We start from the raw sequence: 123,670 nt of genomic DNA on the forward strand, positions 1-123,670 counted from the left end.
AAAGAGCTGACCAGTGAAAGCTGTATGTCCTATTCTATAAGAATTTGTGATTTGGCAGAAAAAGGACATGTTAATTTTTAGTTTTATCTGTATGTCAAAAAAAATAAGGAGGATTTTTGGGGGGGAAATGGGAATGGGTCCATTGAAATCTTTTTGTCTTTACTTTCCAGATGCCTTTTTGTTTGTATCCACTGTTCTCTTTCATTTTGTAATGTATTTTCAGATGAATTGATGTAACTCTGTCCTCTTCTTCCTCAAGTGCTTTTTTTTTTCTTTCCAGGTTACTTTTCAGGCTCCCTCCCTCCAGGCTGGGTCCAGATTCCAGCTGGCTTTCTCCCCTCCAGTACCTGGGCATCACAGGCTGGAAGGACATCGGAGAATTCCTCCCCCTAATTTCAGTTCAGGTTCTGGCTATGGCTGACATGGCAGGACAAGTGTTTGTGACCCCTGGGCTAGGGCACAGCCAGGGCAGGTGAAGCTCTAACAAGCCTCTATTAAGCCTGCACACATGGTAGTTTATTAAACACTCATAACCTGGCCCCATGTAGGCATGGGGTGTTTTGCTTTCTTAACAGCACTGGGCAAGTCTTTGAGTGAGAGGAAGCCTTGCTGTCAAATCTGAGTATCTATAGATGTAGTGTAGTGGCACAGAAGGCTTCTTGGGGAACCCTGCAGAGAAATCAAAGTGTTTTGCCTAGCCTCATTCACAGAAACTGGTGATGTTTTTTTCAGGGAAATTGTGTGTGTGTGTGTGTGTGTATTTTTATATATGTATAAAACCAGCCTGAAGCAGATATGTAGAATGGGAGATTTCAGTCTAAATGAAAAAATTTGCAAAGGGCAACTAAACCCTGTGGCAGGTTAGGCTGAACTGTACTTTATCTGCTCTGTACTTGTGTTGCTTTTATTCAATTTATCTGTCTAGACTAGCTTCTTCTGTGCCAAACAACTCTCTAAAGGAATACTGAACTCTTCTGTATGTGTAGTACAAAAATGAAACAGTAAAGCAGAGGGCATTTTAGGCTCACTGCTTAAATGCGGCATCTCTTTCTTCTTTAAATAAATCAACAGGACTGTCCTGTTACCTCTATTGCAGCTATATCTTTTCTCTGTTTGCTTGCTTGCTATGAAATACATTAAAAGGATACATGATGCTGATGGGTCACGTGATCCTAATCCAATCAATTAGCAGCTTTTAAAGATGACTCATTGTTTTGTCTGTAACATAAAACAAAAGTACACAGTGAAAGCCCTAATGCAGCCTTTTAGAAAAACTCCAGAGATTTATTTTTCCATTTGTGGTTTCACTTTTTAATATTTCTCCAAAGTTTGAAGCTCAGATCGTGATGAGCTGATACAGTATGTGCATGCAGCAGGCTTTTCCTCTTGCTGCCGCTCACATTACTGCCTCACTTCATCTGAAAGTACTATTTTAGGGTATACATCTGATTCCCATTCCCTGTCCTGAAGCAGCTGGGTTCACCCAGCAAGCCTCAGCTTTTGTACAAACAGCTGTATTTATGTCGGTGAGACGACTTTTATAAGCAGCAAGAAATTTCCTTTGCATGAGTCTGCAGAACCCCAATCGTTTGTTTTTTGGATGTATTATATATTATAATATTTTATATATATTTATATATATATAAAATTATATATATATATATAAATTTATATATATATTATATATATATATATATATTATATATTTTTGGATGTATTAATTCATGTCAAAACTACCTGATTTATGCTTTCAAGTGCAAAGTTTCTACAGAAATGCTGCACCAAAATAAGCTCTCCCCATTTCAGGTTATGTTGATAGTATCCCTTTTTAATTCAGAAGACTTGAAAACAGACTTTCTTGATTGTCACTTTATATTACCTTAACTTCAAGTCTTGGAACCTACCTTACATGATATTTTCAGACCTGAAAACCCTCTACAAAGTAATGTGTCAAAAAGTACCCCACCAAAACCCACATCAAAACAAACAAGGTAAAACAAACAAACAAACAAAAGCTCCTCTCTCAATAAAACAAAAAAAATAACTGGAACAAAAAGGCACTCCCCTGCAAGATGGCTCTTTCTAACCAGACTAGCTGCCTTCTAGATAACTAAATACAGGAAAAAATACGCCTTTCCCATGCCTCCTCTTGGACTTCCACAATTCTGAATTACTAGCTTCCCTTTTTTTGTAGACACACAAAACCCCATTGAATCCAACAAATAGAATAGTGGTAACTAGTGGTAGGCTTCAGATATGTTTTCCCACCTGAAGCAGGGGGTAAATAGCCCTTGACATGGAAAGAGCTTATACAGCTTACTTTGGACAGAATAAGGGAGGCCTTGCATGTTGAGTGCTCCACTTGCTCAAAAGTCTCTGGCCTTAAATCCGCATGAGTGAAGGAAAACACTGCCTGAGCCTTCCCTCATCCCTTCTTTCCTTGTACTTTTTGGGGGGAGCCCAATGTGTTGCCCTTCCTGTGTTGTTGCCCCACATGCTTTGCATGTCTGCTTCAGTCTAATGAAGAAAGTTTCTCACTGAGCTGCTGCACCATTAATCACCTCGTCCTGGAAATTATATATACTTTATATTCTTCCTGAGAAGCAGAGGATTAATAATTCCTTGTTTCACCTATTAAAATATTTATTCTCAAAGTACTTTCTACCCTCACTTTTTCTTAGATGTGGCAGTGAGTGATGAAAAGATCTGTCCTACATTAAGGGCTTTTGCAAGTATTCCAGAAATCTACATTATAACAGAATGTTGCTTCCTGTGGTGAAAGCTCCTGAAACTCATAGTACAGCACATTTCTTCAGCTGCCATTGGTGTGCAGACAGAGCTGACTAATTAGACACTAACAAGCGCATTTTGCCTGAATCTACTAGCACACAGTCTGAACCTGTTTCTGCTAGTAGTCTTGGTGCTGCCTTCCCAGAGCTGAAGGGTCAGCTGCTGATCAGAGGGACATAGGTCTGAAATGATGAAAGCATCTTCTTCGCACTCAGAGGCAGATCCTGCTGATCACCTTTCCTTGCTCAATACATGAACAATGATTTTTATCCAATACATGGATACTTTACACAGGGGTAGCAAAACTGTTGCGTCCTTAGGGTGCTTTATATTACTAACTAAACAGGTAAATGATGAGTTTGGAGGAAATTAGGTATATAAGGAAAAACTGAGATAGGGGTGTTGGATGACCAGTATTGCCTGTGATATTTGGAATGACAACACAAAATGTTTTGTCCGTGCAGAAATCTCAGATTCATTAAGCTGCTCAGAAGAGATCGGGAAGCTGTCGTTCACTGGGAAGGGCCTTGTGGCTTTACCAAAGGGGTCAGTCTGGCCTTTTCTAAGGCACTAATTTGTAAGGGCACTTTGTGTCCTTCCTCACGTCAAAGACTTCCGACTTGCTGGTGGTGCTCAGGACTCAGCTGCCCTTGTGGCTTCTCCAGAATCCATCCACAGAGCTGGAGTCCACTTTGGCCAGCACTTCAGTGTCTTGGCTAGAGCAGGGGACTGTTTAAACTCCATGGCTGTCCTCCTGATCTGAGCAGCAGATTTTCATATTAACCAGCCACCTAAAGAGGTGAAGGAGGCTGTCTTTTTCCTCAGTGTCTAGCTTTGTTTCTATACCTGGCTCTATAACCTTAGCCCAGTAAGATTACTTGATATTGTTTGACTGAATGAATACAGAAGCATTTTAAACAGGAATCCTTGGAAAATATCTTGTTGGCACTGTTTCTCTTGTGGACAAAAACTGTTGAAGAACAGAGGCGATGGTGTTATTTACCTACATGTAGGCATCTAGCAATATCTGAGCTGTCTGCTCTCCACTCTATCCATGGCCTTTGCAGAGAAATGGGGGCTTTTAGGTGTGATTCACTTCACCCTAGCATAGAGGACTGCCTTGGTTAGAGGCATTGCTCCCTAAACACACCAATTGTTTTCCATAGCCTAGGGGTTGAAAGCAGGATGACTGTCCTTAGGTGACTACATAGGCAGATGTCTAGGGTTAAGTAAGTGAAACCCACCCAAGGCTGTCCTTTTGTTTGCACACAGTTTGGCACAGTAGAGCTGTGATTTGCTAGCTTGGGCTCCCGAGGCACTACCATCCTGTAGTTTATCAGCTCTGATAATGATGCTGGTAGAAGCAGATACAGAGAAAATGAGCTCTTCTACAAATCTGAATTTAAGAGATATGCTTTTGTCTGAGTGATCAATCTCTCACTTCTAAAAAAAAAAAAAAAAAAAAATTCCAGTCTTGCCAACATTGGGGATACTGTTAAAGCTGGCTCAGCTGGTGAGGTGGTGAGGATATCAACCATTTATGCTAATGCTGCCAGTGGTCTGCATGGACTGGCATTAATTGCCTGTGAGGTGACTCTTCACTAGCAGGTGAAGATGGGCTCGATCTCTGGCTACTAAGGCTCCCAGCATTGTGACCACTTACTAAAGAAGAGAAGGTTTGAGAGGAGTGGAAAGCACTTCTGTGATAACATAGTGTAAGGATGCCCTAGAGAGGTGGCTCAAAACACATCCACTTATCTTCTCGCCCTTGTACACTAGTGCAGTTTGTCAGCTTCCTTGCAGTAAAAGAAAAGAGCTGTGCAGTCCTGATGGTTTAGTATCCAGATGAATGAGGTCAGGCCTTTCTTGTGTGCAGCTATGAACAGCAGCCTCCTTGTTTCTCTTTTTACTGCCTGCTTTTTCACTGGGCCATCTTTGAAGAGGCATTTCTCTATGGTAACACAGGTCCTGTCCAGTAAGACTGAGCACCTTCTTTGACCAAGTATTTTATTTCTGGGTTACTAAATGTCTAATTAAACTGTCCAATGGTATTTCCTTCCAGTTAGTTTGTTGTTATTGTTGTTGTTGGGGTTTTTTTCCCCCTCTGATAAGGTGTCCCCTTCATAAGCAGAACATAACATTTCAGGAGAAGTGCTTTTTCCCAGGAAGACCTGCTGGCAGCACCTCCAACACCTTCAAGGAATGATGAATTCAATTCAATATGTGTGCATGGCATAGGGTGTTTTATTACCCCTTTGTGTATTTGGAGCCTGTGTATTAATCATCACCTAGAAGCAAGAAGAAAATTGTTAGAGTCTCTTGAGGTGAAGGCTGTGTGTAAAGTAGCTGAGGGTTTTGTGGTATATTGTAGTGGTTTGGAAACTGAATTAACCTGCGTCTTTTTTTTTTTTTTTTCTCCTCCTTCCCTTTAGCACAGCCAAGTGTGGCTACAGAAATGGATTTCTTGCTGTAGAAAAAGAAAAGCAGGGTTTTATGTATTTCTTACCAGATCAAAGTGAAGAGAGCTGTAATTTTTCATCCTTTTAGCATGGTGATACAGGATTAGGTGCATTTGATGTATGTAATTTGTAGACTCTGGTGGGCTTTTTATTCAGATTGTATGGCATTTACCTTAACACTGATATGCACTTTTAATAGTGGAAGGCAAAGTTATGACCTGGCAGAAAAAAATAAATCTTTTTTTTTGCTATGATCCAAGGATGATCTTTAATCTCATCTGTGTACTTGCAAGTAGACATCTAGCCTGCACATGAGATAGCGTGCAAAATCTGACACCTACATGTTCACATGAAGATCTATGCTTTTGCCTCCTGGCTAGTGGGAGGGAGAAGACAGGAAAACCACCCAAAAAAACAAACCTCCGAAAGCAAAAAATCCAAACAGTCTTGTAAATTTGTTAAGAACATGAAATGTAATACAAAAGTGGCAGGTCAAATTAAATGTTCCTCAGGTCCTGTATACTGATTCCAACACTGATGAGAGCTGGAGACTTAGGGAAGAGGGTAAGAGAGGGCAAGCAGTTGTAGTGTTTCACACTAATACTTTCTCAGCCTTCAGTTCCTTTAAAGTTAGAAATTTTCTGAGCCTGACCAGGGTTTTTTGACCTTCACTGGACTTGTCCAATCTTTTCAGTCTTCCTTGGAATCTATATACACTTCCTGGTTCAACATCTTTTGTCAACAAATTCTCCTTGTGAAGAACTGCTTCCTTTTGTTTATTTTGAATTTGCTTCTGTTACTTTTATTTGATGTCCCCTAGCCCTACTTTGTATGAGTGAAGTTACAGATCTATCTGTGGTTAGTTTTGTGTGAAAGGATGGTTCTGAATGCCAGTTCAGGGGCATTTTTACTGATCAAATACTAAGAGTACTAGCAATTTTCTTTTCTTTCCAAAATATGGTTTGGTGTGCCATTCTGGACCATTCCATCACAAAACAAACCCTACGCCTAATTACTTGCATTTATTCCTTTTGCTTGCATGTTGTGGTAGCCGCTTACACAAATCAGGACTAAACTTTTGTTTGCATAGCTCAGAGAGCTGTGTTAACATGACACTAATGTCGTTGACTGCCTGAGGGAAAAGAACCCACAAGTTAGGCCAAACATGCTGGGTGATTGACTGACGGCAATAAAACCCTCGTATGGGGCTACCACAAAGTTCAGATGGTTTGGCGAGGCCTTCTCAGTTGTATTGTCTCACATTTCTCTCCAATTGTCTGTGAGCAGACAATTTAACGAACGCCTGGTCAAATGTGTCTTCTGCAGGGAGTGGTGCTCGCCTCCCTATGCCTCCATGTTGTGTTTTGCCACACAAGAACAAATAGACCAGACATTTCAAAACAGGGTCGTCATCATTGCAAGAGAGCACAGGAGCCCAGAACGGCAAATTAGGTCACAGCTTCTTAAGAACCTTTCTTCTTCATCAGCCCTAGTGCTTTTTTTCATAAATTAAATTATAAACACACAGAGCAAGAAAGTATGTCTTCCTGGCAACACGGATAGCACCTAGGATAATGAAGCCTCCTTCACTGTTATGGCCTCTGGGCATCACCATAATATAAATTATGAATAAAATCGTTCTAGTTCATGATCACAGCATATAGACAGATTCATTCATGTAAGCTGGGAACACAATGATCAATTACCTTTTAAAAAGGAATTAACAATCAGTATTCCTAAACATGTAAAGCTCAGGGAGGATGTTTAATTTATTGTCTGAAAATGGAAGGCCTCTGTTTATTAACAGGATATGGGAAACTTTTCAAAGCTAGTGTGCTTGTGTGTCTGTGGGTCACATTTCCAAAAGAATTTGGATACCTAAAGGTGCTGGCATGAAAAATCCCACTCCAGGAGTTTTTCTCCATCTTTTGGCACCTGAAGGTACTGAACAACTGGTGCTATCATGCTCTGGAAGGAGGCAGCCTGGCAGCTGAGAGCTGTAGTTTCTCTCTCCAGCCACTGACACTGTCCTGTAGTATTAAAATAGGCCACAAACTTATCACCCCCCTCCTGCACCTCATTTTGGCTCATCTGTTGTTTACAGATGAGCAGAGGTGCAGAGGTGCAGTTTTGCTCACTTGCAGAAAGTGCTTTGGGATCATTGAATAATAAAAAGTCACTATTTTCATTCTGGGGCAAGGCTCAAGTTCACTGTCCAGCGCCTTGCTATTTCTGCTGACCTTGCCTGCAGATACGCTAAATCGTGAGTTACTGCTAACTGTGGTAAGGCTTCTCTGGTGTGAACAAATATTCATTAGGAACATAACTGAAGCAATTGCTTCAGTTTCAATAGCTTAACAGTGATCCACTGAATGCAGATTAGGCTACAGATCCTGTAGTATGTTTGTATTGATGCTGAAGATAGGGAGTTTACATTATGAAACCCCCAATCCATTCATTCTTCTCCCCTTGCTGTTGAAAGTCTTTCCATCTTGAAAAATACTTATTATAGCACCTCAGTTTTCTCAGTATGTGTTCATTCCTCAGGATTAGCTAGGACTTCTTGCAAAGAAATCCCTGCTGTTGCAGAGAACTTGTGTTGCAGGTATGCAAACTGAATGCGTATATATAGTTATGGAATTAACGATTGCCATATAGTTATGGAATTAACGATTGCCATCGTGGAAATGCTTAGGAGGCTGACAGATCAGGGAAGTTTTAAACTTTTAACTTTACTAAATCCATTCATTAAGAACACCTTTTATGCTCATGGCTAATTCCCACACATTGCTCAACATCACCACTGTTGGTCTTTAACAGCCATATTGCAAGTCAGCTGTGAGTACACAACGTGGTGGAGATGAAGCCTCACAGCTGGCACTGATTGGTTGTGGTCTTCGATAGTCCCTAGCTGCCAGGGTTGGGTGACCGGGCTTGAGAGCTCATTGATGAGAGAAGCCAGAACTGAAGTGGGCTTGCCTTTTTTCTCTCATGTTTCTTGCTTATGGCTGGTGGTTTTATGTTACTTCTTGCTCTCAAAAAGGAGGAACTCATCTGCTCCCAGTATCACTTACCATGGTTTTTTGCTTTGTCAGTCATCCTTCGCATGTATTTGGCAGGTTGTCCTGGCTATTTGTAGCCCCTTGCACTTATCCTCTATCTGGAAATTTTTGTTAATTAGTTGCCACCTACTTGCAACTACACCCCATCTTTGGAAGGCATGTTGCTCACATGCTTATGCAAAATGCTTATACATTTTGTCTTGCTGTGCCATGAGTGTTACAAAATACTTACATTCTGTTGTCATTTACACCATCCTTATACATACGAGTCAAAAGCAGTTTAATATTCATTATATTCTGATTAATATATTTATAATTCCTAGGTGTTACAGACCTCTGTTTTGCTACACCTGCTTATTTGCAATGTTGTCCACCTTTCTGACCTGTCTTTCTGTGGCACAGCAGGCTTGTAGCCTTTACTCTTTTACTACCTGAACGCTGGTGGCCACACTGTGTGGTGACCTTGTAAAGCAGACGGATATTTTGTCAGCCTTTCCATGGCTATTTCTGCAGATAGTGAATCTGAAACAGCCTGCTAAGGAAGAAAAGAAACTTCGTTCAATGACTAGTAAGGCTCTTCATAGCTCTACCTCAAGGACACAGAATCCTTTTCCCTCTCTAGGGAAAGCTATTCTTTCAAAAAATAAGGTCAAGGAGTGGGCCACATCTCTGGCAATATGATGTAGTATCAGCTGGAGAAATGATGCTTGGATTAACTGGTCAGTTTGTTGCTTCCCCTTTGAACTCATTCTGTCACTTTGATTTGGGAAGCTGCATTCCTTGGTAGATAGATGGTTTGAAGAATGAGGATGAGATGTTCCTCAACTTTATCCCCAGCTCTGCTACCATCTTCCCTTGTGACCGTGAACAAACCGCTGTGGAGTTATTAAAATTCTGGAATAACAGTCAGCTAGGAAAAAAAATATGTTTTGTATAAAACAATTTTGTCTTGGTATGGTTGGCGTTCCTTGAGATAATTACAGGGAAAGTCATTGATTCCGAGGGAACACAGCTGTCCCAATGTTCAGGAAGATGAGCCTCTTGAGTGGCCTTGTATCTGTTGTCCTCTGCTCCTTGGCAGCCCTCCTGGGCAGGACAACACCTCAGGTGGCCTAGGGACATGAAAAGGTACGTGCTATCCAAGCTAGATATTTGTTCTTCTAACAGCAAGTGAGTCCAGTCCTAAGGAAGCCCTTGACCCACTCTTACTCTTAGGTTGCTCATATCCTCTGTTTACTCATGAAGGGGGAAATCTGATGCCTGCTGTACAGCAAACGCTTAGGTAAATAAGGCAGCTGCTACTTATATCACTGTAATTATTCTCTGAAGTTGTGCTGGATAATAGGATGGCTGAAATGCTAACTAAATTTTTGCTGTTCTCATCCTTCCTAACTGTGAGGTGTTTTGTCATCATCTGGATGAGTCAAGCAAGCCTTCCTGGCCCAGACTTCTCCATTTATCTTCTTGGATAGTGAAGGAAAGTACCTCGGCATAGGAGCTTGCAAGTAATGGATGGAGTCAAAAGCAATAGGGCTACTTACAACAAAAGAAAAGAATGTGAAAATGGTTGCCTTTGGGGAACACAGTCATGGATCATGTTGAGAGCTCAGACAAACCTAACGAAGACAGCAAGTTGTTGTTTTGTTGTGTGTGGGGTTCTTTGGTTGTAGTTTTTTGGGGTTTTGTTGTTTTTTTTAAATTTAACAGTGTCATCCTATGCAGTTCACAAAGTGGTACACCACCTCCTGGGCCCAATGATACACTCATGACTTCTCCCTGTGATTTGGGCCTCATTTTATGGCTCTATTGCAGTTTATTGAACTAGCCATTTAACTACTTAAATATTGAAAACATTCAATTAACTTTCCTTGGAACTATCTGGCACTAAGAAAGGAAAAATTCTAGGGTTTAAAATGTATGACTTGGCATGATTAAGTAGTGAAATGAATAATGTTTAAATGAGTGATTTGTAATTATTTAATAATTAAAGAGCTCTTATGAATATTCTTGAACACCCTGTGGAAAATTTAAATTGTATGCTGATTTCATCAAGCATTCAAATCTAATCAGAATTTATTTTTATAGCATCATTTTAAACATAGTCTACAAGAACATTACCACAATAATGCAAACAGAACAGAAAAGTGTAATGCTAGTATAGCTCTGCTTTTTTAGTATAAGAACTTGATTTTTCGATGCAAAAGATTCTTCTGCACTAATGGATTGCAGTTGAACTCTATTCCCAATCCTGAAGCAGCCAGTCAGGTTTCATCAGTGGTTCAGTGACAGGTTAAAGGTGCCACAGTTTTGGTTTGTAAATGCAGATGAATGGTAGCCACTTGCTACCAGTTGGTCCCGTTCACCCCTACCTGGGAACAAAGACAAAGAGAGACCACAAAGGAAAACAAGAAGAAGTGAAAAGGGAACTGTTTCACTCCTGAAATGAAATAATTCAATCTCAGCTCAGTCTCTGGAAATCCAATTTTCTTTTAACTTGTGCTTCCATAGTATGTGCACTGCAGCTTTGGGCAACATTTTAATAAGATGATGTTTTCTTTAGCTAATCCTGGAAATACTCATCCCACAGGGATAGCAGAGGTTCAAGAGCAAGGTAAACTATGTGAAACATAAATCATCCCAGGTTTTTCTTAACTCAAATATTCAGGGTCAGATCAGGCAAATTTTTATGTTAAACAGGCGGTCAACTAGTCCTCTAACAGCTCTGAAAAGGGATAACAGAGGCCTCTGGATGAAGGTTGTCAAGAGATCCATCACTCCATTTCAACAATGACTCCTGCTGGCAAAAAAATAACTCCAGAAGCTTAACAGAAGCCGCAAGTTGCTATTAAATTCTGAAAGCCTTTTGGTACGCTTATATTTGCTGGCATGGAAGAAGGACTAAAGGGGCGGCTCCTCTTCCACATGGATGTCGATACAGTTACTGCTTGTGGGGATATTATTGTCCTACAGAGCTGCATGAATAATTCATTTTTAATTCCATATTAGATTAATTTCACCTCATCCTCTCTTCCTGAATTGTCCTCAAATAAATTTTAACTTTCTTGAATATATTTGTTATTCAGAATAGACTATAGCACTCATGAGTAATTCATTGCAGGTAGGTGACATTCAGAATTTGAGGCATTCAGGATGGACACACAGGTCATTGTTGCGTCCTGTTACATGAGTAAAAATTACAGAATCAAGTTTTTACTTCTAACAGGCATTTACCAAACTGAAATTCACTGGCTTTTACTATTCTACAATGTTAATTCTAAATTCACCATATCAGCAATAGCTCCAATAAATTCATTGACTGGAATACTTAGGAGTAGGAAGACATGCCAAATGAATTCATTAAAAGAATCTGAAAGAAAATATTCATGCCAGCTTTTCATAACACCAAGTCTAGTTTAGTGACCTGACATTCTGCCAAACAGAGATTAAATAGACAACTTATTATCCACTGTCCAGCTTCTCCTTTGAAATTCATACCTCAACTTTCCTTCTTTAGAACATATAAATGGAATATTATGTTGATTAGTTTATAATTTCAAAGTTTTTTTCCTAAGACTCCTGTTTTACCCCATTCCTACTCCACAAAACCACTGAAAGGTAAAAAAAAATTGTAGGTTTTTGATAACTCCTTAGTTTTGCTGAGACTGAAAAGATTTTCCATGGCTGCAAAGGGAAACCATTCACTTGAAAACAAAAGCATTTTTTATAGTAGATTTTTTTAATCAGTTGAGTCATAAAGTTCTTTCAGCTGATATTTGTTTTCATTTCTAGTCATGGAACACTTGCCCTTTGGTAAGTTCACCCCATCCAGAACCGGATTACCTGAGCAAATTTACAAAGGAATTCATTCTCATCTGCACTGGCAGTGTTAGTTAGGTGACCTCCTGCTCTTTCAGTCCAGTGGGTTTTCTGCAGAGTAGAGAGGGTTAAACACAGGAGATGTGAAATGCCTAGAGCTTTATGAATAAGAGGTAAGCAAAGAAAAATATGGAACAAATGGTTAGGGATTGGAAAGGGACAGGGTCATAAAAGAACATCAGAAAGGCAAATCTAATAGAAATGGAAATGTGAAGTGATAAGGAAATCCATGGGAAGCTTGTGTTTTCAAAGGGAGGGAAATCACAGATGGAAAAAGAGAGGAACAGAGAGAAGCATTGCTCAAAAAAAGAGCACAAACTAGAACAGTGGGATCCAAGCAGCTACTCTGTGAATGTAAGTTGGGCCTATAGTGTAAGTAATTACATGGGTTTTCTGTACAGCCAGTAGAGAACAGGAGGTATGTCCAGGCTGCCATACACCCAGTGTAAGAAAAGCATTAAGGGGAGGTAGGATGAAGTGGCTGTCACTGTAGGGCCTTACTGAACAGCACAGCCTAGGTCCTTCCACCTTTTTGACAGCTAAATTCAGGCAAAATGAACCTTACAATGAAAAGGAGTATAAGAAAACAGTTGAGCAGAAATGGAGACATCAGAAGATCTTGTCTGGAAGGATATTATTTACAGTGCTTCTTTCTTGTGTCCTCAGCTAGCTTGGGAATGGAATAGACAGGAACAGTTTTATGTCCTGTTACAATGAAAGATCCCCAGGAACCTCCTTGACCTCCCTTCACTGGTGTATTATATATGCCTTATTTTGCCACATGAGGAAAATAGACTCCATGCTCAAATGCTTGAGATAATAGAGGAGGCACGATGGTATGAGAAAGGAGTAGAAGGTCCAGAAGGTCCAAGTTCCAAACAGGAGTTGGTTCGTTGCTACTTGAATGTGTCCTGTGGCGAGGCAGAATGCAACTAACCTCACCAGCAGCACTGGGCCGAGTGCCAGGTAGTTTTGGTCAACACTGACACACAAGAAGAGAAGCAGAAAGGGAGGAAAAAAGAATCAGGTACAAGAAAGACAACTGAGGGAATTAGAGAAGAAATTATGAATACTCCTGTTTTGAAGAAGCCAGTACCTCAGCTTGGGTCAACGTCATTCTCTGTTGAGTAAATAACAGTGATCTTTGTAGCTAATCCAGCCTTTCTGACACAGATTTTGGCAGGTCTGTTTTGTGGATAAGTCCTGGTGAGACGGGTTAGGAATTACACTACATGTAGGATTAAATCTGCCAAAGATTAGGGGCAAGAACCAGGCATTGCAATGTTTGACTGTGGAGTTCTCAACACCAAAAAGAAACAACACAAAAGGAAAGTCTCACTTAGCTTTCCAGAAGATAGAGTATTATCTCCCTATTATCTCTTTGGATTTAACTAAGCTGAGTTCAGCATTTCACAGGGACATTCACTAAAGTAAAACTACAAAATGAAGGGTGAATGCTAGTAGATATTCAGGGTCTTGCTTTTTTCCCCTTGTCTTAAAAAAAAAAATACTGTTAAAATGTGTAAAGCATCAGCATATGAAGAGCACTAATTTAGGAGTCAGATACCATTTAGGTTATAAGCAGTATTAGTTTGCTGCTGTCATTACAGGGTCCAGTGGGTACTGCTGTGCTTCAGCAATCCATTTCAATGTGTGGTGCAATGCATCACAGTTTGCAGATTGTGCTTTGGATCTGCCCTCTGGAGAGACACCAGCAGGTTCGGCAGGCCAGCCCTGAAAGGTGTGCAGCCCCTGGTGCATTCCCCAGGCTCAGCAGCAAGTGGCTTGGCAGCCCCGGAGTGTGGTGTATTAGTCTGTCTTTGCTGGGAAGGTCTGTCTCTGCAATTGTAATAGGGATCTCAGGCTGGTGCATCACATTGCTTTAGAGAAAGAGAACAAAACAGATCTGTCAGACCTGAATTAAGATGGATTTTTGTTGAAACTTCTTGGAATTGATTTCTTTCCAGTTTCCTCCTTGGTAAGAGTCAGCACAGTTGGGTTCAACTTACAAAATATCATTGATTTCTCTCCCCAAACCACAGATGATTCAGCTTGTAATTTCCTCTACAATTATAGAGCAGGTCTCCTTAGAAACTGCTTGTATCCATTCAAAGTTTCATCTTGTGGAAACCACATTTCCCCTCTCTTTGGCCAGATGTGCTTGGCATGAGTCCAGACAAAAAAGGAGGAGGAAGGTATGATAAATACTCTTCTTCTCCCATTCCCTTTTTTTTGTGCTTCCTGAAAGGAGATTCGCAGTATTTCAAGTTCAGCTCTCTCTGAGCGCTTTGGGATCTCAGACCACCTCAAGCACGGGGTTGACTGTGGGGCCGCTTGTGGCTCTGCAGCAGAAACAGCCAGCATGTTGCATAGCCTTTCTTCTCTAAGATAGGGCAGGGCGCAACACAGAGGTCATGGTTTCTTTACTCTGGTACGGTGTCATGCCACCAAAGCAAAGGCTAGTCAAGCCAAACTGCTTTCATGATTGCCTTTGCTTTGCCTGGCTGTCATATGTTTCTCCTCATCTACAACTTCAACAACACACAGAGGAAGCCTCCACCTTCTCTTGGCATCCCCCATGACCCTTAAAGTAACCCATCCTCATGCAAGGAGTCCCTGTCATGGGGTTTGAGAGATAGGCTCAGATAAACCACAAGGTCAAGTTTGGACAGATAAATCACAGGGCCCAATGACAGTTTGCAGAGCTTTGCAAGAGGGAAGCTTGTGCTGGGGCAAGGTCACATGCAGAATATCTCTAACCTCTGCTCTCCACTCAGTACTTTTCTGAAAAAGTCAAGATAATATTAAATTCATTTTACATTTGGAAAAAAAACACCTCAGATCTTCTGCCTCAGCAACTGCAAAGTGCATCTGTGCTGGCAATGGAGGCAAAAACAGTCCCTGTTTGCCCATATTTTGATCTACACTGGCCACAAGAAGCCTCCAGAGTGATTTAATTTCAATCATTGCAGTGGCTGTGGATTGACACTTGAGTAAAAGATGTTGAAATCATATCTGTTGTGTGGAAAACTTACATTCAGACCAGTAAAGAGATAAAGAAGGCACAAGGAAGAGACACAAATGAAAGCGATGCCTCTACAGGACAGAAAGTTGCAGGTATGTACATGTGTTGCTACATGTAACATACAGTTATGGATGTATATGCATAAATGTGTAGATACATATGTGTGTGTGCATATGTACAGTCATGTACACATATACGTAACAGCTATGAAGAGGTACTAAAAATATGCAAATAATATTAAAAGCCACCACCTTATTAATAAACTGAGAGGGATCTAGGAAAAGACGTGGTAAAAAAGAGATGGATGACTGTTTTATGGACATGTGTTCTTACCTTTTATTCCTTCTTCCTCTTCTGTGTAGGGAAAGAAATCTTTGTCCTCAAGTTATTTATATTATGCCAGCTTTCACCAGCGTAGTTCTTTGTCCTGGAAAGTGAAACCACTTCCAGTATCATACCTCAAAGCTTTAAGTGTCTTTGTGTATCTGAATAGTTCATTGAGAAATAATACGGGTCCAGGGGGAAAATTTCTGTCTCAGGATAGGAGTCAGTATGGGACATGGCCATCACCCCCATATTTCAGCAAGCTATGTGAAGTTGTTTTCTGAGGCTAGACAGGTGTGCACATGGAGATTTCATTTATGTAATATTGTGTGTGTACTGTGGTGTGGATAGGTGCCCACTCATCCCTGCGTCAGCTGGAGGGCAACACGTAACAAAGAACTTGCATAAACTGTCCCTTTCAGAGAGGGTTTTCACATAATGCCAATATTGAGGTCTGCTGGTAAAACAATGTTATAGGACAGAGTTAAGAAGCTTTTCAAGCTCTATTAGGTTTACATAGGCTCCTACTCATTTCTTAAATCCTGTTCAAACATCCTCATGTACAACAAATAACTTTCCCGCTCCCTTAAAAAAGCACTGACGCACAGTGCACATTAGCACTGATGCACTTATATAAAATCCAAATATTTAGTAAATGGGCTGAAATTACCTCCATCCTTCCTCTATACAAATACACCACTAGGCTCAGAGAAATCTTTTCCTTAAAATTACTCTTGACTCTTAATTGGGGATAGGATATGTTTTGGTGAGGACATACTTTTTTACAGACACCACAGACTGGAATGCAGATCTTCCCTAAGATGGGCAGTGTGGGTGGTTTCCAAAAGTTTGCTCAGCAATCACCAAGACCTAAATGTCCAGCAGCTTTTTGGGGCACTCTCTTGGAAGTCCACTCTGCGTCATGTCCCAAAGCATGGTAGATGCCTCTTACAGACAGCACAGGAGACTGAGATCTAAAATCACACGAGGAAACTCCTCCTGGACAAGCTTCTTGATGTACTGTCTGCAAAATTGCACTTCAGAAAGCTGCTTTGTCTTCCAAGTAACACAATGCAAGATGCATTCTGTCTTTTGTGATGACCAACAGTGGATGAGGATTATTGTTCTAATTCTGCAGAATGAGGGGGAATAAGTGACCAGAGTTTTCTACCCATTCTTCTGTCTCAACACAAAATTTTTGTAAAAGACATCATTTCCAAGTGCTTACCATTTGCAAAACAGCAGTGTCTCCACTGCAACTAGATGCATAATTCCTACAGGTGTTGATACATTTCATCACCTTCTTTTGTTTTGTTTGTGAATAACCTGTGAATTAACTGTGATCATCCCAAATGCATCCATTACCTGGTACTATTCACTGCACACTTTTGACAAATAATCCGTGGCTTGTCGGCTCTTTGTGAACAGCCGTATTCCAAATATTCATGCAGATGCATAAACCATGTTGTATGTGTCTTTCTCCTGACTCGATGGAATTAATTCTCAGCAGTAGGGTTTCAGACTGTGAATTAAAAATTTGATTTCTATGAATATCCTGCAATATTTATTGGAAGCTCTCAGTCTTAGTCAGTCATTTGCTACTATGTTTGTGGTACATTGGAACAGAAAGTTACAGGGGTTCAGGGATCACATCTAAAAATGGGATTTTTAGATTTTCAAAAGACTTCACAGCCCACAACCCTGAGATGAAAGTCAGTGGGACACTATAATTCCATTTCATTAGGACTTAAATGAAATGTTCCACCTCTGCCTCATTAGCACAGCTGAAACTGGCTTGTTTGAATCACAAAACATTTTCAGAGGATTTTGCTGGGTCTGTTTTTTTCTGCCTCCATGAAGATGTCTGCTTCCTGTCTGGTTCTCATAGCATGGACATGTTCTGCTTACCCAAAACCTCTGCTTCACGTTAGGATGCATGATGCTACTCATTTGCACTCCAGCTCTCAGCAGCCCTATGCATCTACACAGGGATGGTTTTTGAAGGCTGGGCAGGGGTTTCACAGGGAGAATCAGAGTAGTCAGATGCATTGCAAAACAGCAAAGATGTGGTCAGCCGAAAGAAACAGCAGTGCAATGGCTGAGGTTGTGCAAAACCCTTAGATCAGTTCCCAGAGCTCTGTCACACTTTCTCTCTCCTCTTCCTCTACCCCTGTGTTGCTAGGATATTTGTCAACAGAATGGAAATGATACTGTTCCCCAAGGAGAAATAGCATTTAATATTAATACTATCTTCCGTGGAAAAGCAAGAGTGAGTCAGAGCTGAATACAGTTTGTTTTATATATGAAGTCTTTCATTCTGCAAGGTAACTCAAAGCACAGCCCTGTGAATTTAATGCTACCAACTCAGGTGGCTGTGTAGGCAAACACAGCAGGCTTTATGCATTAAGCAGCAACGTGTGCTGCTGTAGCCATTAGGAGCAGTTTCAATGACAAAGAAATAGAAGAGGAATGCTCATCAGAGTCTTTCTCAGTGGGCAGTATTTGATAAGTGCCACAAGAAGCTTTGAATGCACACTGGGCTGAAATCAGGTAGGATCACCTCTCTTTAAATGGACTCTGCTTTGTCTCTGTCTTTCCAGCCTTCTTTGGCTTCCTCTTTATTTATAAAACTATACAAAATGAAGCTGTTCTGCTCTCCTCAGCAGTGACTCTTATGTTCATGCTGCCCCTATTTCCAAACAAAACAATATAATACAATTTAAAATGTCAGGATTTGATGATAGAAAGCTTAAAATGAGCAGCTTTATCCATTTTTTAAAGTAAGAACTTCACCTTTCCTTTCAGTGACCTTTCTGTCATGTCCCATCGTATTTGTCCTGTGTCCTGTCATGTCCTGATAATGTTGCTGTTGTAAGTAGCTGGTGCTTCCTCAGACTTTAATTTGCTGTGGGAAGGAGGGTACCTGCTGAAGTAACCCTGCTCAGCTCTGCATGCTAATGTACGGGTATTGCCTGGCCAAACAATCCCAGTAAATGGGAGGCCACAGTTACTTCTGTTCTGCTCTGAGATGCTGTTTTCCCTGTTTGTGGCCAGGCATGGGCAGACATAAGAGGAAGGAGGAGAGAAAGGATAGCAGAGCTGGGAAAAATATGGTGTTTTGTTGATGCTTGCAGGATCCAAGGCAGATGGTCAGTCACAGATGGATGCTTTGGGCTGGCAGGTCAGCCACAGCAGCTATTGCTCTGGTTGCTGGCTCCCTTCCCCAGTTAACCGTGTAGCCTGGTCAGCGCTGTTTCTCTCTGTTTTTTTACAGATCTTTCCCAGTCTTGGGCAGCTCTGGATGCCTCATAATGTCTCAGCCTGTTGGCTGCACTACAGTCAGTCTCAAGATGGCTGAAAAGCTGAGTGCAAGATGGAGAGAAAAAACTGATGATAAAAGAGGAGCTTTGAGGGAAGGGGAGACAGGAACATTACATATTTCTGGGTCCTTGCTCATGCAGTGGATGTGATTGGGAAGGACTGCAGTGGCGATCTCATGGAGCTACTGTGATTCTTTGGGTCCAAAAGAGCTTTGTTACTAGAGTGGAGCAGATGCAGATTGGCCCCTGCCCTTTCTACAAGTCCTCCTTCCTTCCCCCACCCACTTGTCATTTTTTTTTTTTTTTTTTTTTTAAGAAGACAGAAAGGGAGACAGAACATCCTTTCATTACTTTAGCTCATTAATTCCAGTGCAGCTTTCAATGAACTCCTTTCTGACTCCAAGCGTCTCTACACATTCCTTGGGCTTTTCCAGCTGGAGGGTTTTATTTGTGTAATTCAATATCCCTCTCCTCCTTTTGCATCTTTCCCATTTATGCTTAGTGTTCAAGAGTAACAGAATATTTATAAATCTGGTGTCCACTTCCCAAGCTTCTATTCCTAACTACTGTAAGCCAGTAAACCTCAGTCATTAGTGTGCTCGCCCATAGGAGTCAACAACCGAATTTAAGAAAGCCTCAGCTTTACTAACATTAATAAAAATTGGCAAAAATGCTTTATTGCTTCTTTCTTTCTGGCCTCATCCTTGGGCTCTTAGTCTGAAGCAAGAGAAGACCTGCACTAGCATGGCTTTACACGTTGAGACTTTAAGCTGCTGTTTTTCAGGTTGTTGCTGTCTGCCATCCAAAAGTACCAATCTTCTTGGGGGTAACAAAGTGGGTCTCTAACAAGTGTTGTATCATGGAAATATGCTCTTAGGGGCTTTAAATGGTTAAAGTGTTCCAATATAACCCTCACTCTGGTTTTCTTCCTTGTTTTTATTCCATGCTTCATTTAATAAAATTCTCCTTCAAGAGAACAGTGGAAGGAGAGAGAAAAAAAAAAAAAAAGAGAAAAAAAAAAGAACAAACTCTTTCAAAACCATGTGAAATTACTTTTGAATCAGATGCAAATTTAGTCCTATTGTTCACAAATTGCTGTGTGCAGCCTTTCTCTGACAGGTCCTGAAGCAAGGGCAGAAGTGCTATCTACAGCACCATGGAGCTTTATGACAGCAAACCTGTGAGGGAAACACTGCACCACTGATGTGAGCTCAAGCTGTAGTAGCAGAGCTCACGGGGTTGTTATGCACATCAGTAACCGAAAGCAATCAGGGTCTGGAGGATAAAGCTGAGGCTGGAGGGGTTATGAAGAAAGGCTTATGGGCTGTGCAGTCACCACACGCACACACACACATACAGAGGTTAGGAGGACCTCAGGAAGCTTATGGTGAGTGAACTGTGCCCTTCCCAGCAGAATTTATGAGCACACCAACAGGTATAGACAACATGCTTCCAGCATTTTACATTTATTTCTTTACTAAGAAAATGTCTGTCCCTTTCTGCAGGCATTAAGTACAGAAGTGTTAAATCCAGACAGACAGAATAAGTGTGCCAATGGGCTACTGGTCCTGTCCACCTGCTTGCTTGGTAGCCATGGCCTTTAGTCAGTCATTATGTCTTTTGTGTCCATGCTCTGCAGCTCCTTGAAAGCTGGGAATCCAGGGCTTTGTGGGACCCTTGGAGCTGCAGCCTTTTCCTGAAAGAGCACAACCTAGTAGTGCCTCCTGGAGATAGGCAATGGCATTGTCAAACATAGCGTGAGTTCAATGAATACTGCAGGTTTTAGTATCACCCAGGGATGATTAGGTCCCAGACAAAGATTATTTTAGGATGAAACTAACATAGGTTGCACCAGAGAGATTTCTAGGATAAGATTTTGGTCCTCAAAACACTGAAAGAAAGTGAGAGGTGCTGAATGTAGTCAGAATTTCCTTCTCCTGGCTGAGTCCATAACCCTGATATATCAGACAGGATTGCTGCTGCTGTCACTAGGCTCAGCAGGAGTAGTCCCACATCACCAGGAGATGCCAACTGCCAACAGAAGGCTCAGCAGCTCCAGCTTTTGATTGCGAATGATACCTTCGGATTCCATCATTCATACTTGGCAAAGGCCAGCCAGTTTTACAACCTTCTGCTGCTTTCACCAGTGCTGCTGTGTCTGTGGTTAAGTCAGCTTTTATGTGCTGCAGGAGGCTTCTCCTGCACAAGGTCTTCAGCACTTTCAGGGGTACGTGTGCTTGTGACTCACTGGGGCAGCAGCAACGGACTGCACGTGTATTCATCTCACAACAGATTCATTGTCATCTTCCCTACCTGTCATCCAGGCCATGTTAACCAAGAAAAAGTCAGGTTCTTACCTCTCCTTCCTGGACCATGTGTGTGAAGGATCCCCCAGGACAGTGTCAGCTAGAAAGAGCATCTCCACTGAAAGGGTTCAGCTGAGTGTGAATCAAATAGATTGTACAGACATAAAGATCCCAGGAAAAGAGAACTGCTAGCTTCTCTCAGCCCACCATTTTCTGTTGGAGTCTTACACTCTCTGGTGGATATAATATTAAAGTACTATTAACCTGTATTATTTCCCTTTGTTCTACCAACATCCAGGAATTTGTGTAGATTAAGTCCTACCAGGTGCACATGGTGTATTCTTGTCTACATCCGTGTTAAAGCATTAAAATGTATCCTAGCTTTGGGGAAAAAAAGAAAAAAAGAAAAAAAAAAAAAGAAAGAATCCAGGTTGCTTTTTTTGAACTATGTGTTGATGTGAGTGACAGAGGAAAAGACAGATCTGTGATAGGAACAGTCCAGAAATGGCTTACAAAAGACAGCATAAAACTGTTCCCATCTGTCCATGGCAATGATTTAGGCTGGGATTTTTAAAGGCACCTGATGTAATGATGTGCCCAAAGCCAGAATGCTTTGCCAGATTCCCAGACTTTAATGTGGGATGAAGAGCATCACTGCATGGCCCACATCTGAAAAGCTCTACTCCGCTAACTTTCTGTGTTTTTTGCTGACCAGCTTTATTTTTGTTTTGAAGGAAAACGACTTGAATGAGACCAGTGTTTTTGCTTTCTCTCTGCTTTCCCAACCAACTGTAGCTGTAGAAGCAGTACTTCAGTCTATTTGCTCCCATTTCAGAGTTCTGGATGTGCGTTGACATGCCTACCTACCTAGGCTTGGCAGATAGATAGATGTGCTGACCGGCTGTGCTGCTCCTGTTCCCTGGGGAACTTTTATCCCTTTAACAGCAACTTAAACCCCAGGTTTCTACCTGAAACAAGCAAGGAACAATTAAGATGCTTCATTCCAACTCTCCAGCCTTAGACAAGGCACCAGTGATCTCATCCTGTGCTTGGACCCCTTGAACAACACATCAGCCTACCTAATGTTCCTGAAAAGCGACAGAGATGGGGATAAGGCAAAAGAACCCTACACTTTGGTGAGGTTTCAAACCTTTCAGGTTTAATATGTGCCCTCAACGGACTGCCTCCCAGAGGAAGAGATAAAACAGAGGATGGGGTAGTGATGTTCCTGGCAGAAGCATGTTGGTCTTAAGCAGCACAAAGCCAGCACTGCCAATGCCTTTTCCTTGCTGTTGCTGTTGAACTATGAGATGGACATACCTAAGGGCTGCACTAGCCAGCACTTTTTCTGCAAACTGTACTGGCCTAACAACAGTTAGTCAAAAAGGTTTCATCTAGGTTGTTTTTCAGAGAAAAACTGAGGTTTCAACTAAGAAACAGCTCATTTTTTTAAAGGAAAACCTTTGACTTGGGAAGTGTAATCTTAGTTTAGAAGGCAGAATAGGGTGTGATATGCTGTTATGATACAGTGCCCATTTATCTCAAAAAACGTATAGACTTGAGGCAAAAAAGTGGCCCACCTGTTTAAAATTGAAAAATGAATACTTTCCAAAGGAATAAAAGAATTCTTACAAGTTTAGTTGATTCTGTAGTTGCTAAAAGCCCATCCCTCCCCCAAACTAAGATAGCTATGAACATGTACAGGAAATGCATTCAAACAATGTTCTAAAACCCTAATACAAATATTTACTTATTGATTTTGACTCAGTTAGAGATTTATGCTAATAATCCAACAGAATTCAACTACCTATCCTTATTAGACCCCAAATAAAATAAATTCAATTATTTTCTACCAACTTGAATGATTCACAGGGGGAAATTGTGGGAAGAACTGAATACCCTGTTCTGCCTGGTGAGGAGTGCAGCCTGCTCAGCACCTTGCAGGATGAAGCCTTCTGACTGCTCCTCTCTCTGTGGGCTTGCTCTGCAAGTCCCCAGCCCTTGAAGGGATCACAAATATGTGAAAGGATAATGAAATCTCTGTCTATACAATTATAATGGATTACTAAAAGTATCAGTTGCTGTAAATAAATCATTATATCAGGTTCATTTAGCCTGATTCCTACCCTCAGATGGCTTGTAATACCATCCCAGCTCTGAAAGTCAGTCATTCCTTTGCAATTAGATTTATCGCTAATCAAAAATGGAAGCTTTTCTGCCAGCTCTGAACTGCACTTGGAAATACTGTGTTGGGCTCAAGCCTCAAAGCTGTATTTATTCATTTATTCAAATTTAAAAACCACCCATCTGTAAATATTTAGGTGCCCTAACTATTAATTAAAACTTACAATGTCCATCTAGCGAGGTGCAGCGCCCACATTAACCCAGCCATCTAGTAAATCACAGCAGCTCCTTTCACCTCCTGTCTCCTGGCAACACACCTTCCACCTTCCTCAAAAACTCCATCCAGTAAATGGTTTACAGCAATCACATCTCTGCAAGCTGCAATTTTGCCTTTTAACAAAGCCCAATGGGATGACTGGTCTTGCAGGCACTGTGCAGCCAGACCTGCACCACTGTACCTGGGGCAGAGCTCTTGCCCAGCTGGGGCTTGTGGCAAGACCTGGCTTGGGCTGTCTGTCCTCCCATGCGAGGGGAGCTTGCACTGGCCCAAGACTGTCTTAAAAGGCACCTCCCTTGTATCCCTCACTGCCTTGTTTGCAGCACCAGACTGTACAGTCGCATCGGATGGCCAGCTCCCCACTGACCCATGCTGGCCACTGACCTGCTCCATGGCCTTTCCCTTTTGGGTCCCAACTCACAGCATGGAAACAAAAACATTTTTGTGTCCTGGAAGGTCTTGGGTCACTGCTCATTCAGGACCAAATGCTTATGTAAAGGCGAGTATGATCTTTTCCCCCCTCCCCCTCCCCCCCCCCCCCCCCCCCCCCCGGCCCACACACACACACACCCGCCCCCACCAAATACACCCACAAAATCCCAGCTTAGTAAATTCATCTTCTGCAAATACGTATTGGGCCAGGATTCCAAACAACAGGCTGTGTGGGTGGATGTAAATAAAATCCCTTTACCATTGCAATCTTGCCATCTCTGGAAGCCATGGCAACCAAATAAGAGTACTCAGATTCTGTCATCAGTGATACAGCATAAAAGTTTGTATAACACAGGACAGGTTTACACCATTTCACACAAGGAAATCAAAAGGTAATATTGTATTTACCTAGAGATACAGGAGGAACGAGGTGTGTGTGGGAGGAGACATCTGGATATGACCAGATTATATTTTGTAGTTTAATTCCTTTACTCTCTCATAAATAGATTTAGGTGTCAAAATACTCTGAAATTCCTCCTCAGTGCAATTCAGTTCAATGAGCAACATTCTGTGAGTCTCTATACACAGTCTCCAAGGATGCTTTGAAGACGTGAAAGTATTTTTCTGCCACTGTGTGACCTCATGAAATACTAATATCATATACTTCTCATGTAATTCTTGGTCCCTGAGGGGGTGATTACAGAAAGGAAGAAACATTTGTCTAGGGACTGGATATCTGTGGGAAAAAAAAAAGTATCATGTGGAGCAGAAGCCTTTTCTGCACAAGGCAGCAACCCAGCCTCCACCCAGATATCCTCCAAGGCCTGCTTTTTAGGAAAGTATAGTCTTACCTATTAAGTAGAGACTGGTAAGGGGATAATATTAAGAAAAAAACCTACCCCCCTACCCCACCCCCCGACCCCCCGATTATATTCTGTTGTTCAAAAGATAATGTGTTGCACAGAACAGACTCATTTCAACAAACATTCTCTCTTGCTGAATATAATGGGCATGTATAAAAGTGAATATAAACCAGAAACATTAATAGAATCTCAAGTTGAAATTTTGTCAAGCATGGCATAATGGTTTTGCAATTTAATTTTACTACTTCATTACAACATGTTGTTTGGTGGAGTCCAGTTAACCACAACTATTCAGTATATGAAACTAATTAATGTAGTAATGGAGTGGCATCATGCTATAGATTTCAGTAAAGTGGTCACAGTATGTTAATGTGTATGCTTATCCATGGCACTGTGGTCCAAGAAAGCTTCTCTCAGCAAAACCATGTAGGACTTGTTGCTGCAAGGTTGGAACATGGATCTGCCCCTTCTGATATACCAACCACAAAAATGTCGTGCATCTGGTGATGTTTGATGGTACAGAGCTTTTCCAGTTGTGCAAAAGAGGAGCTCCCAAGGTGCTCAGGAAAGTCCTTTTGATTTTCTTCCTAGCCCCTTGGTCTTAAGTGTGAAGTCTCAGTGTAGCCCCCAAGTCATAAGCATGAGGTGCAAACTGATCATTGGGGAAGATGCTGCTATGTGAAGAAGCTAAAAAATGGCACCCAAGCCAGTGCACAAAAATGAAACTAGCTCTCAGCTCTCCATAACATGGACAAGCACTGCACAAACACCTGACATGAATACCTGCTGCTAGTTTCCAGAATAATTCAGTAAATGGCTAAAATCTCCTCTAAAAGCTGATGACAAAGGTAAGTCTATTGATTTGATCCATGAGACCTTACTCTCTACTCTGTCACAGCGGTTTGCACCTCTCTGACACTGATACCACAGTAATAAACCAGATCTATCATATTCATATGAAAACCAGTAATATGCATTGGAACTAAGCAATTAAACAGGATAATATGTTTCAACAAAACAACTGTTTCAATCCAGCAGAAGCAGCAGGAAATAATTTCATTTTATTTTAGAAAACTGTTCTATTTTTTTGAAGAACATTTTAAAAACTCGTAACAATTTGAGTAAATGTGAAGTCTTTAGTCAGCACTCAGAAAATGAGAAAAGGGATGATTTAAAATGCAGAACCTATAAACTTGGCCTCCTTGAAGTTATCAAAGCTAGCAGAGGATCTGATTATAAAAGTGATAATTTAAAAGAATAAGAAAATGCAGTAGAATAAAAATCAGGGACAAAAGCTACATATTTTAAAGCAATTATTGTTCAGCTTGCTGCTGTGTAACACACTCATATAGCACAAACTTTACGTGCAGCTTTGTGAATTTAACAAAAATGAGAGGAGGTAATTTTGAAATCCTCAGATCAAATGGATAAATCGGAAATTCAAATGTTTGGTCTGGGCATCACTTTAAAAGCTGAAGTTGTGCTGTGGGGTCCAGGATGATCTGTGGTTTCAACACTAGATATTACAAGAAAGGCTTGAGGCAGACCTCGTGTCATATGCACAGCCTCTTCTACAGCAGGTGTTAACACCAGTGGGCCTCCTACTACATCTGGTAGGTGACGAGTCTGCACATCATCTTACCTGACCACAGACCTGAGATGGCACAGCCAGCCCTATCAGGGTCAGGGCCTGATGCTAGCCATGTTGTAATGACAGACATGCAGGATACGGGTGTTAAAAGCTGTCCAGGTCTTAGTGACCGAGTCTGACTCAGTCGTTGAGACCAGTTGACTACCTGTGTAGTCAGTGGCGTAAGCTCCACATTCAGACTGCCCATGACTGATACTAGCTTTGGGCCTTATTGCTAGATCATGACATCTTTACCCACATCCACCAAGTTCTTACCTCTGTTTGTTGTGAAGGGTCTGACAGCCTTGTCTGCTACACCTATAAGTCATTCACGGTTCTTCTGACAATGAAGAATGTCTTAACAGGCATCATCTCAGTCTAGCTTAGGTGCCATGGCAGATGGTCTGAATATGGTCGATGCCTATGCTGCTAAAGCAGAAAAGGGCCAGGGACTCAGCCCCTGAACCTCAGGCTAGGGAGGGTGGACAACAGCCACCACTCCCTTGCACAAGGCCCTCTAGAGCAGCTGTGTCTTGGAGAGAGCTGGCTGAGGCAAGCCAGCAAATGAGCCATTAGAATGATCAAAGATACACTGTTTGACCTTGTTCCCTAATAACATAGACCTATACAATCTAATAATTTATGCAACACAGCCACAGGCTGATGTAACATTCCTGGTATGAAAATTAGGAAGAAAAACCAGACCTACCTGAGAAGTTAAAAGTCTGCATTTTTTTAGGATATAGCTTACAGTATTTATTAGCCCCTCTACAAATACTGAGGTAGAGATCCTCATACTGTTGAGATATTTCCAGTAACATTTTCTTTGTGCAAGACATCCCTCTAGCATTACAGAAAATCATGTCCTTGCCTTGTAGACTTCTACATTTTGCACTGAGAGACCAATAACTTTTTTTTTTTTATCCCAGCTGCTGCCTTTTACAGGAGAATAAGCTCGCTGTACTGTGAAAGAGCTAATGAATGCATTCTTGAAACTAATTCTGAGCTAAAGGGGATGAACCAGATGACTCACAGGTTTTGGTTGCTGCAATTTTGTTAAGCCCATTGGTGGCAACATCTGTTCTTTGAGTGAGTGAAACTGGAAATGCTTTATTTCCTTTTTTGGTTATCAGAGTTATTAAAAAAGGAGGGGTAAGGTAGAAAGCTGGCTCTAAGGAACTCTGTAGTGTCACAGATGAGCTGTTACTGGCACTTAGATTACTTCATATGAAGTTCGTTCAAGCCTTTACACTGGACTTCAGTGCAGATAAGCCTTTACTAGGCCACTGTGGGTATATCTGCAGGGAGTAAACATGCCAGTTCCACCAACACTTTCCATCTGATGAATGTTCATCCAACATGCAAGCGGTCTATTTCCTATCTTTGGAGAACAGGAAAATCCTGTTGTAGTTTTATCTGCGAATTGACACAACAGACACCTTGTCAAACTATCTCCACTTCTACCTGCTTTGGAGGAAAAGGGAGGATTCATGTGAAGATGCAGGTGGTGATGCTGTCAGACTTGAAAGTAGCATTGCACAGGCTCTCCTTTGGAGACAGCCAGGTAGGTGTAGTCCTGGTCGTGTCCTGGATGTCTAATACAGACAGATCTACCAGGTCTCAAATAAGAGGCAGATGGAGAACTTTGTTCTTAGAACAGAATAAAAATATTGATGCAAACAGTTCTAGTGGGACTACTCAAGGGATAGCTTGCCCTTCTGAGAAGGAAACTCCTAATTCAGCCACATATTGAAAACAAACAGGTAAACAGAAGTACGTCACCAGGAGGCTTCTGCCCACTCTGCCCATGAGTATTTGGAATCATCCAGGTGTCCTTAGAGCAGGCAGGATATTAATCCACACATAATCCCACTAGAATCAATGGAGTTTAAGGCGTTACTCCTAAGAACACATAATCTAAGCGTATGTCCACTGAGTGGTGCTGCACAGTACGCCTCACTGTATGGGTATCGATGATATGTCAAGCACTAAGGTCAGGTCCCTCAGCCTGCTCTTGTCTCCTTGTACTAAGTGCAGGAGCCACACTGAAAGGAAGTGTCTCTAGAAACTGGGAGAGAGGTAGGAGGGCCTGTCTGGGAGAGCTGAGGAAGGAGAGGTACATGGAAATAATAATTAAAAAAAAACATCCACTTTGCTAAAATCCAATCACAGAGCCTGGTGCTGCATCAAGGTGGAAGAATAGATGTGCTGGTATTGTGGGCAAGCCCATGAGCGGTAGGGCTCTAGTAGATATGCAAAATAATATTTAGGAAGCTCCAGTGTGGCTTTTGTCACATATACAGGGAACAAATCAGGAGGCACAAGATTCCATTTCATGTTTGCCATCTCCCACCACCTCCCCATACATCACACATACTCCTGAGGCTCAATTTCTGTTCTATGTCCCTTTGAAACCCACATTCTCTCCCTAGTGCAAAGAGGGTGTCAAAATATCCCTCAGGAAGGGGATATTAGGAGTAAAGCTGATAGAATGGGCTCTAAACCTTGTTTACTCTTCCCACACCCATGCCAAAGCAGTACCACACAGTAAGGAGGTAAGACACATTCCTCCTGATACTGGCTGTAATGAGGAGCAAGAAGTAACAACGTGATTTATGGTCCCCCATCCCTCCTGAAGACCTCAACGCATGCTGGCTCTGTCCTGGACTCCTCAGCAACTGATTTCAGAGGGACAGAACTCTATTCATTCTTTTGCTGCAGCAACATATCCCGCCTGTTCCCCCAACACAAACAGAGGAGACCAGGCAAGTCACCAGGTTCTCAGAACTTTCCCTCATAAAAGCAATATATGTGCTTATTGTTTTTCTAGATTACAAAAAAATTGGAAAGGAGAAGACAGTAAATTGCACAGTTTATTTTATGGAATAGAAAACAGAGCAGCAGACCACTACTTCAGTGAAGTCCATTTATCCATAAAGGTGTCAGGGCTTGATGGAGAGTGCCATAGTCACGCAGATGAGTCAAGATTCCCCAAGAGGAGTATCCACCGGGTTCAGCACAGTTTACCAAATTTGATGGAGAGTGAAGAACTGTGGAACTGCTCCAGCAGCTAAGTATCCCCCAGCTTCGGACAGTCCATTCCTTAACTGCTATCAGTCTTCTGCGCTCCTGGGTGTCCCAAAGTCTCAGAGCCAGAGTCCTGTTGTGCCAAACATCGTACAAACAGAAATGAACAAAAAGTCCTTGTAAGGCTATCTTCAGATTTTTCCTATACTGTAAACATTTCTGAATGGAATCTAAGGAGGAGATGAGATATTTAATGTAGAACTGTGAACTTCTTGTTCAGGATAGATTAAATTCTTAGGCTTTCATGCTAGAATGTTTTTCTTCACCCTTGATCCTCCTGGTTTCTTTGAAGCTCTTGGTGAAATAAAGGTGAAATGGATCCAAATTGTTTTGCTGAAAGGCAGGCACCAGTACACCCGGTGATATTACTGGTACCGCTGAGCACACAAGCAACAGCAAGGTATCCAGGCTGGTCTGGCGGAATAGGCAGCTCTCCAAAAGAGTGGTGTTGGTACAGTCATGGTGTACTGAAAAGTCTAATTAATGTTTATTCAGTCTCATGCTGTGTGGGACAGCAAAAGTAGGGTGAGCACGCAGACTGCCTCCAGTCCACAGCTGCCAGGATCCAACTTCTTACATCACCAATGGCAAAAGAAGACATGATCACTCAGACAACTCTGTGTCATTTATCAGCCTGGTCCACTGACTGCTTGAAGTCACCAGAAATGTCTGCTGTTTTCACTGGGTTGGTCTTTGTAAGCCCTGCTGGGTCTGACAATAGTGAAAGTGATCCACAGTACCTCATTTAAATGAGGTAGCTCTAGTGTCATACCAATTATAATCGCAAACTGTACTGATAAACCCAGTGGCCTTCTTCACTAGAAATAAAAGCTCCATAACATGAATCTGGGAATCTAAACAGTTTTTCATGTACTGATTAAGTTACAGTGATGCGAATCAGAGCCAACAAGCTTGAATTTCAAAATAACTGAGGGAAAAAAAAAAAAAGTAATTCTCAAATATAAGGATTATTCTTCGGAGAGACAAACACCCTGAAAATGGAGCTGGCATTCTGTTTGCAACACTTACAGTGTTTATCCCATGCTGTTTTGCATCACTCATGAGCAGTATTTAAATAAAAGCTAGCTTAGGATCCTCCCGTTAATACTACAGGCAATTCTTTTGGAGTCTCTTAGGGCTTTGTTCTTTCCTCTGAAACCGTCTCAGGACTGTACGCAGCCACCAGGTCTACTCTGACACCCAGTGTTGCTTCTTGCTCTGCAGCAAGGAGACCAAGGGGAGACCACATACCCCTGGTCAATGCTTCCAGAATCCTGCCACACAGTTCATCTGGGTCTGAGCTCCGCGTTGACTGACCGGCTATGACACACCTGCAGGGTACCACGAGGCATGGGGAGGGCAATTTGGAGCTGTCATTGAGCAGGCTTTGGTGGGACTACCCAGTCCAGCACAGTGTCGGCACACACCCCAGCTCGGTCCCAGAAGAGCTGTGGCTGCATTAGGCTGGTGCTGTGCCCAGAGTAATTAGATCTGCCTCTCAAGAAGACTAAGGAGCTTGGGCAGAATGACAGGGCAATGTAATTATACCGCTTCTGGAGCTAATTCAGGGACCACAGCATTAGGCTGAATTGTGTAGCCTAGATATTTCAAAAGTTACTCCATTTTGAATTATCTCTGATAAGAACTCACAAGGGAGAGATTCAGCACTGCAGCTGTAGGTACCCATCCATCTCTCCCTCCTAATTCTATTAGCAGTGCCTCCTGTGGTGTTTTCCCTTCCAGCCCCCAAACCCATGGTGCAGTGACTAGTGTTATCCCCCCTCCACACTCCAGCCTCCACCAGGATCACAGTCCAGCATGGCTCTTTGTCAGAAAGGCATCTGACACAGCTGCCCATTCAACCTTGGAAAAGACCTTACTCTGGCATTTTTCAGGATTGTGGAATGGGGAAGCACATTAAAGGAATGAAAACTAATGGTGTCAAGCACGAAAGAATGGGGTTAGGTTAATAATATCGGAAGGTCATTATTAATTTTTGCTGGCTTTTCAGAGTGTTTTTTTTTTTCAAAGCAGCTCAGATATGTTACTGTGATAAGCACAGCATAAATGTTCAGACAGACAGTCAGACACTGTACCTTCACCTTATTACGTGTGACTGAAACTGCAAACAGCTCAGATCAATCTCAGAGATATTAAATTAGAGCTGAAACTCTCTCTATCTCCCATACAAAGTGAGCTGAGCTAAATCGGAGATAATGCCCATATCAAGAGACATTACAAACCATATTCTGCTGGGTGAAGATTTATTTTTAGTTTTTCCACAGAATATTTCTGGTTATATGAACAATAGGAAAGAAGAGAAATTCTCAGCATTAGAAATGCATTGAATCTGTACATGCATTATGTAGCAGCTAGAGGTTCTGTCTTTAAGACAAGACTGAATAATGATTCTTGCATAATGTAACAAAATGATAACTATAAAGAAGGCCTGGGCTGAAATGGGTAAAAGAGAATATTACAGAATCACAATAACAAGGGCATTTGAAAATGATGGCAAGTAAGCAAGCAACCCAAGAAAAGAAAAGTAGATAAAATTAAGAGAAAGGAAACATTCATTATGGGGTGGGTACAGACCAAGGAGTAAGTTAGATTCCTAAACTAAACTAAATTGACACATATGTGCAATTTTCTACCTCTAAATCTTTGAAAAAACTATCTTCTCCCACTCCTCATACTGTTACTGCAGTTCTTAGGGGTTTAAAATGAATCTTGCATCCTAAGCACTGATCTAAGCACCATTGTCATCATCATCATCACAACTGAACTGGTTTTAGGCCACTTCAAACAGTTAAGTGATCATTTTTTGTCTATTCCTACAGTTGTAAATAGAACAGAGACAGGTCATAGGCTAACATGCTGTCCTAGGATCATTCAGAGTGTTTATTGCTAAAAGCTCTCCGGCATATTATTCTATTATTTTTCTGGACAGTTTCTGGACACGTGGGGAATAACCTGGATGAGGAACAGTTTGAATGTGTAAACTCTTTTCTGATGAATGAGGGGAAAGGTTTGCCATGTGGAGATGAGCTGTGTTGTGCCACTTGGCCTCAGGGCCAGAGCATGCTCCTCCGTCTGTTTTATTTGGTAGTGCAAAATGAAGCCTTTGAGAATCAGAGGTCAAATAAGGTACCCGAAGACGGGAGAAAAGGTGAGTGTAGTCATTATTCTTAAATAGGGAAAAAAATCAGTCAACATCAGTTCTTAGAAAAAATCTAGAACAAACAATTGACTAAACTATATGTAAGTACCTGAAGGATAACAATAAGATAGATAATAGCCTACTGGACCTTATCACAAACAGATTGCATTAAACCGATTTAACTTCTGTCTATGACAAGATCTTACAGATATACAAGAGGCAGTTAATTTCACGTATTTTGATCTCAACGTTGTCTCATAGGACATTCTCATTAAAAAAATCTACATGTATATAGCCTTGGTGGAACTTCTATAGTGTGGGACAAAATTGACCAGATAATCACATGCTAAGAATATTTTCTGTAGTTCACTGTTAAGATGGAAGGAGATACTGAACGGTGCGCCAGAGGGATCTGTCTTGAATCTCACTCTACTTGATGTTTTAATTAATGACCTGGATGATGGAAGAAAAAATATTAAATATTAAATTTGCAGGTGGCCTGAAGACAAGTAGGACTGCAAATGCATTGGAGGACAGATCTAGAATTTAAGGAGAGACTGAGAAATGAAACACTGAATAAAATTCAAAGTGGATAAATGCAAGATATGACACTAAGGCAAAAGTAATCAATGGTATGTATGTGGTATTCAGTACAACCAGCAACCAGTAAGTCACTCTTCTTCAAGACAGGTTCTGCAGGCTGCAGGGTACTTCTGTGACCTGCAGAGGTACCCAAGCAGGGCTGTGCAATGGGAGCAAGTTTGTAGAGTGAAAGAGCCAGGGCTGAGGACCCAGCTCTCTTGGGTTCACTTTTAGAGGGTTTACTTCAGCCTAGCTCTAGTTTGGTCTTGTGGACTGCCTGTCCATTAGCAGAAAATCCTCAGTAAGTGCACTCTTGAGAAGCATCTTTTGGTTTCGTTTCATCCCAAGGGAAAACAGTTTATGCACTTCAAGACTGCTCTATAACGCAAACTAAAACATGTTATATGGAGACAGAGTCCAACACTTCAAAAGTACTCTTGTAACAACTGAAATACTAATGTACATGCATATCATTGGGCATCATAGGCTGAAACCAATATCAGTTTTCCATTGCAAAAATGGCAGGCATCAGATCAGGTTTTACATGCAGAAGAGCAGCTTGCAAGACATATTGTTTTGTTCCATTTTTTGCAAGAGCTCAGCTAAAGTGCTCTGTTTAGTTCTAGGTATCAGAAAGACAAGCTGGAGTCAGTCTAGAAGAAAGTGATTTTGAAATTATATATATATATTATATATACATATATTATGATCTATTGGGAAACATTAAAGGACTTGGGATTACTTAATTTAAAGACTGATCAGGGAGATGACAACAGATCACAAACACTTTAAGAGAGAAGAGAATAATCTGTTCCCTCTTCCCATACTGGATAGTGCAAACAAGAATTACCGGAAAAGTCTCCTAAATCTACACATGGAGAAGTGCTGACATAGATTGCCTAGGGAGTTGTGGCAGCTTCTGTCCAGGAGGCTCAGTAGCAATTAGGCAAGCAGAAGGTATAAATGATTCTTCCTTAGACTAGGTGGATGTACTAGACAGCTTCTGAAGGTCCCTCCCAATCCAGTTTTTCTATGACTTTGTGCTCACTCCTCCTGACTCAGTGGAACTGCATTTTTTTGTTTTTCAAAGGTCCTTGTTTCAAGCAGTGAAGAGTAGAATGGGCTTTGCCACGGAGCAGCTTAGGATATTTACCTGGGATACAGTCTGAAGCTACTAGGTTGGGAAGGTCCTAGGAACCTATCTTGCATAGCTGGTTCCTGTTAGAGGTCCCACTCCTCTTGCTACTGAACTGCTGGAGGGAAGAGGCGTTTCCCTCCTCTTCAGACCATGGTTTCAAATAAATGTGGCTGTACTTAGCTGACAGAGATCATGACAGTGCAGCTCACAAGCAGGAACAGAGATTTAGGTGATCTGGAAAATGTATTGCTTGTTTATTTGGGCATTTGAAGAAGTGTTGATAAGATTGTGGTGGAGATGGGAATACAGCCTGTATATTCTGTGTTTCTGTCAAGTGCCTTCAACAGAAGAACATAAGGGCTTCAGAAAGTAAAAAGAGGAGAGGTAACTGGAATTACCAGTTGCAGTGGCATGTCCACAGGGCAAATAAAACAATCACCTGACCACTGACTGCAATCCTTATGTAGAACAGGATACTATCTACATTCAGCTAGTAGTAAGTTGCTGTTAATCGCATAATTTTTATGTGCAAATCCAGGGTATATGCAAACTCCAAGGGGGGGAAAGTGGCTCACTGTCGGTCTGCATGGTTCTGCCTTCCTCTCTAGCATGGTACAAACAGCGCTAAAAGGATGCCTTCTCTGAAGGAGCACAAGGTTTGATGCAACAGGGTGTGGGCTTGAGCAGATGCTCAGAAGCTCAGAGCACTTTGCCCTTTGCAGAATGAAGCCCCCACACACATCAGAGGGTAGCTGCTTTTCAGGAACAACATGACATTTAGCACCGAGACAAGAGAAACACAATGGCCTAAGCAGTGCTGAATTACTGTGTTGATGACCACATGTGCAGTGACATTTTAAAAATAAGCACTGGCTTTTTAGTGCTCTGCAAACTACAAACCTGATCCTTTAAAGCCTCCATGCACGGAATTCACATTGACTTGTGTATATGGAGGACTAACCAGGTCAAGCTCTGAATATTGAATTATCACTTGTCATTCCTGATGTTGCTGCTTACAATTGGCATCATATTCTTTTGTTTAGGCAGAAGGCAGAATCCAAAACTTTTTCATGCTCTGGGCTTTACTGAACTGAGAAGACTAATATTTATAGAACAATCGCTCTTATTCATCACTCAGAGAAGCCCCCAAATCTGAAATGAGTATAACATAGGCAATATCTACCAACAAAGCATTCACTGAAACAAATAGCCAACGTTAAAAAGAACAGGAGGCCACGCCACAACAACCTCCACCTTATTAAGCTGTCTAGACAGTCTGGCTGCAAAAAACATGAAGAATTTGCCCTTCCCAAGCTACAACACAGGTTTTTTTAGCAGCCAAAATGCTCCATAGGCAAGGAGAGCATGCAGCCAAGTTGTGTCAATGTTGTTCATTTTTATACAGTGGAATAAATTGTAAAGGTGTAGGCATTAGTGGGGCCTGAATACAATGAACTACACTAGACTGTGTCCCCTGGCCTCCAGGACTCTGCAGTTTAACTCTGCATCATCCATACATTGAAGCCTGACTGAGATCCACTCCTGCCGAAGCCAAGATCAGGCTTGTCCCTAGAGGGGGTTAACTCTAGAAACAGTAGTGGTAGGCACAGTTCATTCACACCGCAGGGAAAATATATTAAGAACCTGCAGCTGTGGCATGACTCCTCTACTTGCAATGTATAAGGAGCTGCAAATTCCTCCATTTTATGGAAGCAGAGCATGTCTGTTAAGTATCTGGAAAGTAGCCATGGTAGTCTTCGATAGGGCAAAGTTTTGCTTCTGTAAGCCAGAAGAAATGAAAATGGAAATGCAGGGATAAGAATGAATGCTGATGTCTAGAAAACTGGGGAACTGCAAATATAATTGACTGAAAGGTAACATAGAGAAGCAGTGCATTTCTATGTACTGGTTGATAAACCTACTAAATTGATCATATCTTTTTAACTAGGAGAGCTTAACATATATGTAAACAGAGTCCATAAAGTAAATTATTGTTAATTGCAAACTTGATAGCTAAAAGACGAATAGTCCATGAGTAGGAGCACCAACGGACTACCATCATTACATAAATGGCAGACGATCTGAGCAGCCTCACAAACTTTTCTTATGAAAGTTGTTTTCCATTTCAGTGAAAATGAAGAGGAAACATAATGAAATGAGGTTGTGCTTTCACCAACCACAGGTTGGATCCAGCTCTTGCTGAAGCTGGTGGTGGTTTTGTTAAATGTATAGTGGCCACCTGCTGTAAATGGTTAGCTACATTCCACTGTCAGGTATTATTTTAGGGAAGAATCTGGGAAGAATGTGACTCAAGACTTGCTTTAGAGCAACACATTCGGGCTCACTTCCCAGCCTTACACAAAAGCCAGTTAATTTGTATTTCTGGGGTTTTATTTCCTTCAGGGTGATAATATATCTGGTTCTACATGCTTTTACAGTACATTATTAACCTAGCTTGGCTGGTGTGCCTGGGCAATGGCCTCTGATAGATGACATTTGTAATATTAATGACAAGAAAGAAAGATCACCATTGGCATTAGTTCCCTGTTCTGTGGAGACCCTGAAGGTGTGCAAAGGGTTGGAAGGTACTGCTCCTCTCTTTCCTCTGAGTCAGGATTCAGGCCACTGAGGAGGACAAACCTGCCATACTGCTGCACGTGGAGCATAAATCCAGAGATTTTTAGGTCATGCCCATTACAAGCACCACATTTATTTGTGATGTAGTAGTAGTAACAGTAGTAGTTGTAGTAGAAGTAGCAGTAGTAATAATAGTAGTTATAATAATTGGTGCTGGAAGAAGGAGGTCCGTAGGGAACATGGGATCTACTACCCCCACCACACTACTACCCCCACTAATTCTCCCTATTACTGTGCTTATCAATCCTAGAATCCCAGAATCATTTAGGTTGGAAAAGACCTTTAAGATAAACAAGTCCAACCATAAACTAAACATCTGTTTGGTTATTTCATCAATCTCTTTGGCTAGAGCTAGAGCTGGTGTTCAGGCAGGTTTTTTGTTGCGTACTTCCCCTGGCTGGGATTCCTCCAGTTTCTGGAGCATTACAGAAACTTTTGCAGGCAGCTTTGAGAATACCTCCACCAAGATACACATAATACGTTATTTACTGAGAAATCCCTAAAGAAGAAACTGCCCTTTAAAATAAACTTTGCTAGACCTAGGCAAATACATTTAGAAACATTAGTCAGAGCATTTTCATCTACATGAAAGGATTCTCTTTTTTTTTACCAACCAACAGCTGTGTTTCATGGATAAGCCCCAGCAGAAGAAAATATGTCCGTAACTGTTACAGCTACTTTAAAGAGCTATTGCCAATATCTAGCTTTGCCACTTGCTTCTCAGTGTTTTGAAACTTTGAAATAATTTATTTGCTAAATATCCTCTCAATTGGAAAACTTACCCTTCAGGATTTCCTCCATGATTTTCTGTACACGGGCAAGGTGAGCAAACGTAGGGCTACTCTAAGACAGAACCTTTTAAATTGGTATGAGTGTGGGTCTGATAATAAATATAGAGTGTCCTCTTATGCAAAACACAAACGCTTAGGTGGTCTGAGTTCTTGTGGCAAATGCATTTGCTTTACTGGAAGGCAGCGTGTAATTTCATACAGGCTCTGCTCAGGGAAGAGGATGATTCCGCTGTAGACACTTTAAGTTTTGTATATTTGAACACGTGAACTGTCACTTCATTCCCTGATGTCAGTTCCCAAGAAGAGCCTTACAAGAAGGCCAGCAAGGACCAGTCAAAGCTTCGTTCTCAAGGTCAGGAGGATACACTGCAAACACTGGCACCACAATTTGCATTGGTTACACTGGCTGGTAGCAGTGGTGTGGGACAAGTCCAGATCGCAGCTGCCCAGGTACAGAATACTACCATTCAGCCTGGGAAAAGGCATTTCAAGTCCCCTTTTGCAGGGCTGTTTGCAGCTGGGTTGCCTTGCAGTTGCATGTCATGCTATGGGAACGGTACTGCAAACTCTCCAGTACATTGGGGAAGAGCTTATGTGGTCTATGCACCTCCCTTTGCTCCAGCCTCTGTTGTCTTCCATTCAAGCATGCCACCACCCCGACTCTGCTTTTGCTCCTCAGAAAAGATTTTACCTATCCTGTTTCATTTTGTTGCATACACAACGGACTCTTTGATCAAACTTCATGTTAAAAACCTTCTTTGAGTGTAAGTTGAAGCTACCATAGTAACTTGCTAGAAGCAGGGCATGCCCAAGGGACATGAAAACCTAAATACTGGTTGTGCTTTAGTAGCACACTATGCTGGAAACTGTGCCGATTGAACTATTGGTGCTATATTGTGATTATTTGTGGTTGACTGCCTCATCAGTTTTCATTTGGGAACTGAAACGGAATTTGGAGGTGGATATGGTATTAATTAGGATGGAAACTGGCTGCAATATGCTTGGAGATAAAAATCTGTTCTGGTGGGAATCTGGTCTTGTATCATGGCCAAATTGTTAAAGAAGCATTTTAATGGAAAAGACATTTTTATGCAATACTGTTAACTCTCACAGGAGAAAAAGTGAATTAAACATGAATATGATTGGATTAATGAGAAAAAAAAAACCCAAAACCCAAACCCCAAATCTAGAATAAGAGGCTTTCTGGCTACAACAAATTTTTAAGAATAAACCTTTGATTGGTAGTGCTGACTACATAGCCCATGCACAGCTCCCATGTCTGTGTCAGTAGTGAGGCAGTTCTCATCATCGTGGCACTTTATTCCTTTGGCCACTCTGTCAGGAACATAAGATCATTATAAAACATTCACAAGGCATAGCTACAACATCTGTCCTATAGCTCATAAGTGCTACTGAAACACGTCTTATGCACAAACACTATATAATGGTGTGCATTTTTTAAAAGTTAGGTAAGAGCTTGACAGTGAATTCCGATTTAAGACTCTCTGGCATATTAACCTCAGACACCAAAACGAGCTTCTTCAAGCTTTGAAGGAGTTCAGTTTCCTTCCCAATTGCAGAGCACAGCTTCTTGTGATTGAACTGGCCTTGTGTGGGGTTTCTTGCTCTACTGGGTCCTAAGTGTAAATTGTGGCAACAAGAGGATAGCAGCAAGGACAGAAAAGAGAAAAAAATAACTGAAGGATGCACACCGGCTAAAGTCAGACTTTAAGCGATGAAAAACATCACAGGAAAGAAGGCAGAAGAATCAGGGTGGAATGCTATTTGGGAGAGGAAAAGGCAGGTTAAAGCACTTTTTATGAGGTTGAAATTCATTAGAGGGCTTATAAGACACAGGAAAGAATGAAATATAATGAAGAAAAGCAAGAAGTGACTGAAGGATGTGGAAGGACTGAGCGGAAACTGGAGAGAACAACTCCGGCAATCAATAGGAGAGTTGAAAGCTGACAGCAATCCAGGAATTTAAATTCAAGGAGTGAAATACTAGAGCCAGGCTGACTGTCAACATGAAAACTGAAGTCTGCTCTCCTTAGAAAGGGAGGACTTGAATTAGAGAGAAAGAAAAAAGAAATCAGAGGAAAAAAAATCAGAGGAAAAAATATTAGAGAAAAGGAAGCTGAAGTCACCAGAAGACAGAAAAGAGACAATGAACTGGATTTCCAAAGAGAAGGAAAGATAAAAGGGGAATAGGGATTGGCCTGACAGGAGAAGGCAGTAATAGCAGGAGTCTGGCAACTCTGCAGTGGCTTTGGGAATCAGGTGGCAGGTACCTCGAGCAAGGGGTCAGCCAGACCTAGAAACGCAGGAAGTAGGCAAGGAAGGAGGGGTCAAACAAGCCTTCGTAGGAAAGCTGACAAAAGTCAAGGAGATGGGGTAGCCGTGGTCCTACCATCCGTGTGGTACAAGACAATTGTGATAAAGAGACTGTAGCCCAGCGAAGGAGCTAACCTGGGATATGCTGCTGTGGTTTGATGTCAAGAGTCCAAATGCTTTGCGGGGAGTGTTGTGGAAAGGACAGTTCTGTATTTCTTAGACCAAACTGTATATTCCTAAGATTACCTAGGGCCCAAAAATCTGTGGCTGTGGCTTGTACCTGGTTGCTTGAGGAGAAAGGGTTATCTTAAGTAAGAGTTTTTACCTTTTATACTAAAGTATATTTTATTTCTTTCCATGGCACAGCTGGTAAATTCTCTCTGGAAAGAGAACAAGTGATTAGAAGAGGCAACAATTTCCCTGTCATAGTGGAAGACATTGGGCTTTTCTGAAAGCTCAGAATTACAACTCTCCTTAAAGAACTTCCCAAAGAGGAGCTATCTCTTACCTGGATGTGCTTGGCTGGAGACATTGCTTTTAGCCACAACATTAAAATTAGATGTCAGAAAACTCAAGGTCAAGCTTTTGTTTTTATCAAAGCTTTAAATTTTTAAAAAAATTAAGGACTTACTTTAGAAAGGGCCCATGGCTGGAAAGCTGGCAGAAATGTTTAGCAAATCTGCAAAGCAGCTCTACTTTTTTACACGGAAGACCTCTTCTGCACCAGAGCAATTTCAGTCCATGAAATGCTCAAAGATGCAGTGCCACCTTTTGGACAAACAGATGTCATGTTAGGTCAGGCATGAAGTTAAAAGAGGGAGAAAGAAATAACAGGTGACATTCAGGCCCTGGCCAGAATTGGTTCTCTGAGAAATGATCAGTAGCAAATGGAGACAATAATTGGGAACAGAACTGATGAATGACTGTCTCTTTTTCCTTTAGTAAATCTATGGCTTCATATCCTAACTTATTTGAAAAGCTTTTTAAGGTCAGTGAAGTCTACAACTGTAAAAAAAAAAAGCAAAAAAGAAAGAAGAGGAAAAAGGCATGCTATAGTTATATAGAACTGTAGCATGGGTGTTAACCCACAGTGCTTGGCCTGCCTGCTGTAATGTCAGATAAGCAGTACCGATTTCTCCAGTGACCACAAATCTACAGTGCATGATCCTTGAAATTTAGTGAAGAACATTCAAACAAATATGTATGCCATCATCTAGATCCAAGGGGACCACCTCTGTGGTCCTGAAGATTTAAAGGCTGACAGCACAGAAACCATATGCAATTCTCATCGAGCAGAGGGATACTTAAATGAAATATCACTCATCTTCAGTTATCTGTAAAGTCTGTGTATTACCTTGGCTGGCCAAAGCATCAGTGAACAAGAAGGAAGCTAACTGTACAGAAAAGTGAACGGATTAATCAGGAAATTTCTACCCATTAATACTCTCCCACTGTGCTGCACATCCTTTAGGTAATCTCTGTAGGTTAATTATTTCCTTGAAAAAACTGAAAAGGTATTGTACAAATAAAGTGCCCCACACTGGAAGTATCATGAAAAAATTCGGGCTCTGCATCTGTCCACAGTGTAAACCCTTTGGCTTCTACCCAGGCCAAATCTCATGACTAGCTCTTGGGTAATTTCCTCCATTTCTTCTCTCTTGTACCATAACAGCAGCAGCAACTGTAGCCCTTGCTCAGATGGCTCAATAGCCTGACACAAAATACTGTCTACTGTAGCTCAATTGTTAGGGTTTCCTAGCACTTTCCTGGAAACGCTGTAATAAGGACTTGCAGTTTGAACCAGGACAATATTCTGCTGTGGGCTGCAGCCCCTGCCAGAGCTGTCACCCCACCGAAGGGGCGGCAGGCTAAAACTCTGGCAGCATCTGCAAGCATCTGCAAGGCTTCTCCATCTTTTCACCACTGCCACTTTCTGCAGCGTCTATCTTATCTCCCAGGGACCAGAACTAGAGTTCAGAGATCTGGGGACCCTTCTTATTTTGCGTGAAATTACTGGCAGGTATCTTGGTGGTCTTGGGACCCATCAGGTAGTTAATCTGTCTCTCCCCTGTGTGCCAGCACAGGGATTGTTATTAGACTCCTGTCTACTCCCTTTTCTTCTCACTAACTCAGCTGATTGCAATTGCAGACCATTTTCTCCAGAAGGGTGAATTACAGAGCATGCACATATTGCCTCCTAGGAGGGAAGAGGTGCTTTCAAGAGTGACACAAAGTTCTTGTTCCCAGCGGCATACCTGTACTAAAGCAGCTGTCCTGTCCCCAGTGTTTCACTTGTCTTTGACAAGCATCCTCTCTCTATTCCCCAGCCCATTCCAATAATGCTGTAGATTGAACACGATTTAATCTATGGCCTTGCTAATGCTATCTTTTCCTTTTTGTTTTTAAGCTTGACAGCTAAAACAAAAATATAATGAAGAAAATGCATTTCAGCCGACAGAAATCGTTTTTGTTCAATCCCAAATGAGATATTTTTTTTCAGTTTTGTGCATTTTTCTCATGCTTTAAAAAATAAAATTTATCTGAAGTTAGTCTTGAAATACCACTAAAACACTGCCTATACTATATATAGCATACTTTATATATTTCCAAATTTTGAAATATTTTGAATCTTCCAGTATTAAAAAAATATTAGAATTGCTTCCCTCACCAAAAAAACCCAGAAAACCAACCCTTTTGATTTCATATGTAAATATTTGTGCATTTTGGCAAGAGTTCAAATATTGGCAGACCAAAGCATGTTTTCCCTTAGTGAATTAATGATGTGTATGTAAAAAATATGTCTGACTCTAATCACGTCTTTCAATTCAGCTATGTGTTAGGAAAAAAAAATAATTGTGTTTGCTTTCAGCTAGCAATGGGTCTGAAAACAAAAGAAATAAAGGCAGAACTCTCATGGAAAATGATATTAGAAGTTTATATTACACTCAAATTCAGTTCACATGCCTGTACTTCACCCGTGTGCAGTGGGGGCATGTACCAGCAAATGGCAATTAACTGTCGATGTTCTCCATGCTCTGTACTTGCCCGTTACTGCGCCACGCTGTGCTGTGCTGTACTGCAGTTCCGTTGTATCTTTTAAAATACATGCTGTGTTGCAGGGATGCGATAAAACATGACAAGAGAGTTAAACCAAGAGAAATGCAATAGTGTGTACATCTGCACACATGAAGCAGTTGGCGTATCTATGATTCTGGAAGGGGAAAACAGGTGACTGGAGAATGTAAACTGAAGGGCCGGACTCCAGCTCTTCTCTTACACCAACTTCATGCAAGTATTATAAAATTCAGGTGCAATGAATGCAGTAAAATGGAGAGTTAAGCCATTGTCTGTCTTGTTATGGGCAACTGAGCCTGTTAACAGAAGCAAGGCTTCCTTTAACTTTTCCCGGATAATGAAATTTGGTAGAATCTAAAATGCTATAAAAAGAGGACATACACATTAAAAAGATGGACCAGCAGTCTACTGAGCTTAGAAAAAAAAAATGCCCAAACCTCATTCACATAGCAGTCGCCAATAAAATGAGATGGAGGAAATAAGGTGTTAGCCCTATTAAAAATACAGAGTAAAGTAGCTGCCATGCATAAGAATAAGGTGATGGTTTAAACCTGAGGTCATGCTGCAATTATTTTTCCTGAGGTGCTAAGCATCTCCAAATCATCATCCAATATTCATGCCAATATGTTACAATTAGAGAGATGACTAAGTGGCAATACACAGTATGCGAGGGAGGAAAAGCTACAGACAGCTAAAAAAGCTTCTCTTCACGTGAAAACTGCAACAAGAAGGTCTTCTAGGGGGTGCATCAATTTCACTTAGGACACTGAGCTCAATTTTCAAGTCCACACGCAGAAGCTGTTTTCCCTTAACAGGACGGATATTATTAAAGTAATACAAACCCTCTCCAGGATGAACACAGCTGCAATGAACAGCTTTTGAGGTAATAGATTGTCCTCTGTAGTAGAACTGAATCAGTATAATTGCTTTTAAAATGTCACTCTGTAGTTACTCTATAAGTACATCCTCTATAGTTACACATGGAACTGTGTGTGAGTCTTCCTCAGATGTCTGAAACACTGTGCTCTTCTATCATTGCTGGTGAGCCACAAATCGATGGGTACCTTCCTGTCATCTCACATGGATGCCATTAAAAAACAAATGATGCACCCATAGCTGGCATGAAATGAAGTGACAGTGTGTGCTAAGTCCACAGACTGCAGGTTCTCCACCTCCATTTCCATAAAGATTTTCAGTATTTCAGTGTGAACTCCAGTGTGTGATAGCATTGAGTTGCCTTGTTGCAAGCAAGAGCTGGTTGTTCTGAGAAACACATAACGATGTTAAAGGGTGGGATTTCATCCAACTTGAGGAATTTGCACCCATTCGCATTATGGCTGAATCAAAACTATTTTCTGAGTTCAAATCTGATGATATTTCTTTGTTTACCGTCTTGTTTTTTTTGGGGGAGACAGTTTGTTGATTCAGCAACACAATAGGTTTTACAGATTCTGTGTGTGGTGCCCTGGAAATAATTACACCCTGAAACATTATTGGAAGTTGTTTTAAAACACCTTGAACCAAGCTCCTCAAATCTTCCTGCCTTGCCCATAGCAGGTTCTGTTGTCAGGGTCTGCCTGGATGAATCAGGGGTCGCATCACTTGAGCAGAGACCACAGTTCGGTGGACACCAGACAGTGGTACCTAAGAACATAGTGCCCATACTTGTACAGTTCCTACATTATTGTGGTGTGTGTGGAAATACTTTGCACACAGAAGGTCTGAAGCTTGTTTACACTTAAGAGAAACCCTGATACAGCCAGTCAGCAGGGAGTAATTGGTGCAGCTGGACCAGCTTTAGCCCACTGTGGGGAGAAGCAGCAGTCAAATGCTCTGCATGAGTGCAAACTATGTGCTTAGTGCAAACTATGTGTGTCTTTCCCTAGTCCTAATTGTCATCACTGGAGCATCTATATTAATAGTCTGCTGCCAACTGTTCCCAAGAAAAGCCATGAGAGTTGCCTCACATATTCATGCCTGCTATGTGCAGCTGTGGTACTGAAGTAGAAAAAGGCACCAAGTTAAATGGATGTGGGCCTCCATCCTCATTTCTGGCCCAGTTCTGTAGACCCTACGTGTGGTAGACTGTGAGTAACTCTCTTATGCAAATGTATTTTCTGGAAGTGCAGATTAGCTTATACCTTATTCATCAGCAGAAAGTTAAATACTAGATGGAGGAAGGATTTCCTCATCCAGATCTCCTCTGTTCAATTTTGCAGTCTCCCTGAAGGTTTGTTTCAGGTGAAAAATGCTCAAAAATAAACATTCATGTGGTATCAGGCAGCATTTATGATGCAAAGAGAGTGTATTTTGGCAATACCAATGTTTTCTATAATTGGTAAGCCCGCAAAAGTATGTACTTGACTGAACTCTTGAGTGGCAAGTATTTTACTCACAGTAAACAACAAGATCATCAGAGAGGCATTCACAGGAGAGAGACCGAATCAGTGAGTGAGCAGCAGATGGGGCTTGAGATTCAAAAATGAAGAGCACGGGTGACTTCATCTCCTAAATCTATTATTGATTAAACCATGAACAGTCAAGACTCTCATTTCACTCACGTTTAGTGCAGCAGCTCTTGACTGCCAAACTTAGGTAGTGAGCAACCTAGCAGGAATTAGAAAAGAGTTGGATAACAGAGTATATGCAGACAAGGAGCAATCATACCATTGTTATTAATAATAATTCATGCACTGCTGAGGCCATTTGCACAGAGATCAGAGATGAGGAAATAAATCTTTAGCAGTACTTGTGGCAGCACAGCTGCACAAGTGTGAGACTGGCACAAATTCCTTGTTAGTGAGTAAACAATCTCCTGAGTACTACTGTCTGCAACATCTCCTTTCACTTCTTCTTACTGAGACTCTCTTTCTCATCCCCGTAGTAGCTGATGCACATTTACAGAAGTGCAGGTAGCTCTACCCCATCAGAGAGCGATGCTTTGATTTTCTTTTTTCCCGTAGCACCTAGTCCAAAGTAACAGATTTGCTTTCCTACCACGTTGGCCTCTTTTTCTTTTTGACACAGTTGGGGGAGGAGGGGGGAGCCTCTAAGTTCTGTCTCCTTCTAAATCTTCCTCTTGACCTCAGCTTTCTCTTGGGTATGATACCCAACCTTTTATTTCAGTACAGGATTCTCTCTTCAAGTTTCTCTTCAAAGAAAATCTGGACACTTTTCTCAGGGTCTTAGTGGTCTTAGTCCAGTGACCACCTGTTTCTGGAAGGCAAATAGTGCCTAGTTCAGTCTTTCCTACTTCCTACTCTGCCCTGTGAACAGGGAAGTTTGTTTGGCCCAAGTAAGCCATTGAATATCCAAAGACAGCGCATAGGGTTTGAATTCTTATCCTTCTGTGTTCCTTCTTTCTGAACCTGATCAACACGATTCCTGCTGACTTTGAGAGATTTCCCTAAGGGCAGTTGGTAGCACCAACAAAATGCAACATCGTGCTAATCCTGAAAATCTGCTGTCCTCTTACTTGCAAACCATGGCCTGAATCTGAGCTCTTGAGAGACAGTACTTCAGCTCTACTCCTCTACCCAAGCACGTACCTCTAACAGTGTGTGTAGAATAGACATTGGGGAAGGAGCTGCGGTGGGACGACATCTGTGCGGTGGGACGACGTCTGTGCCCATTCCAACAAAAAAAAAAACCAAAAAAACAAAAAAACCTGACTCCACCTTTTACACTCCCCACATCAGGCATTTATCCTGACATGGATAAGGTCCTCCTCATCCTGCTCTTATCCAGAAGATTAACAGTCCCAGCTCTCTCAGCCTCGCCTCACGTCGAAGATGCTCCAGTTGCTTAACCAGTTTTGTGGCCCTTCACTGGGCTCTCTCCAGTATGTCCATGCCTGTCTTGTACTGAAGAGCCCAGGACTGGACACAGTACTCCAGGTGTGGCCTCACCAGTACTGAGCAAAGGGCAAGGGTCACCTCCTTTGACCTGCTGGCAATGCTTTTCCTCATGCAAGGAGGCAATTGACCTTCTTTGCTGTGCGGGCACATTGCTGGGTCACAGTCCACTTAGTGTCCACCAAGACCCCGAAGTCTTTCTCTGCAGAGCTGCTTTCCAGCCAGCTGGTCACCAGTGTGTACCAGCCAGTTTTCAAAAGTTTTCAGAAGTTTTCAGACCACCTCTCTGTCCACTGATCTAACCCATACTTTGTCAGCTATGTCTATTTGAAGCCCAAATGGTAAAAATTGGAGTTTCCAGATGGAGGGTCCTATCTTGAGCTGGAGAGAGGGTGAATTTAAGCCATTGACCATGCATATAGCACAGGGGAGTTGTTACAATCAACCACCTGAGTGCTTTAGATTCTGTGATAAAGAAGACGGTAAAGGCCCTTTTCAGCTTCCAACAGCACTTAATCCAAACAGAGCATGACCTGATCTACCTGCAAACTGCTCCCATCATATTTTGCTCTCTGTTTTGTCTCAAGGGGTGGTTACATCTTGCTTCCTGCTAGACACACCTGGCCACATTTGATTATGCTCCATTTCTTAAGAGGTCAGGTCTTTAGGCAAGCAATAAGAATTGCCGGTGGTGTTCAGAGATTTACAGGTTTGTTCTATATCCTGTAGCCTTCAATCCTTTGCACTTCTTCAGAAACCCCTGGGGTGGCTCGCTGAGCTGGTTTGTTGTGCACTGGGCTCTTTTTTCTTTCCCTTCTAAATTTATTAACATGATTTTCAATTACTTTTAGAACCCTGATAGTAATTTATTTTTAATTATCTACGCTATGTAGCAGTAACTTGCTAAATATTCAGGTCAGTTTAAGGTCTCCCTCTGAAAACTAGTATTATGGTCATGGAAAGGCTCTCAGTCTAGTTCTATTATTGTTATTAATTCTAATTAAAAGAATACTTAGTACTTATCTAGCAGTTTTATGTCTGGAGTATTTTGTAAACATTTACCGATTAATTTTCACACAATTACTTAAAGGTAGGCAGGAAATAACAGTAAAAATATCTGTAGCATAGAGTGAAAAGAAGAAAGTCACTTATCTTCAATAAAAGGAGTTTGTGAGCATGTGTTGCCCATAGGCTCGTTCTCCTGGAAGTCTATGTAGGCTCCTGCACGTGTGTGTAGACCCACTGTAAGGTAGCAGAAACCATGCATCCCAGCAGCACGTAAGCTAATGCACACTCTGTTTCCTCTCAGCAGGGAATAGAAAGCAGAGAAGTTCGCATCATCAGGGTCAGCCTGAAAAGAAGAGATTTAACCAGAAGGTCAGGATTTAAAGAGAAAATAGGTCTCCCTGTCTTCATTCAGAGCCACGCAAAGGATTAGATTCTTCAGCATATGGTTAAGTACCAAGGGAGAAGGACTAAATAGACAAGATTGGATTGAAAGGAAGAGAATAGATCTAAAATTCAAATTAGGGAAGCAATGATAAGCCCTTGGCCCTGTTACCAAATTTGACACTGACAGAGATTAGTCTTGGCACCATTAGTAATGAGAGAGTTGGGGTGCTTTTTAAGCTAAATTTGCTGCCAATATCTAAAAGGTTTGCCATCCATGGATGAGCACATCGTGTCAGAAGGCCAAGAGCTATTAATACCGTCACCACATAATGAGTGGGGAAGACCAAAGGAGCAGCTTCTGTAAGATTAAAGGCAGTTCTAAATCAACACCATTTCTGCAGTGTTACAATTCCATGGACTAGCTACAGCTGAAGTCTGGGACTCCAGTGAAGAACATCAGTGATGCAAAGCCATTGACCAGTGCATTTGCCAAAAGAAGCCCAGGGGCATAAACAAATTATTTGCTCAGAAAAAAAAAAAAAAAAAAAAAAAAAAAAAGCGGGGGAAAAAACCCGAAAAAACAAACAAAATTGATGGCTCTGCTCCTTGGAACAGAATGACGCCAGTATGACAATTCCAGGCATAAGATAGATGCACAGTCTGATCACCAGCCATCAGGAAAGATGATGAAGAAGCCATCACCAAGTGGTCTTCGAAGCCATGTCATTAACATGCCATGGGCTGAAGACTTCCTTTTCCCATAAATGGGACAAAGCACCTCAAAGTGTATGTTGCTTGCAAACAGCTCCTTTGTGTACATCACAGGGCAGGACCCGTGCAGCCAAATGAAGCATGAGGCAGGATGAAGGCACAGAAACCACCCTTACTCAGGACCGGCCAGTTTGCAAAGACATAGTGGCAGAAGACATTATTATCATGTAAACGACAGGCTGGGTATGTGCAAGAAAGGATATTTTTCAGTGCATCCAAGGAGTTATTCCTGCTGTCATGAGATAGACAGGTACTGAAACAAGCCAGCAGTATACAGCATGAATTACTGGTTGTGAGTGTGCAGGAAGTAGTGGAAGGGGTACACAGAGAATAGAGAGGAACATCAGAAGCACATTGCAGTCTTAATATATTGCCTTCACCTACACCCAGAACAAGAAAGCCTTGTTTACTTTTACAGGACACAGCAAAGGTCATAGCTGTTTTCTGTTCTTTTGAGCTGTGGAGACTATCAGGAGCATACTTAGATAGGACCTGTGATCAGAAAGGAGCATTCTCAATAGGAAAACTTTAAAAACAACCTGATGGTTAAAGCCCTGAAGAAGCCAGTTGATTACCTTCTACTCTGGTGGTCAGCTGCAGGGAGACTCTGGCTTGAACACCATGTAGATTCCTACTCCATGTCAACAGAAAACCTCAGAAACCCCAGAAAGTGTCAGCTCAGCACATTATTTTTCCCTTCTCCTTTGTTCTTTAAGAAGCTGTGCATATCTGCTTCACCCTGTATAAGTAAGTAGTTCAGCAGTCTGGCATTTGCAGGCAAGAAAACCAGTTCATTTCACAAACAGAATATGTTATTGTGGCAGAGAAGCAAACTCATTGGAACCCCTAATCAGAAGCTTTGGTAGCCATGACAAGGGTACCAATATAGGAGCTTAGCCTACATGAGCTTCTGGGTTAGCACCCACAGAAACAAAAATCTGCTGGAGTAGAGCGTATACTATTCAGAGTATATACTTCACTCAAGACATCTCCGTGTGGTGTGCGGTGTGGATCAAAAGGTCCACCCAGTTTCCAGTGCTCTGCTCTGCCTGGTTTCCTTCAGTTTTGTAGTTGGGTCGGGGGCTGCACTGTCCTGCAACAGACCCTGGTGAAGGCTGGCGCCCTACGTCTTCATGGACAGTAGCTATGCCATGACCCAGGAGGGGCAACGTTTGTTCTATATTGGTGTTGCCAGTGCCATTTCCACTCCTCATAGGTGCCGGGCCAGCACTGGTGATACTGTGTCCTGTTCTCCTTTCACTTCAGTGCATTCACTGCCAACCTGGAAAAGGATATTTCTTGATAGTTTCCTGCCTAATGAATAATTGAAGATGTAAGGTTAATAGTTTGATCCCATAGGAAAACCTCAGCCACTGCCCTACTTTTTGTGCATGGGTCTCTCCACAGCTGAGTACACGTCAAGGTTCCTCAGCCTACATGCTTGGCACATGGGGCCCAAGCTGGGGGGAGCTTTGGACTGGAGCCGTGACTGTCATTCAGGCTGATTGCACAGATTAATTTGTGACAGTCTGAACATGATATTTAAGTATCTGTTTTTAAGGGGTGATAGGTGGAGTTTGCCAGGATCAGGGGCACATGCTGCAGGCTGGGGCACATACTGCAGGCTGTCCTATCAAGGTGCCAGTGCTGGGCAAGGTCACGGACCACAGCGTGCCTGCTGAAATCAGCTGCAGCCTGCCCTGAGACACGTGAAAACGATGATGGCGAAACTATCGCGTGACAATTCTCCACCACCATCCAGTCAGTGAAACACAGAGTGCCCTTACTCACACAAATTTGAGAAAGAAACCAGCAGTAGCTAGGGCCGGGGACACGCTCATGGGAAATGAAAGGACAATCAATGCTACGAAGGGTAGACACCCATGAGGAACCGAGGCCATGGGTGATAAATGCCGGGCAGGGGCATCCCTGAGGGACCGTGGCCATGAGCAACCCATGCGGGGGCAGTAACATCTAGAGGGACTGTGGCTGTGTTTGACATTTGAAGCAGGGAGATAGATGTTTCTGTAAGTTTTAAAAATCTAATATTTTTCTTCTTTTTCTCAATACACAGGTCATTGTCTTGGCTAGCAATACATTAACTAAAGCAAGACTCCCCAGCCTGAGAATCTTCTGCCCATGACAAATGTCCTGCTGCCTCTCATTCTGGGTCATCAGTCATATCCAAAAGTGCAGCAGTGATAATAATAAAGATAATGACAACACTAAAACAGCTGGATTCAGGATAATAAACACAAAGTGAGAGGCACATGGTAGCACCAACACTATCCAATTCCCTCCACTTTAATACACATGATATATAGATAACATATCACAATATATAGAAACATTCATATATTTATATTTAAACACATAGACATATTTGAATATATTGTATATACACATGTTAATTTCTATTATATATTAGCATAGTTTATTTATGTCAGCATATTTTAATACATAAATATGTCTTTTGTATAAATAAATTTATATATAAATATTTGAAACTGTGTACATAACAATAATCTACTCCATATGTACTATACATATATACTAGACACACTGTAACATATCTTAACCAATCAAAAGATTAAGGCATATACTTTACAGGTTAATATACTGCTCTTCAGCCATCCAGTCAGTATCTCTGACAGACAATAGCTTTCTACACTAAAACTCAGATTATTTTTAACTTTTAGTCTATATTGACAAAACCCCAATAGATTCCTGAAATATGACTGGGGATTTTGCCTCTTTCAAAAATATGTGAATTTTTATTTTATGTATATTTATATATATGTATATATGCTCTTCCCCCCAAAAAAGAGAAGCTGTCTTTTAGAATAAAGATGCTTTAAAATTGGTGTTTTGAACTTCAGGAGAAAAAAAAAAAAAAATTCCTCTGTTCCTGTCAGCAGGTTTTGCTCTTCAGCAGTTGTCAGGAATTCTGCTGATTCCCTTGTGTGGGAACCTCTGGGACAGCTCACAGCCAGTCCTGTCCAGTACCTCCTGATGAGAAGAGATGGAGTCCTGGGGACTACGGGAGTCTTTGGGCTGGCCCCATACAGTAGACCAGCAATGGACCAGCAATGCAATGAACCCATTAAGGGAGAAAAATTCATACTTAGGAAAAAAATGACTGAAGTGTCTGCTAAAAATACATATGAGGACGCTTTGCCTCACTATGTAGCACAATGCCATTTTTTCTTAATAATATTTCTGTTCACCTTTCAAGACCCAACATAATATAATTCCTTAATCATGACAGTTTGGCACCACATCTAAATTTACAGCTAAATGTAGCTTTCATTGAAGTCAACCCCCTGCTGGCATCCCAGTGGCCATGAAAAGAAAATGTTCTCTTTCACTGCAGAAAAAAGCGAAGGTGTCTGCAAAGAATAAATGAGCTAGTTATCAAACTGAATTTTAAATCTGTACTTTTTAGTGTTATGGGGTATTTTAAGTGACTTATTTTCTTTCTACTCTCTCTTGCTAATTGGTTGTTCCTGTACCCCCCCCCCCAAAAAAAAAAAAAAAAAAAAAAAAAGGAAATTAAGCAAAAGAAAGCAGAAGTGCTGATCAGGGAATAGATTTGATTTCTCACAGCATGGTCGTACTGTGGTTAGTTAGCCACCTGCTCCTGCTCAATGACCTGCAAGGACTACTCAAGAACATGACTGTTCAGATACACCCTGGCTTAGGGGGACATTTCAGACCAGTTTCTAAGCAGTAAGAGTACATACACGCTGCTGCCCACTTGGTGCTGGGTGATATGATAGTCAGGCAGACTTAAAAGGAATGGCTGGAGAGATAAAGCAGGGAGCTGTCATCTGTGTAATAAAAAAACAGAAACACGCTGAAGCTGTTCAAAGCAACACTGGTCGAGGTTTGGGGTTTCCTCTTAATACTGTGTTTTAGTGAAATGTTACAGTGAAATAAGCTGTGGAAGGCGAGGGCAGCTGCATGTGGCAGTTCATTTCACTTGTGGATACTAAGGGAGATGAACGTATGGGCCCCCCAGCCCACACATTTCCATTGTCATTCCTCCAGAAATGAAATAACATGTACAGCAACTTGTTCTTTATGTCTTCATTTCCTTCTGCCCGAGTAGCCAATCAGAAACATAAATGGACGAAAACAATTCCACAGTAAAAATGTATGTGTATTACATCACAGCAATATTAACTGAATTTTTTCTCTATTTTTGCCTAAGGATCAATGGATAACTGAAACGCAACAGGAAATGTTTTGTTTGCTTGCTTCTTAAGGAAAAACAAACCAACCCAATTAATAACAAAAATTGGTATGTGTTTTCCTGTGAATGCAGTCTGGCACGGCAATTAAGTATTGAGTAAATAATAAACACCTCAAGGCAAACCTTTTACGGCCCAAATAAGACAAGTGAGTTATAAAATGTTCACTTACAATAGGAGAAAAGTGCTTTGTCATCACTGGAAGCAACATGAAACAACTGATGTTACAGTTCAATTCCTGGTGCTTTCTCAGCAGCCCAGTGGAATACTGCGTGTTGTTTGGAAGGAATTAATTCCTTCACTCAAACATGTGGAAACCAACATTCTCAAGACTTCTCAAATTCTGATGCTGTATTAACCCAGGAAAACTATTCTCTGCATCCGTCAAAGGTTTTGTTGTTTGTTCTTTTTTTTTAATCTAAAGGCCTTGAGAGCTGTTTTCCTTCATAAAGGTGTCCAGCAAATGATTAGTTTGCATAATAATACAAAAGACATTGATTGTCCAGCTGGCAGAGTAGCAGTCCTTTAATTAGCCCAGTCTGCAAGCTGGATGGTCCTTCACCACACTGTCTGCTGTTGTGTGAAGTATTGCTCCTGATGAAGTCAATGCTGCTAATGACTTCTGCTGAGCCAGGCTTCATCCCTCAAGGACAGCTGGTTTTTTTGCAAAAAGGCTGCCACCAATCTCTCAGGTTGCACTGGGACAAGGTCTCACTTCAGCTCTGACTGGGGTGAGCCCTGAGCCTCACATGTGAGAGATCCCAGCTCCTGAGAACATAACCCTTTGGGTTGCTGGGGCTCGCACTTTTCTGTGGGCGCTTGCCTTGGGCAGATCCCTGCAGCGTTTAGTTTTGCAGCTTGGCCATAGCCCATTACAAGTGGACGGGGTCACAGACATGACAGGCTGTCTCCTGGGGACTTCACTTTCTGTTCTGCTCAGGCACTTTGCTTGGGTAGGCAATTTTCACAGCATATTTCCCTGCACGTTAACTGAGGCTTTCATTGGACCAGGAGCGGCTTCTGCGGGCTGTGCTGCGTGTCACTAGTCAATGAGACAGACATGCAGACATCATGCGAAAATGAATTGATTTCTGTGAAGAGAGGAGAATGTGACTAATTATTGCAAAGCCACCTGCCGCTACAGCCGGATTGAAACATCTCCAGTGCTTGCTATGTTTAGCAGCAGATCGCTAGGTGTGAAGGACTTCTGCCAGCCATGCGAATGCCTGGCACAAAAGGGTGCTGCCTTTGTAGCATAATTCCATGACTTTGGCTTTTGTAGCCAAACTGGCCTCAAACTAACAGTGCCGGTGCTGCTGGCGAAATGAGAGGTGTACTGCTCACCCCATTTGCCTGGCCTTTGGGAAGGAGTTTTGAAGGCAGTTTGAAACTCAGCTAGGGACATGACCATGGCCTGCAGTGCCAGCGCTGACCTTGTTACAGGCATATCTGGAGTACGCCCTGTTGCAGGAAACTCTTTTTCAATAGTGTTGTACCTTGATAGGTCTTGAGGTGCTTGACAAAGCTGCCACGATGATCCCCTTGCCCAGATGAGAAGACTGAGGCAGGGAGACAGTAGCAACTAGTTTTGATCATCAAGACAGCAATGGTAGAGGCTCAAAGTGATTCCAGGCCATTTGTAAAATCCCTGCTAGGTGTACTATTTCCTAGTATCTGTCTGCGCTTGTGCCTTCATTTCTTCTGGGAAGTCATTTGCTCTAAGAGAAAAGAAATGATGGATCTCACCTCAGTAATTTTAAAATCTAGTTATGTTGTTTACATCAGTCCTAGACCTATGAAGCTGACTTGGAAGCTCAGTGTGGCTACGCCAGGTATATTGCACTGCAGCTTTGTCTGGTTTGTACTAGGGTATGAGTGATGCTTGTGCCTGTAGCAAATGTATTCATAATGCCTTGATACTATTTGCTCTTCTAGATACTATATACTCTTCTAGAGTCCTTGTGGTCTTCAGACAAACTGTCCCTTCTTTGTCTGCTTACTGAAAACTTAGGCTTTCAGCTCTTCTAGGACCAACATATGTCTGGAATTCCCTAAACACATTGAATAAATCATACAGATTTCTTAGTGCTTTTGAACACCTGTCTTTTTAATACAATTGCTGTTTTGATGCATGGAAAAATTTGCCAGCTCAACACTAGTCTCACGGTTTTTGGGGTTTTTGTGTGGCTTTTTAAAAATTTGTTTATTTTTATTTATGCAGACTGGTTACCTGTCAATTTGGAGAGCATGCTGTTTGCCTGCCACTGTAAAATATTTAATTTGCCATCCTCATCCTCTGCCCATTTCCAAATGGACACACAGACAAAGAGACTGAAAGACCTTCCCTTGCTTAAATGGGAATATCGAGGACGGCATGGGAAGAGAGTTTAATATCTCATATTTCAAATAACTTACATCTCAGATTTCCCTGCTTAAAGTCCCTTTGAAGTTATTTTTTAATTGGATTGGACTCGGAAATTAATTATCATGATTCTCAGCCGTTATAGAGGCTTTACCTCCTCCGAGCCCTCCTCAGATGTTAATGAATTAAAGACAGTTTGCATCTAATTTGGACTAGGTGACTAAACAACTCGGAAAAAAGGACCATGTTTCTACATACAGTGTCTCATTTTGTTGCTGCTGGGGGAAGTACCTGCTGGGGGGTGGCTGGTATTTAAGGGCTTGTGCAGTGAGGATACTTCCTTTTGCAGCACAGAGTCATTAGGGTTTGCTCCAAGCAGGTTTTCTTGGCATGGTGCTGGAAACAGTTGAGCTCTGTCTGCTCCCTCAACACACAGGCAGCTGCACCAAGTCACTTGAGAAACAGCCAAAAAGCACGGACAGCATGTACCGGGGTAGATGGGCATATTAACGTGCTAAATACATTCAACCATAATCAATGGTTCATTGCAGGTGGGTTAAACAACCTTCTCCCTTGCCGAAGGATTTTATTTGACAGCAAGGTTATAGTGAAACACAGAAATCCAATATCCCTTCTATAAAATACAGATGGAGAAAAAAATTATGTGGACTAAAATTATGACTTAATATCACATTTAGTTTGTCCTTTGCTGGGATTGGTAGGCTGTGTTTCAAAGCTTTATAATTGATATTGCTCATAACACCAGGGAAAAAGAGAAAGAGGGCAGGCTATAAACTAAAAAATTGGAGCTGTTAAGACAAGCATATTGCAAAGTGACAATAGGGAACAAGGTGGTTAAGGGATCACTAGATGGCAGTCAGCTCTCCAGCAAGGATCATCGAGGAAGGGAGTTATGAACTCGTGGAGACACAAAAACAGCACGGAGGAGAGCAGCTGTAATGTCATAAAATTATTGAAATGATGTCAAATTTGCTTTGCTTTGCGCCAGGAGTCCCACAGCAGGCAATGCTTCCTCAAAGGTGGTCTCATTGTGTCAGTGGGTTTACTAACATAAGGAGAGCAGGTGGAATCGGTCTGTGCACACACAAAGCAAGGAAGAGAAAGGAATTAAATGTAACAAGAAAGAAGAAAAGAAGGAAAGAAGGAAAAGAAGGAAGGAAGGAAAGAAGGAGAGAAAGAAAGAAAGAAAGAAAGAAAGAAAGAAAGAAAGAAAGAAAGAAAGAAAAAGAAAGAAAGAAAGAAAAGAAAGAAAGAAAGAAAGAAAGAAAAAGAAAGAAAGAAAGAAAGAAAGAGAAAAAGAAAGAAAGAAAGAAAGAAAAGAAAGAAAGAAAGAAAGAAAGAAAGAAAGAAAAAGAAAGAAAGAAAGAAAGAAAGAAAGAAAGAAAGAAAGAAAGAAAGAAGAAGGAAGGAAGGAAGGAAGGAAGAAAATTCTCTTTCAGCCTTGTTTTGAGATGTGAAAATGAGGTAGTTCAAACTCAAACCCTAATGAAGTTTTAGATACAGATTGCACACATTAATGTTACTTACTTGCACAGCACCAGAGGGGGAGTGCCACATATTTCAGCAAGGCTGAAAATAGAAGAATATCTGACTGTCTACAGAGTTTATTAATGATGTTTATTCTTTCTATGGCAGTGCTCATGGTGCATAGACCTGCACTAACTTCAGCAGAGAAGGAGAGGTACCCCCAGTCCATAAGTCAATACCAGGGAGTTAATTAAAATACCTGAATTTGGGATCATCCCAACATTTCCCTGCCATGGTTATATTAGAGGAAGGCAGGAATTTGGAAGGTGAGGAGCATAGATCAAAGAGTAGCTATGGATTAGTTCACCTGCTCTTTTGCAATTCATATGCCTATCTTTTCCACATTAACAGTCATCCAGAAATGTGGCAAACACGGCTCGGTTCTCCATACAGGAATAATTCCTAATTTTAAGGGACACAGGATTATGTGAGTTCCTGTATAACAGCAAAAACCATAGGATTACACTGAAAAATGTGCTCCTCTATCAATACTGCACACTCGCAGCTGAACTAGGGTTACGTTTTTCAACCTGTGGGGTCACAATTTTAAGCACATGGTCACACTGAGAACTGGGAATATATTAGCCATAGCTCAAATTCTCCCAGCTGGCACTGCCACATTATAAGAGCTTTAATACAGGAATTTGTTCACATTAGCCCCAACACCTTTTTTGTAATGTTAATGTACATTGTAATGCAAATGTTAATACCAAACTTGCCTCCCTCAGGGGAATAAGAAAGCATTTTTTTAGAAAGTCATCTAGCTTTGCTTAATGACTTGGAATGATGGAGAGGTCACTAATTTGTCTGGCCGCTTGCTTCTTCAGCATTACTCCAACAGGCATCACTCTGAGACAGTGATTTACAGGCAAAAAGTCTAAAACCTGCTAGCACCTTGGAGGAAGGCTACACAGAAAAATCTCTTTCCTGAGAACACTTTGTCCCTTAGAGATAGTATCTTGGAAATAGGTTAAAACTTCTTAACTTGCAATATTTGGTGTCTTTCTCATTTTTTTTCCACATGGATATCCCTTTTCTGGCCCTGACAGGCTCCAGTGGTTTTAGCCAGTTTTCTTGACATTCAGTCCTTGGCTCTTTCCTACACTTTGCTCAATGGTTCTCCTATACTTTCTCCTTGTAATGAATGCATCTTGTTGAATTTGAGCAAGTCATCACCTCAACTTCTCAATGAAGATGGTACATTTCAGCCTGTCATGCCAAAATGCATTTTTCAAACTTCATATCTTTATAACATAGCACCTTTCCCCTGAACTCCTCAGGAGTTAGGAGTTAACTGCTAGGAGATAATGGTTAGCTGTTTATCCAACAAGGATATCAAACAAGATATCCAAGGTCTTCTCAAAGTTATTGCTTTGTAAGACAATCACTTAGTCTGTTTGGGCTCTGTTCTTTACTTCTAGAGGTACAACTTTACATTTAGCAGCATTTAAATAAACAATCTGAGCATTTTCAACACGTTAACAAAAATACTGATTCAATAACTCAAAAGGACATGGTGGGGACACACACATTGCATGTGATGAAACTTACAGCTGAGACTTGTCTGATGACCATATTCACAGGCAAGCTGCCTTAAGAGTTCCCAGACCAAGGAGTCCTCTGTGCACTGTCAGTAGAGAAGCCTTGCTTTTGTGCTCCCTTAGATCTAGGGAGCACATGGATCAGCATAAGAAGAACAAATTATTCCCAGTGTTTCTGAAATAAAGCACTGTAGAAAAGGGAAAGAGAAGGAAGTGCTTTGGCTTTTCTTTCTGACTCTGCATGAACATTTTCTTCAAGGTCTTGAGATTTTCAATGGAACTGAAATTTTGGGTGCATCTACACCAGTATTTTAATCTAAATCAGCAGTGTACAGTTGAAGCAAACCTCCTTAGCATGCCAGTCACCACACCTGGGCTCACATTTCGGAATAGTCTTGGACCATGTTCTCTCCTGATGAAGCTAAAGTATAGGAAGGACTTCTGTGGTGCCTTCAGCATGTTCCAGTCACTAATGGGTCTTCAATCTGCAGAGTTAGTCTGTAGTCAAACTACCGAAAATAAGGACAGTGTGGGTCCAGGTTCCTCAGCAATAACAGTTCCGCTCTACAAATCTGATCTGATTAGGCAAACTCCCTTGTTAATATTATATATCCATTGCATCCCAGCCAACCTAACAAAAGCACACATTTGAGTGCACACCATTTCTCAAGCAACATCCTTGTTAGTCTTTGTTATTATTACCTATTGTATGATTTTTTTTTGCAGCATTTCTGTTACCAGCCCCTGGCAGGATTCTTGGTTTTCACGAAGGCAGGTTCCCTGCAGTCTGGTGTAACCTTCACAGATAGTAATTTAGAGTCATCAGCTTGGTCTCACTAATAACAAAGCAGAGGACCTTATAGGAAGAGGAGCATCTGGACACCTAGGTGCTACCTATCCATTTCTGACGCAGTTCCATCATGCTCCATAGACCCACAACCCACACAGGAGTATCAAGGTCTCATGATTTTCAGGGGATCCCAGTCAGCCTGCTTTCACTGTGCAGCATTGCAACTAAAGCCGAACTAATCCCAGGTCACTCCTTCTGTACCCAATAAAGAGAGGTGGGCCTCCAAAAATCATTTAAAGTGATCTACATTAGAAACATATCTTACAATAAGATTCATCACCCAACAGAGATCCCTTTTTTACTACACCAAAAGAAGCCAAGGGTAACTATGACAGATGGATGTGTTTTAGTTTTAGAAGCAGATGAATCCTATCTGTGGACTAGTTAGAAAGAGATGGAAAATTAAGATTTTGAGGAAGTAGAAAAATGAAATTTACATTTTCTATTGAAACCATTATAAATCATAGCATAAAAAAATAAAAATGCCCATAATGATGAAAAATTCTTCAAGTGACAGGTCAGGGGAACAGTTTGCTGTTTCCATGGAATAATTTAGCTGAGACAGAAGTATTGTCCACCGTCAGAGTAATATGTATGCAATAGGCAGCCATCAGTTAAGAGTTCCTCTGCTCCCCAGGGTCGTTATAGAAAAAGCTTATTGTCTTGAATTTCACTTTGCTGTAGTAATGTTAATCGAGTGAGCTCTTTTCTTCTACCTTTTTCTTTTTCATGGTAAGGATAAGGCATTTGTCTTTTGTTTTCCTGGTGGTATATTATCTACTTCATGCCTTATAGTTCTCACTTTTGCCTGCACTGTCGCTTTACTTGGAAATATCAAATCAACTCCATATCCTTCCTTTTATGCATGTATTTCTGTTATGGACTGAAGGAATGAGCATAATTTATGTCATCAGACTGGGATTTGTGGATGTCATCACAATTCATTAAAACTAGTGAGACCTGTAGCTTGTACCTTATTATTCTGCGATACAGTTGGTATATGGATTGACATACTAGTAAAAGTAGACGAGGACATTTAAGTTTTTTTACATAGAGAAAAATCCCTCTCCTTCATCGTCTCAGCCTAGTAATATGCTTTCAATAGTGTACTTGGCTACCAGTCCTTTGCTACCAATACAACGCTAGTTCTATGTCTTCCAGGTATTTCCTTCTTCCTTTATTCTTTGACATTTGTCCTCCTGTAAGTCATATAGGAATCAGTAGAGTTTGTAAAGCTTTTGATAGCATTTTAAAACCATATCACAGCACTTAGTAAACAATTGCACTTTTGCTAGTTGATGGTATAAGTCAGTAAAAGACTTATGGATGGATAAATGCCTTGTGAAAGTATATAGGCTTTTTGACCAACTTCTTTTTAGTGCAATTGTTTTTACAAGACTTCCTGCAAAAATGCCCCTAGGAATGATGTTTTATCTCCCAAGGATGTGGAAGAAAGACTTGCAATAGCTCTGAGCCGTGCATCACACCTCAATCCTGCTCATAGATCTTGCTATTAAAGGCTTGACTAGCACTTAATTTCCATCTCTATCTAGCTGTTCATGTTGGCTCCTTTCTCTTTCCTTTACCTTCTTGTGACTTGCAGGTCTTTGTTTCCTTTCTGGACTTCCTTGATACGTTCAATACACCTCTTCCTGATTACCTTCTCATGCTATTACTTGGCTGGAAGTGCACTTGTTTCTTAGATGCATTTTATTTAGATCATAGAACACAAGAATCTTCTCATTTTATTATTTCAGGTAATATAATTACTGTAACTAATCAATTGAGATTTTATGTTTGGTTTGTGTTGTTGGTTTTTTTGAAATTATTTTTAAAATCTCTTCTGGCATTGTTCCTAGCTGGCTGCTTTATTCCAACACAAAGATGTTTTAGACCGGTTTCCTTGGTCATAAATCCAGTGCCTCTCTTTCACAGTTTTAAGCCAGAATTGCTCCATGTGCCAGCTTAGGTTAAGCATTCTGTATTCTGCTGCATTCTTGCATTTCTGTGGAGCCCTACAACAAAGACAACTAGGGCCTTTTCTGGTGCTGGTGATCAAGCTAAGATTTAATACTAAAAGCTAATCCCTGCCCTAAGAGTAGATCAACACTTTTTGTTGTTGTTTTTGTTTGGTGTTTTTTTTTTTTAAAGAGCAGGCAGGAACATACGGTGCTCCCTGACTTGCTCGGTTCCCACACATATGGATGCCCTCCAGCCACCCTGATGGCAGACTTGGCTGGCAACAGACTTAATGCCTATGTCATAGGCACACTTGAATGCACAGCCTGCCCTGCTATGGGGGGATCCCTATGGGGCATCCAGGACTGTGCTTGACTGGAAAGCTCTTTTGAAGTGCCCCTCAAAAGATCACAGAGATGCATCATTTTGGATTAAATGTGTAGGGTATTTGTCACTGTCATCTTTTGAAGATTGTTGTCCCTGAGCTGAAAGGTTTTGCCAAGCTGTGTGCTTGGTGTTAAACTCTGACTCCTGAGTAACCAATAATGAACTATTCACTGTCAGCAAAGATTAATTTATGAGTGTAATAATAGTTATGTGCTCACTATTAAGTATTTCTAAATGGAACTTGTGCACATATGGAATAAAGTCAGTTTTGTGACATCTCTTAACTCTGGTCCAGTTTCATTAACTTTTATTTTCCTCACCTGTTTCCACTGTCATTATTGTCAGCCTCGGGGCAGGCATTTTTGAAACATTCATTTTAATTACAGCACAATAAGAATACAGCCCCTTGTGACACTTATCTGTGGAAAACTAAAAAAAATTTTAATATATTGAAAATAAATCGTGTTTATAGCATACTGATTTCCTAACTGTAGATTTTAGCAGTTCATATATCATGCATTTACCGCCTTTTTAAAATTTAAACAGAGCCTGAAATTTACGCCCTTGATGACTCACTGGTCCCTGCTGCTCAGTTGTAATCATCATTCAATAAGAAGTGGAAGTACTAAGTGAACACAACTAAGACTGCAGTGCCAGCCAGAGTGAAAAAACTGAGCAAAGTGGATTAATAAATTCCAGCACAATCTGTTCCTAGCAACAGACATGGGCACCCCAGAACAGGCTGAGTCTGATCTGTACACATGCCAGGCCAGGTAACAGAGAAAGTGAGACTGCTGGATGCTCAGCACAGAAGATCGTTTCAAAAGCTTATGGTAGGGTTTTACTGTCCCCTTAACGTTTGAGGAATGCAACCTTTGGTGAATGAACGATTAACTATTTGCTGGGAACTTGGGGAAATCACTGAACAAAATATATGTAGAACCTGTCTGAATAGGCTTTGGCACAGAGGTCCACCTTTGACAGGTTAACTGTACCTTATTATAGCAGGAAAACACTTCAGAGATCCATTAGCAAGGAAGTGTCCAAGGAAAAGACTAACTCGTCACTACTGGGAGCTATTAGCACATAGTACTGCTGGCCTTTTTCCCTGACATGTGGAAGGGTTGAACATAGCAGCCAAATCTTTGGCCTCGCCGCTCTGCAGTTAATGTCCTTTTGCAATTAAACACAGTGAGCTGCTTCTGCCTTCGTCTGTGGGCTTCAGCTGTAACTGAGATCAAGCGGTGGCTTGGCATATCGCTGGCCCTGCCGGGTTTCTCCAATAACTCCTTTACTGATGTGCACGACTGCGTTGCTTTGGCACCCACAGCCGATGCACAGTTGGTGTGCTTAGGAGGTGCAAGGAGGTGTGGTAGCAATAGGCTGCAGCTTGCTGAAAGGATTCCCAGGATTAAGTCTGTTGCCAGTCCAATCTGCCATAGGGGGTGTTCTGCAAATCCCCCCAGCCTGCCTGGAGCCAGCTGTGTGGCCCCTTCTCAATGCATGGGACTCAGCTGCTCAGGGTGACTCACACCGAGATATGTAATTCATGTGCAGTTTAAAGGACCCAATTTCACTGAGGCTACACTGATTTACCCCTCTTTATGATCTGACCATACATATTTATTCAAAATGCTGTCAGAGTCAAGGTATCATAGATGTCTGTGTGGTCTATATTGCCTTTAGGATGAAATAGTGTATCAAGTGACATAAACCTCAGTACTGGTACTAGGTATTTATGGGTGTTGTCATCCCCTTCAAATGTATGCCTGACAAACAGCAGCCAAGTGAAGTAAGGTAGCTGAGGGATAAAAAGGTTTTTCAGCAACAGTGAAGCCATAATGCATCATCTTCTCAAGGCCTGACCCTGCCTTGGTGCCTCCTAGTTGGGGTGTGAATGAAAGCCCATCAATGGCAGAGGCAACTCTGCAGGCCATAGAAAGGGACGAAACAGATACCAGCTAGCCGTAGCCAGAGCTCCCTCCTGGTAATCCTACTCCAGAGCTATTGGGTGGTGCCCCTCCATCTCCAGCATAACTGTGATACCCTGAGAGTTATTTCTCTCCATGCATTTTGTCTGCAGAGTAATTTCTTTCTACCCCTCAAGCCATGTGGCTCAACGGAAGGCAGTTCTAGGGAGATGCCACCTTCCTGGGACTACAAAAGATTTTAAGCTGGCTGGCTGCTCACATGCTGTCTCCACAACTGCTTCACTTCAGCTACAGGCTCTTCTGCTCTCTTCTGCCCTACACTAACCACTCCCCTTCCACCCCAGGTTCCCCTTCCCATATTTCCTTTTTGTAGTTAACCCTCTCTAACAAACTTCGGAAGAATTAAATAATTAAAAAATGTGCCTCAGAGTTCACTTGCTGTTCGCCAGCCATCACTCTGTTCATGTATTATACTCATTTTCCCTCTCCCCTCTGCCTTGCCTGTTTAAACAAAGCCCCTTTGGGCCTCTCGGTGAGCAGCAATGCGCAGCGCTGTGTGCTCTCACAACAGGCTTCTAATCTCAGCTGACCCTTCAACAACTCTTAAGGTTATCCTGCCACAAATATCAACATATAATTTCAGCTAATAGATATCAATGAGTGCCAAGGCCTCCATTTTAAACTGTGAACCCTACATTTGCCTGAAAGACCTATTTGTGATAACTGACAGAGTGAAGTGTGGAGTCCTGTAACCTCATGGAAAACCCTTGTGTTTATTTGTGAAAGCAATTTTTCAAAAAGGCTCCAGGACTATCCATATAGTTGCAATTATGGGAATACGCTGCAAGTAAATCACTTTTCTTGGTGCTTGGGCTGCTATAGATGGGATTCATGTCACTGAAAAATTAGGAACATAGTCTGTGGTGATCATTTGTGTTCTTTCCATAACTTTCCAGCAAAGACAGACATCCTGACAGACTGATTCATCTTAGGTGTCAAAAATCCAAAAATCCCCTACCAGATGCCTCCACAGGTCTGCTCTCCAGACAGTTCAGAAAACTGAGTTCTTCCCTAGGTAAAGACACTCCTTGAAACAGAAAGTAAACTGTTCCTGCAGGACCAATTAGTGTCTGCTTCTCCTCCACACACGCAAGCTACAAACCCAATGTGTGGTCTGTTTGTACCACCTCCTTTTTTTTGTATTTGTATTCCACCTACCTTTTCAGTTTATTCTGCCTCACAACATGAAAAGACCACTATAAAGTTTACAATTACTTATGTTAAACTGAAGATAGAAACAGTAAGAAAGATATTGTCTATGAATCATAGATTTTGCAAAATGCTAACATAGTACCATTTGTTTTCAGTACTTGTTCATGAGTCCACTCCCAAGTCTTAAAAGCTGTCCATTTTGCATGCCCATTTTTTGGTTCCAGAGAGCTAACCTGCAGGAGGCCCCTGTGCTGGCTATTCCACTTGAAGTCAAAAGGAGCTGCAACTTGTAAGGCAATAACTACATTGAATCTGTTTATTATATTATTTCATCTTTATGGTTGGGTTTCTTCTTTCTTATCAGTTTAAACTATTTCAGTTCCAATATTTCCCATTGCCTTGTGCTGGAGACAATTGCCAGGGTACAAAGAGCAATCAACGAACTTTCCCAGATTAAACAGAGAAAGCAGAATAAATCACTGCTTCATACATTTTTTTTTTGGTTTTTTTTTAAGGAGAGCCAACAGAGACATTGATTTAAAAAGTAAAGTAATTGGCACTTTGAGTTTTGATCTCACATATAGAAAACATAAAAGTTCAAGAGAGCAGAATTTGTCAGAATTGATCCAGTGTGACAAGGTACTGCAGAATTTCTGAAGTCACGTAAAATAAAGGCTAATAAAAAAAAAATCCTATCAAGTTCAGTAATTCCTTCTCTCTGAAGGAAATGAAAATAAATAAATAAAAAAGAGTTAATTTTATTTTGTTTTGGTTTAGTTTTGTGCTTTGGCTTTGGGGTTTTGTTATTTGGGTGGGGTTTTTTTGCCAATTTGTTCAGGTTAAAAAGAGATTGGGTGAAATAGGTGAAATCTCCCTAAGAAACAACCTCATGTATTACAGCTTTCCAGTTGCAATCCACTTACCTTAACCTCCAGTGAAAGGTACAAATTAGTTCATTATAAAAAGGCTTTTTGATTTATTTAAATGGGGTTGGATTAGCTATGTGAATAAAGAGTAGTCCAATTTCTAGGACTGAAGCCTCTAGTCTCTGCTTCGCTGGGACAGCAATTGCTGACCTTCACGATCTGCCACAACAACACATCTGTTTCCCAGACTCTCTATGAAGAAGGAGGAAGCAATTCAATTGTGGAGATCAACAAAACAAATACAAACCAGGATACAAGCATTCCAACAAGCAGAGAGAGAGAGTGAGAGAGAAAGGGAGACTCAATAGCAACAGAGTCTCTCTACAAAAGCAGAGCAAAAGTGAAATAGCATAAGGTACTGTCCATTAAGGAGGAAATTGTACATTGAACAAATGCAATTGAACAAACCAGAAAACTTTTGGCTGTAACTGAGAGGGCAGTAATGAAGAGTAGACCTGGCTGGCTTCTTCTTGGCTGCTGGGCCATAGTATTACTCAAACAAAGCTTTGAAGTGACAGTTAGATGAGAGATTTGGTGTCAGGGATACAAGAAGACTGCATTTGTTATTTTCTTCTTTTTATAACTTTGTTTTCACCTTCGTACTCCAAGACAACCTTTTCCTTGTTGGAGTAAATATGGAGGGTGGCTACTAAAAGCTTATCTGCTCTGAGGATAAAATTTTACAAAAATGGGACATGCTGCTTCTCCAGTGGTCACCAGTCATGTGCCATGGCTTGTGAAAACAGAGCCTCTGGGAACATCTGGGAACAAAAACGATCAGAAGGCTGGAGCACCTCTCCTACGAAGAAACACTGAGAGAGTTGGGGTTGTTCAGCCTGGTTAAGAGAAAGCTCCAGGGAGACCTTATAGCATCCCTTCAATACTTTAAGAGGGCTTATAAGAAAGTTGGGGACAAACTTTTTAGTAGGTCCTCTAGTGGCATGACAAGGGGTAATGGTTTTAAACTAAAAGAAGGTAGATTTAGATTAGGTGTAAAGAAGAAATTTTTTTACAATGAGGGATGAAACACTAGCACAGATTGCCCAGAGAGGTGGTAGATGCCCCATCCCTGGAAACATTCAAGGTCAGGCTGAAAGGGCTCCGAGCACCCTGATCTAGTTGAAGATGTTCCTGCTCGCTGCAGGGGAGTTGGACTAGATGACCTTTCAAGGTCCCTTCCAACTGAAACAATTTCTATGATTCTATGATAGATTCTATGATTTTGGAGACTACTGCTACTTCATGCCTACATCCAGGGAAACGCCCCACCTCAGGCAGAGACCAAAGTATCTAGGACAAGGAGCACCAGCAAGGAAACTCATACACCCCCACAGATTAGTTCAATAACAAACACTGTGCCAAACAGGAGGCAAAAGTGCAAAAATCCCCACTTCTGGTAATAAAATAAATTCTTATTTACTTTTGGGAAACAGACAGATGACTATTTCCAGATTAAAATAGGGAAACATGTTCCTTTAGTAAAGCAGGGGATTACTAAATATCAACAAAGCTGAAAACTCGGACCATTGACTGTAGACGTATTGACAGATGAGATTGTTAAACTGCTGTGTTCAAAGTAGGATACTGGGCAAGTTCTCTGGGATAGGGTGACTGTCCCAAAGATTTTACAGAGAAGACAAGAACATTTTTTTTTTCTCAATATTTCTGAAACATAATGTGCTGAAAATGTAACTATAAGTCTACCAATCTAATGCTTACACAGGCAAAATCTCAGGAAAGGAAAATAGGATTTGCTTAATCAAGAATTAAGGGTGAACAGCATAATTAATACCCAACAAAGTGGTTTAATGAAAGATAAAACTTTACAGATAAATAAGTTGCATTTTTGGTGGGGTTACCAGTGTCTGACAAAATGTGCTTTTGTTAAAATAGCAGAGTTATATATGGCTGTATGACTTTGTCACTTTAAAAACCCCACTATTCAAACTTCAAAGTGAAGGTAAGCAAATTAAAAATCTACTACAGAGATTTTTAAAGAAAATCCTAAATGGGAATAGTCTTTCAAAATAACATTTCTGGTAGAGTTTTCTTATCCAAATATAGTTCAGGGGAGTTCATGGACTGAGAGGGAGGTTAAGAGAAATTGGTGGTAAAGGCAGTGGCTGGCACTAACTGAATGAGAGATAAAGATAGCTTCTAGAGAGAGGTCCAGACAGTAGGAAAATCTGGGCTCCCTTTCTTTTAATTAAAGAGCTAGGTGTAAAGATCACACAGCTAGGAACTGGGAACGTGGGTTGTAAGTGAAATAAAAAATGAATTAATGTTGGCATGAAAAAAACCCCACCCTATTTTAATGAGAGCAGACTGGAGAGAGTTCAGATGAGATCCCTAGAATGGTTTGAAATTTGGAAAGTCTTAATGAAAGACTGACAAAGCTCAAGTGAATTTTCTTTCATCTTCAAGCTTGCATTTCTACCCAGCCCCAGTCACAGTGAATGCCCACCTCTCCCTCCCCCGCTAACAGTGTCAGCATCTGCCCATGACTCCTGGGACTGAGGTGACGCCTTTAAACAAGACAAGAGAAAGCGTTTATTCCAGATAACATGACACCCTTACAGGTTCCTCCTCCAGAAGCAAAGGAGGGAAGTGAGCACTGAAGCTGGCGTCCAGGGTCCTGCAGAGCTATCCAGAGCTGTCTGAGGGAGCCAGCAGAGAGCTGGAGGCGAGCCACCAAGGTCAGAACCCAGGAGGACCAGGACTGGCTGTTGCTAGAAAGGAGGGTGAAGACAAAGGGTTGACTCCAATATTTAAACATAAAGAAATAATTTGGGATATTGATTTAAACTACTTAAAAAAATAAAGAGTATAGACTTACTGTCAACAAGCCACACAACTAAAAAAAAAAAAAAAAAAAAAAAAAAGAGGGTTGGAAGCAGTTAAAATTAGTTGGGGCACAAAAATTTTTATTTATGTCTGCAGGACGAAACAACAGCTCTTGGATTGTGAGCTGAAAGTGGAAAATGCAGGCTGAAGAAAGAAATGAGTGATAACAGATGAAAATAGCTATGGACAGATTAGGATATCACTGCAGGACAGGTAAGGTTCACAGGCACCATCTGGAGATCATCGAGATCTAGTACAACCTCCCTGCTCAGAACAGGGCCACCTACAGCATGCTGCTCAGGACCGTCCAGTTTGGGTTTGAATATCTCTGAGGATGGGGACTCAGCAGCCTCTCTGGGCAACCTGTGCCAATGTCCGAACACCTTCACGGCACAACAAAAGGGGATGTGTGTATTTACACAGCATTTTCTGTATTTTAACTTGTGCCTATTGCCTCTTGTTCTGTCAATGGGCATCAAAAAGAGCCTGGCTCCATCTCCTTTACTCTCCATCTTCCAATATTTAACCACATGGATAAGATCCCTCTGAGCCTTATATTGTCCAGGCTGAACACTCCCAGCTTTCTCAGTCTGTCCTTATACCAAAGATGATCCAGCACCCTCATCATCTTTTTGCTGGACTCACTGCAGCATGTCCATGTCTTTCCTGTACTGGGAAGTCCAGAGCTGGATCCAGCAATCCAGATATGTCTCACCAGTGCTGAGCAAGGGGAAGGATCACTTCCCTTGAGGTGGCAATGGCACCTCCTTGGCAATGCTCTTCCCTAATGTAGCCACATACCAGGATGGGAAAGGATAGGATAAATGAGGGGCATAGAGAGGAGTCAGGAAAACACACTCACCTCTCAGAAAGAAGACAGAAATGACTGCAAAAGAAAAAAAGATAAGCTGAAGCAGCAAATAACAATACTATTTTGTCCATTTGTTCTTTAATAAGATATAGCAGAGAAAGTCAGTTGATGAAGAAGTCCAGAGTGCTGAAGAAGAATCCATGGATTACTGGCACCTGATTCAATTCAGCTCGTGAAGCAGAGGGATTTAACAAGAAAGGGGGCATGGGCATGACTGAAGGGAAAGGAAGAGGAATGCTTAGCAGAGGGAGCAAAAGGGATTTCTGTCAGACTCCAGGAGTACTCCAGGAGCAGGACTAGAGAAAACAAATATCTGGAGTGTAAAGGAGTGAGTGTGCTATGTGAAGGAGCCCTTAGGGAACACTGTGACAGGGAGCAGAGTCATGGCATGGGCCACAGAAGGAACATAAAGCTCTTGGGCTAGATAAAGTCATATGCCTTCTCACTTCACATGAATTTCTTTTTTTTTTATGTAAAGCAGAAGAGCCATCACAGCCTGGGTCCTGAGAACTGCCCTAAAGAGCCCAGTGTTAAGATGTTCTCCAAGACAGGAGATGGGGATTTGGATTTCTTGAAGCAGAGGCATGAACATGGATGAGTATCATAAAATATAAGCTATGGATTAGCTCCCTTTCTAGTAGTTAATAATATTCTGCCTCAGTGGGGGACATACAAAATAGAAGACATACATATACCAAATCCTATTGCATCTAAGGGTTTCTGTAATCTGGGATACTTTTAAGAATACAAGCTGAACAAGGACTGCAAATTGAACGAAACTGTCCAAATAACCACACTGAAAAAAAACAGTCCCAAGGGCAGAAAATTCTTTAATTTACCAGGCAAGTGGCTAAGAAAATTCAGTAACAGCTACCTGAAACTTGGCAAGTTTGAACTAGGAGTCAGGCAGATACTTTTAAAAGCAGGGATAAACCATGGGATCAACTTTTAGGTACACAACGGAGAAGGAATCTTGTAAATCCTTAGATGAACATTGTGTTTCTTTGTAGGAAGGTAATTTCTGATTTAGGCAGACCATAAAATCTAAACATAGGAATCTTGCTGTCACGTTGTATTGGCATTCAGAACAGCTGATCATAATGGTTTAGTCAGTTTGCTAAAATGAATTTGTCTCAGCAATGAAAACCCAAGGGGTTTCCTCTTGCAACTTCCAGCCCCATGCCACTCCCTCTTGGAAGGTTTGTTTCTGAAATGGGACGAGATCATTAGTGCAGATTATACTGAGATAACAATTTTCAAAACAAAAAAAAATGAACCTCCATTTACTGTCACATAGTAATAAAATCTGGTTTTAGGCCACTGCATAATAGATTTTTTTTTTCAGTGTTAAGTTATACCTAGAGGAACCTATTTGTATTTGAAATCCTTTACTCATAACTGGTAGATAGAAAACACACCCAGCTATCAATTCCTAACTCTCCACAGACATGAAGCCATTTTCCCAGTCCATCACCAGTTCATTTCATTATAACCCCATTTCAGGCCATGTCATGACATCCCTTTGCTTTCAAGCTTAAAAGTTTTGGCAGGATATGTGTGTGTGGAGAGGTGGGTAATTCTGAGATACTGGAAGCTTTCCAACAGCATAAGAACAGCATTTTTCCAGACATCCTGCTAACATCAATTTGTGGATGCATATAACTTCTTATCATCTCCATTGCAGGCCACGGCTCTCAAAGATGCTTCCTGGGCTACTGTTCATATAGATTTGTTTGTTCTGTTCAGAAAGATAGGAGGAAAAATTCAGATACTTTGCCATTAAAAAGGGCTGGAATAGCTAATGTCTGAAATAGTTTGTAGAGAGCATTTCAAATAAGAGATTGAAATACTTGATAAGGAGAAGCACTTTGAAGATTGTGATCGAATTTCATCTTTGAAGACAGCCAAAAGAAAGCAGACAAGCTTAATGGAAGGGGTTACTCAAGGTGACTTGCCATCACTGTTCCTGATCATGAAAGTAGTAGGTTAATAAGTTGTTCTTCTTTTTTTTTGGATATTGAAACACAGCAACATGATTACACTGAATTTTAACTTGTCAGTGACCATGGTGACTTCCCCTCCCACTCAGCCTTTCTCAGCAGGGTCTAGGGGTATCATACATCAAGTATAGAAAGGCTGCAGGTTCACTGCTTCAAGAAGACCACCTACAAGTCTTCGTCTGAATAGAGTACAATACAAGGATTTAATTAAAGCAAAAACATTTCCTTTAAAAAATATATTAGCATGCATATACATATATTCCACTCTGCAGACATTTAGCCCCAGCCCTGCTATCTACTAAAGGAGGCTGGGTAAGGGAGTTCTTGAAGGGAGATGTGACTTTAATTTCCAGAGCAGCAGTCCGACAGCACAGCCAAGTACCACTTGCAATGCAGTGCCCTTGTGTAGGTGTGCAAAAGCCTTCCCCAGGAATCTTCCCAGTGCCAGACACTTAACAAAAGGCTAAACCGCAGAGCATTACCAAGATCTCCAGTATTTCCTATGAACATCAGCTAGACAGTAGTATGAGATATTTGAATAATTCCTTGAGGCAAAGAGAGCCAAGGGCAACTGCAGAAAGTCCCAGAGGGGAAAGCAAACGCAGCAACATCCGTGGCTCAAAAGAAAACTTCAGGTGATCCATTACAAAGTTGCCATATTTCAAGGGTGATGGAAAAATATTGTGGCATGCCTGCACACTGAAAAAACCTGCTCAGCAAACCTTGAACTTCACCTAAGATGTACTTGTAAATGCTGCAGATACTTTTTCTTGTCTACGTGGTTTATGTAACACGTAATGTAGACCCTTCTTTTCTGTTAGAAGTATCTTGGTCATACAACTGGCTATGGAAAGCATTAAAATGTTTTTGTCTGCAGAAAGAGGGGGATATAAATTAAACTGCATTAGACTAGAGGGACAAACAAAAGCAAGAATCTAAAGCTAACCTTGTAGTAGCTTCCCCCACTCATGTAACAGAAATTTCTAAGGTAAAACAGGCTAAGTGAGAAACTGGTATATATCACAAAAGATGCAGGAGAGATCAAATACATTTCAGTGTTATCTCAAGTTTTATTTCTTTCCTGTGTTGTAGTTTTCTAAGAACATATTTAAAAGATCGTGTTTACAATACACATATTTCTTCTTGAGTGTCTGCTGTTAAATACAATAGCAAAATAATTCCACAAAATCCCCACCAAAACAAAACAAAACCAAACCCCCAAACAAACAACCCCAAATCAGCAACACTTCTCCTTCCCATCCCAAAAAAACCCACCTCTACCTGCTTCTTTAGTTCAAATCTCTGAGACATTTTTGGCTGGGTATAGAGCAGCAAGTAAACACTGATATTACTGCAGCTTCTACAGCCACTAATGTCTTCTGTTTCTGAGATCCCAAAGACTGGGATAATTACATTCTGCAAGAGGCAAAACAATTTATGAAAAAAAAATGACACATTCTCTTATTAAAAATTAAATAGGACTTCCATAATCAGCTGCTTCAAATATGCCTGAATAATGACAGCTAGAAACCAGTCTCTGCAGATTGCTCATGAAGTGGGTGTGAAGCTGAAGTCAGAGTAAGAAAAAAAATCACAATGATAAAAGAGCGTTTTCTCAGAGCTTTTACAAGGTCATTTGGCCTAGGCCAGATAAAAGTGAATATTTCTCCAGTACCCTGTAACAAGAGGGAGAAAACAGAATTAAAAATTATCTTTTGCAGCAAAAACAAAAATCAAAGTCAACTTCTCTAGGATTATGTCCACTGAAAAATAGTCTCCCTTTTCTTCTGACAGGTTTTAGCTTGTAATTATGTAAACCCTTCATGAAGAGATTCCTATCTTTTTGTAAATTTCATTCACAAAATGTCCTAATTAGTTGTCCTATTAGATTAATAACTCTTTGAACAATATATTCATGTAGCAAGCTGAAATGTGTTTTCAAAACAACAGCAAAATAAGGCTTAGAAAAGTGCACCCATCCATAGGTCTTATACAGTTCAACTGTAAATATATTATTGGTATTGTAGAAATTGTGAAAAACAACAAAGGATCCAATACATTGAACTCCTTCAGCTGCTGACGGTTTACAAAACCTAAGAGTATCGTGGGCTGCAAAAGACGGCTATTTCCTCCTCTGTGGGGAACTGCCTTTATTTACTTGTTGTCATTTCTTTAGTGAATTTGAGTTAATTTTTAATAACAAATTTACTCCTCATTAAATTGAAAAGATGACTCATGGGAGGCCAACAATATTATTTAGATACCATCTTCAGAATACAACTCTGCTGCAAAAATACTAAAATAATTATTGGAGCAGAAAAATGAGGAAGAAAGTCATAGAAGAATACCTGCATTTGTGGGAGAAGGGTTGAAAGCAAGGGACTTACTGAAGTTTGGGGTTTTTTAATTCCTCTTTATAAAATCCTGCTTCTCAAAAAACATGAGTTGTGTCAAAGTCATCTCCTAAGGCAAGAATAATGCGTGTCAGTGCCTGAACCTGCTTCAGAAGTGTCCAAGTCTGGAAGCAAAGGCTCTGCACAAATCTTTATATTGGAAATCAGAGTTAGGGTTGGGAACCCCTTTCCCGTAGGTGCAGTGAGCCTTACAAAATGGTCATTTGAACATAGGGGGCCTGATGTCTCTGATTCAACAGTGGTGTTTTACTGACAGCCTCCACTGACAACAGTGTCCCTTTTTGCTCACGGGAAATAGCAGTAAGAACACAGCCCACAACAAAGTTATCCTCTTTCACTTAGGATCAGTGAAAGCTTGCAAAGTCACCTCCTGCATTTCCATCCATACTCCTCAGCTGCCCAGGTTTATCCACTCATAGTCCATGACACAGAGAATGTGGATGTATCAGAGTTTTAGCCTAAATATCAAGGCACCCCCAGCAGATGCCTTCCATGCCATCAGAACTTCCTCTGACTTGAAATACACGTTCTGCAGTTCTTCACAAAAGAATGTCTTTTAGAACAGGTATGTGCCATTGCATGGCCCCAAACACAGAGCTGGAAAGCATTTGTTTTAATATCCCCTCTCATTACTTGATAATTAAATGACATGAAATGTCAAATACGAAGCTAAATTAACACCAGCATTGGTACTAAAAAGAATGAACAAATTCATTGTTCTTACCTTTCTCCTCCTTTATTCCAAGTCATTTGACTCCTGGATGAAAGAAAAAAAAATGCATTAGTACAGTACAATGTACAGTACAATCACATATTTATAAAAGAATTATGGTTATCCAGTTGTGTGGAACTTTCTTGATTACTTGGTGCCCTTTCCTGTCTTTTGAAACTTCACTTAAAATAACAAGTAAACCCTTCTGCAAGATTCCAGTTCTAGCAATAAATATTTCTTCAATCTGAACTCAATATGAATAGGAGGACGTATCAACTCAGGAGATAAACATATTTTGGTTTTGCTGGAAAAAATGTGTCTTCAGATGCTTCAATCCTTTCTTGAACTCACAATTTGAAAGAGTGAAAAGCTTCTTCCATTCCTCCCCAGACTCCCGCTATTCTCTTTTAGGATGTGATTTTCAAAGGAAAGAATGATTGAGCTCAAAGTCAAGCCAGGCAGAACACATCTGCATATGCTGTTTGACTGCCTTGTCAGAGGTAAGTCATGAAACTCAGCTACAGCATGCCTGGACCTATTCATCTGAGGTCCCCATATCAATGCCGATACTTCTGCCGAGTAGTTTCTTTTCTGCCATTCTTCTGGCAGAAATAGACAAGCACCTTACAAAAAAACCCCACAAAACCCCACAAAAACAAAACCCAAACTCACCTCTTTTAGGAACAAAAATTAACAAACTTTCCAACTCAGATTGTGCATTGACTGACCAGGTTAAAGCTAAGTTAGGAAACCACATTCTTTGTTAAAACAAATGTAACCATTGTGGATTGCACTCTGCGATATTCTTATATAAATTTTCTATTCTCAATATTCCCATGTTAAAAAGAAGTATTTTTCTTTGTCCTGGGAAAGCAGCATTTTCAGTGCAACTTTATCCATCTAAAAGTAGCTACAAGAACTAAACCAAGAGCTAACCCACAAACCATGTTTATTTAAAATAGTTTTATCCATAAACCATGTTTCCTTAAAACAGATTTATCCAGCCTCCATTGAGTCTCTGTTCTGCATATGGGAAAGGAAGCGATTGGGGTTTCCTGTCCCACTGCACCTGGTATTCAGGGCACAGTTGCTTCCCACAATGAACATCTACAACTGTGCATCCACTGAAAGGGCAGAGTCAGCATCTGAGAGAGCATTTCTCATTCTCATGCACGACACCAGCTGTAACGGAGACACGAAACAGGTTGATGTAATATGTCATGTTGCCTTCTAGATTCTGGGTTTACTACAGCTTAAAGAGTTTCAGCAAGACAACTAGTACTCTGTTAAAGAAGAGCAGACATATAAATTTCATATGTTGACCATGTGACCTTTCGCCATTGATAGAATAGACAAAAGGGTCCTTGACAGTGCTCCATTTCCATGCAAAACCCCCCCAGGAGCTCTGTTACAGGCTTGCCATGCACTAGCACTTGGCCTCTGCAGATCCCTTCGTACTTGAACACAGGCAAATATCACAATGCTGTGAATATAAAAATATGCACCTGTTTTAAAGTTACTCTTTTGTAAAAAATAGGAGCGGTTTAATATTTAAATAAAACTGACCATTCATTGCATTACAGTGAACAGATACTGTCTTAGTCATAGGTCCCAGCTGACTAAGGATTAAATCTTATTGATTAAACTTTGACATCAAAATGACAACTTTCTTTACCCTCCTACCCTAAAAGGTTTATCCTTATGTTAGAGACAATAGCAGCACACAGGACATCAAAACTTTCTTGACAGCATACAACAAGACTCAATGCTCTCTCAAGGGTGTGGTAGCTCACAGACAGAAGTGGAAATTCATTAATTTGTCTTCCCATTAAAACAGAAAACCACACAAGCACCTAGCGAGTGCCCTGGCACTTATAACCAAAAAGGAAGAAAAGATTAATTTCACAAAGACCTTTCTTGAAATAACAGCTTACAAATATTCCTAATAAAAACACAAGATGTCAGATGGCAGACGAATTAATGAAAACCAGTTTCCTATTGATGAGGGGATAACTGGGCAATGCAACCGATCTCCTACCCACTGACTGAACGCACACAACGAATTTGCCTTCCCTCCCTTCTCTCCATGTCCCCTGTGATATCCATGTCCCCTTTTTAACCCATGTTACCCCCAGGAAAACAGGGCAGAGCTGCAGCTGCTCTGGAGCTGTGCCCATGCTGATCGGCCATAGGGCTGCAGACAAACAACGCACAGAGTGCCCGGGTCCTTCCCACCGCCCATCAGAATGCGGCACTGTTTTGGGGTCTCTCCTCTGCCAGCCATTGCTTTTCAGGAAACACACAGAATCTTAATTATCTTTGAGGCTTACACTCCCTTTCAATTTTGGCTATGGTTGGCCAGCAGGTTGAAAACCTTATTACATGTAGACAGCCAGTGTGATCATAGAAACTTCATTTCCTTAAGAAACCAGGCTAATAGAAATAATAGTGAAAAATCCAGCAGGTATACTGACAGCACAGTGAGATGTTCAGGTTCTGTTAAGTGTGAAGCCATTGTGACTGTGAAGAGTTCAAACAGGGGGAAAAAATAAAAGCAGGAAAGAGAACAAATATTTCCTCTTCAGTGCCACTGCACAGATGGAGCAGGCTCAAAAATTATCTGCAGGTCTTAACTTTGGGAACCTTTTTAGTTTCTTTTAATCTTAGTATACCATCTGATGTGCTTCAGTAAGCTCCCTTGTAATGTAAACCACCATGCTGCAGACTACATGACTTGTAAGCCCCACCTGGAGTTCGATTCTTTTTGCTTAAAATCCCAAGGGAAGAGGGAATAATCTTGGTATAATCAAAGACACTGAGGTTGCAGCCTCCAGCCTGTCTTTTGAGAGATATTTTTCTTTCTTGCTCTTGTTAACAATACTCATTTTTAATTCCTTTCCATGATGGCGTATTCTTTCATAGTTTATTCTTTCCCCGTTTTGTTTAGTCTTCAAATCTCACATCGTAGCATAATGGAGAATCGATAATCTAGCATTACCCAACAGAAGGCAGGCTCCTTGGGAGCCATTAAGTAAACATCAGAGTAAGAAATTTATCACTTCTACATGCAGGGTTTTATTACATTTGTGTTGATGCATTCTTTGAATATATATAAATATATTAAAAAGCACAGATTGGCTGCGTACATCAGAGTTGTTTGTTGTTAAAACTGTGCCTAGGCTGAGTGCGCTTATTTAGTGGTACCAGCACCTGTCCTGTGGAAGAGGACATATGGCACCTGGCTAAAGGCAACACCCCACCCCTTCCACCTCCCCACCCCCCGCCTCTTCAGACAATGAGACAATGGCAAGGTTTTCAGTGGTGACAGCAGGCACTCTGAAGTTTAGATATTGGGGATCTTGGCTGCGTCACACATTTTCTTTTGAGTTTATTAGGAAACAGTTTACAAATTGGGGTAAAGGACACAAAGTGAAATAAAAACTGTATTTTCCACCCTTGCTGCCTTTGTTAACCATCTAGCAGGCTTTACCTTTTGCCCCTCTGTCCTACCTGAAGTCTCTAATTCCACTATCTGCAGACATGCCATCCTTCAGGAGATGATTCAGGTCTGCCATGCAGAGTGCCCTCTTGCTCACACTCTTCTATTATCCTGAACATCTGCAGTTTGGCTTCCTGGATTGCCTGGCATGTAATATAGGCGTTACCAGTAAAGCCTCTAACCAGCTGGTTCCCCAAGCAGCTGCCCACAGGCCTTACAGGAGGTTGAGCTGGCAGACCCTGCCTTCTCTCAGCAAGACCAAGAGAATCAGTCCAAGGTTCCCAAGCCTTCTGCCATGGCCCAGGGCTTGCCCAAAGCTTGTAGTGATGGAGACACTCTTTTTTCACTTCCAGTATATAGAAAAATCCAGCAGCAAGAATATCTGCTGCTTAATCATGCCTTGATTGATTGAACCCGAGGCTTCCTGGCATTCATCTGCCAACATACACACCCTCACCAGACAGTCAACTAATCAGTTCAAGCTTTTCTGGTTTATTAACTAAACATATTTTTCTACACTGACACATTCACTAAATTCTCTTAGACTCACCCTTTTGCTGCTCATTCTTTGTAAATCTTCCATTTCTCCACTAGGGTCCTCTCAGCAATGGAAAGTCAACCTTATGGAGATTTCCATGACGGGAATACTACACAATTTTACTTTTTTTACACTGAATAATGTAGTTCTAAATAACATTAATGCCTCATTAGGACAGCTCAAAAAAATTAGTGGATGTTTAAGAAGCTACAGTCAAAGTATCTTTTCTTCAGACAATCCTTACAAACCCTGTATTTTAAATTGGATGCAGTTGAGTCTTCTTTGCCATTATTTTATACAGGTAAAAAATAAACTGCTGTACCTTTCATGGGATTTTCCGCCTCCAATTTCAATATGGTATTAAAAAGTTTACAGCATTTCCAAAAATCCTTCATTTATAGACTTAAAAAATCCCTTACGATTTCACTACCCTTGTTCTGAACTTAAGAAGTACCTTGGATGTAGTTCCTTGCAGTATGCACCTTGCATGCAAAGCCACTGAGTTTTGCTGCAAGAGCAGCTGTTCCTCCCTTCTCCCATTTGAATAGCTTATATTTAAGACAGGATTTCTTCTTAAAAACTATTGTAGACAGCCAGCCAGGACTGTGAGTTCTGCCAGGCAGGCTAAATGTACATAGACACATAACAGAATCTGGGGGAAAAGTAAACTTTTAAACAATCTCTTTGCTTTCATGTTCTGTATCCAAAAACTTACCCAGATGCTGTTACTGAGGTAGTTCAGATTCTCAGAATATCCAGGTTGGTGGAGTCTATCAGGTTGCATTTTGCTCTGGAGTCGGTCCAGGAAAGCGTTATTTACCCTTAAAACACAACAAAAAATGAATAATGAGTGAAGGTAGATGAGGAGTTCACAAACATTTGAAATTTAGCATACTTTGAGTGGCTTTCCCTATTGGCAGTTTAATACCCACCTTCCTCTGTTTTTCAAATCTGTGCTGCATAGCCATGGACAGGCATGACATAGGGTGGATTTAATTTTCAATTCACTATTATCCAGGGATCAGCCCGTTGTGATTAAAAGGCATAGCTCAGCTGCTGTGAGAAATGCACCAAAATTATCTGTAGAAAGACGACCTGCATACCACCACCCATCTTATCGGGGAGGTATTGCTATTTTGGCAATTCACCTTAGGTAGTCTTTCAGCTTTCAGTACACAAGGAGAGTTTCCAGAAGTACTATTTTCCTAACGTCAATGAATAAAACCACTTAAGCTTGTTACTAATAGAGACAATTTGTGTAGCTGACAACTTTCCCTACCATACAGCTCTGAAATCAACTCTAGCATTTCTTTGTACTGCTCTATCAATCTGGAAAGCATGCACAAATACAAATGTACTTTTCCTCAATCTCTTCTAAGTTTTTTCAAACCTCCTGAAAACTGTTTCTTTTTTCTCCCTATTAATGCTTAGGACTGACACACATGCTTAGACATGACTGTTGTTTTAATGTTTTACAATGCTATTTGTAAGAATGATGTAAAATGCAAGATGCTGGATTATTTCTATCTGGGGACATGAGATGGACTGAATCAAAAATCCTTCATTAACTTCTATGGGTAATTATCTCAATATCTTTGCTACAGAAAAATAAGAAATGAAAACAGTATGGAGCGTGGTTGCCTAAAGAACTATTTTTTTTATATATATTACCTTAATGATACAAAAAACCCCACAAATGGTGGTTTTATTTTTGAGCCTAAATGTTGCTTCTTTTTACCAGCACAAAACAAAGCTGACAATAAAGCTGTGCTTCAAGATAATGGAAAACCAGTTAAGTGACAGAAGTGCAAGATTAGATCTGCTGAGCACAGAGAGGGCACAGCAGTGGGGCACAGCCCCGGGGTGCGAAGCAATACAGCTGCAGAAGGCCTTGCTGCACTGCAGCTTCGATCTGTGTCAATATCGAATCCCACGTTTATCTCTGCCTGTTAACTTCAGTGACAGCCAACCACAAAACGTGGCATTGACAAAGTAGCACATTCTAAAATAAAGCAAGATTGAGTAAATAAATAAAAGATAGATAGATAAAATGTTTCCCAGCTGAAGCTACTGTACTAGTAGTTACCCATGAAATTACTAATAGTTTCTACCCTATATCCTGTGCCGATAGGGTAAAGTGAAAAAGGTACTCTGGGTCACACTGCATTACAGTAAACAGTTGTAATGATGGGTGTTAGTGTCTCATTTGAAGGCAAAGTTAAACCAGAAACGAGGTCAGGGATCCTCATTGCAATCATCTTCTAAATCATGAATGCCTGCAATTTTGAGACCATTTCCAGATAGGAATTTAATTAAAGTGTGTTCTGCATTTTTGCATCATACCTCCTCTGTTCGTTTTGACGTGCTTTTGTCCTGGCTTCCTCCTCCTGCTTTTGTTTAAATTCCATTAATTCAGCCTGGGAATGATAAGAGAAAAAACAAAACAAAACAAATATCTAAACAACCAACAAACTTTTAATTAACAAACCTATGTTGCAAACCCAATTAATTCCACATGGTGTTACCTCCAGCTAGAGCCATGAGACAAGTTCATTCCCAGAACTTCTCTCAACAGCATTTGATTTATGTGACAGCATGATGTTAAAATCTGCGTTCATTTTTCTGTTCAGCATTGCACTGGATGAGTTTTGTTTGTGCCTTAAAAGGTGGGAAGTTACAGGATTCAGACATTCACAGTCCTAAATTTGAAAAAGTATGCCAGACAGGATTCTGCTTTCCCTTGCCCCCACCCATGGGTTTGAATTCCCCTGTGGGTCCAAGGAGGAATACAGATGAAGTCACTTTGCAGGAGCAGACATAGTCATCGCACCCACAGGGTATGAAGACATGCCCTTTGCCTCCTGCCTCCATGAAGCATGAGGAGAAGATAAGAACAAGGGTATGTGGCATGGCATGTCACCCCCAGCTCCCTGGGGCTCCCCCCAAGGGTGAGGGAAGGGCAAATGGTACCTGTTGGTACCAAATGGTAAAAGTCTGTGCAAGCTCTCAGTGTTGCAGTAGCCTACCATCCTTATGCTATTAAGCTTTATAAAGGAAATTCTTCTCAGAGGAGAGTTCGCTTATGCAATTTCAACCAGGACTGCAAAGGAAGCGCAGGCTGTACGACTCTGCTCTGCATGTCTGCTTGTTTGCCTGGCTCTTTCTTCCTGCAATGCACCCAAGAATTGGAGATGCAGATTTTTCTGCAAAGAAAATTTGGCTTGCAGGCCGAGGGGGAAGGGATGGGAACAGACCCATCTTTCATATTTTCCATAGCAACTAAGCAGCCGTAGGAATAGGAACTAAAATAAAATGATGCAGTTAGATAAAAGCTTCAATAACTGAATGGAACCACAGAAGTTGTTTTGGTTTTTTTTTTTTTTAAAAAAATCAATTTAAGTGGAACATTAAATAAAAACTATGCAATAAATGTATGAAGAAAATCAATAACTGTGAATGTGTTGTGTATCAATATTTGTCTAGCCCTAAAAGAAGAAACAGGATTAAGAAATAAAAAAGCCAACCTTAATTTTCAGTGTTTTAAATAACTATTCAACCTGAAAATTAAAACGCAGTATCTGACTTTCCAATATGCTGAGTCCTCTCTTGGAGTAACGTCTGAAATATATTGTGTCTATATGATGCGGTGTTCAAAGCGTACTGAAAATTTCTAAATCAAGCAATACACACTAAAACCTGTTTTGAAAAAAAAAAAAAAAAAGGGAACTGACAATACCTACATGTTTTATAACTACACTGTGCTAGAAGGTACACACAAGACAGAATTCACAGTTATTTTATTAAATAGTTTGAAGAGAGAAACGCGCCAACATATATCTGAGGGACAATTATTGGAGCCTTTAAAATACATATTATATACAGTAAGTTTATAAGTAGTGCATTACTCTGTGCAATAGGTAGCAGCAACTGTGAAGGCAAGGAGCACTTGGAACTGTGCACCGAGCAAGAGCAGTCTTAGAAGCAGCCAACAGCTTCTCAGCAAGTTGTGGAAATCGGTAGAGCCTAAAGCTCTAAATGAGTTCCTTAAACCAAACTCATACAGTAGGGGCATGTTATTTCACATCTGTAGTTATTTTCTCTATGGAAGAATCAATGTAAAGAATACAGCAGCTACCAGACTTACACCCATCAGGACTGGCTTTCAAAAAATTTTCCTCTGTACAGTTCCTGGGATTAAGCACACACCTGGTGGGGAAGTAATTAAAAGCCACTCTTTTCCCCCACCTTTTATTTCCAGCACCCTGGTTGCTAGAACACTATGAAACAAGGACAGTTATTGCCAATATTTAACAAAAGATATCCATGAGAGGGGCTCAGTCACTTGTCCAGCTCTAGTAGAATCTCACCGCTTGGAATTTCTCATGCTAAGATTCTGCTACTGGGGAAGCAGTTGAACATTAACTTGGATGGTAGTAACAGCAGAGGCATGGCAAAAGCCTCAGTATTTTTTCATATGTTTTTGAATTATTTGCTAATACGATTTTCAAATGCTGCCCTCCCCATACTTGCACAGTCAGACCTGGAGCCAAGTCAGATAACTTGGCACAGCACCATCACCTTGTGTAGACGAACTTTATGTGGATACGGTACCCAAATCTACGCCAGAGGGACTACAGTGGTTCAGACACATTTCAGGCAATGCATGCCACGCATGCTGAAGATGAAGTTCAAACCTGCAGTTGTAGCATGCTTGCTTTTTAGACCATTCAAAACTCTTCATTTAGGTGGTTAGCAAGGGAACAGAGCAGCATACAAGCTTAACAGCAAATCTGAGTGCTTCCGCAACCCCATTCGGGAGTCAGGGAACACAGGCCTCAGCTCTCTAGAAAGAGACTACTCAGAGTCCGAGTCCATCATGAATATCTCAGTAAGATTACTTCTGCCTGAAAGAGAGGAAACTGGTTTCCTTAGCCTATGAAATCGGGTGCCATGGTCAGAAAATGCTCTGCACAATTATTCAAATGGAGAGGTGAACAGGAGCCAGTCATCCAGATGCAAATAACCTTGAACCCAGAAGGTAAGTAAGTCCCTGCCCACATTTTACAGCTTGGCTCATCTCTCCCACAATATTTGAATACAGTGACTGAATCACTTTTGCGAAAGAGAAACTCTGTGCGTAGGTTACAAGTAATCAATGTATTTAATTGGTTTCACAGCATGCAAAAATGCTACAATATGCAAACTGTTGATGTATAATTACCTTCCTCCGTTGTGCTTGCTTCATCTCCTCTAATCTTCTTTTTTCGTCCTCTCGAAGAGCTTGCTTATAAGTATGGCTTCTTACCTATTGTTCAGCAGAGAATATAAACATATTGGTGTGGGGAGAGGGGGGGGGCAAAGTCCCAAACCTTATTCCCAAATCATTATACAGGTAATTAACAAAACAGAAACAGATGAATAATTCCAGTTACTTATAAAACCAGATTGGCCTCAAGAACAGAATTTAAACAAGAAGTGGCCTAAAGCTTCTCAGTCTCAGTTTGGTTGAATGTCCACTGGCACGTCACAAGGCAGCCACAGCACGTGCTGTCCCATGTGCCGGTGTCACACATACATATGCTCAGGATACCCTGAGCAGTCAGAAAACACCGTCAGGATGTATGGTAGTGTGATAGGGTACTCTGGGAAGAAATAAAAGTACTGAAAATATTAGTGAGATAACAAAGCAGAACGGAGGTCTGGTAACAGAGAGGAACCCAGGATTATTTGTGGAAAGGCATTTGTGGAGGTAGGGCTACAGAAGCTGAGAGATCAAACCTGCTGTACTATTTGTGGGGCAGCCAAGAGAACTAAAAATCTGAACTATGCATCATGAATAATGTATTCAACTCTGGTTTTGTTACAATAACTAGCCCTGGTCTTTCACAAGTAGTAGTTGTTTAAAAAAGACAACCTACCGCTAGGATCTTACAGGATCCTTAGAATCTTATACACGGGAACTTAGACTGTAAAGCCTTTGAGCAGGGACATAGTGTAGCACACTAAAAAATGAGCCAGTGTAATTTAATACAAGTGTGCAGCTTTGACTTTAGTGAGGAATTTGTTGCAGGTCTACACAATGTTCTCAAAACTTGATATATGCATGCAGAACGACACCATTAAAACAACAGGCACATAATTTGCTAAAAAGACTGAATAGAGAAAGCAATTATTAATAGCTCAATTTTGAGCTGGGAGGAGTTGTTACATATGTCCAGGGAGACTCATTCTGGGTCCAATATTATTCATTACTCTCTGTAATGGCTTGGAGAATTGTGTGAAGTGTATGTTAATCAAGTTGGAAGACAATAAAAATCTACACAGGATTGGTAACACTTTGAAAGACAGGATTAAAATTAATTATGAGCTTGATTAAATAAGCAGGCTGAAAAAGTCACCAATGACAGAGTCACTCCAAAGACGTTAAATTTGTTCATGCACCTCAAGTAACGTTTGACACTGATATTTGAACCAGGTGTGCTAAATTAATATCATTATCAAGGAAATTATGTGAGGGAAAAAAATTTGATCAACATTACATCATTCCACACCTCTCTTAGAACACAAATCTTAAACTTAAAAAATCACAGACACACACACACATATATATATGCCTCCCTTTTAGCATGCATGTCAAGCACCTAAGTTTATCACATTTCACTATTCAAATACATTGTTCCTAAATCTTTTAATTACTCCAGACAAAGGGCAGGTCCAAGATAACATCAAAATTAGAGTTCAATTTTTTCCCACTGGTTTAGCATTTTGGTACTACACCAAGTTTATTTAGATAACAACTCATTGGTTATGTGTTTCAGATTCCTCACACAGAGTACAGAGGTTGTGCATATGCCTATAGACCATACCTTACACAAGTTGGTTGGGAAGACATTTTGCTAACTGCATAGTGCATTATAAGGAAGTTATTAATTGATTCATAAAGCTATAAAAATGCTGCCATGCAAAAGTCACGTATAGTATCAGCTAGTATTAAAGAACAGTATGGCTAAACGATGTATTTTATCTGCTTGGATACTAGTGAAGCCAAAGATGAACATGGTATATAATTTGGCATAACTGATTAAGAAACCCCGCAAAAACTGGAACAAGAAAGGCACACATAGGTAGGTGAGGTAGAAGGCAAAGGCTAAAAGTAGGACATGTTCCCCTGACGAAATTCAGTGTTCCTTTAGGCATCTACCCACTTCTGTATAGATATGAAGACACCACACCAAAATCCATGTCAGCCCTGGCGACATGAGCTCACTTGTCTTCGCAGTTCAATGCCCACACCATACAAAAGGCTGCAGAGCTGGGTTATCCCTATCAAAAAACAAGCTTCCCACTGTTTGGAGTATCAGGTGCTTCAAGAGGGAGGTAGAAGTGGTTTCAAGACATCTTTTCTCCCTTCCCGTAGCCTTTCATCTCTCTTGTCTGCTCAGGACTACAAGACAAGTCTGAAAGCCACCCTCCTGCAATGCTGGGCAGAAGTTGGCTCCTTCAAGCTATATATCCGCCTACATACGCTAGGATTTCTTTAGGGTTTTCAGAGACACAAAATGACCTGAGGAATCAAAGGGGAAAGGAACTGATTTTCAGTATCACCTTCCCTTTTCATGTAATGAAAACCAGGAAGAGATACTAGAGGCAAGACAGAGCTGTTGTATATTCTGTTTGCAGCAATTGCTATAATGCCAGGTCCTTGCACATTTCCAAGGCTTCTGAGGAAATATGGTGGTAAATCTTTTCCTCCCTTTACTCAGCTGTTGGTGTTCAAGGTTGTATACAAGAGGGCTGCCCAGATTGAATACTTCCAAGTTTCTGCTGACTAAGGACTATTGCCTGTAACGACAATTTCTGTCCACTTGGCTGCCTGCTCTCTCACTTCCCCCAATTACAAACCTCCCTCAAGGAGAAATACTTCTGTCTCAGGGTTAGTATTCCTCACTGCAAGCTTTTACATCAGCAGGAAAGCTTAGTTTAGACACAAAGAGACTAATCGTATGCGAAAAAGCCTTTTTGAGGCCATTAAAATAACGAAACTTATGCAATACTTTATCTGTTTCATAATTACATTGCTACTTACCAGGCTCATTTAAACTGGGACAAAGTCCCCAAGCAGTCTATGGAATCACTTTTAGGATGCAGTGAGAAATAAGCTTCTCTTCTGACTAGATTTCAATGTAGTAAAGCATCTGCTGACATGAACTAGTTGAGATTTCATAAAAGCTTGCCACCAGCGGATGGGTACAGAGCAAATTTAAGATTCTGCTCTGACCTTAGAATATAAATCTGGCTCTCATTTATCAGAGAGAGATCTGTGAATAATAAAGGCAGTCCCCAACTATGTAGGGTATTCTGCTGGTTTTTAAGAGACAATGTAGGCAATCTCACTCACTCACCCAGAAAGACTCCTTGATACTCACTCAGTTATGTCTAGGCAATTAAGCTCAATTAGAATATTCTGCTATTACACTATTGACAGCACCTGGAAAGCTGACAGAAAATATAGCACATGCCATGGTTTTGCTTACCCATGCTGTAGATTCTGGGCCACGATCAGCAATCTGACAGGAATCACTCTTTGGCAAACCCAAGTCCAATCTGTTCAATAATTCATTGGTTTTGCTATGAAGAAATCCAATCCAAATAGAATTGTTAGTGCTTCCATAAAAATAAATACAGCTTTTTATTCCACCCTTGGAACCTAGCCTAGACATTTTATCATGTGACTGCTGAAAACCATCACAGGTGGAACAAAAGGTTATAGACAGACAGAATGAAATGGGACAGAGGATACAGAACCTATATCATAGATAAGATATTTGCGGGGAGGAATTTTTAAGCAATTGCTGTCATTTGCATGTTTGGGGTCTACAGTGGCTATGCTTTCTTTCCTTACTGTAAAGCTCCTAAACCACCAAATTGCATACCACTGGATTTCATCAGGATGCAACTGCTTCACCGAATCGTTGGAAATCCTTCTACCAGATCTATAAATCTCAGATAAGTAATTTAAAATATTATTTTAAGGATTTTTCCTTCATGATTAATAAATGCAGCCTTACAACAGGTTACCTAATCAAGCAGAAAGATTTTGAAGCATTTTGTAGCATTGAAAAAAAAAAAAAAATGCCTGCCTTTAGTTGAAGCAGAATTGCACAACATTGTCACTTCTTATACTGGAAAGGGCAATTTCATTTTTCCAATCACATCTGTTACAAACCAGATTTTCAAAGTAGCGTCATTTTGCTCACAGTTTCAACCAACCACACTTAAACAAAGTCACAAGCAACAACCATAAACAAATGTTAAGTATAGGAGATTCAGTGCTGTGTTCAGAAACCAGTTCCTAACTTGCAGTCCCAGGCATATCTATTCAAGCCTTTGCTCACTCAAAGGAATAGAGTTAGAAGAAAGAGGCAATTTTATTTCTGTATACAGCTTTGGAAAGCATGAAAGTACTGAAGCGATAGCAGAAAGAGTGCTTCAAGAGGCATTCAACACAAAAATTTACTCTGCTAAGAGGGCAACCAGCTAGCTCTGTGGGGGAGAAGATGCTGTTACCAAAGACAGCTACTTAACCTTGGAGAAAAAGCCTTGGCTGCCAAAGAGTGATGATGACTAACTGCTGAAACAGACTAGCAAGTGTGTTTTTATCTTTCAGTCCATGATCTGAAATGGTGAATAGATGCATTTTTGGAACATGTCCTGCTGGTCAGTGGTTATATTGAGAAGTGGGGAAAAATAACAAGAACTCACAAGTTCTTCTCTGCTACTCTACACCACACAAAACCATGTTACCACTTTGGGTACAGAGTACTTGCTCAAGCTGTAGCAAGCCATGCTTTTTGAGTCTCGGCATTCTCAGTTCACTCCCTTTCCTCTATTACCCGGGTAGTTAACATGGACCTCAGCCAATGCACAATACAGAAAGAACCAAGTGAAACATAAGATTCCCTGCTCTACAAAGCACCTGTATATCAAGGTTAAATAAATTAATAGTCTTCTTACCCAAGTGCTAAGCACACACATTTTTTTCCATGAAAGATGAGTGGCTGAGTGGTGAGATTGCACAGAATAATTTGCGGAACTTGAAGTTTTAAATTGCAGATTTTGTGTTTCTCTACCCGTGCTAAAATTGCTAAAATAATTTATTTCTACACCAGAAAGACTAAGAACTCCTGCAGAAAGTCTAGAATATATTTGAGCAGGTTAAAGCTCTGCAAAGAAATATGGCAACTTGGGGGTATACCTGGATGTCCTAATTCCTTATGGATGGCAAAAAAATGACATGGAGTATGAGGAAGTTCTCATTATTTGCATAAAAATGGGGTGGAGGGTTAAGACACTGCATATCCCAGATCAGCACACTGACAGGTGAAAAGCTAACTCAGATTTGGTATTAGAAATGACAGTTACAAAAGTGGAAGCAAATAAAGTTTCTCAGCAAGACTGTGCACTACCTTTGAATACAGAAAAAACCTACTACACCAGATGAACTAATTAATACGTTAACAAAGTGTCTCTATCACAAGAAAGGGACTCAGATTTCTGAACCCAAGTAAAGACAAACTCAGTCAAGTCAGTCACATATGTTAATTCGTTGTGCATCATCTCTGTGGAAACCCAGCAATACATCTGGAGTTGCCAGACTGTCAAAGTATTGTCTGAATGGTATTTTTCATAATATTAAACCTATAGTCATAACAATGCAGAGCACAGCATAAGCCATGCTGCAGGGAAAGGGAGAGATGACAGTTCAATTAAAGTTCCAGAGAGGAAAGCATTATCTCCAGCAGGAAATCAGCATATCAAAGTGTCCATAGGTGTTCCACATTCAGACAGTTGGAGCAACATCTCACTCGCTTGCTAGAACTTCAAGGGCTAATCAAAGATGCTAATAAAATGTGTTCCTCTAAAACTAATTAATATTAAGGAATGAAGAACATGAGCTGAAGAAATTAATTTCAATACAGCAGCATCCTGATACCCTTCAAAAATAGCTAGGCAAAAGGAGATCCAATATTTAAACGAACCAAGCAGATGGCGCCCTCCTAACAGGCTGCTAACCTGAGCTCGGACTACCCCGAAGCATCAGGCGGAAGGGAAGACAACCACTCAGAAACACTAGTTAAACTGGAGTGATCTTATGATGGTATTTTGCCTTTCTCAGTAGCCCTGTTTCCCATTACACCATTGGCAATGAGCCTTTCGCTCTGCTAATTAAAACAGGCTACTCCCATACCAGAACGTTTAGTAGGACCAGGCAATACTCTCAGCAGAGGAACTCAGCCATCTATACTGTGGTAACAGTTCCTGCAATAGTCTTGACCTGTTCCAAATAGCTTCTGGCTGCTGTCTGGGAAAGAGTATCAACCACAGGTGACTCCCAACAGGCACAGTGGATGTAACAGCCCCATTTTTGGAGGTGAAAAAGTTTGCTAGCAATGGAAGCAGGCGGTCTCAGGTCTGTTGGCCTCAGAAGGGAAAGTAAGTGACAGTGTTTAATTTATTAGCACAGACGCAACTGTGGGGGAGTGAAGCACAATACTGGATTTGGGGGCTGAAAAACTCTTTAATGCTGTCATGGGAAAATACTGACTCTGCTGCCAGGAACATTGAGTAACGTGCTAGGAAGGGACAGTGCATGACTGTGGAAATCAGTCCACATTGCAGATGCTTTCTGTGAGGGTCCTCAGAGATACGGCTTTACATTTCACAACTGTTCTTCAGAGTGAGTCCTTTCTTCAAAGCTGTTACATAAAAGCATATACTTGAAGCTCAACAAGGACACGTAAAATGCAGAAACATGAATTTGCTACGTGTTCCACTGACAATGGTGCAATTTAGGGATTTAGAGTTGGCACCCTGCACTCACGAGTTACTTCTAGATCAGGGAATCCACACACATTTCTTATTGTTTGGGACGCTGTATTGTGTGTGCTGCCCAAATTCCCACTGGGGTGAGGCAAGGGGGTAGATATAAAAGCTGGAGTGAGCCTAGGTTCCTATGACCGAGGTAGGAGTTCCGAAGCTCCAACAGGGTCACCAGCCTTGACAGCCAAGAAGCAGAAAGCTCCACAGTTGACTCAAGCATGCAACTGTGGAAGATACGAAGACCCACAACTGATCTTGTTGCAGGACCCGAGATCTAAAATCCTGTGCAGAGGTCTTTAATTTTGTGTGTCATTTGGTCTTAACTCCTGTGACATCTATAAAGCCAACAGAAGAGCCAGTACTGAAAAGGACTCATCCTTAGGGACGTGAATAAGGATATGGGCTCTGGCCACAGCATCTTCCTCCACCCAAGTCACACAGCACTGCTTGCTAAGCTTTTAATTTGAGATTGTATTCCTCGGACCAAAGATGTAAAGAAAATAAATTTTTGGCCTATATATAAAGTTCTTGGCTTTAAGTCTGTTTTACAGACTAATATTAAAAATGCATAAATTAAAAAGGTTTTTTGTAATGTTCATTACTTCTTCCCAATGAAACCAGTGGCAGGTAATTCTTTTGCTCTAATTGATGGATATTGAAATGCCAGGACACAGAAAAATATACTGGCTTTTATGCCAGTGCTTTTGAAAAAAAAGGCAGCACAATACTTTTGCATATATCATAAATCTATTTATTTCTCTTGACATTTTTTAAAAGATAATGGCCACTCTTATTACTACTGAAAACAAGACAGCTCCTGAACGCCTTGTTTTCCCAAGCTGCATCAGCAGCATCTCCAGCATTACAATTCTGCTCTAATGAATGTTCGCAAGTATGCTAAGAGCCATTAAAAAACAGCAATATAAAATAAAAATAAAGAATCCCAAGCCAAGTAAATCATTACAGCCATTTCAGAGAGGAGACAACATGAGTAGTCATTAAGACAACAGTAGCACCCAGTGCTGAATGACATGGACACATCAGCTTCCAAAGTCATTGCCAGCAAGCAATGCTAAAGTTATATTTCAACATTCCTTCCAATTAAGCTAAAAAACTAAAACCCATGCATAATGCATACATAATGTTATTTTCACACATCTGCCCAGAAGTTTCACAATGGTTTTTAAACAATAGCAGGATTCCCCCTCTCAAAAACAAAACCAAAAACTAAAACTGAATTTCCTTCAAGACGCATCTTTTTGCGGCACCAGCAAGCATATCTACACTGCTCCCCACTTCAGCTTACTTAATTGGTGAAGCATAACAACTTCCCTGGCTTTTGCAGAAATTAAGATCAGTTGATTAACACTACCAAAGCCCACCCATAAGAAAAGCTGCCCTTTGTTTCAGTAAGGTCCATGGTGGGTGTGTTCTTACTGATGCCCTTGTTCCTTCCTCAGTGAGGGCTCTGCTTTATGCATTGCCATATGCATCCTGGTCAGGCACTTGCTATGACACACAAGCCAGGCTGGCTGGTACTAGGGCCGCTGTTGCTCCTCTATCATGTGGCCTAACAAACATCAAATGTTAAAATAGAAGAAATTACAGAAGCTGTCACAAAGGTTGATGAGACTGCTGTCCATTTATGGAGGTTTCCCATAGATTCCACCTTGGGAGATGGAGAAAGAGACTCAAAGGGAGGTATAGTTGGGATTTTCACTAATGAAAATCAGTTGCTAAAGTGGGAATGAAGCTGGGAGGCCAGTAATACCATTTGTGGAAATAATCCCACCAAAGGTACGTATTTCAAAACTAAGCCATTAAGAAAGTTGCAAGTAGCCCGAGTGGAGCCACCAATGGCTTTTGCTGGTATACATGCACCCTCTCACATCCCCTCTTCTTTGCAGAGATTTACCACAGCAATAAGTTTACAAGATTTAAAGAAGTTCAGAAGGCTACAAGTAACTGCCATGTTTCCTACAGCTGGGCCATGATAAGGGGCAAGGCAGTAAAAACATCTCCATTTGTCAGCAACAAACGTGCCCTCAACTCTACATGGGTTCTGGTTCTCCTATATTCAACTCTAACCCACACCAGCAGGACAGAGTTCACTTTTGTGTAAAAATAAAAACAAACACCAGCCATGTGCAAAGTTCTCAGCATGAACTAACATCCATTTTTTGGTGTGCATGTGGGTGTGGGATTTATCTTTTGCTGGAAGCTATAATGTGAAAAATTACAATGTGAAATGCCTGTATGATGTTGATGGCTCTTCTGCAATGCCCTTTACTGGGAAGAAAGGCCATCCTCTGGGTATTTAGCTCGCTTGCTTTCCAGCACAGATTGTTTTGGTAGCCACACACCAAGCTTAACGCAGCATTCACAGACTTCACTGGAAGTAATGTACAAGCATACTAAGGAGGACTTGGACAAATCTAATGATAGTGATCAAAACTGTACTATCTTTGGCTGATAGGCTTTCTTGCCTGACAAGTTCTTGTTCTTGAGGATAAGAACAAAAACCGCGGCAGTAGTTCATATTAGGTATAAAGCTTCAAGTATAGAAATATTTTTTTAAAAAAAAGGCAACTTTCTCAGCAGAATTATTTTCATCATTCCCTATCCACACCCAAAACTAATCTTTCTGTCAACCAACTACCAACTTGCTTTTTTTGTTTTCCTGACTAGATAAAATAATACAGCTAAGGTATTTTTTCCTCCCACCAACTCATCCAATATTCTTGGAATTTAGCTTAGATGTAAGTTTAATTTATTATCTAAAGTAATAAGCATAAATCCAGTTTTAAGGGAAGTGCAGTTTTGTATAAGTCTATTGCATAGATCTTCCATTCTGTGCGCTCCATCTGCATGTGCAATCTGCTTCTATATTTTCAGCCAGCTTGCATGGGCAGATTAATGCATACAATTAGAAAGCAACCTCACAGGCGTTCAATAAACTGCCTTCATTATTACACTCAAGAGAGTCCCTTTGGATGTCTATAAAAGCCTAGTTTTCTGCCTGTTAGCTAAATAATTGACAATGCTTAAAATAATCAGGAGCAAATGAACAAAATGAAGACCATTGTGGTGAAAAGAAGCAAACAAAAGATTCTCAAGGCTGCAAACCCTTTTTGTGTGAGTCCTCTTTCATTCTCTCTAGCAAGCTATGTTAAAAGTCTGGTCAGGTTTACATTTGCACTTCTGTGGGGAAAATTTGTTACCAGACTGCTGTTTGAACCACACATCATAGGGGACTGAAAACTGGCAAGGACACTAGCATTTATCCTGTAAAAATAGATAAATAAATAAAAATTCTGTTTTGATTCAGGTTTTATTTTCTTACATTTTATGACTTTTGAGAAAACTGAGTTGGCAGGCAAATGTACATCAGCTTGGTTTGGTGAACCTCCTGCATTGTGTTTGGAATATGCACTCAGAGACACTCTGGCAAATTCCGTTTCCAGTTCCAAATTCTGAACAGAATATATTGAGTGCACACATGTACCCTAGTGCAGAAGTGCCAGGAATTTTTACAGGAGTACAACCTTCACAAAAACAGAGGCACGAGTATGTAACAAGGGGAAGGATGAAGTGATACAACATCCATCATGTACTATTAAAAAGTAACCCTGTGTTCTAGACTGCTTTTCCCATTACATAAATAGGTAGATGACTATTAGAAAAGCAGTGGACCACATCCAACACTACAGTTTCTGGGAAGTCAAATCCAAATTAAATAAAAGCACCTTACTAGAGAGCTGGGCTAAAATCATATGGTGGGAAACACTACAGATCAGGTACAGAATCATACAGCCTGCACAGCAAGCCACAGAGAAAAGCAAGTCATGAGGTAGCCATCCCTCACAACTGTTTAAATAACAGGTTTTATGTCCTAAAGAGGGATGTCCTTAAGAGTCCTGGGCTACCCATCTAACCTCTTCTTCATTCCCATTTGGAAAGATGGACACTCAGTCTTTACCTTACAAGGATTAGCAATTGCAAAGTATGAACTACGCAAGCATTCATTCCCTTTTAATGCACTCTTGACAGAAACACAGCTTCTACCACAGGACACCAATGTAAAATGTATCCAAGACACCGTTACTCAGAAGGAAGGACTCCATTTCATGTGTAAGTAGTTTCTGGTAGAAACGTGCATATGTCATTATCTTCTAGATCTGACATCTTCAGAGGCAGAACCGTGGCAACACATCACCAATAAATCCTTCAATTGCATCTCCTCCGTTACTACAATCCATATCAATCCTGCCATGCAGCAACTCCCCCAGCCCAAAGTCTGCTCCTGTGTGCTCTTCAGGGTTTTTCTACTCAGCTACTTTAGGAGATGCCTTGCGAGTACTGTCCATTTTAGTCACCTAATAGAGCTTGAGTCCACCTGGTTCAGAGGAGCTGCTGATCCCAAAAAAAGAGAAGCTCGCAGACTTTTCCACAGCACCCTGCATGCATATCTAGACCCCATTCTCATAAGACACAAATGTATACTCAAGTAACTATAACAGATACAGTTGACTTTCAAGGGCCAGCTGTACGCACAGAAGATAACAAGGCTTTCAATAGATAGCAAATAACTGTATGCTGCAGGCAGCGGACAAGGTTGCAGACAACTTTTTCTTTTTGGCATTCACTTACTTCATGTTACACCCTATGAAAGGGGATTTCAGTCAGCGAGAAGTTCTTGGTTTTAATAGTGACAGGAATTTAATCAGAACAATGAACTTCTGGGTAGCATCATACTTTATTGTCAGAATATGTTAATGAGATGCAAATCTTCAGTGTCCTTACTTATCAAATAGAAGCGGCACTTCATACAAGAGAGGTACTGATTGGGCTGTACCTGTGGAGGCTGATACAACTAGAGGCGGTGATCAATTTTAAAAGGTTTCTCAGCTAATGAGACTGTTGGTACACATCGATCTCGGGAAAACTGTGATGTTGCAGCTACAGATGCTTACAGAGGACAGAATAACCAGGCAGCTTATCTTTTGAAATGGCTCCAAAGGCCATGACTTTGCAGAGGTCCTTGCTTTATATGCAGCGCATGACCTTCCTCCCCGCCTCTCCCAGCAAGCAGGGAAGGTCAAAATACTCTAGCAGAGACAGCGAGGAAAGGAGTACAACCTCATATTTGTTCTCTTCACCTCTAGACATAGGGTCTTAGATGATGGAAGCAGCGAGTCACTCGTTTTTGCATAATAGGCAAAAAAGCACATCTTTAAATACCAAGCACTTTTACACAAACATGTCTCTAATAACTGGCAGTACTTCAGTGGAGTTACTTTACGAGATCTGAGATGTCACCCACTATCTTTCCATTACTCCTGGATGTTGTGCTCCATAGTGTCAATGTATCTTAGCAATGCAACCTCAACAACATCCAGTGGTAAAGACTCGTCTTCCTCTGCCCACCAAGGGATTCCTTTGGACCAGGGAAGGCACTAGTGCTACTCTGTACAGCACAGGATGTTTTTGCTTAACCAAAATTCAATGTAGGTAGTTTTCTGGTCATTTCCTCCAAGCGCAGTATCTACAGGGCCCTCCTGGTGGTATGTTCAATACACAGTACATACAAATAATCTTCTGATAGTTGAACATGATCTTGAGCAATGGAGCTCGACAGTTCATCTTTACCCTCAGCTGCATCAGTCAGTTTGGTTACCTAAGACGACACTTGCTGAATGCTCACCAGGCTTTCCTAGATCAGTGGACAGAATGGCTGCAAGCCAGTCTCCTTCTCAGCCTCAGCTCCTGCACCCCATGGGAACCAAATTACTTGCCCACATGAAGGTGTTTCAGAGGGTTTGGGCCTGCTTTTGACAGAACCAAGCTTACTTTTAATGGAAAAAGTGCTGATTAGCAGAATTCATTTCACCCTAAGCCAAAAAAAAAAAAAGGTACAGACAGGGAAGGTGAGAGAAAGGAAGCAATATGTCTCTGTTCATAACTGAATAAGCCTTAAAACAAAAAACCCCAGATTAAATAGGAAGATAAGAACCCTGTCAATGCCCTTGGGGAAAAAAAAAAAAGTCCCATAACTGAGGACCCTGCACTGAAAAGGTTCTTGTTTAGTTAGGCTTGAAGAGCTTGAAGGTGTCTAGTCTGTCAGAAACAAGCAGAGATCTAAAGTTGCGCAGGGTCTTCAGAAATCCTGAGGAATCAGGGTGTGCGTGTGAGAAATCCACACCGGGACCAACAGAGGACAAACAGCAGGGAAAATACCAGTATCTAGAGACAAACATTGGCAATGTATTTAAAGCAAGAGGTGTATCTAAAGCTAAATGGGAAGAACTGAAAGGAAAAAGACACGGCTGAGATCAGTGAGAAAGCACTAAAATGTCTATACATTAGAGAACAGAGACTGGGCAAATGATGAAGGAACTGGAGCTACTAGCATGGGACAAAAGTGACCTCTTTAAAGGTCACAGAGGAGGAAGGAGCAATCAATCATGCTAAGAACACAGGTGAGTAATTTCAGGAGCCAAAGATAAAAAAAGGTAAAGGTGACTAAACAGCATTGTGTGTTAATTATGTGATAGAATTGGTTTGTATCAGTTAAAAATAAATAAATGGGGTAGAGTGAACTGGCAAGGCAGGAACTTCACTGCCAATGGAATTAATTATGTCGGGAGTTAAGCCATATCTAAATCTGACATTAAGGAGGGATTCTTGGGAAACAGGTCTTCACAGCAGATCTCTACATTTAAGCTGTAGGACTGTGCTAAATATAGGAAGCCCTCATTATTTCTGTGTGGGTTAGTTTCTTTACTAGTCACTAAAATAAATGGGTGGAGATGTAATTTAGATCCTGTTTCAATAAGTAGTCTTGGATTGAACGATCACATATTGATTTAGTTACAGAAAGAAAGCACAAAGTCATTCTATGATTCACAGTTTTCATTTTAAAATGTATGTTTTCAGAAGCTAAGAGAAATCTACTGAACCCAGTTTCTCACAGAATAAGGCATGGAGGAGGGTTCAAATATTTCACAGTATCACAGAGTGGTTGATGTTGGAAGGGACCTCTGGAGGTCATCTTGTCCAACCCCCTGCTCAGGCAGGGCCACCTAGAGCTAGTTACCCATAGTTTTTTAATATCTCCAAGGATGGAGACCTCACAGCCTCCCTGGGTGACCTGTGCCCATGCTCAGTCACCCTTAGATTAAGAAGAAAAAGAAGTGTTTCCTGATGTTCAGGAGGAATCTCCCATGTTTCAGTTTGTGCCCATTGCCTCTTGCCCTGAAGTCAAAAGTTTCATGTCAAAAAGTGAAAGAACAGCAACAGAAGCCAAAGCTTTTCTGAGCCCCAAACCAGACAAAAGCAAACAAATTAAAAAAAAAAAAAAAAAACCAAAGCAAAACAAAAACCAAAACCCAACAAAATCCCAAAGCAGAAGGACAAGCAGATGAGGAATTTTAGGTAATAAGTTTCAATTTTTACTTACTAATATTGATCTTCAAGGAACATCTCTCCTCTTTGTATTTCTTGTTGCCTTTTTTTAACTTCAAGTCTCTCTGCCTACAGCATTCAAAACAAGAAAACATACTTGAGATTTGCAGTATGCAAGAAACAAACATTGATTACTTCAATTCAGGTATTTCAGTAATCTGGTTTTTCAAACAACTATAGCAGCAGGTGAGTACAGAAGTGACCCAATCTCAAATTTGAAAGTCTTTAGCCATGACCAAATAGCTCCCAGTCAAGAGATATCTGAAATAGAAAATGCCACTGTGCTGCTGGCAGACCGGTCTATCCTCACACAGGGTCTCACGAGCCTTCACAGCTCCCATGTCATGGCACTGCTGGGACCAGCTCTTGGTACAACTACTGCAACACTGGTCCTAGCAGGAAGGCAGAGGGCGTGAATCACCGCACCGAAGCAGGGGATAGTCCTGTAGCATTGAAAGCACAGTGACAGGAGTACCTGTAGCTCTGCATGTAGATCTGTGGCCTTCAGGAGCATTAGGTACTGGCCAGCTGAACACGTCTTGAGATGGATGGAAGTGGGAAACATTTGTGCTCAATCAATGCTATTCTACCTCAGTTACCAAGCCCAGTGCAAGTCAACCAAACCCTCGACACACAAAACTCCTCTGGAAATCTGGATACCACACAAGTGATGAAGCCTTTTAACATAAAAATGCATATAGTTTCCAGTAGAAGGATCACCTATGCTGCCCCACCCCCAAAATTCAAGTAGAATAAAACATGAAACTAAATCAGAAACTAGAGAAGCAACAGCAATATGTACCTCAAGCTAAATTCCAGTCAAAGACTAGCCAAATGGGTTTTTTTGACACACAGGCTGTAGGCAGGTTCAGTGTGAAGAGCAGTCAAAAGGCAGTTCAGTGTATTAAAAGCACAGAAGTGCCAAACTGGGATTTCAGCCCTGCTATATTTTAAGCACAAGCTCCCACACTGCAGTTGGTGGGGGGATGCTCCAACAGCAGCTCCCACCCGAGGTTCACGACGACTAGCATGTTGAGCAAACTGCAACTTCAGACTGTCACTCTGCTCATCGCCCACCCTCAAAATGAAAAAAAGTAATATTTGGTAACCCAGCAACTAGACATTGCTCGAAACGAAGTGCCTGGGAAATTCCAGACAATACCTTGCAGAGGTGAGAAGGGAGCTGTGGGTGGGAATGGCCCGTTTGGTCAGAGCCCAGGTGAGGGATAGGACACTGCACCTGGGTGGAGGTATTGTGCAAGGCCAGGTAGAATAGGTGGGAGGTGGGGGTGTAAGAGGGAAAGCAGTGTTAAGAACAGGGTTGTAACCCCCACCCCAATAATTTTCTTCCTGCGCTGCAGTCAATAACGTTTCAGAAGAATTACAATTCTGCTGGCAGTTACTCAATTACTTTGCCTTCAGTGATTTCAGGGTGGGTATTTTTTAATTGGATAAAGAATGACTGCCTGGAAGAAATTTGCAAAACAAGTGCAAATTCGTCCACAGCATGTATTGAATTAAGAGAAAAAAAAAATCCTGTCAGATGTCTGCAGATAGGAAAAGAGCCACTGTGTAGTATAATGCTATAAACTGTTGGAAGGCAAATGACTTAGAAGTTATTTGGAGAAAGGCAATGGAAAAATAAACAAAAGGAGGAAGACAAATCTCTGAATAAGATGTCCCATTGCTCAGTCATCTGACATGCTGAGACAGTGGTAGAATGTATGAAGTACTGATGCAATTAAAAAAAAATAATCAAACTAAAGTAAGGAATATCACCCCACAGTACAGGTAAATTTTGATAGTGTTCAAGGGATATCTTGTTTGCTTCTAACACCTCCACCCAGAGACAGATGATTTTTCAGGGAGAAGACTCCCACTCACCTGTGCAATGTAACAATTTACAGGGAAAGAAAGGAAAGAGGAAGAAAGGAAATCTGATGGCATCTATTTTTGTCAAAGGTGACGCTGATACCCTCAAGACACCAGTAATAGCTCCCAGGCTTTTCACCTCCACTGCTCAGCACTACACGCTGATGCCTTTACCTCTCAAAAAGCATTTGACATGGGATCCACCATCATACTGCAAGGCTCCCAAAAGTTCAAATTCAAAGATCACCGGATTTGCTGTGGTCTAGCTCCTAGCTAGAACAACACACTGATACTAACTTTTATAAATACAGTCCTTCAATATCACCCCCATCTCCCAGCAGATAAAAAAGAAGAAAAAAATCCTACAGCTGTTCTACCACCAGAACAGTGCCTGAAAAGTATACCAGCATATTGAAATTATTTACTTGTGGCTGGTGTGACTATTTTCTGCTCTGGAGGTTTACCCTGGGACTCCTGCTTAGGACACATACAAATGACAGGCAACGGGACTGGGACATTCTCTAAGTAATGACAATCTATCAATAGACATTGCCAAAGCACTCCACATTTGGCATGGTCTTCATAAACAAAGCCAAGAGTGGAACAGCTGTGATACTGAAGGTAAACATGTTGAAAAGCATTAGCAGAAGGTCTGTAAAGTGCCTGGTTTTAACAAATTCCCAAAAAAGGCCATTCATGCTGATTAACACAGTCAAGTTAAAGAGCACATGATCTGATAAAGAATAAAACAAAATTACAGCTTATTGTAAATAGGAGAGTTTCTAAAGATGGCAGGACTGTTACCACATAATGCAAAAGAAAGTTGCATGCAATAGAATTACACTAAGCCTTTTCACTTCAAATCTTTCAAATCTTTTAATGTTTAGTCAAGATTTAGAATATACAAGGAAAGGCTAAAGGCAGGGCAACAGGAACAGAGACTGAATGACAGGAAACATAAATATCCAGTACGCTGAAGTTATGCTATTTTGTGTACAGCACAAATGCAGAAAGCTTAAAAAAAAAAAAGCCAAATATCAGCCACTTCTTTTTTTCTTGGGAACTTTGATGGTCCTTCCACCCCAAAGACACACAGGAAATTATGGTTTGGTCTGGTCAAAATCTTTCATGTGAAGGGCTGCAGAAAGGACACCAAACCACAGATGCCTGCTACTAATGAGCAAATAATAATGGTGCTACTCCCACACCTTCTGCAGATGAGACGTGCATCTCAGCACTAGGGACAAATGCAGAAATAGGGACTTCCTTGCTAATGTTACCAAGTCTCTCCAAAATTATTTCAGTGACCACTCAGAGATCACTAGCTTAGGAGAACAGCCAAACTCATGCAGCCCAGGGTTATCCCATGAACAAAGCAAAGCAGTCCCAGAACAAGCTGCCTCACACAAAGCACACAGGATCCCAACTCTCATTCACTGGTACCATGGAGACTTGCATACCAGTTCACACAAACTGGTCCTGTGGAACACAGAATGAGGGGGAGGGGTCCATCTTTCCTCTTTCTGGGAGCTGAAGAGAGACAAGGTAGATGCCAAGCACAAGGTATTCCAGCACCTAACCTCATGGTTAATTAAAGAATGACAGAGACAGTCAGGTGGACTCATACAAATGGTAAAGCAGATCTTCCACATTTGGGTACTGCCTTGGCAGACACCCAGTTTTCTCTTGGTCACAAAGGTAACAGGAGAGTGGATACTGCTTTTCTCTGCAAAACCAGCATTAAAGCACCAACATAAACAGATCCTATGCTCATAAGCACCACTGGCTTACAGTACACCAACCTTACAATCAAGAAAGAACTGAGCTGAGTACCAGCACCTGACCTAGTCACTGTGCATTAGTCTGCAGGGCTTCACCATTCATGTTTGTTGGCAAAGCAGCTCTCCAGCTGCAGAAGTTTCAGGGCCCCTGCTGATAAAGCTGGCTAGCCATTATTTCCTTTCAGCCTGTCACACAATTTGGTTTTTATTGAATGAATAATAACCTTGAGCAAAAGAAGGACTAGTGTGCAAGAACAGAAGGTTTGTGAATCTGCTGAAAGACATGCTCTCAGCTGATGCCCTGCAGGTGCAGTTGTCTACAAATCACTTTTTTAAAAAAGTTCCTCTCCTGCAGTAATCAGGCAGGGCCCAAGGTTGGTCATACAGTACCGGTTCTTTAGGATCCCTTTTCTGTCATTCTCAGATCTCAGAAACCTTTCATCTGCAGGCAGGGTGACATAGCCAAATTGACACCTTGTAGTAGCTTTCCAGCATGCTTTTCTTAAACACAGAGTTGAATTTTTAACATATAAACATCTTCCAAGCAGAAATCTTCATCAGCTCAATCACTATTGTGGAAGAGAATCCAAATAAACAAATTCAAATTAAGAGTTCTCTTTCATGCTCCTCTGTTTTGTTTATTTGCTTTGTGGGTCTATGTTTATTTATTCAAATTAAACAGTCTGTTTGGAAAAGATGTTTGCCACAATGTTGCATTCTCCTTTAGAAGAAACTGATAGTTACAGTTTTACTATGTACAACATCTATAAAGATTTTATAATCTGCGGGAGTGAAAGTAAGGAAAGTAAAGAGCATGAAAACAAAACTGATACATCAATATATTTTCTAGGTGTAACTATAAATGATAGCAACATTTTTCCTGTCCAATGCCCACGGGCAAACAACATATATTTAATAGGCAAATAAAATATAATTAATCCTCTTTTTACCATTGCTATCATCACTACTTCTGGAGCTATCCATGATCTGGTAACTGTTAATGACATTTCCACATGATAGTATTTATTGCCACTGTGAGCTATTGTGTATGGACTTATCCTGAAAGAGTAATGCTAACCACTGAAAGACTGGGAGCAGACTAACCCTTACCTAGAGGCAATTAAGGCTATTTTTGTTCATGCATGCCCTTGTACACCATCAAGTAGTGATGCTTTTTAAATTAACTCTCAGCATTCAGCTTCCGTGCAGAAGATAATTTTTACTGTTGTGGAGAAAAAAATTTCAAACTTGAAATCTCCCTTTCTCTCACTATTACTGTACACATCGGTATCATTCTCCCCCTCTTTTCATTTCTCCTTTAAATTCCACATCACATTCTTAGGCAAGTGCTACTTGGTTACCACCAAGGAGACATGAATGAACTTTAACAAAGGTTTATGCAGCACCCAGGACAAGAAGATATTTTGTGAGAATAACTAGAAAAAACAAATGCACACAAAATAAACCCAATGATTTCAAAGTGAGCTATCATTGGCATCAATATATGGTGAATATTAGAAGGAAAAGTGATTTTTCATGCTAGCAATATACCTGGGTGTGCAAGCCCCAGAGGGACTGGAGGGACATCTGAATTTCAGGGTGCACTCAGCACAAGGAAGATAAGACTACACTGACCTGTTCATAATTTGGATGCCATTTCAACCATGACAGGCTGGATTTTCTTGTATTCTTCCCATGTATACAGCAAGCAATTATGGATTTCTATAAGGTCTTTGTGCCATCTGCCACAGTCCCATCTTACAGAAAAAGCTCATGCCGAAGTGAACTATATAGCCTGTATTTGTAACACTAATCATGACCCCAGCATTCTCCCTTTCTGCTAACTCTTCAGGATGGATGCAACTGAAAGGCTGGAGTTTCTGAAGAGCCAAAGGAATGCTCAAGCCCCAAAGAACACCAGGTCAGGCATCCTTCAGCCAGCTACCAACAGGAGGAGGGCTGGATTTCTTAACTCCCTGATCCAATCCAGGGCTACTGTTTGATATAACTAGCCTGTTCCACATAGTTCAGCAAAATCAAGCATCAAGACAATTTTTTTTTATGTGGCTCCAACTCTGCAGTAACCGTATTTACCTTTTCTCTCTGAATTGCTTTCTTTTTGAGGATTTCAGCTTCTTCAGCTGCCTTTTTTGCTTTTACATACTCTTCTCTCTTGTGCTGTATGATATAAACATAAAAAATTATTTTATATATGTATGCATACAAAGAACACACAAGGCAACTTAACTCCTGTACTGCCCATCTTTCAAATCTGAAGTGTGTTTGAGGAAAGTTTCCAGAATTTTTTTCTTAAAATGAGACACTGAATAAAGCAGGCTGTGCACCAGCTACTCCAATATTGGCTTTAAGGAGACTGAGAAATCTGGGACTGATAAATGGGCATCCATGCAAGCAATCACAGAGCTGATTCATAACTTACAAGCATTTATACCTTTTATAACACGAACAACATTTCTATATAAGCACTGGATGGGGTAGTACATTGATCAATTAGTCGAACTGTAGGCAGCATGCTGGAAGATACAGCGAGGCATGTAAGTGGCTTTACAACTGTACTGTTATCATTTTAGATATGATCTGTGATATGGGTTGCTACATATTTATAGCTAGATTTCTCATTTTCTTTGGTGCAATACATTTGTTTCTAGTTTTCTGCTGCTTCCTTCAGGTTTCATGACTTTCTTTTGTCAAGCAGCTGTGAGTTCATTTTATAGTCATATGAAACACTTCATGAAAAGCTTTTTTTAAATTCTTAAAATAAACAAACAAATTTATTTCTCCTGACCTTTTGCTGGTATTTAGATTGCATGAGCATCATTTGCTGTTTTTGCCTTGTTTGAGCCTCTGATTCTTTTCCACCTTGAAAAAAAACCAACATAGAAATGGCATTTTGCATGAGCATTTTAAGTTCAAATGCGAGTCATTTCAGAACAAAGCAATGTAACAGATTGGATGTATGCATATACAGGAAATTTTTCATAATTACAGTAGCTGTCTGACATTAAAGAGAACAGATAGGAGACCTTTTGAATCATTTCATCCATCCATCAAAAGCACTAGCTTGTTATGTACAGAGCATCCACTGTATCATCATCACTCTACCAGCAAATATGCCCTACAGTATATGATCAGTTTACTGAGACACCATTCCATTTTCAGAAAACCAGTCGTGCTTTGCAGGTGAGTCTCCTTTTTCAGATCCAGCTCTTCCCACCTTTGTTCAGTTTGTCACCAACACGCATACAAAGTCAGAAATTTTATTGCCAAAAAGTTTCACTTTAATCAAATTTAGGAGCTTGGAGTCTGCCAACTCTAATAGGATGCTATCTTTAGTATCTTTTAAAGTCATGTCTTAAGGCTCAAGCAAGAATTCCCTTTCTGAAATAGGCATCAAAGCCTTTTCCCACAGACCTCACATTCACATCCAGGTAGCAGAAGGTGCCCTTTCCAAAAGCACAGGCTCTCTTTTGAGAGCATCCAAAGCTCTGGACATAATGTTCATTCTTCAATTAAAACCAAACAACCAACCCACAAACAAAAAAACCAGCCACACAGAGAAAGTGGCAATAAAAGTCTTAAGGGATGAAGGGAATGGGCTTGATTCTATTATTCTTCTCTACTATTTTCCAAAGTATTTTCTTGCTTTGGGAAAGCCAATAATTCATTCCCTCAGTTGCTGCAAAAAGCCCACCACGACATTCTGATGATGAGATCTGCATTTTCACCTATGGTTTTCTGAGAGGTTCTCCACTATGTGGCTGTTAGCCCTACAGTGGCAGCTGGACCAACCTGTGCTACCCGAGGTGTCTGAAACATAAGACAACTATACTAGGTCTTCCAGGAGGGATCGCTCTTCACCAAAAGCGGCTTTCTCTGCTTACTAATGGAAGTTAACTAATCTTTAGGTGCTTTTGTGAGGTTCAGGGAATGGAAGATCAGTTCTCCAAGTGTGGCAATGTTGCAGCACTATCAAAACTAGCCAGCTGCAACAAGGCTTTTACCATCCTATACCAGGTTAACTTCAATAAGTAGTTAGCACACCACCAATCCCCCACAAGGTTTCAACAGTTCATCTACTGTTCATGCTCTTTCTTCATACTCTTCAGGCCAGTCCACCCTGCTTCTTGCCTCTGCTACATCCTTCTTGTCTCTCCTCCATCCAGGGAATTCTCTCCTCTCCTACACTCAAGGCACACTCTCTCACCTCCCTCTGCTTCCTCCAGGTCTCTCTTCATCCAGAGCTCCTCTTCCATACCCCTTAGAGCTATTTAACTACTTAGCAGGAACCAGCCACAGCTGCACCTTATCCACATCAGCCAACCCACCGCCCCTGAAGCCAGCTCACAGCTGTATATTATCAATGTTCATTAACCCAGCTTCATTCCTCTACATGGCAACATTTATATGCACACAAATAACTCCATAACATTACTCTCAAGAAAGATCAGCCATACAGTATACAAGCAACAAGTGTACAGCAGCAATAACCATACAGCTGGTGTTGTAGAGTGTCTCCTCCCAGGTCTGGGAAATAAAATTGCTACTAAACACATTTTGAAACCTTCTGGATGCTTGATTTTTCTTTCTTTCTAGCCTTTTATTGGCAACATTTAACATTTTTGTCTTCACTGTACTTTGCTGCATGTACTGTGGAGGAGGGCAGCACTTGAACCTTTCATTGTTCTCATCCTTCTGTGGTACCTGTAAGTTTGCCAGTCAACTATTACAGAGTTGAAATCCACAATATTAATTTCCCTATGGAAAGCATGAGAGTTAAGAAACTTCAACTTTAAGAATTCTCTGGTGATTTAGATTCGATGTGTAGTCTCTTAAAATCACTCTGAGAAAATAACATAGGATACCTTTTTATCTTAATGAGTAACTTATTTGTGAAATTAGAGAAGCCACTTATATTTTTTTTCTCCTTCCTTGGGCTCTCTTCTGTTCCAAATTTATTCCTGTGGGAATGATAAAATCTAATAATCTTTGCACCTTCCCTCTTTTCAGATGCACTGAACATAGTGCATGTGTCTCAGTCTCCAGAAGTCTTTCTAGGTGGCATCTAGACAGTGACTGAAGAGCTCATAAAACCTCCTTGAATTCTTTCAGCTTTTTCTTGCCCCTCCCCCCTTTTTTTTTTCTTAATTTGCTTCCTTCCCAAGAATTTTTTTAAATGCAATGGGACCAGAAGAAGTTAAGACTCCCCACACTCAGTCACTGCTGGTTTGCCACCACATCCCCAGTCATGTAGCCAACCTGAAGACGTTCTGCATGGACACCACACACCAAATTTCTGTTTTCAGATTTCACTTTCTTCAGCAAAAAACTTTGTGGTCCTCTTGGGAAAGAAGCATATCTTCTAGGAACTGCTCACAGGCAAGAATCAGCTAGCACATATGAACTCACAAAGAGCATGTCTGGCCACACAACTGATCATGATGGTGGGAATTCAGGGCATTACACCAACTTGCAAAGGTAGGTTCATCACTGCAAACAACTGGAACTCCAGCTGCAGGGCAAAACAAACATGTGGGACCAGTATCACCTTGACCACAAAAAAAAATCTGGGTTGGAGTCAGTTTAAGTTACTCCATCTCCCACCTGCTATCTATTTGTATACACAGGACACCAATTCAAACTTACCTTGTGTAGCACGGTAAAGAAAGAAATTAGTTCCCGGGTCAAGGCAGACAATAGCCTGCATTGTGCACCCCAAATTCTCCAATGACAGCCAAGGGAAGGAAAAGTAGCCTTAGATTTACAAAACTAATAAAGGCATCACTATATTCATACACTTTGTCAGAATGGATTTTGTCATTCAAAGTCATCCCATTTTTGCTGCACAGTACCCTTATCATGTTCTATATGGATGATGCTTTCAAGTGTTGTCTTGTCAGTAAGTTTCACCAGCTTTCTCCTACCTTTTGTGCCAAAGACTTTAAAGAAAGATACTAAAATGAGATAGGTCTAAGACTGGTACTTAAAAAGCACTTCTAATAATCTTCCTCATGCTTCAGCACAACCTGCAGTCCTATTTTCTGAGGGCGGGTTGGGAGTTTTTTGTCTTTTTTTTTTTTTTAACTAACACCCAAATAGCACTGAATTAAATGTTTTATAGTGGTTACAATTGAAGAGATCTCCTACGGATTTTCGCACCTGTCTAGAAAATAAGTTGGTTATCTTACCAAACACATTTGTTCAGGATGACTTCAGTTCCTGTAGCTTTTTATCCTGTTTTTCATTTACCTGTCTCGTGTTATTTTTATAAAATTGTTATACAGAGCCTCATGCACATTTAGCCTGCATGCCTGAAGCTGCAGGGATCACTTTTGCCCCTTCAAGTGGCAGCGTCAGGAAAGCCGTACTGGCCCATAACACAGAGGAGTTTTCTTATGGTTAACTGGAGGGTCTCCAACACATGCTGTCCATCTGCACACTAATGCCAAGTGTGCACCCCCTCAGAGGCAGCCACAGACAATGTCACCAGCAGGAGGGATAATCCACCTGTTCTGCCCAAATGTTAGTGTAGATTTTCTACACTGATCTCAACAGATTTCTTGAGCAAAAATGTTTTGTTTCTTCAGTGCCATCACCATCAAGAAGCACAGAGCACATACAGTAGGCTCATGTTAGCCCTTATTGATGCTGAATCTCTTTAAGTAGCATGTGAGAAAAAGTGAAAAATGTCTCACGTCCTGGAAAATAAAATTTTGCAATTAGTAACAGCTGATTTACATGTCTTACCCAGTCTCTGTGGAACCAACTTAATTGGCCCTGGCCTGTGCTCTTCCTTCCACCGCTCCAGGTCATCTAGCTCTTTCTTAGCAACTGAGCAGGTACAAAAAAGAAACAAATATATGGAAGTTAGAGGCAATACTAAAAAGCAGGCAGTATCGCTAATTGTATGTAACCCTGAAGACCATCCAGTAACAGACAAACTTGTTCTCAAGGGATGCAGACATCCCCCAGGATGTTACACAGCCACTGCAACGATCAACTAACAAGGCAAACGTTTTGCCTAACTAACTCGAGACTGTATGGTGAGCAAACCCTAGGATTCAACCCCAAAAGCAAAACTAAGAACAGCTAAGGGACTGCTAATAGACTGCTTTTTAATGCCTGGGAACCTGTAGGTAAATGCCACAGTGTTTACTCCTGCAGGTAAAGCAGAAGTTGTTACAATTGAGATGTTATTGCTGCATGGAGGGAAATGCTTGTGGTGTAACGCTCCCCAGCAGGGAAATGAAAAGTAAGTAATTTTCCCTCCCGACCACATGCTCCCTAAATAAAAACAGGAGGAATGCATGATTCAGCTTCAAATTAGGACACTTCAACATAGGTGTCCACATGTGAGATGGGTGGCAAGTTCCCAGTTTAGCTGGTGGAAGTCTAGTCAACATAGCCAGGGGCACTGGCCATATGCTCTAGGATGGCTGGTTGAGTAAAATGCTCTCTTGAGTCGACTGACAGAGGAAAAAAACCCAACAATTTCTTTCAATAGCCAGGCCAACAAAGCCTATGAAAAGAGGAGCTGTGTATTACAGTGGTGCTTCAGTTGCTCTAGGAGCTCGTTTCACTCTTACTAAAACCAACATGATCCATATTTTCTAAAGGCAGGCTACAGCTATCTGACACCACCAGCAGCTCTCCTCTAACAAGACAAAGCCAGTTCCTGTGCAAGGGGCCTAAGAGAGAGACCAGCTTGTTATTTCACCTTTAAAACAAACACTTAGGTAGAGACTGGATTCAGTGAGGCCCTGTTTCTGCCAGTATCCAAGGGAGAAATATTTAGCACGCTTCAGACCTTGCACACTGGTGGCACAAAGTGAAAACAGATCTTTATTAGAGTAGCAGCACCTTTGCTGTTAGTGTCAGAGTCAGCTTTAAGATGATCTGCTTTTATTCCTCCTTCTAGAATATTACGGTTTAGTTCAGGAGCAGTTCATTTTCTTTCTTGCAACCAAAGGAAACCCAGCCCCACACCATCCTGCTGGTGAAGCATTTCAACCAAACTCACGATGTTTGAGAAGAAAGGATTTAACTGCACTGTTTCCTTGAGGGCTCAAAACACGATGAGTGCTGACTGACACTCCTTCAGCTTTCATATCTTGCACAAATAAACACTCAGGAGTCTAGGACTGCGGTGCTTGGTCACCCCTGCATACGGGATTTCTTTCACAGCCAACTCTTGCTGTAACTTTGCTTTTTAACATATGCTTAATCTTTCTGGTAGAGGTTCAGGGTGTCCCTGTTTAGCTACTTTCACCAGCAAGACTCAAAGCCAAGCAAAAGTGAACTTATATCCACATGTATTTTCTGTCTAAAATTATCTTTACCAGCTTCATGAAAAGAGCCACCTACAATCCTTAAATAGAGATTCAACAGCCAACAGTGGTTCTAGTTGCTTTAGTCTCCACATGGGAGTATTTTAAAAAAATATTTTTTACTTGCCTTTTTTTTTTCTTTCCCCCCCTAACCTGGAGAACATTCAAAGCTGGATTCTCCAATCTGAATTTAACCCTGTAAAAGTGGGATAGAGCTAATTCCAGCCGAGTCTTGTAGAAACCAGTTTGAACAGCTCCAGCACCTTTTCCTGAACAAGACTTATTCTGCATGAAGTTTAGCCAGATGAGAAATTAATCTTAAGAAAAGCCTACATGATGATGGAGAATGCTCATAGCACTGACTTCACTGTCACAGCTACACATATAAAAGCACTGTAAAAATGAGGATAAAAGTTGCTAGGGCAATAAAGTGCACAAAATCCTAAACTTATTCAAGTAGAAATAATGTTACTATATTAAGCAACTCAACTTACTTTGCTGCAACTGGTTTCTTCTGGTTTCGTTTGGAGTTATCAAGACATAAGGGCGGACACTAAAAGGAAAGAAAAAGTCTTATTTTTCCTGTCTGCAGAAAACCAGGATTAGAATGGGGTGCCTTCATCAGTGAGGTCAGTTTTCTGCTGTTGTAGCAAATAGCTTCATATCAAACCCAGTATTTATTTTGATTCAGCTCTTCAGGAATTTTTGGCAAATGCTCTAGAAATACCTGTTGTATTTGGAGCTGGCTAGAAATACCAAAGGTAAAATTTTCAGAAAATTTTAGCATACGCCATCACTTTTCTTATTCAAGTCTCATTTTAGACCGCTGACCTCAAATCTCATGCATTTCAAATCAAATCACTTCCTTGAACCAAAATGTTCTGTACGGCAGACAACTACTTCTGCAGCTTGGGAAGAGCACTGGTGCTGGCAGTCCCACCCCATACCTTGAGGGCACCACACCTTGTGGATTTAGGCACCCTGTTCAAAAGTTGTCCAAGAAGTGTGCAAAATCATGCTGTTTGTGATGGACCTAGGCAACTTGCTTTCAGCCCGAGCCTCAGTTTCCTTGTCAGCCTTGCCTTTGTCAGGCACCAGGAATTCCTTGGGCATATTTATGTTGTTGTCATGCCTAAGATGCGACTCACTGAATCAGGACAAAAGCCCTGTTTTGTTAGACTTAATTCAAAACTCGGTTGCTGTCTCAAGGGGCTATCAATCTCACATGACGGCAAAGAGGCAGGACAGGGTTCAGAGTATGTAAGAGACTCGAGGTGATCAAAAGAGTGATGAAAACACATCAGTTCCACTTGCAGAAAACAAAGGGGGTTATCTACACGGTGTATTATGCGGGTAGGAGTTTACACTGCTCCCGCTCAGCAGAAGCTGAGCCATGGGGCTGCAGGTTTACCAGAAATGCAAGCTCCCACCTCTCTGCAGCATTCGGCAGGGGTTTATGTGCACGCATGGGCACAAATATTTCATCTGACTTCATAGTGGGGAAGGCCCAAGGAAAAGAGCAGACAACAAAGAATAATGAGGGGCGAAGGCTCAGCCTCTTAAAAGAAGAAAGGGCCACAGGGGGTGGCTAGAGGACAAGCTAGGAAGTAGAGAAAGCACAGTTTGGCTGTCGAAAAGTAATGAGAGAATGAGGCCTGAGACTAAGCTAAAAAGGGGAATGAAAATCATGCAAAGAGATCAAAGTGCAAAAAGCTGCCTTCTACCATATCACTGTAATTCAGGGTTTGGGAAGGAAAGTATTTATATCCAATTACCTCTTTCTTTTTGAAGACTTATTCTAGGAGGATATGGATTAATTTATGATATTAAACTAGTAAAGATAGAGCTGCGAGCTTTAATGGTGCCATTTAATATGATCCCTTCCCTTCCTGCCAGCATACCCTGGTGCCCGTGAGACTGTTCTTCACTTCTCCACCAAATCCCTGACTCTCAAAGGCAGGAGCTAAGACAGCAGCAATGCCCCTCTGACATTCATGGCTCAACTGCAACAGTTACTTAAAAGAAGTTTTGACAACCCACCTTGCTTATGGTGTAACATTCCCCATCATTTATGTTTTTTCAGGGTTTTGGGTTTTTTTTATTTGACCAAGTAGTAGCATTTATAATTTATCCCAAACTGCCTTTGACAAGCTGCTGTACAGTTTATTGGTTTCAAGACATTTTAAAGTAGTTTTTCTTGGCTGTTTCAGATATTAAGGTCATATTTCTCTCATACACAAAAATTAAGCACTTTTTATATTCCCCTCCCTTTGTCAGTGAAAAAAAAATGGCTGGAATAGTAGAGTTGCAAGGCTATGTATTTCCCCCCCCCAAGAAAACATCAGTGCATCTCCGACATCCCACTGCTTCACAGCACTAGAGGGCAGAAGAGTTTTTATATCATCAGATGTAGTTTTATGACTTCAAACAGTGTGTGTTTGGTTGATTTTTAAATTAGGAATCAAAAAGAAAGCAGGGACATCTGTGTGTCTGCACATGTATGAGAAATCACGGTATCAAATCCAGCCCTTTTTCCATGAATCATTTCCTTTATCTGCTTCTGCTTTTTGTCTGGAAAGCTGAGTCCAGGAGGCCATGTCAGGCCACTCTTGTGATATCTGACTGTGGTCATTACCCAGGAGCTCAGAAGGATGGCACATAAAATATAGCAAAGATCAATTGGTTTACAAAAGGGGTAGAGGTGACACTACACTTGGCGCCAGGGAAAGCTCTGCTCTGTTTTCCAGAGAGCAGTTTAAGAGTCATTGTGGTTAAAAGAATGCTTACTTAAAAGGCCAGTTTGGTTTCCATGTTACTGAAATAAAGGCAAAGTTAAAAGTCAAGTCTCCAGTGGGGGTGGGAAAGCAGGAAAAGGATACCAACTTTTGATTGTCTTTTACCTTGTTCTTATACTACATGCTTTGCTTTAGTCCAAGTTAACAGGGGAAGAAAAAAAAAAAAAAGCATTAGTGAGTTTATCTAACTATATAGTGTTCACCTTGGTCTCTAGAAAGACAGATATGTAAAAGTGTAGCTTTGGGTACTGGGTCAGGGGGAAGGATGAGCAAGCACACAGAAACTCCATGTGGGGTTGGTGAAAGTCAGGGTATGAACCGGTCCTTGCTTTTCGAGCCTACAGCAGGAGAGGAGCCAGATGAACTGTAGCCTGAGACACCCCACCTGCCCTACTAGTTCTAATGATAAATTTAAAATCTGCACCTAGTATCTCTTGTCTTGAGATATTTTTTTTGAAGGAGAGAAAGTTATTGCAAAAACTCACCACCAGCTTTCACCTTGTGTTTTTAGCCAGTTTGCAGGATATTGCATGTCATTTCTTTGTTCAGACAAAACCTCTGATCCAGTAAAGCCTATAAAACCCACTACATCCTGTCAATTTAATATTCCAGTCAGTTTCTGAGTTGCCACAGTAGCCATAAGTCTGGAGCAAATTATCCTACTTACCTGGGTAGCAATTAAGGAAATGTGAAGATTTGAAGCTATCAGTGCTGTGCAGACTTTTTGTACTTTATAACAATATACAAAGTGCTTCAAAATCCACAACCAGAAAATATGATAAAGAATTTAACTTTCCAGGTTCCCTAATAACGATTCTTATTGTTATATGACTTAAGTATATCTTTGAGGAAAGGTTTTTTCATAAATAAAAATACAGAAGTCACTGGAGGAAGCAGGGAGAACATCTTACACAACTTATAGCTCTTCAAAAAAGAGAAGCAAATAGTCTTTTACCTTCATAGATCATATTAAACTTGATGAGACTTTTTTTGGTTTATTTTCTCCACAGAAAATGCGAATGTGTTGACTAATTACACAGACTGAACAGATACTAACAAGAGTAAGAAGGTTATAATCCAATCAGAGAATGCATATATATTGAAATAAAACAAAAAGCAATTTCCAATGATTTTTCAGATAGCCATCAAATACCACAGTAGTGGGAAGATAAATACCTACATAATGATACATACAAATAAATAGACATAGAAACACTTCAGTCAGAAGAAACATGAATAGTCACCAGAAATCTGAAAAGAGAGTTTACAGTTTGAGTGATCAGCAACACAGAGAACACTATGTCTGCAATCTTTAAATTCTGAATCCTGCATGTATACTCTACTCACCTAACTAGCACCACTCAAGGACACCTTTTCAATGTTTTCAGAGTATAGACCATAGAAACTTTTGTTCTACTTTCTTTCACGTTTGTATAAAATATTTTATTTCTAAAATTGAAAAAAAACCACGAGAACTGCAATTCACCAATAATGATTTTTGCAGAGTTGTGCCCTTCAGTTTTTCCTCAAGCCCGCTCCAGCCATCTACCACTGGAGATCTTTCCAAATGAAGTGTGAAATAGTTTAAAGAGTTACAGAAGTAATGGCTGTTATAAACTATTTCCAGTTCCACTGTGTTTTATACTGTGAGTGCATTGGCACATGAATGCCACAAAGCTGAAATCTAAATATTTCGCTCTGCTGGGCAATACACTCTGTATAAGAGGCAGAAACCAAGGAGAATGTAGTTGGAGAGCAACACAAATGACTGAAGCTTGGGAAAGGACCTGGGCAGGTTCAGTCTGCAGAAAGGACTCAAGGGAAGATATAGGCGAAATACTGCATTAAATAATACGTTAAGACTGAATTTAAAAGAGAAAAGGGACCAAACTGCCAAAGATGATTGTCAAATCTCCTTGAAAGATACGCTAGCCTTAACTTTGAGATTATTTTAAGACCAATCACGTTCATGTCACCACAAAGTATTGTTTTCAGCAAGGCTCCCATGCTTGATGGAGCAGCCACAGGCTACTAAGCACCACGGAAAGTGCCAAATCAGAGGGCTACAAGATGCCAAATCCCAGTGAGCAGACAACTGTCCTGTAAGTATCCCTATTTCACAATGCACACATGGCCAGATGCTAACGACAACTGACAGCCACAGTCTGAGACCTCAGTCAAGCAATACGCTCTGTGCCCCAGCGGTGCCACAAGCAGAGCTCTGGGAGGGTCTACAAACCTTGCGTGCAGGCCTGGGGCTCTGGCTTTCCATCTTTATCAGCAGCAGTATCTTACCAATTTGCAGCTCAGAGACAAAAGTGAATTACCGGGGCTTAACATTATACACTGTCTGATTCATCCTAGCTGCATGTGTGCTCTTAACACGAGAGGCAGAAAATAAACTGCATTAGCAGAAAATGTTTATCATCGAAAGTCTACGTTCATGGATTTTGTCCTGTGCTTGCCACAGGCTAGGAGTGCACTTAATTACCACAGTTCAGCTGATGTCTGGAAGCTTATTAAGCCAGGGTAACTGACTTCTGTATCTGGTCCCTCTGCTTTCATTGAAATGGCCAACATTTTTGCCATGGTGATGCCTCAGGATAAGACAAAGAGTTAAATCCTGAAGAAGTGAACTTGCATGGGGAAAGAACAAGAAGGAAAACAGCAGAAGAGAGGCCCAGGAGAACGTATGAGTCAGAAACAAGCAGGAAAGCCACAGACCTGCAGTTCTGCTCTGCTGATGGCAGAAAAATCTTAATTCTCCAGTACCCACAAGCTTGCAGAGAAATTTCTGAAGTTAAAATTTGGTCCAAGGAGTAATACTGAAACTCAGAACTAAATTTCCAAGATGGGGCTCAGATTCAGCAGCTTGGTTTGAGCTCAGTGTGCAGCAGCACAGCAGAAAGAATGACAGCAGGTGCTTCAGCCAGCACCCTGTTCTGGACAACGTCAACCACCTTCTAAAGCCCCAAGGAAATTGCCACAGTGATGGAACAAATTAGGCAGCCAAGGGGTAGCTTTCAGCCCAGACGTGGCTCGCAGCACAGCTTTCTCTCTTCCCTGAAAACACCAACATGCCACTAGTCAGCATAAGCTCATGGGCAGACTATGCCAACGGGAGGCTGTGGCAGTGTAGTAGACTAAAATCAGGCCCAGCAAAGCCTGTGAAGTCAGATACAGCCATGTTTATGGTGTCCCCGGGTCTCAAAGCAGCTCAGTTACCTCAGTGCAGCACAGTGCCAGGGATGCAGCCAGTATGCCCAAGCCGTCTGGGGCACCTGGCAATCACCAGTGGTGCGGAGCATGTGGGCAGGGCACTGGGCTGGCCATCAACTGTGCCCATGGGCACCCGTGGACATGTCTGTGTGGCAAGACAGGCTGGCCAGCATCCCTGCAGAGCTGAGCAGGTCAGGCGCTGTATCACATGAAAATTAAGAGTTCAGCTAGTGACATGTTCACCTCTGCTTCCCTCGCTTTCTTTTCAACAATACATTTCCTTCTGCTCTGCCTCTGCACCATAGTATTTGTTGTCCTTGTATCGCCCCTGCCCAAACACAGTATCCTCCCATATATTCCTTGTTCATCATCTCACCACAGCTCCACATCAAGCTGTGCAAGGGAACACAGAATCATAGAATCAGAATCGTTTAGGTTGGAAAAGACCTTTAAGATCATCAAGTTCAACTGTTAACCTAACACTGCCAAGTCCATCACAATATAAGCCAATACATTAATTGCAAAAGGTATTAAAACAAAAATAATCAGCAAATTAGGATCGCATAAAATGGAACTGCTATGCAATGCTAGCAGTTTAGAGATAATGTATCTTATGACAGTCTAACATTTAATTATGGAAAATGAAATAAGAAGCATGAAAATGATAATTGAACAGCAGTCCCTCTGATACATTCACAGAACAGATTGGAACATGCCGGGGCTTGTGCAAATCGAACTCTTCCAAGAAAGCCTCCTAAAGGAGTTAGAAGGACTTCCCTCACTCAAGCATGATGAGGAACACACCAACCCCCACAATCCAGACTAATGGATATCTTAATGCATAGTTATCCTCTTACATAGACCCTGCCACCAAACACTTGGCTGGAGATAAGGCTGGCTACTGACCACAGTGAAGCCCGGCATCTCTGCCTCGCCCTGCTGGGCTCTAAGTACATCAGCCTGACAGACAGAGAGTTGGGAGACTTCTCCTGCACAGCAAAGGGAGAGCTCAACTCTAAAGAAATTCTCCATAATTGGACGGGGCTTTGAGCAACCTGGTCTAGTGGAAGGTGTCCCTGTCCATGGCAGAGGAGTTGGAACTGGATGGTCTTTAAGGTCCCTTCCAACCCAAACCATTCTGTGATTCTATGATAATTGAAATTACCCTTCTAGCACTCCCACTGGTGGCAGGGCAGTGAGCAAAACAAGCTTTTTGCTAAGCACCTGCCTCCAGTTTCATAGATCAATTTGGTGTTTTTAAAAAGAAATTTCAAATCATGAAAGAAAAAAAATTCAGAAGAACTGTGTGTATTCTATCAGCAAAAGATTGAGAGGTCTGTATCTACACTATATATATATTTAATTATATTTTTTTTTAATTCATGATGAAGATTGGAAAAGGAAGGAAAGAAAGCACTTATGGATTTGGCTCTGGCAGTCAAATAATACAATTTTGTGAGTCAAGCATTCTAGTAACTCTGCTCTCCTTTCACACAAAATGATGAGGGACTGTACCAGCTGCACGACAATGTATCTTCAGATTTTATTATTTTGAATTTCATTTTTTTAATGGATTTTACCAGAACCAATGTTATTCTTTCCAGCTTTAAAGGCACCAAGGACACACTGCTCAATGGAGGCAGCAATTTCTTTTTCAGGCACCAGCTATAGTTTTTTCCTAATTTTCCCACTTTCCTCCACCTTTCCTTCTATACAGACTTTTGTTTCTGAATAGACAAGGACTGGGACAATTTGGGATTTCACTTTCTACAAGTTAATTTCATGGCACTTAGCAGACAAAGTGAAGTAACTCAAATGCAAGCTTATTATTATAAGCAGTTTCAAGCGCTTGTCATCCTGGTGATTTTTTCTCCATGGCCTGAAACCACATCCTATATATAACTGGAGGAGGATGTGCAGAGTTTGATTTCAATTTTGCATTTGAACAAGTATTTTTCTTAATTAGGACCATTTTATTCTCACTTGTCAGCCTCAGCATATCATATAAGGGCTTTTCCAAAGCAAGAGAAAAATTACCCTGTAATACCAGTTGCTCGCCTTGTACTTTTTAACAGTCAAGTTTGAATATCAGCCAGTGGATGAGACTGCAACATGCCACATCCCAAACATATTTCCTGTGTCCAGTTTACATGTAAGGTCACCTGATCCCACCCTGAGATGCTGCTCAGGTGTTTTCCCACTCCCAGTTGCACTGGAGCACAGCCTGAGATTAAGAGTTTGCATGGAAACAACTCACACAGAGGCTTCAAAAGAGACTCCAACTCACACTTTGCTGGCAGCAAAACCATATGTTGGCTGTTTCCAAAAAACAGCAAGGAGCACACACACATGCTGGAATAGAGCCACTCCTTGGCACAGAGGTATCCTGCTTAGGCCCCTCATGTTCCCTCTGCTACACATATTCCAGGAAGCCTTCTAGGTTAATGCTAGTCTGTGCATTTTTTCTTATATTGACACCCTATGACTTCAGCTCTCCAACGATTCTGTTGGAGCAAACCTTTGGATATCTCACAGCCTGAAAACCTGGACAATTCTGAGGGTGTCCTGGTAGTTTAGTTTTAAAGATCATGTTCAAAAAGAGTGATGGATAAAAGTCTGAGTCAGCTTTATCATTGCTAAAATGACATTTTAATCTGGGACCTTTCTTGAAATGTAACTTGACATAACAGAATAAAGATAGTAACTATGAATGAAACCATTAATTTTTGTTTTAAGAATAAAGATCTCCCCTTGTCTGCTTCAGTATTTCACACAGTACCTACCACTTTAATCTGGATTAGTTAAGGAAATGGCAGTTTAAGAAGCTTCATCCCATTCAAACTGACTGCTAGCATCTCCCTTCTTGAGGAAAGGTAGAAAACCCATCTTGTTCACTTCTTTTTTTGAGTATTCATTTTCCACTCATATGACATGCTTTTCTTTCCTCCGTCCTCCTCATTAACTACATACTAATGCAGACTTTAATTTGTACACTCCAGGTTTAGGAATAATTCTTTGTTACTACCTTATGAAGACAGAGAGAATCTCATATCACATAGCAAAAATATTAAGCAGTCCTTGCAGTAGATGCACAACAGCTTTCTCTCTGCAAGCTTCATAAAAAGATGAAAAAGGAAAGAGGGCTTTTAATTATTCTCCCAAAAAAACTTACTTAGTTTCAGGGGGGATCCCATCATCCAGTCGGAATCTGTGTGAATATATTTGCTCTAGCCTTAAATTCAGTGGGGAGCTCAGGCTAACTGATTAAGTATTTACCTAACCTGTACTAGGGGGTTTGCATCCCTGGCAAAAGCTGGTCAAAGTTATACCAATGGGAAAATTCTCGCTATCCACCACCACCACCTCCACCCACCATCCCTAAAAAAAAGGCAAAAAAGCAAGACAAAAAAATGCTAGTAGCACAAATACATAAGCAAACTAGGGCTGCTCTCACTCTACTGTAAATATATGCCAGCATGATGGCAGGCAAGCCACAGGGTCTTTCATGTTTGGAAGTGGCAGAAAATAAACATGAACTGTAGCTCAGGAATGGTTGTTTGCTCTCCTGAAAGTTGGTCATTAAAGTGCTGACGGATTTCAAAGCTACCCAGCTCTTAATAGTCCCTGTATCATTACAACCTAGTAGGCAAGCATTCATAGGTTACAATGGAAAGCTGCTGATTGCTGCTTGCAACCAGCAGCCTGACAGGTCTTTCACAGCGTGCCTCCACCTTCTTCATCCAGAAAGAAGGGAAAGGAAACTGAAACAGCCTTCAGTTTCCAGCTGCACTTTGAAAGGTGGGGGAAAAAAGGCAAGCTAAGCAAACTCAACACATCATAATAGCATTACATGCACTGTTACAACAGGTCAGAAAAGGACATTTGGGGAAAAAAGACTGTAAATAATTATCTTTGGTCAGCTAAGCATATTTGTATTAAGCACGTGCATAAAATACACACACACTACTTTCAGGTTTTATTTTGTATTATATCTGCAAGCTAGAGCTTATACAAGCTATCTAAGAATTGTCACTGTAACCCCAGAGATGGACTGAGCATAGATCCCAATAAAGCCTAAAATGAAATTGAGGGCTAAAGCTTTGGGTTTACTTTTGTCAGCATGAAGTTATTGGAAACTGTTCTGTGTCCTAGATTGCATTCAGATTAGTGCTGGAATGCAGCCTATATCCATCTCTTAAGCCAAAGGAAGTATTTTTAGACTTCCCAGGATGAAGTATTAGGAGACAGAAAACATGGAACTAGAACCAGATTTGAAATTTCACTTTGAAAAAAGATGCCGAGAAACAGACACCATTTATGCCAATATCAAACGTATAGAACCACCCACTGCTATTACACAAGGTGTAAGCCATGCTATCAGGAAGCCTGCCAGAACAACTCAGGTCCCATGTAGGAAGCGTCATTTGTAGGTAGGCTTCAGGCTGATCACAGGTGGCTCTGAGAGAATGAGGACATGCTGCTTTTGTACCCATTGACAGGTTCTCTATAAAGTATTTCCACCTTTGAAGGTGCACACCTTGAGTAAGGTGGAGAATAGGCACCTGATACACATAATACCATCTTAGTCGGGCTCCTTGTTACTTACTATTCCTCTTGCTGTTGTTGGTAGACCAGCGCTCGGCTGCTTCCCTCCTCTTCAGATGTTGTCAGCTTCTGGGTTTTTTCAGCCTCCTCTGTTTTGTTGTTTCCTCTCAGGTAACCCTGAGAAAAAAATGGGGTACTGGAGGCAGAAGGTGTCCTGTACCTGCTGCCTCCCCTCTGTCCTCTAACCCCAAACATTGCTTTGGGAGTACCGTGCCTTGTCAGAAACAAGTGCTGCCACTAAGGCTAGGGAAAGACTCAAAATTTTTGAGTTCACACAAATTGGTTTCATTTCCCTGTAAGACCCGCCCCTGGCTGGACTCTCAGCTGTAAGACACATGCACTAGTTTCTGAGTCATCCTCCAGCTGAAGCACAGTCTGATCATCTCAACCACAGCACCCAGGCAGACTGGAGTCATGGGGTGACAGCAAAGCTGACCTGTACTAATAAAACAGTCAAAAACAGTTTGTGCAGTCTTGGAATGGACTGCTTCAGCATAAGTACAGTGAGATTTGGCTGAAAGCCATATTTCTGACAATTTTTTTTTACCCCAGAACTTCAAAATTGCCTATGACAGAGAGGAATAACTCCAGGGGGGTTGCTGGTTTCTATTTTGCAGGAGTGTACAAGGAAAGATGAAAGCGAAACTAAAAGCTCACCCTCAGATAAATCTTAAGACAATGGTCCTGCGCAACTCCCAATTCTGCCTTTCAATTGTGCTCAATCAGAAAACTTTTTTACTTTGACCTTCCTAATTCCACCTGATGAATAGAGGACACATACATCAACCTCTTAAGTGAAAACATTGATCCCTCCAGTGAATGCATCTGACCAGTGGTACTGTATCTATGGGATCTGCAGGGCTGGGGAAAACCAGCAACCTTCTTAATATCACTAGCAAAATAAAGATGTTTGGCAGCTCCTAACCCATGAAAAAAAGAACTAGCAATGCTGTTCAAGCTTTATGCAGCAGAGCTAGGTAAATCCAGCTCCACACATATAGATCATGTCTCTTTTTGCCCTCAGCTGCTCAAGCTGCACTAAAACCACATTGCTAAAGGGAAGCTTTTGTAGCCAGGTTTCTTGGCTGTCCAGATTATCTAGGTCTTACAGCGCACCCCACACACCCTGGGAAATTAGCAAAATAAAATGTTCACATGGAGAGCCTCAGGCTGCCTGGTGTTTGTGATGTTTGTGATGCTCCTTGGGGTGCTGTATGGGACCCTGTCACCAGTAGCACACCTCCCAGAGCTGCCACATCCAGCAGGATGTATCTCTGAGGGCTACCTGATGAAGACAGCATCAATGGTCTCTGCCTCCCACCGTACCCTCAACATGCTCTGCAGCAAGAACAATTTCCATTCGTGCATGAATCATTCTGCAGAGTCTCTGGAGCGCAATAGCAGTGTGTTGCAAGGGGATGAACTGGTGCATAGTCCCTTGCGCTGCTCCCCAGAACTGTCTCACTTCTGGGCTGTGATGGGTCTAGCCTGGTCTATGAACACACAGAAACATTGTGGAAGAGTCCAGTATGGTCACTTCTTGGAGACAGACAGCAGAAGTTACCCAAAGGCCCTCTGCCTACCTTCTGACAAGCCCTGATATCCCTAATCCCAATCTCTTTTAGCTGCCTGTGCCTTTAATCAGATTGCTTGCTCACACAGCTCGTTTTGGTTTGCAAACTGCTCAGGAGGCCAGAGCAGAAAATAAATGTAGACTACAACAGCCTCCTTTGCCTCATGTTGTTTAAAGCTATATGCTGTGGGTGAACGAGCGCATCTAGCCTGTAAGATATTGCTGGGTCACAGCTCCAAGGCAACTCTTGATATTGCAAACAGCCAACATAGGCAGGTTTCTTGTTTAAGGGTGTTTCAGGTTGGTCTGGGCAAAGGGTGTCTCCTCTGCCAGTTGTCTTCAGGAATTGCTGAAAGAGCAAAGGGCATTACAGCCTTGGACTGGATGTGGGCATTTATTCTTTACTTCTGCTCTGTGGGGAACACAGACATTTTGTCCTGGATAGTGATTGCACTCTTACCAGAAATCAAATGCATGGCACTTGACAATCTGAGTCATCCCCTAAGTTGTCCAAAAAGGTGTTCAAGTAGGCCAGAAGGCAAGAGGTTTGCTGTCCTCCTTCATGTGAGCTGCCAGGCACAGCTAAATGCAGGCCCTGAGGAACAGCTCTTAAGCCAGGTTCCCCCTCCCCTCCTCTTCGCAAATGTATGTGTGTGTATATATATATATATATATATATATAAATATATATAATGTACAAGGTGTTGGCAAATTAAGCATCAAGCTTAGTCCTTTATGTAGGACTGCAGGATAAATACATCAGGCGCAGAGAGACCAGAAGCAGTTCAAACTGATAGCAAAGTCATGTCTGAAGACTGCAAAGATTTGTGGGATAACAGATGTGCCTACAGACAACCTATTTGGTAAAAATCCAGCTTCAACATCTGGATTCTTCTTAACCCATGCAGATTTATGTATTAATAACACAAATTTAATGACAAAAAATTGATCATAATTAATGTGGCCGCTGCTGCTCTATC

The 123,670-nt window shown here is 41.1% G+C and overlaps 1 protein-coding gene across 3 annotated transcripts; it reads right to left on the bottom strand.

Moving 5' to 3' along the window:
- Positions 1 to 73,039: 73,039 nt before the first annotated feature.
- EPSTI1 (epithelial stromal interaction 1) lies at positions 73,040 to 121,583 on the bottom strand. 3 transcript variants are annotated; one of them, XR_008747021.1, is made up of 13 exons: positions 121,119 to 121,583; positions 110,993 to 111,051; positions 108,919 to 109,002; positions 104,960 to 105,033; positions 104,248 to 104,331; positions 98,496 to 98,569; positions 87,691 to 87,784; positions 84,378 to 84,461; positions 81,500 to 81,573; positions 79,872 to 79,977; positions 76,189 to 76,301; positions 75,132 to 75,164; positions 73,040 to 73,669 (listed from the first exon to the last, which is right to left on the bottom strand). XR_008747021.1 is itself a non-coding variant. In XM_013305374.3 (12 exons), exons 1-11 carry the CDS (start codon positions 121,310 to 121,312, stop codon positions 75,144 to 75,146), a joined length of 948 nt encoding a protein of 315 aa, XP_013160828.1. In that variant the 5' UTR covers positions 121,313 to 121,581; the 3' UTR covers positions 73,040 to 73,669; positions 75,132 to 75,143. The 3 variants fall into 3 exon arrangements, 2 of the variants coding, with proteins under 2 accessions (XP_013160828.1, XP_055658895.1); XM_013305374.3 differs by lacking the exon at positions 76,189 to 76,301 and having other exon boundaries at positions 121,119 to 121,581; XM_055802920.1 differs by lacking the exons at positions 73,040 to 73,669; positions 76,189 to 76,301 and adding an exon at positions 73,748 to 74,456 and having other exon boundaries at positions 121,119 to 121,581.
- Between the last annotated feature and the right edge of the window lie 2,087 nt (positions 121,584 to 123,670).

Source organism: Falco peregrinus, chromosome 4, assembly GCF_023634155.1.
Source record: "Falco peregrinus isolate bFalPer1 chromosome 4, bFalPer1.pri, whole genome shotgun sequence".
NCBI lineage: Eukaryota > Metazoa > Chordata > Aves > Falconiformes > Falconidae > Falco > Falco peregrinus.

Excerpts from the sequence above, each read along its gene's own strand:
- EPSTI1 (XM_013305374.3), bottom strand. The coding sequence starts at position 121,312 with ATGTTTGGGGTTAGAGGACAGAGGGGAGGCAGCAGGTACAGGACACCT. Across the intron at positions 105,034-108,918 it reads GTTGGTTCCACAGAGACTGG|GTGGAAAAGAATCAGAGGCT; the intron begins GTAAGACATGTA and ends TTTTTTTTCAAG. Across the intron at positions 87,785-98,495 it reads TTCCTTGAAGATCAATATTA|CAAAACCAATGAATTATTGA; the intron begins GTAAGTAAAAAT and ends ATTTCTTCATAG.